This window comes from Pituophis catenifer, unplaced genomic scaffold (genome assembly GCF_029215685.1).
Source record: "Pituophis catenifer annectens isolate HBS135680 unplaced genomic scaffold, rPitCat1.0.hap2 SCAF_1, whole genome shotgun sequence".
Taxonomy (NCBI): Eukaryota; Metazoa; Chordata; class Lepidosauria; order Squamata; family Colubridae; genus Pituophis; species Pituophis catenifer.
Window position 1 is genome coordinate 52,607,054 of NW_027256881.1, and position 144,179 is coordinate 52,751,232.

At 38.0% G+C, this 144,179-nt stretch overlaps 2 protein-coding genes across 5 annotated transcripts; one reads left to right on the forward strand and one right to left on the reverse strand.

The window, feature by feature from the left end:
- Positions 1–2,598: 2,598 nt before the first annotated feature.
- On the reverse strand, positions 2,599–74,213 carry ITPKB (inositol-trisphosphate 3-kinase B). The gene is made up of 8 exons (XM_070932420.1): positions 73,885–74,213; positions 66,103–67,982; positions 16,482–16,581; positions 13,335–13,548; positions 9,939–10,143; positions 8,131–8,232; positions 5,262–5,333; positions 2,599–4,914 (listed from the first exon to the last, which is right to left on the reverse strand). Exons 2-8 carry the CDS (start codon positions 67,780–67,782, stop codon positions 4,699–4,701), a joined length of 2,589 nt encoding a protein of 862 aa, XP_070788521.1. The 5' UTR covers positions 67,783–67,982; positions 73,885–74,213; the 3' UTR covers positions 2,599–4,698.
- A 36,509-nt stretch (positions 74,214–110,722) lies between these two features.
- PSEN2 (presenilin 2) lies at positions 110,723–133,517 on the forward strand. 4 transcript variants are annotated; one of them, XM_070949593.1, is made up of 11 exons: positions 110,723–110,818; positions 119,204–119,387; positions 121,029–121,255; positions 122,096–122,237; positions 123,357–123,424; positions 124,401–124,621; positions 127,103–127,201; positions 128,517–128,594; positions 129,142–129,276; positions 130,367–130,485; positions 132,624–133,517. In XM_070949593.1, exons 2-11 carry the CDS (start codon positions 119,244–119,246, stop codon positions 132,777–132,779), a joined length of 1,389 nt encoding a protein of 462 aa, XP_070805694.1. In that variant the 5' UTR covers positions 110,723–110,818; positions 119,204–119,243; the 3' UTR covers positions 132,780–133,517. The 4 variants fall into 4 exon arrangements, with proteins under 4 accessions (XP_070805694.1, XP_070805711.1, XP_070805720.1 ...); XM_070949610.1 differs by having other exon boundaries at positions 129,145–129,276; XM_070949619.1 differs by having other exon boundaries at positions 129,148–129,276.
- Positions 133,518–144,179: the final 10,662 nt, after the last annotated feature.

The following is a 144,179-nucleotide window of genomic DNA, read 5'->3' on the forward strand; positions in this document are numbered from 1 at the left end:
TCATAGGAAAATAATGCCATCTCTTGGCTAGATTGAACACAACCATCTCACTTTATAGGAAAGTTGTTTGTAAAGGCTATTGTTAAATGCACAGCCGGATCTTTTGCCTGAATTAAATAAAAAATGCTGAGAGTATATTAAGCTGATTATACCATATGTGACAGATCCTGATTATTTTTAGCCCTGATTACTAAGAATTATGGGTGGTGAAATCCAAGAATCTGGAGCAGGGGTGGGTTCTAAAAATTTTTACTATCGGTTCTGTGGGCGTGGGTTATTTTGTGGGTGTGGCTTGATGGTCATGTAACAATTATTTAGGATTTAGCAGAGGTACTGGTCTACCAGGCTTTTAACTGCTTGCAGAGCTGTACTGATCTACCCATTTATTGCAGGCACTGGTCTACCCAATTATTTTTTGCAGGCACTGATCTACTCATGTATTTTTGCAGGCACTGATCTACCCATTTATTTTTGCAGGCACTGGTCTACCCATTTATTTTTGCAGGCACTGATCTACTCATGTATTTTTGCAGGCACTGATCTACCCATTTATTTTTGCAGGCACTGAACTACTCATGTATTTTTGCAGGCATTGGTCTACCCATTTATTTTTGCAGGCACCGGTCCACTCATTTGTTTTCTTTTAACACTGATCAGCTGTAAGGGCGGCCCTTTGAAGCCCAGCGGCAAGAGTTTAAACAGTTTTTTTCCCTCTAGCCATCAGCTGGGACTCAGGAGGCAGCAATAGATTGGGGGTGGGACCAAATAAAAGGTAAGAATAACGCAGGGGGCGGGGGGGCAGAACCGGTTCGGTGACATCATATCGTCACCGCTACCGGCTCGGTGGAACTGGACCGAACCGGGAGGAATCCACCACTGATCTGGAGGGCACCAAATTATACAATAAGCCTGTTCTGTTTCATTTTGCCTTAGTCTTTCTTAGAAGACTAAGAAGACTTGAAAAAATTCAGAGACAATTACAAGCAGAAAGCTAGAAGTATTGCCGTTTCCCCCAGTAATGAATGAGAAATTACCAGGAGAAGAGAAAGCATTGAAATTGAACAGAATCATTGTGTAAAATTTGCATGCAATGAACCACCAAGTACAAGAGTCAAGAGATCAGCAAGGTGGCTATAAGTGAAACTCCCTTAGTGATTTCTCGCCCTTTTTAAAAATCTGAATGCTGAACCAACATAGTTGGTTTTCAGTAAAGGCAAGGTTGAAAAGCCGATAAAACTCTATAAGAATTCACTAATCTGTGTCAAAAGTTCACCTCAGGGAGCAATAAGAGCCTGTGCAATCTTCACTAAATTTGGTCTTTCTCCACTGCATAATCTAGGTGCTATTTTGAGGTTAGTGTGAGATTTCCATTTTTCCTGATTTCAGGAATTATGTAATTACATTAGACAAGTGCCTTAACATTTTTTCTGACTCTTTTGAAAATGGGCAACTGTGACTACTGAGGTTTATGCTTATTCTTAGGTGTGAAAAACATCCAAAAGTTCCATAGCATAGCTCCCAGACTAGTGCAACTATTTTGCATTTGCATTTGTCTCTATAACTGCCTGGTCCAATTTTGATATGGTAACTGGAGTTGCTCAGAAATTAGTTCCCACCTCATAATGAAGATGACGAACCAAGGTAATTCTGAGATAAGAGTGAACGGTACCTTTCCCTCAACATCTAAAGCAACACAGGAGGAACAAATCCAGAAACACTGTCCCTATTATGTTAGTTTGTGTATGTTTTAAATGTGACTAAATTTGTTGCATGTATCAACCAAGCTGTACACCATTCAAATAACTTGATAGATTGTTTTACCTAATTCTGGGATATCAGGATAAAGTCCAATCTGGGTAACTGAAAAGAGCCAGAACTCTGAGAAAAAAAGAAAACTTTCTACTACAAACAGTTTAATATAAATTTGCATCAATAAGCCAGTATGCTATTTAAGCGACAGCACTGGGATTTGTTTCCAAATCGACTACTATAGTATGCACAATCTCATGTGCATTATAGATAGAGACCATACAGAAAAATAGAAACTGAACTGACTTACATTTTTCTATTACTTATTCATACCCAATGAATACTTATACCTCTCACCTTGTAGGGATATGCATGTGCTTGTTAAGAACAGACAATTTGTTTATTGAGATACATAGTGAGATGGAATAAAAAATACTGGCATGAAAAATACAAAATAACTGGTGTTTAAAAATTCATTAGCATGGCTTAAATTCAAGATGTTAAAAATCTCTAAAACATTACTCTTTGCTATACTATAGTTTGAATTGACTAATTCATTGACTTGAACATCAAACAATTATACCCCTATACCAAAGTCTAAATCTATGTCAAGGTGTTATGTAGATATATTTGGAAATCTTAGTAATTTTGGTATGATAGAAGTCCTAAAATTTAGGACTTTGATTGTTCCACATTGTAAAAATTGTACTACCGGTCAGTAGATCAAAGTATTGTATATTAAAAAATATACAATTTCCTACACCAGTCTCTCACTACCAGAATATTAGAAATAAATATTACACAATTAGAAATGATAAACTATCACAACAAAAAAATCATGTTGTATGTTTTTATTTTAAGTTGTTTGACTTACAGGCACTGTGCATTGGTGATGTTCTGTAACTCTGCAAGTTCCTCATCTCCTTGCTAATCAAGGGAATGGGGTGGAAAGTGTTAGGAGAAATACCTCACAGCAATAGTTCCAGCCTCCAGAAAGATCCAAAAAATATCTGGAGAAATATTTCACTTCTTTAAAAGCCAAAAAGCAAAGAATCTTATTTTACAAACAAACCAGCATATTTTTTAAAAAAAGTATGTAATAGAAGTAATTTCAAAGCTAAATACATTTTTAAAATAGGATGACTTGAAGCTGTTTCATGGTCTTCCCCTTTCCATAAATGCGGAAAGAGATTTCAAAAGCCAAGCATTATCCTTTAAAAAAATTCCATGCATTAAGACTTAGTGTTCTAGATAACTAAAAGTATGGCAATAAATAATACTTTAAAAAAACCCACAAATTTTTTTTCATGACACTGAGTGGAACAGACACTAGTCCATAAGGCACTTTCAGCATAGGCTATTATTAAACAGCAGAGGAAGCCTGAAGGAAAAAAAAACTTCTAAGCAAAGCAATTATTTACAACAGCACTAAGAAAAAGCAACATTATCTTAGGGATAGATGAATGGAGCAACACTCAATGGGATAGAATCTTTCTGAAACGCTTTCAAAGGGACTGTATGCCAATGAATAGTCACCCTCTAAAACAAATGCAATTGTTTCAAGGACAGCACCTCTGGATGCAAGAAACAGGATTACAGCATTACTGTTTGAAAAAATAGTAACGAGGCTATAGAGGACTATGGAATACATTATAAATATGGAAAGGTTTAAAAAAATAGCCAGGAAATGGCTCAGAAAAAAATGTAACATAAACTTACAGTCTCAACATCCAAGGTTTCTGCAGTATTATGAGTTCTCCAAGAAAATCAAATGCACCAATAATCTTTCTCTCCCAGTTGCTGACCACTTGATTTCAGCAGTCTAATTCAAATGTTCCAGGAATTTATATAATAACTTCTATACCCTAAATAGAGAGTCAGATATATTTGCAAGACTGAAAGTGGCAAATCCTTATTTAGAGAATCTGCCTATATTACCTACCAAATTACTTGCCATCTCCTTTTTCATATTCCTTGCCAGGTATACAAACATTATGAAATGTTACCATTATAATACTCTGCTTGCTGATATGTTAGGTCTACTTAATCTTGCTTCATACAATGGGAGATTTGGAATGATTTGCAGGAGCTCACCTGAGAATGCATTATCATTTTCAAAAGGGACTGCAGTGCTAACAAAAAGACACCCAGAGGATGGCAGTCAGTGTCTTTGTCATTCTGCAGCAGCCCCTTTCCTGCCATGTGACCAGGTCATCCCAAGCTAATGGAAGGGTAGAGAAGGGATCAAATCCTTGCTCTCAGTAGTCCAAACTAATTTCAGTAGCTAAATGGATGCACCATGTAATGTAACCCGCAAAGGAAAACTTTTGCAGTTGCTACAACTATGTATATATTGCACAGTAAGCCAACAAGAAACTACTTCCTTATGTAGAAAAGTCTATCTGATGTTAATTATTCCTATAAACGATTATATTTTAATTCTTATATTTAGGAAAGTTAGTAAATATAAGTTGCTACCATTCCTTTTGTGGGACATTCCCACGAAGAAAGAACACCTATAAGAAAATGCCCAATATAAGCATGCTTTCAACATCAGTTGCCCCAAATAATGCTAGCTTTGGACATGAGAGGGCAGCAGATAACTACAAATGCATCCTTCACTCTAGAGATACAATTTAAACAAGTCTAGGGAATTATCTTTCTAGTGCATACAAGAACTTTATCAAATTTTTTATATACAAAAGTATTTTCTGTTTTAGGAATGCAGGAGACCTAATTCCTAAGATCAACATTGCTATCTGCTTTGTCTAATTTTTAACTTCTTGTTCAGTGTTTCTTTGGGCACATCACATTTTATTTACACCTTAAATAAAAGAAAAGGAACTTCTAAATTTTAGAACTGGAAGAGAAGGTGGAAGAAAAGTGTCTTGTAGTGCAGATCAGAAAGTCAGTTGGAGGAACTAGATTGTGGATTGTGGAACCTTGGCTTTAATGCAGATCTTCACGTTGAGACAACTCTGTTAGGATCTCAATTAGATTATCCAGCCCCCAGAGGTAGCCATCCTCTCTGTTCCCCTCTATCCAGGGCACATTGTGCTTCAGAACTTGTCCCTCTGGAAGTGGAGTGGTTTTCCCAAAATCAATCATCCATACTTTGGCCTGCTCCCTCTTGTCATGGATGAAGAGAAGGGAACTCCCAATTACCTGCAAAAGCAAATGCAAAAGAACTGAGTATCCCAGAGTAGGAATTAAGAACAAGTGTTCCAAATTCTTCTGAAGATAAGATTACAACTTAAAAAAATATATCTCAACAGGATATTGGTATTAAAAAATTAAAAACTGAAATGTTAGGTTCTGAATTTTTAAAAGTAACAATATTTCAACATGTGAGGCAGTAAAAATTGTTTCCTGGTGTTCTCAATGCACAGGGTTGTGATGTATATGCATTCTTTTGAATTTTCATGAAATGATTTCCATTTGTGTGTTTAGGTGATATGATTTGACCTAGCTCTAGTTTTTTAAAAGACAAAAAGGGAAATGAATGATTTTACCTCATGGGTCATGAAGAATGGTGATGTTTCCAAAGTATCACGTATCCCCTTTAACCGGTTAAGATAACTGTTCTGAAATTGCAAGAAAAAAAATGATAAGTCATACATACTGTATCTGCATGCACATGTGTGTGCGCGCACGAACACATACACACACAAAGGCATTATTCCTGAATCAAATAAGTTCCATATCTCAGCCCAGATACCAAATGACTTATGAAAATGAATAAAAGGTGAGAGTAGAGGAGGGAATATCTCCTCTTTTTCTCATAATCTTTTGAATGCCGTAGTTGGCTCTGAAGCACAGACTGTCCACCTTTAACATAAGATATTTGGATTATGGAATTGTTCAACTTTAATTTTGTTCACACCTTCCTACAAGACAAGATTGCAAACAAATTTATTTGCATAAAAATGATTTCACATTGAACATAGCCAGTATCCCTTCCAGCACTGCTCAACCTCATTTCTCAATTACTCAGGTTTATGATGCTGGGTGACTTTAGGTTTTCCTTCTAGGTTAACTTTCAAAGGTGGCCCAGGAATTCATGGCCACCATGGCCTTGTATCAAACCATCCTGGCCTCAATCCAGTTGAGACGCCACAAATGAGATCTGTTTTTTTGTCTTGGAATGAGAGTAGATAGCATTTGTACTTTGTTGTGGTCACCAGATTCTGTGAGGTCAGCTCTGCCACTTATACTCTGTCACCAGATCTTGCCTTTCCTGACTGGTAAAAGCAGGAAGTAGGGTTAGGGCCAGAGTGATGGTTACTGCATCCTTGAGAAAGGAGATGCTGTCACTGGTTTCAAAGTAGTGGTGGCCCATCCTCATAACATTACTGCTGAATTCAGCAATGTTAAGTAACTTCCACAGTAAAAATGCCTAGAAGAAATAGATTTATGTTTTAGAAATAGATTTTCTAGACTCATTTCAGTCAGAACATGCGCTTGAATATAGCACTGAAGCCACTTTGATCATACTTGCAGATGTAAGTACATTCACTACATACTTGTAGTGAAATTGGACAATGATACTGTGCCTCTCTTGGTCTTGCTTGGCCTCATGGTGTCCTCCTTGATTGCCTATATGGGTTAGATTTGGGGCAGCTGTTTTCCAAGTTGTTCTCTTCCTTTTTGAGTAATGGAGGAGAGCTCTTATTATGGTGCAAAGCTTGGTTTTCTCACTTCTTCTTTTTAACATCTCCATATATGAAGCTATTGGGAGAAGTCATCTGGCAGTCATGGTGAAGAATCTTCAGTATGCAGATAGAACTCAGTTGTATATCTTGATCCTGGGCCAAACAAGAGACATGGCTAATGTTCTCTCTTGATGGCTGGAAGCTATCAAGATATGGATGGAAGAAAAGAGGCTTAGGCTTAATCCCAGCAAGATGGATAGCTAGTTCTGGACAGATTGCACTATCCTAGACAGAACTGATTCAAAATCTAGGGCTCCTCCTGCACTCCCAGGTCTTTATCAAGGAGCAGGTGACATTGTGGCTAATCGGGGTCTTTGCATAAATTATATCTTGTGCATCAGGTACAACTTTGCCTGAAAAGAGTCTCATTCCTTAATTAACACTTTTTGGAATATTGCAATATGCCCTGTATTGGCTGCTTCAGAATGCAGTGGCTTGAGTAATGATAGCTATGACAAGGTATTCTTATGTAACACCACTATTTCAGGAACTGTGCCAGTTGCTAGTTACTTTCCTATAACGACCTATATGGTTTGGGACCTGGATATCCTGCTCCCATTTCCATTTCCATCCATATGTTAAGTCCTTTTTTAAGAGAACATCATTCACAGGGATTCTGAGGATGAGTCTTCTTTGTGAAAACTGTCTGTCCACCCACTCAGCCACCCACCACCGTAAGATTAAACTAGTCCCTTTCCTGTTAACATTCTGAAAAGGTCTTAAAGTCTGGCTATTTCAAAGCCCTTTGATTTTGTGTAGAAGGAAGCTCCCTACAGTTGTATGTGTGTGAAATTTGTTTATTACTTTGTGCAAAATTTATTGCAATGGTAATTTATTGTTTGTCTTAATTTGTTTGCTATTTTAATATATTATTTTTTAATCCTTTTACTGGAAAGGAGTTTGTAAACTGTACTGACTCTGTGGATTAGAATGGTACATTGGCTCTAGAAAATAAACAGAGTTTATTTCTTCTCATCAGGATAGTAGTTTAATAAAAGAAAAGAAGGAGAAAAGGATTCCACTAAATCTGACTGGGCTTAACATTAATATGTTCAATAAACTAAAGAGATAACACAATTTTGATTATATAATCCAGTTTTTATATGCTTCCTTTCAAAATCAATTTCTTCTAAGGAACATTTAAAATTTTGTTTATAGCATGAAGAGCTTGAAACGCTTTTGAGCAAGATGTCATAATTTGAACCAATCTATTTAGGGTTTAGTTTAGCTAAAGCAAGAGTTAAACAACTTTATTTTGCTCAGTGGCAACACTTATTTTTATTTTGGAGCCCTGCAAAAGCATATTGCTATGACACCATCAACTATTGCAAAAAACAATATTTTGGCTGCAGTGTTTGTATTGTTTTTACCTAAAGTGGGTGTTAAGCCCAGAGGTGTGTCACTTATTTTAGGGGTTCATTAATAAAAAGATTCCCACCCAAATCCCGACATTTTACTGCTGCTGAATTTTGGCAGCACGATATTGGGGTGGGAGAAGAATTTAAAGGAGCATAAAAATGGATTTGGGAGCAGTTGTGGCCTGCTGATCCTTGAGTGAAAGTATTGCCCATTTCATTACACATCTCCCCTTTTCATTTTGGCATGTGGTTTTGGATGTTAAATTAATTCAAAGTAAGGAACGTCAAAGGAAATAGCTGAAGTGACTCACCAGAATGTTATGGTTTCCTTTTGTAAATTCTCTGAAGGCGTCCATGACTTGTTCCTTTGTCCGAGTCTTCTTGAAATCCCTGTTCACGGTGCCATCTTCTTTCTTTTAAAAAAACAATGACAAAAACATGGCTATTACTCAGAAGAATCCTTTTCTATTACTACCTACTACTACCTACAAAATGCAGTATACCCTATGACAAAACTTAGAGCAAAAATTTGAGACGGTAATCAGAGCTTAATAAACAGTCACATGGGGTAGGGGAAGACTACTTTTGTTGTTGTTGTTCTGGGGACACTGGAGAAGTCATTTCTATGTTTAAAGCTTTCGGTGAAATCAGTTGCGTCCGGCTGCTGCCGTCGGAGGCATTTTTCTTCCATTTGAAACTTTTTTCGAGGTTTAATGCAAATTATTTTGGATATGATTGCAAAGGAGGTGAGAAAAATTCATTTTATGAGCAAATATCATATTGAACAATGCTAGATATGTAGCGCTTCAACACAATGCATTTTGGCATCATGGAAATTATAAGGCTGGAAAGAATCTATATGTTTACCCCAACTTTCACTAAACCCAGTAATGTTATTCCTAAATTTACTACCCAATATTCGTTCCAACCCATGGAATTTATTATATAACCCTCCTCTTAAGCTTTAGTTTAATGAGCAGAGATGTCTGAAGTTGGAGCTAATATAAGCAAGCATATATAACCCACTGGTGTAGTTTAGATCTGGATTGGAATATCAAAGTATCTCTCATTTGGCCCCATAGTTCCTCTATTCAAAACGCGTACAGCATCTTATTTTTACTCTTGCTTTCACCTTCCTGAAAATGGAACACTTGCATGCTTTGGGCTTCAATAATTTTTCAGATAGCATTAAAAAAAAACATTAAAAATAATAGGTAGAATAAAAAACCTTTTTATTGTAGTTTCTATAAGAATTTAATATTTCTTTCCTAGCAGCTTAGCTTTATTAAGAACTAGTATCTGAAACCACTATAGACACAGCCAAAAGTTTCAATGTGTTAATGTCACTCCAATACCCGTTTTGTACTTATCCAGATATCCAAACAACTGGGGACATGTTGTAATGTCTGCAACATCCAGTAAACCATTTACATCTGAGCTTTTACTGTTGCTCCGGTAGACAAGGAAGAGTAAGGTATGAGAGACTCCACTGATATGAACATAAGCAGTGCCCTGCTGAATTAGACTCTGGCTCATCTAGTCCAATAGTCTGTTCCCTAATACTTTCCCATTGTTCCCCATGACTTCCATGAATCACTCCATTCCTTTTTTGTAGCCAGACAAAATGGCTTCATGACAGGGATGAGGCTATAGCAAATCTAAGCCTCTGAAGAATCATACTGGATTGCGCTAGTCAGAATTTCTTAGGAAGAATTCACATGTTGCTATATTCACCATTCATAAGACTACTCTCTTGGTTGAATAAGAGGTTAAAAGCTACTACTACATGACCCTTTATGACTATATATAATAATATAACAGGGCAAGGCAAGAAGTTTTACATCTGTCACCTGTATGTGTCCAATGATTCAACACAAAAAGGATAAGGGAAAGAGTTAATGCCACAAAGAATTCCATGATCCTGCCATACCAAGTTAATAATGGGAAATCACATCTGTCCCCCAAAAAACCTGTCTCAATAACACGTACCCTGCAAAGATATATTACATATGGAATGGTTAAACCTAGACAAAAATATTTGACATTTTACATTACATGACAAGTTAATCACAGATTCATTTCCCATGCACTGATGCAACAGACAAATCTGAAAGGCTACCTTTATTCCTTCAATCCGGAACCCTAACGTTGCTGTAGAACTTATAGTTTCTCTCCACTGCATGTATCGAGGTTTGGTCACTGCATGTTGAGAGTTCTCTTCCTCAGTCGGAGCCTCAGGATCTACTTCGATCATCTTCTGATACATGTCTTTCCGCAAACTTGGCTTCTTTCTGGCCTTTGATAATTCCTCTTCCACATAAGTTCTGCAAAGCCAGTATATGTTCACATTATCATATTTGGAAACCGATTTATTACTACTGTATCACTGATGTTTGGGCAGGTGCTCCCTATCTTCTCTAGAATAAGACAGGCAAGATGCAGTCATTGAAACATAACTTTAATTGTTGGGCCTCATGGAGGAATACAAATTACTCATCCATATTCTACAGCATCTTCATTTATTGCAGTATTATGAAAGTCAACATCATCTATAATCAGTACAACAATGGCAATTTTTTTTAGTGATTCAAGTGAACATATTGGAGTCAATCAGATTTAAATATTGGAAACACTCTCTAATCGGACAGAATTATCCTCCAAGGGTATAGTCCTTCCTGTATAGCCTACTCTGAAAAGTTGAAGACACTTTAGTTTCCAAAGTACATGGTATGAAGAGTGCTTGTAAAAACAACTGTTTTGTTTATCAATGATACATACAGTAAGTAGCGAGAAATGGTCTGAGTCACTAGTTGTTCTGAAAGCTCCATGATAGATGTGAATGGTTTCCTTAAGGTATTAAATTGTATATTTTGGAATGTTTCCGTATTGAAAGTGCTTCCATCATTTACTGGCAAGTAGATATGAGAGAATGCTATTTGTAGTACAATGAACCTAGGTATGGAATACGGTAGATTGAACAAAAATGGGTTTTTTAGGTTAATTTTCTCTATTTGCCCACTAGAGAGCTCTGTCCTCCAACATCAACAGCTATACTTCTTGAAATATCACTGCCGAGTACTTATTCAACAAAAGATATGCAACTACCTTGCATTTTTTCAGTGTCCTGTAACCTTAAATATTTCTGATTCTGGTTTACAGATCCTATAGATTTAATTTTACTTTAATTCAACTCCACATTTGCAATACACTCCTAGACAGGAGAGCTTCTAATTTCTGAGCATTTCTGTTTTGTATCTCAAACATGAAAGGCTCTATATTTACGTGGGAACATCAAACTGAGAAGAGCATACAATATGTGCAAAATGTTCATTGACATATTTATTGATCTCAGAATGATAGCATCTTAAGTTATGGGCATATAGGGGTTTTACTGCTCCCATAATCCCTTGCCATTAGTCAGCCCTGCTGACCGAGCTACTGAGAATTGAAGGGTCATACACTACTATCTAAAGGGTCAGACAGGTTGCTTTTTCCTTTCTTAAATTTTGCCATGATAACTAGAACTCTACCAGATTATATTAAGTGATCCCACAATCCACTATCTTCTTTATAGCTTCTAAAGCCACAAGCAGAGCATGTGTCTCAGCAGCTTCTGTGCAGCCATATTCTAAATCTGGTCTTCAAGGTAATGCTTAATAAATGTCAATATATCTCTATTCATTGATTTCTTTGAAAATCATCTGAATTAATGATTAATGACACCTGTAAGGAAATGATGCCCATATATGTGTGAGGAAACACATTTAGTTTGTCTATTGAAAATTAACTTAATTGTGCAACCTTATGGTTTGAGATAAAATAAAAATTAAAATATTGAACTGATCCTTCTCAGCACTCTGGTTTCTGAATATTGGCACCAAGGATTGCCCTATACTGAAATATTCAGTAGACCAGAAATACATTCTAGAATTGCATTCTGCTAATCAGAAATATAAAACGATTTCATATGCTGTAGTTTTTCCGAATTTATCCAATATATACTGTTTTTTACCAACCTAGTTAAGAACCTAGTGACTCAGAACTCTGTATCTGAAGTTACTTTTGCCATTGGCCATGATATCTGGAAATTTTTGGATCTGAGGTCCCAACAAATCTGGGAGACATCAACTTGCTTGAAATATATAAATGGAGTCACAGATCTTTAATACATATTATTAAATAGAGTATTTTCTGTATATTTTATTTTCAATAGAGCAGCCAAGGTTCTATATATAATTGAAGAGCTATGCTAAACACACTGTCAAGCACAGTTATAGAAGAACAGCAAATTTATAGTTGTTTCTAGATCAAGTAAACTGTAGTAATCCTCTATTATCTATCTGACGAGGATGTTCTTTTTTGGAGAAGTGTGATGGTCAGCCCACAGTTTTGAATGCTTTTCCATTTGTTCATGCAGTTAATTTGATTCTTGCTTTCCTTAAGTGCAAAAAAATTCTAATTCAAGCAGCAAACAGCCTTTTTCACAAAGAGTAAATTTATGATGACATAGGGCAGTAAATTTCCTTATCTATCATAGGTATGGAGTGGCTAGCAATTCAATACCAAAAATGCTATTAAAAAGTAGTTTATGAAGGACTTTTTCTTCAAGAAACCTGGAAACCATGATTCCAGTTCCACTTTAAGCATGAAAGGCAGCTTGATGACTTGGGCCAATCACTCTCTCTAAAATCAAACCACAACACAGGGGAAAATTGGAGGAGGAAAGAGTATGAGGTATGTTTACTGTCTTGAGTTATTTATAAAAATAAAGGTGAGATAAAAATAAACGTCCTAGATACGCTACTGGCCCAAATGAGTTAGAATTCATCTTTCTTTCAAATTCCCATGTTTAAAATTATTTAGATAAGAATTGCAGACTATTCATCAAGTTATGTTAGACATCACCACTTATATCAATCAACATGACCATCTACTTTACTGGTCCAAGGTAATGGGAGTTAATAGCAAATCAGAATGGCATTAGATTAGGGAATTTTCTTTTGGATTGTTCTTTCTGTTATTCAGTGGAGAGAACAAACTTTTGCCTACAATCAGGCTTCACTGGTCTGTTCATGCTTAAACTTAATGAAATCATCTGCTTCTTCCAAGGTAATAATCTCTGCCAGATTTCAAACAGAGATAAAAATCCTATAGTGATCATACAAGAACAGGGCTGTCAAACTCCCGGCCCACAGGCCGGATACGTCACGCATTGGCCATGCCCAGTTTAGCAAAGGGGGGGGGGGGAGTCCTGATACATCACATGACACCACTGTGATGACGTAATTTTGACATCCCTGTGCAAGAACATCTGATTTGAAACTGAACTTCAGATTTGCACTAGAGCAAACCAATCAGTAGGTTTTTCACTGTTGCTTTAACAAGCCCTCAGCAGGGTTAGGGCAGGGCAAGGCTAAATTATTTTGCTGGCCTCTATGTTTGCCTCACATTAATTTTCAAATATTGTTGTAACAAGCAGGTTACTCTATATTTTTGTCTATAAAGAAAAGCTAACCTGACTCCCATCTTGCAGTCCATGACACAAGGAGAATCAAAATCAGCTAGGAGATCTTCCATCTGATTATACCTCTCCCCATCCTTCACAATATCTCCATGATAGGCAGGAACATAAGGCTTAAGGACATCATTCATCAAACGGTCCAAACAACGCTGTTCAGACTCACAATGCTTCTTTAATATCCTTCCATTTGCAGCAGCTTTGAAGCTACCTGAAAGACAGACCAAAACAAAATTGTTTTTAAAATGCAAATGAAAGCATGTTTAAAAATTGCCACAAAGAATATTTCACCCTTTTATGGAATGCCTCAGCTATCCTGCCTGGTACCCTTCAGGTATGCAGGATTTCAGTTCCTATAAAATTCAACAGCATCTGGGCAGCAACAAGTTGGGATCGGCTACAATTCTTTGCTTTTTCTATTGTATTTAATCAAGGCTATATACCCTGAAATTTTATAGATGCTGGTTGCAGGGTGAAATGAAAATGCAAACAAGATTACTCTTTTGTTCTCTGACACTGTACACATAGACACTTTCTATTATGATATTAAATGAATGTCAATAATATATTCTACTTCAGACAAAGCAGCATAAAAAGGCCAAATATAATATTTTGTTCAAATGGTTTTTTCCCCCCACCTAATGTGGGAAAGAGATAGAAAATGAGACTGAAAAAGCCTCACATCCTAACTAATTAAAGTGTTTCTTTTTTTAAAAAAAAATTGATTTATATGCCGCCCTTCTCCGGAGACTCAGAGCAGCTTACAATGCGCTAAGCAATAGCCTTCATTCTTTTGTATATTTATACAAAGTCAGCTTATTGCCCCCACAAACTGGGTCCTCAATTTACCTACCTTAGAAAGGATGGAAGGCTGAGTCAACCTTGAGCCTTGGTGAGATTCGAACCTGCAGTAATTGCAGGCAGCTGGTCTTAATAACCAGCTTAATAACAGGGTACCTTAGACCACTGTACTACCAAGGCTCTTTCAATAGACTCTCTTATGTACAAGAGGAACTGACCTAAGGTTACTCTTTTATGATTATGAGGCTGAACCCAACATGATCGGCTTATTTATTTACATCATGTCCATGTTATTGACATATGAAATATATGCATCTCATATGCAAGTTGAATGACTATAGAGGAGAATGTTGCTAATCTCACATACACAAATACTATTATACAATTGACTTTCTTTCTGGTCAATTGTTTTGCTCAAAACACAGCTCTTTTCTAGCTTTTTGTACTAAAAGTTATCTAAAAGTTGCGAAGGAGTTTGTATAAAGGATAAAAGGGCTAGTTGAATGTCAATAAATTACTCCATGACACTTTTTAAAGCATTTCTGGGTTCTTCATTTTGTTTTGTTTTGATCAATCCTCTGTCTGTGAATAAGAGAGAAAGGTGAGCAGAAATCTATATCCACTACAGTCCTACTTGATTTAGGACAGATACCCCTGTTCATGTGCAGATCATTCAGTATTCCCTGAGTGATGGTACAACTTCATTGTATCAGGAATGCTAGAAGGCAAAATAGCATATACTCATTACCTATCCTTTAGTGCAGGAGTGAGAATATTTACTCTTTTTAATGTTATGATTGAAGGGCCAAATAACCTCCCAGAATGCCTTCTGAGGCGTTACCAGTACAGAACCCCTCCCCCACAGAGGACAGCAATCTAGTCTGTATTTCCTTTTCTCGCAATGAATTGTGCACAGAATACTGCTGATATATAGACATGGAGGGAAAAACCTGTATATCTTTTCTTATGACATCTTCATTTTGTTTCTGTAGATGGGACTTTGTGGAGGGGAAAAGCTCTTCCACAAGAGCTTTGGTATTAATGGATATGCAAAACTTACAGACTCACAGGCCAGAGCTGCTCCACCCCTACTTTAATAATATAACTCAGAGCTGTTTGGATAGATAACTAAGGAACTCTGTGGGAAGAATGACTCCTATCACATAGTAGCAGATGGAAATTAGAGGGAAGTCTAACATCTAAAAAACTGCATAGGAAACTAGCAATATTGCTTTGCTTACAAAAACAACTTTACAATTCTCTATAGGATATCCTCATTATGGGGAAGGGCTTATACCACGGGTGCCAAACTCACAGCGTCATGTTGCTGGGGTGGGCATGGCCTGTGCGTAGGCATCCGGCCCACAGGCTGCCAGTTTGACACCCCGGCCTATACTGTATGGTTCATTCTGATGGAGTATTAGAATATTTTTTTTTTCTAAGAAACACAGAAGATTTGTTTTATAAGAAATTCAGACAGTTGTCTGCCGCAGACACATAGGCTTGCTTTGTGCCCAAACTGTTAACATGACAGGACAAGGGGAGGATACAATATATTAGTCCTTGGGTCAAATATTTAAAGTAGCATGACATTTTCAAGACTTTATATATAATTTAGAATTAAGCAACATTTTGGAGTTGTTGAGCACAACTGGAATTTTAACAGAAAATCATGGGTGATCACACAAAGTGGCTGTCATAGGAAGTTATGCATACTTATAAAATGGTTGTCATGCTTTGTTTCAAAATTACTTCCCAAGGATGAGTCTCATGATCCCTTCTAGCCCGCAATTTATTTTTGTCATTTTTCATGACAGGTGACACATTTCCAGACAAACACTAAATTGCAGCCACATTATTTTTATTTTCAAGGAATGTTTAAGCAGTCTATATAAGGTAGAGTCATTCTCCTTAACCAAAAACTCAGAAATCCCAGAGTAACAGGGAGTTGGGCAGCATATAAATTTAATAAATTATTATTATTTGAAATTATGCTAGAAGCCGGTGTCTTGTTACAATAGTAGCTTTGCATTTATTGTAATCATTTAATTAAAATAGTTTTTAAAATCAGAACAGTGAATTTCTTGGGCATTAATGATTTCCTCAGGTGCCTGCTCTACTATGTCTAAAACAAATCAGCAATTCTAGTACAAACTTAATCTGACATTATTATGATAAAACAGTAGGAAAAAAACACAAGTACTTATAATTCAATTTACAGAAGTAATTTATGTTGAAACTAGCTAATTATTTTAAATTCCCCAAGAGACTATCTGAGCATTTTCCTTTCACTAAATGAAGTTTCCCTTTGAGAGGGAAACAGCACAATGTGATCTGTAATACCTGCATGCCCTGCTAATTGGATCCAGGGATATTTCTTCTTAAAGGACATAACAAAGGGAGACCAATGCACCATGTTCTTGATTTTCCGCCACGATTTGCTCTGGAAAAAAAGAAGATAAATTAAAGCGACTACAGAAATTGTATTTATAGCAATACCCAGTTTAAAAACTCTGGTTAAATATGAATAGTGAGATATTGGTGGCAGAACAAGCTCAGCCAGACACCTATGCTGAAGAAAACATCAACTAAACAATTCAAGATAAGCCAATCTACTGTGTATTTCTTCTTATAAAACTCGTTCAGATGTTCACACTTTCATGATTTGCTTGCAATTCCCACCATTATACTTGTTGTATACATACCTGATAGAGGAAAAAGAAAGATATATTTGAAAAGTAAGTAAAGGAAGGTATCTAAACTTTTTAAAACTCTTTCTTTCCATTCCCCACACATAACTGATCTTTTGTTTTTGCTATGCTCAGATTTAAGAAACCCGTTTTTCCGAGAAAGAGATCTGCTTTATTTATTAAGTTTGGACTTAAATGTCACATTAAGCAAACATTGAACCAAATGCAGTCCCACCTTTGATTACGTCATTATTATTACGTCTCCCCTATGCAGATATGCTAGGAGCCCACTGAATGAAAGGAGCAGTGAAAAACAAGAGTTGCCCACTTCTTTTCCAAACCCAGCTAGAGCAATGTGCACCATTCTGCTACTAGGAAATATCCATGGCAGCAGAAAGCAGTGATACAATATTAGCTAAGACCAGAAAGAGTTGTATATTAATTACACAAGAAGTACCTTGATACTATACTGTCCTTTTTCTCTTCCAAAATATCTTCAGGGTGGAGGAATCCTTGAATAAGTTGGTCTTGTTATTATCTTTTAGGAAGAATTTTCTCCAAAAAAAGGAGAAACTTTAGCGAGCTACATCAGCAAAGCGCCTTTTAGAAAACAGAGGAAAGCCTCAGTCCTTCCTGAAGGAAAATAGTTTCCCACAATTTGCACAAATGGAACATGTGGCTAAATTAAGGCTGAGGTGTTTCTTATCTCAAAACCAGAAGGCAGAGTAAACTGTCTAAGAAGAAATATGCAAACAAAAAACAATGGGTGGAGTGGTTAAACAGGACAACAACAATGATTTTAACTCTAAGCAGTCAAGTATCATAGTCAAAATCCACGTGAAATGTCGAACAGAGGGCAGAATAATCTAAGACATGTAAAAGGAATAAAATGTGAAATTGGCGATTATGCTTAAAACAATCACATCTGAAATCTGATACAGTGGACAGAACTATCCTGTGGCACATATGAAATGCTTTTAAAATTTAAAAGTATTTATAGTTAAGAACATGATAATTTCACTTGTACTAGAAGACCAAGGAAAAGCTCAGCCATAAACCATATGGCAGTAGTTTTATTCAAAAATACAATATGTGCACTGTACAAAATTTTGAATAATTATTCTCTTATATTAGAACTTTATCATTCTTTGCAGGCCCGCCGTTCACTGTTTTTCCATCATTGCAAAATCATATGCAATCTATGCAAGTTTACCTAAATTTCTATAACACATTGTGAACACACCTTCTGGCCATGAAAAACTTAGGAGCAGCTATGACATGCTCAAGAAAAGGAGTGAAATAATTTCAGCGGCCTCTTTTCCTTCTTCATTAAGTTCATGTTTATCCAGACTTGTAGCTTTAGCCAATTTACTGTCAACATTGCTAAAGGCATCTTCCTATGCCAACATGTGGGTTTCCAAGAAGAATGCCAGGAGCGCTGTACTTTGGCTTTTTTGTTCCTTGTTGGCAGAAAGCACTGTTGGATTCCCCTTTACTAAAGTGTTTCTTTGCTTTGACTCATATTTGCTTAATTCTTTTAAAAGGAAAACCTCTCGGGGGAATCTGGGTTTCCACATCAATAAGACTCAACTTGCCCAGAAGAGGGATCCTCCTATGAAAATGCAAACATTAAGTCATTCAGTCCCAGCATAAAATGTTCATGAGAGAAGTCACTGTTCTAGAGCCAAATTTTTCTTTCCACAGTGGTTTAGAAATCACAGAGCAGAAAAAAATCTGAGCTACTTCAAAGCCAGTGTTAAATGAAATAAGAATAGTACATAGTATCATAATAGCTTCCCAAATGCTCCTTGTCGAGGTTAATATTTCCATTCTCCTCACTAGCTGTCACGGCAGTCAGGCGTGGGTAATAGACAGGTGGCTGACCAATAGGACCGAGTCTACTGGAAGTCAAAGCTCCGCCCCTTCCTGCTTGGCCCCAGTTTTTTGACTCGGTCTGCCAGGACAGCCGTGTCTATAGAGTGCTCATTGCTAATTGTTTAAACTAGTTAATTTGACTCAGGAACGGATTTGACTATTCTTCGTGTTTATCCTTGTCGGACTTGGTTACTGGCCTTATTAGCCTGCCGGCTGGCAGCTTTATTCGGCGCGCACACGAGTTCGCTCTGCTGCGCTGCCCGGCTTTCCCGCCTGTCTTCCGACGGCGGATGATTTTAAACAGTGCCCTGGTTCCTTCTTACTGTTTGGAGGGCCTGTTACCGGGACAGCCCGCCTTCGATCCATCGGCGGTGCTCAGCTGCGCCAAGGAGCCTTCCTGCTCAGCAGTGGTTTGGCGCGCAGCATTTTCGTGCCATTTAATCGCCATTAGCCAGCAGGCTAGCGACTTCAGATTGCGGCTCAGGACTCGAGCGCTGGGACATAGACTTCAACCGCAAGTATCTGGCACCCCAATAGCCCTTTGGCTCTCCATATCTCTCTGCGGTTTGGGATAATCCTCGTGGCGCAAGTTTTAAAATGGCGGACGCAACTAAATCGCGCTCCTCCCGCCAGGCCCAAAATAGGGGGAAGAGACCTAGGGAAGAAGAGGATCCCCTGGAAGGGTCATCCAAGCACCATCCCTCTAAATCCAGAGCTACGGGCTCCATTGCTTCTTCTCGCCCCTTAGCCACTAAACCATCAAGGGAAGAGGAAAGGCGCCATAAAGCTATTGAGAAAGCTTTCCTCAAGGCTCAAGTATCTGCTGGTCTAGAACCCTGTCCTAGCCAAGCTGAGGTTTCCCCTGATTTGCCTTCCTCAGCCAAATCCCATACTGCATCCTCCATTTTATTTTTTATTTATTTATTTATTTGTTTTAATTTCTATACCGCTCTTCTCCAAATAGGACTCAGGGCGGTGAACAGCCAAACCAAAAACAGGACATACAAAATTTAAAAACAGTTTAAAATAATTAGATATTTTGGCCGTAAATTAAAACAACCCAATTTAAAATCAATTTAAAATTTAACTCAAGCCAGCCCAGCTAGTTGAAATAAATAGGTTTTCAGGGCCCGACGAAAAATTTTGCAACAACCTGCTCCTGCCTTATTCCCAGACAGGTCTGACATTGAGGAGATTGTTCAAGATACTGAAGTTGATGCGGTTTTCCCTATTGCTAATGATGCCCCAGCTTCTAACCCAGTCCCTCCACAGGAACCAGCTGGGCGGGCAGCCAACCAAGGCACTCAGGTTTTTTCTGATATTCCTCCAACCTTGGCAGTTCTAATCTCTGACGCTATACGCCTGGGTATTGCCCAAGGTCTCCAGCAAAAACCTCCATTCGAGGCTTCTGCGTTTTCTAATGCTCATCTTTGTTCTAGAACACCATCCTTGCAGGATGAAGTGGAGGAGACCAGGGAGGCTTGTGAGGCCGCGGATTCGGCCAGCCAAGATTCTCTCTCAGATGGAGAGATCGTAGCAGATCAGGAACTGTCAGATGATGAGGGCCTAGAGCCTGATCAACCAGCGTTTATTGGCCTCTTCCGTCCCCAAATGTTCCATTCTTTGCTCCATAAGGCTCAAACCATCACACGTTTGGGGGGAAATGCAGCTTCTGCTACTTCAACCTCTGCTGATCCTACTGCTTCTCTGTTCCAGGAGCCTTCCGTTCAAAAGGAGGTTATTCCCGCTCCCAAGTTATTTTCCGATGTAGTCACCAGACAGTGGACATTCCCGAGTTCCAGACCTGTACCCAATACCTTGGACAAGTGGTTTTATAATATGGCTCCTGATTTCTCCACCTTACTTCAGGTTCCTTCCGTTGACCCGCCTGTTCTGGCTCTGTCTTCTCCATCTCCACTTACTGAAGAGTGCCTAAGACCGGAAGAGAAGAAAGCTGAGAGAACTCTGATCAAAGGCCATCAGGCTTCTGCCCTGTCTGTGCAACTTCCTCAGCGGCATCTTTTTTTAACAGGGCCACGATTCTCTGGTTGAAACAATTGCAAGCGCGTTTGCCCCCATCCGATCATCGCTCTCATCAGGACCTGAATAAGATTCTGGCAGCGGTGGAGTTCTCTGCTGACGCCACTCTCAATGCGGCCCGCTTTTCAGCCAAGGCCATAGGAACCTCAATTACATCACGTCGACTACTGTGGCTCCGTAACTGGCAAGCTGACATCAGAAGCAAGTGGCGCCTAGCGTCTTCTCCCTTTGCTGGAGACAAACTCTTTGGATCTCAACTTGACCCTCTCTTGTTTGAAACAAAAGATCACCGCAAAGTGCTTCCTTCTCTGCATCGTCGCCAGGATAATTGTCCTCAACATTTTTTTCATCCCTCCTCCTTTTGCGGATCAGATACAGTCTTCCCATCTCACCGGGGGCAGCGTCCCTTCTCAGCCAGACCTTCGAATCAACAGGACCCCCAGGTTAGACAGGGTTCCAGATTTGGCTTCAAACGGTCCTTTCAGGGGGGCAGGGGACGTCCCTTCCGGAGGTCCTGCTGATTCTCACTCCTTAGGTGGGCGCCTTTCCCTTTTTGCTAATCAAACAGTGTTGACTGGCGGCCCCTAGGGGGAGAGCCTTCTCTGTGGGGGCACCTACCATCTGGAATGAGCTCCCCCCGGAGATACGGAGGATCCCGGATCTGCGCACCTTCCGCCACGCTGTGAAGACCTTTTTATTCCATCAGGCGGGCTTGGCCTAATCTCTTCCCTTTTTTAAATATGTAAATTTTAATCTGTTTTTAAATTATTGGGGTGTTTTAATTTGTCTGGGCAAAAATGATTTAATTTGATTTTATCTGGTTTTTAAATTTTTTGTATCTATGTATTTTATTGTTGGCTGTTCACCGCCCTGAGTCCTTCGGGAGTAGGGCGGTATACAAATCAAATAAACTAAAACTAAACTAAACTAATAGGATAGGTCTGTTTCTGACGCCTGGGTCAGGTCTACCATCCGTTTTGGCCTTTCGCTTGAATTCTGATCCTCCCCACCGAAGCTTTTCTTGAGATGTCCTTCGTCTCAAGATCCCATCAAAACTGCCCGTCTTAATTCGGCCATCCAACACCTTTTGGATATCAAAGCCATTCAGCCTGTGCCCCTCAATGAGAGGGGCGAGGGTTTCTATTCCCGCCTTTTTCTAGTCCCCAAAGCTTCGGGGGGTTGGAGAGCGATTCTTGATTTAAAGTCCTTAAACCGGCACATTGTTTATTGCCGGTTTAAGATGCAATCGCTTCATACCATCCTTCTAAGTATCAGACAAGGGGACTTAATGACATCAATTGATTTGATGGAGGCTTACCTCCATATACCAATTCGGCCCGCCCATCGCAAATTCCTTCATTTTTACCATAACGGTCGCCATTTTCAGTATACGGCCCTACCCTTTGGCCTTTCCTCCGCCCCAAGGGTTTTTACTAAGATCTTGGCCTCTCTTATAGCTCATATCTCTTCTATACCAATCAGAACCATCCAATACCTGGATGATATCCTCATCCTTTCCTCTTCTCCGACCCAGGCGATATCAGACGTCAATAAGACAATTACAATTTTACAGACCCATGGCTTTTCCATAAATTGGGCTAAAAGCCACTTAGTACCTACCACCCACATTTTGCATTTGGGGGCCCTCATCAACACTATCACAGTTGAGGTCTCCCTCTCCCCGGATCAACTACGCAGCCTATCCTCTCTTGCTAGTCGTTGCCAGCTTCACAGGGCTGCTCCTTTGTCGGACCTTTCAACCTTACTGGGGAAGATGGTGTCATCTTATGGGATTGTTCCTTGGTCTCGCCTCCACAGCCGGGAACTTCAATGGCTGCTGCTACCCTACCAACGGAATCCATCGTCTCCTCCCTCCCTGAGGATCCAGCTTCCCCCACGGGTGGTCGAATCCCTGGCTTGGTGGACATCTCCAGCAGTGGCCAAGGGTTCCAGGTTCCTCGAGCCCCAGCGAATCGTCATCACTACCGACGCGAGTCTCCTCGGCTGGGGAGCTCATCTAGGCTCGAACACGGCACAAGGTCGGTGGTCCTCCCAGGAAAGATCCCTCAACATCAATGTCCTAGAGCTTCGAGCAGTCTACCTGGCTCTTCTGAGCTTCGAAGTTCAGGTCCTGAGTCGGGATGTGCTGGTCCTCACGGACAACATTTCGGCCAAGGCACATATAAACAGGCAGGGGGTCACTCGCTCGACATTACTCATGACGGAAGCTCTTCGCCTGGGGTTGTGGGCCGAGACTCACCTGATCTCATTGCGAGCGGATCACATTGCAGGGAAGGACAACATCTATGCCGACGCTCTCAGCCGCGTCCATCTGGACCCCACGGAGTGGAGTATCCCTCCCCACCTCTTCCAACAGATAACCCTCCGATTCGGTCTTCCTCAGGTGGATCTGTTTGCCTCCAGCGACAACCACCTACTACCTCACTTTTATTCTCGGTTCCCCTCGACAGCAACAGAGGCGGTGGACGCTCTCCGCAGCCCTTGGCCCCGGGGCCTTCTACTTTATGCATTTCCTCCTCTCCCTCTGATAGCCAAGGTGGTTCGCAAACTGTTGCAGGAGAGGGCAAAACTCATCCTTCTGGCCCCTTATTGGCCCCACAGACCCTGGTTTGCGGACCTTGTCACTCTTTCAGTGGTCCCTCCGTGGAGGATTCCGGACGATCGGATCGTATTGCGTCAAGACAACGTTCTTCATCCGGAGCCCCAGTCTTATCATATAGCCGTCTGGAGGTTGAGCGGCGCTGTTTGATTAATTCCAACGTGTCACCTGCCGCGATTCCCATTATCCTGGCGGCGCAACATCCCTCGACAGTTCGTATCTACAACTCAACATGGAAGGCTTTCCTTCGCTGGTGCTCCAAACACCATCTGGATGCCTCATCTGTCTCTGTGGTTCAAATTATGGATTTTCTACAAGAAGGCTTCACCTCTGGGCTCTCGCCCAACACTCTACGCCGCTAAGTTGCAGCCTTATCCTCGGTACTAGCCTTTGGTCCCGAGACCTCGCTATCCAAGGACCCCCTTATTCGTGCCTTTTTGAGGGGTGCTACCAACCTCCGTCCTCCGGTGGTTCACAGGTTCCCCACCTGGGACCTTAACAAGGTTCTCACCTCTCTCACCAAACAACCCTTTGAACCTCTCAGAGACGTCAATTTGAAGTTTTTATCGTTCAAGGTCGCTTTCTTGGTGGCCATCACGTCGGCCAGACGTATATCAGAGCTCGCCTCACTTTCAATTCGATCCGATCTCTGCGTCTTCCACAAAGACAGGATAGTTCTCCGATTAGAACCGGCATTCATTCCAAAAGTTAATTCTACCTTCCACAGAGCTCAGGAGCTCATCCTTCCAGACTTCTGCCCTTCTCCACGTCATCACCTGGAGAAAGTCTGGCATACCCTTGACGTGCGCAGAGCTCTAAAAATTTATATAGCCCGCACCTCATCGTTTCGGCGATCCAAAGCCCTCTTCATCTCCTTCCAGCCTTCGTCCATGGGGTCTCGAGTCACGGCTACCACGGTGGGACGTTGGCTCAGAGCTACGATCTCCACAGCATATGAGTCTCAATCCTTACCTGTTCCCCGTCGTATTATGGCACATTCCACCAGAAGTGCTTCCACATCGGCGGCTTGGGCGACTTGTGCTCCGCTGGAAGAAGTCTGTCGGGCAGCAACTTGGACTTCGGTGACCCCCTTCATCCGGCATTACCGGTTGGACACTTACGCTTCCGCAGACGCCGCTTTCGGCAGAAGGGTGCTGCAGAGAGTTCGACCAGATCCCTCCCTTTAGGACATGTGCTTTGGTATGTCCCACGCCTGACTGCCGTGACAGCTAGTGAGGAGAATGGGCGTTGTACTTACCTGATATGCCCCTTCTCTCTTCTGCTGTCACGGCAGTCAGCCCCACCCTGGTCGGTATAGGAGGGGGCTCCTGGGGAGGGTGGTTCTTTCACTTTTTCCTTTATATCTCTATAGACAGGTCAGTCTACTGGATACCTTCGCCTCAAAACTGGAGCCAAGCAGGAAGGGGCGGAGCTTTGACTTCCAGTAGACTCGGTCCTATTGGTCAGCCACCTGTCTATTACCCACGCCTGACTGCCGTGACAGCAGAAGAGAAAGGGGCGTATCAGGTAAGTACAACGCCCATTCTACATTGATAATGTTCAAGTCATAAAATTATTGAAAAGGACATGGGATAAATGTGTATTAAAAGGGTTGAAATTTATATTTATGATCTCAAAAATAACTTTTATAAAATGATGTATGTACAGTGTCATTGGAATTATCAGTGTCATGATGTATGTACAGTGTCATAAAAATTATCTAGAACATATAGCACTTCAAATGTAAGTTGGAAATGTAAACAATAAAAATATTCATGTTATCATGCTTAGTAAATGTGTAAAAAAGCTAAAACATTTGGATCCAAATACATATTTTGATACAGAGGATTTTCAAGATCAACTGAAACTGGATTTTTTCCTTTTAAGATTAAGAATATATTGTCAACAGTTCTGCTGACTGGAAGCCTCTTATGGGCTTTTTGCATAAAAATGAAGAAATAAACTTGTGATTTATAATTTTGATAACTTTAGTCAAGTTAGATTATAGAAAGGAGAGTAATATGATGTAACTTTAGAAGGAGGTCAAGATATATTAGTGAAATTAGTGAAGCCATTACTTTATATTTTCTTTCTTTTCTATTTTCTATTTGTATTTTTTTATACTTTTTTCTTTTTCCTTTCCTACTTTCTATTACTCTTTCCATCTCTTGCTCTCTCTTGTTCTGATCATTGTTCTCTGTGTTCCACTCTTTGATCTCCTATTCAGGTGTTGGAAAAATGCTTTCATATCCTGATTCAGTTATTTTTTTTCAAGACTAAACATACTGAACTCCCCCTAGTTTCTCTTCCTAAAACTTAATTTCCAACTACACTTGTTGATTTTCTCTGTATCTGGTCAAGTTTCTTTGAAACTTTCTGACAACGTGGAACTTTGAACTAGGCATATTATTTCAGGTCTGACCAATGCAAAATATAAAACTATTATTTCCCATAATTTGGAAAATAAACTCTATGGATATAGCCTAAAACTAGTGATTCACATTAGGTTGTAATATACTTGTGATATTTCCAAGTGCGATTAACAAGTCAGGTGCTCTCTGTCCTATATCTGTAAATGTGATTTCTTGTTCCTAGGTGAAGTACTTTGTAATTTGCATATTACATTTTATTTTGGTATTTTCAGCCCCCTTCTGCAACATTACTATTAACCCTAATAATACATGCTTTTTGGAAGGCAAGCTTATGTTTCTAGTAATGTACATGTATTTTATGCCATGTATTAAGAGGAACAAAAAACTAATTCTTATGTGCTGGTAAAGTCTTCCCTTTCATGTCACATGTGAAAACTTATTATTTTAGGCAATCCTTATCTATGCATTGTCTATTAATGTGTGAAACATGCATACCTATACTTGTTTCTCTGAAATATAGACACAATTCACTTATATAGATAATACACAGAGAGTATTATATAGATAATACAAAGAGAGTCAAGTTGGTGTAGTAGTTAAGGCACCAGGCTAGACCATGAGTTCTAGTCCTGCCTTAATCTTAAAACCAGCTGGAGGACTTCACTTCTGGGCTGAGCCAGTCACTTACTCTCAGCCCTAGAAAGAGGCAATGGCAAACCCCTTCTAAGAAACCTTGCCAAAGAAATTCTCCAAGAATTGGCCACAATTGAATGAAAGAAAGAAAAAACCCATAGATAAGTCCTTCAACACTAACATTTCAGCATAAGCTGTTGAAACTGGAAAGGATTTTTAAATAGCCTGAGCATAAGAAAAATTAACTTTAAAATTATTACTGTAAACTCAAAAGATAAGACTTATGATTAAAGAAAGCAGAATTTGTTCAATGAGCATCTATCAAGCTTAGCTGTTTTCTTTTAGTTTATATTAAAAATAGTAGAAAAAATAAATATTGCTTTGTCCTCATCAGGAACATATCAAAGTGGCTTAATGATATTTGAATAATTGGCATTCATTCATCTGAAACACTATTTATATAGTTCTCTAATAGAAAGAAAGAGAGCATTATTTTTTAGTAGATGGGTGAAGACTATGGAATCTTCTAGAGATTGCTGAGTACAATTGAGCACAATTCCAGGACTTCTAATCATTAATCATGATGGCTAGGGGTCTCTAGAAGTTGTAGTTTATATTATGGACCTCTACTGCAGATTATATATAGTCTTCACTGGGTGGCAGGCACTGATATTGAAGTAATGGGTTGGTAAGAGTAGTCTTTCATGCAATTCCTTTGCCTACTCAGCAGCTGGGCCTTTTTATAGAAATTCAGAAATAGAGAACCTAAATAGAGAGCAAGAATTTCAAATAAGCACAACTAGATTTTGAATTTAAAACTGATTTAAGTAATCCAGTGTGTTTTCTCATCCATATGCTTGTGCCCAAGAAGTTTATGGTTTTTTCGGTGTTTTGTGATTCTGTTTTATCTGGTTTCATTTCTGAATTAGGTGAAATAGCATTCCAAGGTTTTGCACATGTGTTGAGTCTGCACTCCCATTTATTACAGAACAGTTGGGAGGAAATTCACTGCTTGTGGCGATTTTTTTAAACTATCATTTTTCTAGCCAAGGTTGGATAGGAACTGACATAAGATAATTCTCAGGAAAAAATGGTATCATACAATCTATCTGCCTTTTGTTCTAGCAGCAAATGATATCTCTTAAATGGACAAAAATCTGACTTCTTGTGAATTGAAAACTTTGATTAGCTTCTGTGAAAATATTCTTTTATTTGTCTATCCTTCTAAGTAAATTCATATTCAGCAGATAAGGAATGGTATTCTGCCAAATTTTCTCAACTTGTTTTTTTTTTCCCCCAAAAGAAAGTGAGGAAAAATGGAAGCTAATTTAAGATATTTATTGGCCCAGGTATATGGAGCAACATGTAAAGACTGGAAACAGCATTTTGCTCTTCACATAGCTTTCTTTCTTTTGTGTAACACTAATGAATTCTAAGAATAGTCAAAAGAATTTTAAAGAAGGTGCTTGCTGCCAAGCTCACTTTTTAAAGCTTATAGTGTAAACAGTCAAGAAATGGTACACCTTGGTAGCAAGCAAAACTTTAATCCTTACAGACAGTTGGATAGTATTTAAAGAATGAGAGAGGTTTTTAAGAAAATGCAGGAAAAACAAATACATTCCCTCTTCCTGTACGCCATACAGAAGTCTATTTTGGACAAGGAACAGTGGGCTCGTCTGTTTGCAAGCCTTGGCAGGTAGAAACATCTGGTTGAATGGCTTACACCAAAGCACAGCTATTTCAGATGTTTGGATTTCTCTGAGAATACATAGAGACGCTTTAATTTACAGAAAATAGTTAGTTGTGAGTGTTCTAGTCATATCCAAAGGCTTCATTATGTGCTGCTGCTTTTAAAAACTTCAGCTAGAGTGGAATAAAATTATTTGGAGCCTGCTGAGGCTTGAAAGTCAAATCCTATTACACCAACTCTAAAATAGCTGTACTAGTTGTCAGTTTGTTTTCAAACATGAGTCAGTTTATTGTTTGTTTATAAAATGCCCATATTTTGGATCCAGGTTATTTGAATATCTATATAAACCTGCTTGGATTCCAAAATCAATTTTGGAAGTCCTATCTGTTGTCCCATTACAAAAATCTGTAAAGTTGGATAATACTTGAAATAGGATCTCCTTAGGACGGGTTGCCAACCTAAAAAAGTATCTTGAACAAGGCATAGGTTACACTTATATGTTGTTGCTTTTAAGAGGGTGAACAGGTTTTTTCCAGACTTTTAGTTGAAAGCCTTGATGAACTGCAAAAAGAGCCAATCAGTCAGTCCTGGACTAAATAATGGCTTGAAGTGATGAGCAACAAGCAAAAACTCACATACTTGGCATGCAGTGTGAGGGGATGACGGATTGGAAAAAATGGTTATGCTTGGCAGTGTTGAGGGAAACAGTAAAAGAGAAAAAACAACAGATAAGGAAGACAGATGGGATCAAAGAAATTATTGAAAAATTCTCGGAAGAGCTACAAATCATTAAAAGGCAAGATTGATGTGACAAGTACCTGTCTACCTAGTCACCCAAGACTTGAATCTGGTTGAATGGCACCTGAAATATTTTTGAAAAATGGTGGCATTGAAAAGCAAGTGAAAAATAGACTGACCAAATAAATAAAATTACCTCAGGATTTATTTTCCTATTTTGCTTACTATATAAATTTCAATTCTAAACTTCAAAACTAAAAATTTGTAACTAATAATTCTGATTGGTGTAGAATATTCTATACTTTATCATTTTTCATCTAGCAATTGATATTTAGAGACTGGATAATAGATAGACCTTTTTTTAAAAAATAGACAGGTGTATAAAAATTGAGCGAACATCAGATTTTTGGCAACACCCAGGGTAATCTCTGATTTTTAAATCAACACACTAGTTCTCTGAACTGTTGTAATTGAAAAGTTCTTTCATTGCACATTTGGGAACCAATGTGGAAGGAGGTATACAGGAGTTTGGGATATATTTAGTTGTTTTAATATTATATGGTGCTATGATTTTTATGACCGTGTTATGATTTATGAAGCACCTGCCTCCCTTCCCTCTCCCCACTTACAATGATGTTTATGACCAGTTCCAGTTTATCTATGTACTAAATAATATTAGGAACATAGTAAAGGGGAAAACCTAAGTTTCCAATGGGATAAATTAAGCTACAGCTCAGTGGTGGGATTCATTTTTTTTTACTGCCGGTTCTGTGTGCGTGGCTTGGTGGGCATGGCACGGCTTGGTGGGTGTGACTAGGTGGGCGTGGCAGGGGAAGGATACTGTAAAACCTCCATTCCCTCCCCACTCCAGGAGAAGGTTACTGCAAAATCCCCATTTCTTCTTGATCAACTGGGACTCGAGAGACAGAGAATAGATGGGGGCGGGGCCAGTCAGAGGTGGTATTGACCAGTTCTCCGAACTACTCAAAATTTCTCCAGAACTGGTCAGAACCTGCTTAATACCACCTCTACTACAGCTCTAAGAAACTGATGCAATCCTGCTAATAAAGTTAGTGTTTTAACAGTTTCCTTTTAAAGATCTGTGAGCAATAGTTTATTCTTCAAAATTTGGAAAAACAAATTCTAAAACACAGCTCAGTTTTTAATAACAGAAGTTGCTCTAACCAACTTATTTAAAAAATGGATCATGTTTAACAAATTACAGTTTTTAAAACCAAATAAATACTGCTGAATAATCCTGACATTTTAATTCCTTTCAGCTCCTCTTAATTGCTTCTGGTTTACATTTGTCATCAGCTACATCAGTGTTTGGCCACTCTTTAGTAATTTAAAACTCTATTTGTAATGTTATTATTTTGCAAACATTGGAACTGAAACTGAGTGTTCGTAAGAGGGCTAATAAGCCCAACGAGAAGTCCTACATAAATGAAACAGAAGGGTCAAAGTGATGTATCTCTAGGATAATCTGACAACGTAACTGTTTTAAAGGGTATTTTTTGCAGGTAGCACAGAATTATAGTACTAATAAAAGGAAAGTGTTCATGGTGCCAATTTAAAAGTTAGGGAATCAAGTACATTTAAGCTTTTTTGAAAAACAACATGAAAGCTTAAAACTGTATAAAGCGTAAAACAAGGTGAAGAAATATCTTCTAAACTAAAAGGGAAACAGTCACTGGAAACAGGAAAATGGAATGTTTTAACATTAATTATGGAACAGCATTTAAAAGACATGCACATATTTGCAAATCCAAAAGAACAATGCTGAGATAACAGACCAGAAACAATTCTTGCAAAATCTATTACTCTGGGCAGGATGTGTCCATTGTCATTTATAGTACATATTATACAAAGCCATTACAATCTTATCTGGGTTTCCTCCAAAGAGTTCATAGCTTGAAAATGGAATCACATCCATGTCTCTAGAAGACTCTTTTTTTGAGTAACAGCCCTTATATGATTTCACACCTTTAATCATGTACAGGTGTCTGTGTAAGAATCTCATAAATGCAGAAATGAAGAAACTTTTTCCGGGACTGGAAGGTTGCAGCATATAAGTTTAATACAGTAAATTATATGTGTGATATGATATCACACAAATGCTGAACTTACATCAGGCATCAGAATGTAAGTATATAAGTTGAAAGTATATTATAATGCCATTGTATTTTATTGCAGACACTTTTGCTCCTGTTTCACATTTATAAATTTAAACGAAGCAAATTGAACATAAGAGCATCTCTACAATATCAGACAAAAGTCCATCCTAATGCAATTTTATCCATAATAGTGTTGGATTTTCATAGTCAACCAGCTGCTTCCAATGTCCTCAAAACAAGAAGTAGAGACATATCCCTTTTTGACTATTGTTGTTTCCCTGCAACTAAAATTATAGGCACATTATGCTTAACTAGAGTTAACACCAGATTCTTAAATACCCCCTTATAAACCTACTCTCTTTTTAAAATCATCTAAAACATCACTATATTATGTGGAATATCAAAGGCCACTAATGCTGCACAAAAATACTTTTTTGCTCTCTTTTAAGTTCTCCTTTCCATCTATCTCACTGGATGACCCAATTCTAGTTTTAAAAGAACAAAAATTTCTCCCTGTCTACTTTCTCGACACCTGATTTTATGTACCTCAATCATTTCCCCATCTCAGCTGATGTTTTCCAAGCCAAAGAATCCCAAACATTTCTCATTGGGATGGCATTTGGGCCCCTTCCTCATTTCAGTTGCCCTTTTCTGCAATTTTTCTAGCTCACTTAGGTTATTTTCAATATGCAACAACCAGAACTGTACCTGTATGCCAGATGCAGATATTCTACAGAAGAGCAAAAGGCATTACAATGTTGTCATTTCTCTTTTCAATCCATTTCCTAATGAACAAAAACACGGAATTTGCCTTTTTCCTAATTGCTACACCTCTTGGTTGAGGCAAAATATTTTATGTAGATCAAATATTGTATGCAGAAATTTATTTTTCCTATTAAAATGGAAAGTCAGAAGCCAGTGAATTCTCAAATTGTTTCCAGGCCCCTAATAATAAATGTTTACTACAAAGCAACTTAAACAGCTCTTAGCTGTTAAGATGAACATGATTCACTAGCAACAGGAAATGCTACTGTAGTTTGAAGAGGCTTAACTCCTCTGAACCAATAACCAATGGCTGAACATTTTCTGCTGTGTTTAGAAAGCCAGTTAAATTCTTGGCATAGCTCACAAAGTATCTTTCTGTTGGCACAGTACTAGTTGCAGTGACACCAGGAAGTTCTGGTATTTCCCTGTTCTTCAGCATCTCACTCAGTGGGGGATGGTGGGGAACACAAATTGCACTTCAAAGCTTGTGCAGAAACTGAAAGGCAAGTCTGACTATTAAGAAGAAGTGCAGCACAGTGGTTGGTTGCTAAGTTACCACATGACGTACATACAGAGCCCGTGTCTACATTTTTCCATTACATTCTCCTCAGTTAGACTAGCCAGCCTGAATCGGAGAGGTCCCTCAAACAAGTCAACTTTATACAGATAAAATACTTTAAGTCTTATAAGGAAATTGATCTCAAACTCTTTAAGGAAAAAGCATTACATTATATGTGAGCATAGTATGACAACAGAAATCTTGATGGACTTGCACAAAATTTATACCACGTGTGAAGCATAAAAGAATAGAACTGTCTGTCTTCCCACCTGATTTGAAGGAGTATACTTTAAATCACAGTTTGATAAACAAGCCATAATGTCTGGTTTACATAAAATGCTAAGTCACATTGAATGGATTGACATCTCATGTGAAATCAAAAATAACCACATTATATCTTAGTGCAGAGTGTGAAGTCATTAAAATCGTGACTCCTATTTTAAAAAAAAGAAGTTGTGTATAAGGAAAAAATGCTTCACACAGTGTTTGTTTGGTTTGGTATTTTGGATTTGACTTTCCAAATTAATGAGATGAATCACAGCTTCGCTTCAGAAATCTGTTCTTTGTCTATTTTGTTTACTGTTCAAATGTCTTCTTAAATAGATACACGCTAAAATTATGTGAATGGGAAGTATATGTTCTTCAGGTATAGTCACAAAGGTACATTGAACATGATACATTGAACAATCAAAAGTGTTCTGCTGTGCAATCAAAAATTCAAGTATCAAAACTCCTAATTGGGAGGGGGGGGCTACTTGACACTTTGGAAGATAAATAAATTTCACGTTCTTGACGAGAGACCTATGAACCACGTCTTATGAAGCTGAAGGATGTATTTAAAAGATTATACAATAGTGACACTAGAAATAAGAGAACAGGAAGATAAACAATATTATTTGATATGGGATTTATTTTATCAATGGATGGACAATAAAACTTGGAGATAATTATGAAACTAGTTATAATTTTAAATAAGTGGAAGTTGAGATAAGATAAAATAAGTGAAAAAAATGTATATGGAAATAGAGATGTTTAATGATAATGTGAATAGAAGAGCAGCACAAAAAATGTCACCAATCGACACACTGTCTATAATTGTTTGAAATGATAATGTTTTTATGTTTTGTTTTTGTCTTAAAAAATAAAAAAGTTGTTTCAAAAAAAATAAATAAAAGGTTATACAATAGTGATCTTCAAATAATCTGATTACCCAGATATTGATATAAATACTAAATTAAAAACGTGGCTATTTCGCCTGGCCGGCCTGGACTGATAGGGGTTTTTAAAATGGATTTTAATTGATTTTAGGGTTTTTATGTGTAATTTTTAACCGGGAGTTTTTGTTTCATTTTTCTGTTTTATTGTTGTGAGCCGCCCTGAGTCCTCTCGGAGAAAGGGCGGCATATAAATCTAAACAAACAAACAAACAAACAAACACATTTTATTTTGCTCTAGAAAATAGAATTCATGTCCAATAGGTTCAAATTATAAGAAAGGGAATTTCAATAGAAATTAACCACAGCTCATTATTAAATTAGACTTTGAAGGGTTACCTACTGAAGATGCTATAAAAAAAGTTCTTATTAAATCTTATTAAAAAATAAATATACCAAATTTGAATTATAGTTGCAATTGAGGGTTTGTTTTTTGTAAAGCACAGATCTGAATAGATCTTTTTCACCTGTGCAAACAACTGTTTCCTTATATTTTATATTTAAAAAAATAATAATAGGAAAAATTCCCTGCCTCAGTGCTAATTCACATGCATAAAAAAGAAATAGGCATGTCCACTGGAAATAAGATAGATACATCAACAATAATTTAAATGGCCAAAACTATATATATTAAAGACAATATTGTTTAAGAATTGTAACCTAGGAAGGACTGTACCTTCCAAAATATCACTTCTTTTCATTACCTTCTTCTCATATAACCCTAGACTAGACAAATGGGAAAATACTGGATAGTTTAGTTTGAACATGTTTTATTATTTTTAAGACAGTGGTCTCAATCATAGTCGAGAGAAGTAGTTGACTGTTATATTCACTGCTTATCTGTCTTCTTCAAGACACACAAACCTACATATCCAAATATCCCTCCAAATAGTAATAAACCAGATGGGTACATTTGTAACTGAAACAAACAAACTTAGGAAATGCATTCATGCATGTGATAGCACATTTAAGCACCACTAGTTGTTTCAGGAGAAACGGTTACAATTTAGTACTCTGCTTCCTTAATTAACATGATATGCCCCAATGTCTTACTGAAATGAGATTCTAGAGAATAATAAGCAAGAAATAGTTAGCAGCTGTGGTTAACTGTACTGGAGATAGAAATAAATACCAAGATACCACTATTCTAAAAAGGACATTTTTAAAAACAGAACATTTGGATCAAAATCATTTGTATTTGGATAGATTACTTTTACGTTTACATTTGCCACTGTAACAAGTTTTCATTAAGTGCAACTTCCCTCTGCTACCAAAACAACAACAAACAAAAAGACAAACAAATCCTTGGGGAAATGAAGGAAAATCCCTGCTAATTTACAAACCTGATGTGGCCATATCCCTTGCACACTCTCTACAGTCCTTTATCATCTTATAAATCTATATCTATAGCCCCTAGATATCCAAAAGTTGAACATGATCTAAACAATCATTTACCATCTTATTTGATGATTTATAGAATCTAGTAAAATTGTAGCCTTAACCTTATTAAACTATATAAATTATGATTCTATAGACAGGGTGGATAGAGGATTTTTCTGACATGTGATAGGCAGTCAGGAGGCTTTCTGGACTGAGAAAAATTTGCAAGTGCAAGGATATGCTAAGATATAGATACATGTGTAGACACAGGAAATTATTAATCATTTAAATGTTGCAAGCCGGAGTCACCTATGTTTGCTCAAACCATCAACTCTTGAAAATAATCATAATAAAGTATCTGGAGTTCAAGATTGTCATTTTATTATATTCTATCATATAAATAAACAGCAGATATAACATAGCTACTCTGTTCTACTTAAGACCAGAAAGCCAGTTTCTACACAATTAAGTTCATAATGCAAACACAACAGCTCATGACTTCATGCTCTACCCTAAATAATCATTTATTGGCACAACAGCTCATGAGAAAAAAAAATGCCAATAGTTTAGACATAATATATGTCTAACACTTAAAATAAGTGAAAATAATACTAATACTAAAACTTTAGCAACAGTGGGAAAAATAGCTGCAGGGCTGTTCTTTACAAGGTACTGCAAAAGCTAACAGTTACATTATATTTTTAGGATGGTGGTGTTAAATCCACAACCTGAGAAACATCTTCATTACTTTAGGAGAGTTTCATGAATTTGCAATCACTGCAATGTTTTTTTTTCCTTCAGGGAGTTGACTCAAATTGGGAAAACTCACTGGCTGATTTTCATGTGCCTTTTAAAATTATAGTTTAATGAAAAAGCCCCAATGTCTGTATTTAGATAGACCATGAAGCCTTAAACTATGGTTTAGAAATCACAATGGCTTAGTTCATTCCAAAACCATAAATTGGCTCAATATGATATGTGAACAGGAGCTATAATATGAGACTACAGCAAACTATTTACACTGCATAAACATTCATAACTATTTGATAATAATCTCCCTTCAGTGATTATATTGTTCTCTATTTGAGAAAACAACCTTGTGTTACATTAATACTGTAGTGGTACTCAAACATTTTGAAGCAGGCAACATCCTTCTTTGAAGAGTTGCTATTTATAATTATTGAAACTTATGTTCTATTAACATAGTTGTACAGTATTAATCTATCTGCCTTGGATGCTAAGAAAAAATTGCAGTCTCATTAATTGAAGAGGCTATTTCCTTACCTTAGATAAAATGCTTTTGGGAAATAGTTCTTGCCCATTGAGGCTGTCCCACTTTGGAACCCCTGGCATTGCCATTCAACCTTCGTAAGTTCTTTTTTCTCTGAGAATATAGTGCATGATCAGAGTAAATGGTACCAGCACTATATTTAGCTCTTTCTTGTTCTTAATACCTCTCAAAGTGATTTGTGTTACTTGAACAACACTCCAGCCAATCCATCACAGAGATTTTCCACCTCAACTGCATAGCGATTGGCTATTGCTACTAATCAATTTTTTCATTCCAATTTGTGTCAAGGTGGAATGATTACTTCACAGCACATATTGTTCTAGATAGCAATTGATTCCTGTAAACTACTGCTCCAATTCAAATAAAACACTTCCTTTTCCCTTCCTTCCTGACAGAAACAAACTTAAAGCCATATAAAAACAATGATAAGAGAAACAGAACTGAGACTAGCAAGGAATCCCAGAAACCTCTGAAGAACATCTCAAAATGCAATGGTTGCAAAAAAAGCGAGGTATCTGGCAAATAGAGATTGTCAGCATACATTACTGCTATTAAGCTTTTTGGCAGCCTCTCTTAATTTTTTTTTTGCAGGGAAGAACCTTGCATAAATAATACTGTATATAGAGTGTGTTTTCTTTCCTATCATGATCTCTTCATGGTACCCTTATTGATCTATTGCAGAATCCTTATGTTCCATAGAATCCCAACGAAGAAAGGCTGCCTTTTGGACATTCATGTTATATATATATACGTGTGTGTGTGTGTGTGTGTGTGTGTGTGTGTGTGTGTGTGTGTATACATGTATATATTTATGTATGTGTATGTATGCACACAGATATACATATATTATACAGACACACACGCATATATATAAATTGGTGGCAAATGGGGATAACCACAGTATGAATAATTTTGGCTATTTCACAGAAAAAACAACAGCAAAGAAACCATAATAATTTAGTTATCTTTGTTTCTCTCTTGAAACATGAAAAATAAATCAATTGAAGTTTATGAAAAGTAACAATAGCATTTTAAAATGTTTAAAGAATGGCTGGCCTTGACTATTCTGATTATAGAATACACAATATAAAACATTTGCTTTTTAAGTATAGCTTTTTTGTTTTTTAATTTTTCATAACACTATACTAAAATACAGTATAGAGTGTATGTTTTATTATATCTGTTCTAACTGAAAAAAAACATATAAGGATCTGAATTGAATACACATCACATTTTCCATAATATCCTTTGTTTATTGTCAACCAATTTAAAAGATCACTTCAACTAAGAAAATAAGTTGTGGCTTAAATTTCTTTAGTATCTAACTAACAAAAAATATAATCAGTTAATAATACATTCTCATTAAAGAAAGGCTTAATTCTATAGGCTAGATTCTTTGTAGTACCAGGGACACCATCTTGCTATATTATCTGGGACTCTTTTTGCCTGTAAACTTCAAGGAAGTAAATAGAGTGCTGTCTAGGTTGTCCTCTTTCATTTTGGACTTTTACACATTCTGGCTGTTGTGTGGACTTAGTGAAAGGATAACCAGTTTAATCCAGACTGTTCACAGTGTGGGGGCTCTTTCTGGGCTCACAGCTCCTAATTGAACAGCAGGTGGAAAATGTGACGAGAAGGGCATTTGCCCAGCTTCTGCTGATGTAACAATTGCAGATTTACCTGCTTCAGGACATCTGGGGTACAGTAACTCATGGCCTCATTACTGCCTGGTTAAGCTAGGACCATATGCTTTATGTGTGGCTGATCTTAAAGACTAGTTGGGAACTACATCTGGTCTAGAATGAGGCAATCCACATACTAACTAGCTCTTCAATTAGAAGATCTGCAGGTTGTGATTGATTTAATCTTTTGAAGTTTAATCACAATACCCTTTATTGCTTGACACCTCCGTGCCTGTTGGTCTACCAACTCTAACAGGAATTGGCCCAACCTTTTATTTGATTTGATTTATTTATCTGATTTCTATAGCTGTCCATCTCCACAAGTGACTCTGGTTGATGTACATCATAGAACATAAAAAACAATTTAAAACAATTAAAACAATATGTGCTAGCTCATGGTAGGATATCATCTTGATTTTAGAACTTCCACATTAAACTGCTTGAGGTTTTGAATTTGAAATGAACATAAGGAAGATAATTAAATAATGGCAAAATTAAGATCTGATACTTTGTTACATGGACAGTAAAGTTATCCTTTGCAGATTTTAAACTGTTGGCTGGAGATATTGAATGAAAAGAGGTAACCCTTACTAACCAATTCAGAAAGAAGTTGAACAATGACCTTCAAGATGAGTTGGTAAGGCAAGGAACCCCAGGCCCTGGATGAACTATACCAGGGACTGTTTTAATTGACACTTGGCTGGAGGAATTGAAGCAGAGTCATAGTATCAAATACAGAAGTGGCTATGGGTTGACATTCAGGGTTTCCCTTCTCTGGCTGCTGTAGTCCCGAATCCAGGAGTGGAGGAACCGACACAAGCTGACTTTGGTTGCAGAAAGCTGACAGAAAGTTGCTTTATCTATCAACCACAGGAAGAAGAATTGCTATTAGTTAACAATAGCAACTAAAACTGCAGAGATTGCCATTGATAAACAATGCCATCACATTTTATGACCTCATTGTTTAATCATGGAAATTCCAGTCCGAATTGCTATCGTAAATCAAGATCTACCTGTACTATCATATATTACAAAGAATATATAAACACAGAGACTGCATGCAAATAATCTTGAATATGAATGTGTTCTATGTTTATTGGTAATATATAAACATATACCAGAAAATCAGAAGTTTCACCAGCTTATCCATCTATTTTATATAAACAGTAATCTGTCTAATCCTGTTGGAAGGACCTTCTGGGCATGTACAACACATGTTCAGAGATGTAGGAAACAGTCTCAGTGGCCATCATAATTCTTCAAAAAGATGTGGCTTCCTCAAATGGTTTGCCCTGCCTTAATAAACAGATGCATAGTTTTCACAATCCAGTTATGTTATATCTAATGTTTTGCAATAAAGATAAAATGAAAATGTCTTCTTTATGCATAACTGCTTTCCACTAAACAAAGTTAATAATTTGATATATCTTTGAGTGATATATCTTTGCACTCAAGTTTTTCATTACATCCATTTTTCCTAATTTTAGTTATTATTTTGTAATAATGTATATCATGAAATTATAAGCTTAACTAAATCAATTTAGCAATAGAAAAACAAAATCCATTTCAAGATAATTTACTTGATTTATTTTTATTATGAAAATAGAATTTGCATAGTCTGATAGGAAGAAAACAACCATACAAAAGATAACATATAAACTATTTATCCTTTACATAGGATCACTGAAATTTACTAAATTCTTCTTAGTAGGAATTATTTAATCCTATTAATTTCTAAGAATGAAAGTTCTTAAAAGCAGTGAAAAGAAATGAGATACTTTTAGGAAAAAAAAAAACTAATAATGTATTTACGCACCACTGAACTAACATACTATAATGAATTGGCAGAATCACCCTCCCTACATCTGAAAGTCATAATCCTGCATTTCTATTAGAAGGCATGTAGAAAACAAAAAGCTTTTGTGACCCACAGTAAAACTGACTTGCTAGTGTTCGCAAAAAAGCATTTTTGCTTTTTAACAGTTGGCATTTAATTAATATTCTTTGCAAATGCAACATGGCACCATTTTAAGCCATCGTATATTTCAAATGAAAGAGTAACTTTAAATCCATAGACTTAAAGGGGCCACAACATTGAATGACAGATGCAATCCCCAAAGACACTTTAATGGTTGATAACAAATTAAATTTTTTATTATGGCAAACAAGAAAATTGTTCAACACAACAGGTAGAAAAATAAAAATACTATACTTAATTTAAAATATGTTTTAATGTAAATAAAATAAAATGTATTTTTCTTGGCCTTACCATTTGTTTGTCCTAGTCCCACCTACATTGTACAGTGGCCTCCGACTGAAAAATGTTTGTAATTGTCATTCTACAAATTGCTGCAACAATATACTATGGCATGCAACTAGAAATTTAAAAAATACAATTCTCATGATTTTAGTCTTTCTAAAAGTTTTCTGATCATGCATGCCATCATCTGGAATTGCTGAATATCATGGGAAACACATTTCACATAACTGAAGTACTTCTGTATTCTTTTTCACCATCCACACTTTTTTCTAAATATATGAAAATCATGACGATGTTCAGACAAATCCTGAGACATAATTTAACAGTGAGCATAATGTTTAGTTTGTATATTCTATCCAACTCTTCCAATCCTAATAACCTGGAAAATATTTTAACAATATTCCAGTCCAATATGCCACATGCTAAGTATTGATGGAACCAAAAAACTTCATAAATTTGCAAGTAACTTGACTCTTTAATTCCAAATGATACCAGAGGATCATTTTCTTAGGACGAAAGATGGGTCAAATATGCAAATTAAAGCAGATGTTTTTTTCCTTTCTTGGATGTTTTCATATGTAAATTAGGTTTGTGCAAATGGATCAGCTTTCTAAAAATATGATCCAATTGATATGTACTAATGTACAATGAAATACATGTAAATTATCAGATATATCCTATTGCTAATTTTAGGCACATTTTTAAAGATAATTGCATAGCCTCGCTTTATGCTTTGACCTCTAATGTTTCTTCTTTCCTTATGTTAAAGTATTTAAGGGAGTGATGATTATGCTTTATCAAATGAAATACACAAGTAATATAAGTTAATGAAATGAATTCCACCTTCCTTACTCCTTACTATTACCTGATATTATTTCTATATTTTAGCTGGGGGCTTTTTAGTATGATTTCTTCTTCTTTTTCTTTTGTGCATAAAATCCTAGGTAAGATTCACATAGCTATTTTGCCCTGCTCCCATTTCAGAGCCATTAATGGTGAATTTCCTCAACTAGTCCTGCTACAATAATCAACTATATGAAAAGCACTCTCCAGTTAATGTGCACAAGGTTCTGTATTTTTTTCCTTTATTTATTCCTATGAAATTGATATTGATTAAACTTTCAGGGCTTTGTACTCTCTGGGTCACTAGCCTCTTTAAAACATTTTTTTAAAAAAAGAATTTGGATGCTGGAATTCTGTTTTCCTTCATGGCCAAGAGGATTGAGGAGCAAACCCCCTTCCTCCCGCCCAAAAAAACCCAGAATGGAACAGAACAGGGTTAAATGGAAGACGGTTCTTTTAGAGCAGGGATCTCCAAACTTGACAACTTTACAACTTGTGGACTTCAGCAAAGCTGGTTGAAGAATTCTGGGAGTTGAAGTCCACAAGTCGTAAAGGTTGGAGACCCCTGTTCTAGAGGAAACTGGCAGACATAATTGCAGCCATGAGTTTGCTAGCACATGTCTGCTTAACCCATGTACATCAACATGTGCACATCAGCAGTGGTCGTACACTGCCTTCACATAATATCTGGAGTAAGGACAAAATATGATTTGCAGGGCGGATCATCTAAAACCAAACCGGCTCAGCTGCAGATATACAGTAAGATTTGTGTGGCAAGCAACATATCTTCTACAAATGCATAGTGGGCCAACTTTATGGTGAAGCAAGGAGGCTGGATGGATTTGGACCAACCTCTCATATTTAAGCAACAACCCACCTGAAATCCTTCCTATATAACATTTATATAAAAAGAGGGTTTAAATATGTATTTATACATGTTTCAAATTCCAGTTATGATCTTCTTACGAAGAATAAAATATGTATATTGTAATAATTGTAATCCTAGACTTTCTTCATTCTTTCATTCTCTATCCTTATTCTGAATATTTTTATACTCAAATCTTACACTATATCATTGATTTAAATGTACACCCACACATTTAAAAGGCCCAACCAAATATGCACACTTGCTCCTAACCAAATGCACCCACACACTTCCCTTCTATCAGCTATAATCTGGTGAAAGTGTTCGGATGAGGCAGACATGCTCAGAACATGTGTTAAATAGAAATTGACTCTTAATTTACTCATAGTCTGATTTTCCCATTCTAATCCTCAACTATCACAAATATTGCAATCTTTTTAATCAAACTATAAAAATTAGAGCAATGCTAATTAGCACTATTTACAGAACCATTGCTGTTGCAATCACTGGAATGATTTACTTTGAGATAACCCCTCAATGCAGAAAATTCCAATTGGATAGGCATGTTGATAGGCAGATTGTTTCATAGTTACTTCAGTTTAGCACATGCAGAATGTCCTTTCACAGCTTTGGGCACGCCTGCTCTAAAATTGCTCAATTTCTAAGCAATATTCAGGTCTTAAAATAGTTAAGATCAACTCAATAAGTAGAAAGATTTGACAGACAGCCCTTTGATCCTTTGGGGCACAATCCTTAGAATTTTGACAGCGACACTGACATTGGAGCAGACATTCCCTCATGTGATATTATTAATGTACTCTCACACTGTAACACAATAGGACATCTCAGAAAGACTGATGACTAAGCAGAGAAAGAAGTAATTGTAAAAGTCCTGTGACTCAACTGAAGCCTAAGCTCAGCCTGGTTTTAGGAGGTTTTTTGGCAAAACCAGAGGAGAGGAAAAGGCAAGGCTCAACACTAGAATGAGAATAATGTGAGCAACATCAATAAGTGTAGAAAATAAATTAAAATCCTATACTTGCAACTGAAGACTGTACAATCTAACTTTTAAATTTCTTTCTCTCTTATAAAAGCAAATATATGCATTGCTATATAATAAGTATCTAATTTTATAGAGGAATTGTATGATTGTATGATAAAATTTACAAACATCAGCAATCCATGGTTTATTCATCATCCCAAAACCTAAACCAGAAACTATGCCAAAATGGTTGGATTTGTGTAACATGTAAATCAAACAAATCTCATAGTTTAATTTGATTGGTGCATAGAGCTTGTTGGTTCTCACAAAATGAGAGATAGCATTTCCCCCCCCCCTTCCATTCAGTCACATCCAATTCTTGGAGACGGCCTGGACAAGTCTCTGCGGTTTTCTTGGCAAGGTCTCTCAAAAGTGCTTGCCATTGCCTCCTTCCTAGGTCTTAGAGAAATGCCTGGCCCAAGGTCACCCAGTAGGCTTTGTGCTGAACATGGGACTAGAGCTTATGGTCTCCTGGTTTCTAACCTGATGCCTAAATTACTGCACCAAACAACAAAAATCTCACTTCTTAACTTGATTCGTGAATATTGCCTTTTGGTTCTCATAAAATGAGAGACAGCATGATGAGGATAGTAAAAGATAAATGTAATTCTTCTCCTTAAAGAATTCCCATTTCCTCAAACTCTTTCTAACTATCTTTGCTATTCAGAATAAAAAGCAGGATATCAAAAATATAATTATGTTCCAATAATCTTCTAATCATCTCTTAATGTACCAGTCTTATAATGGCTACTCTGTGATTAATCGGTGCTAACGGTATTACTAAATCCACAAGCATTTTTTTTTCCTGTTGGTAAGTGCAATAGTTACAAAATAATATATTAGTTCATCATTATGAGAAACCCTAAAACCATTTTTTTCATTATGTGTTCTGAGGCATAAGGTTTGTTCAACATCATACAACAATTCCAAATCTGAATTCAACAAAAAGAAATAGCTTGGAGAAACCATTTACGCTTTTGCTTCTAAAATTAAGCCTACACATAAAAGTTACCTGATTTGAAGAATGGAAGAACATATATAAATAAACCTGAACTGTGGCAAGTATTGTTAGATCCAGAATCCCCAAATATACATCGTACCTGTGTATTATTACTCATTTGTGGACTAGATCTGATTTCTCATCATTATCAGGTAGTAGAATTTTCAGTGCAGTAAAAAAACATGGTACTTGAATAGGGAAGAACTCAGGAAATTCAGGGTTGTTTTCTAGACTAAGAATTAAAAAAAATAAAAAACTCCAAACCAACAATGGCAAATCACTTCCTGATGTTCCTGAGAAAACATTATGGCAAAACTCACCAGAATTAAGTTTAATATACCCAACTACATGGCAGTACCAAGCCACCTTTTATTTAAATAAGTATTGTTTAAGTGAGGCAATTAATACAATGTCTATGGAGATTTTCAGTCATCCAGGTCATGGTTGTCCCAAAGCTGCTTTTTGAAGAGGCAACTGGACTTTCTGGCTTTTCTTTGAAGACATTTCGCTTCTCATCCAAGAAACTTCTTCATCTCTGATTGAATGGTGGAGAATGGAAGGATTTATATTCCTTGCAGACAGCTGGTCATTTGCAATATTTTAGAGAGTCGTGAAGGCTACTTGGAGGTATATCTGTCCGCTAAAGGTCATCTGAGTAGTGCAAATGGATGTGGGGCCTTCTTAGAACTGCTGAAAGTACTGTATTGTAGACTGGAGATAGATGATGTCGTATCACTTCCCCTCTATTGAAAGGGGGCTTTTCAGTGTTGATATAGATGGCCTCTTTGACCCCTTTCAAACCAGCAGTCCTTTCTGTCCAAAATGTTAACTTTGCTGTCTTCAAGAGGGTGTCTTTTAAATGCAGATGGACTGCTGAATCTTGTCCTGATGGGTTTTGTTCTCTTATGTTGTTCAACTGAATTACAGTGGTGATGAGTGCCACTATTGGAAGATCTGAAAGACCAGGTTAGGTACAAATTGTCATGAAGAAAATCTATCATGTGGTCTCTAAGACTTGATATCAACTGGACTGCACATTATTAACAAAAAATGGGATTGGAATACTACCTCCAATTTCCATTCCTGTTCTTAAAATTCTGAAAAAATAATGGCCCAAAATATTTCAGTGTCAGTGATAGAGGAAGAATGTTGGAGAGTGAGGAGGCAAATTCTGGAACAATGAAGAATTGTAACAAGGCAAATTACATTCTTGTAAAATGATAACAGAGAAGAAATCTCTGTATAGAAGAAATCAAAGGAAGTTACAACTATCTACAGCATTTTCAGAGTCCATTATTACATTGGTAGCATTATATTTGGATATGGAGAATACTAATCAAGAGCAACAAGGCTAATTAATCAATTTAATCAAATAAAAGTATACACCAAAATAGCTAGATAACCATTATTTGTGAGAAGTATTATTCTTTGGTCAACTACTGTGTAAGTATTGTTTGAAAGAAGTGGGGGGAGATATGTGTTATATTTTTAAAGTATTTGCTGACTGTGCAATGACTATAAAAAGCTGTTCGCAGGGACTGGTGGATGAATTGTGCTAAATAGTAAATTTTAGTATTCATGAATACATGTTAAATTTAAATCATCCTGTTGATAATCACAGAGATCAGTACCATGCACATGACCATTTTGTCAACCTTCTAATAAAGTGAGTTGAATATGTCAGAGATCAATTATCAAAGGTCAGCTGATGCTGAATTTATTGCATATTATATGTCACATTTATTAAATGAAAGCAGAACTGTCACAAGGAAAAACAGAGCTACTTCATGTCTACGCTGACTTTGCATTCTCGAGTCAGAAGATAAAGCCATAAAGCAGGGAAGGCTGGGTTGACCAATATCCAGTATAATTAACAGTATGGAAAATAAATCCTATGTGAAGCCTGAAGTGTAACATAAACAATTGCCAAGAGTAGACTGCAGTAACCAGAGCTGAAGAAGCTTCTTGGATGAGAAGTAAAAAGTCTTCAAAGAAAAACCAGAAAGCCCAGTTGCCTCTTGAAACAGCACCTTTGGGACTGCAGTAATGTGTTTTACACATACTGTAATCACTGCCTGTTTGTTAAAGGCCTGGAGGGCATGTATTTATATAGAGATTTTTTCCATATGATAAGTTTAGTCAGTGATCTTGTCAAGCTGCTCCCCCGACCATCTCTATAACATAGATTATTGCAAACAAAGGAACTGCCATAAAGTTGAGACAATTTCCTGCCACTTGTGATTATGCTATATATACTGTAACTGTCTTCTAAAGAAAAGAGGAAGAATTGCTATCATTTTCACCTGAAAAAGGCTCTGAGCTTTTCTCCAGGCAGACAAAATGCTTAGCTTTTTGAATTTATCCTTGTTACCCAGTTGTTCCGTTTGTCAAAATACAAAAAAACTGGTAACCCTATTAAGTCAAAATTATTGAATCATTGCCTTGAAGCACGTTTTCAATCCAACAGAGCCAAGTGACTGGATTACGCTGCCACTGAAATATAGGGAGCACATAATGAAATAGTATGACTCCCAGGTTATAAGTGATAGGCATCTATCACATGCCTCTTTTAGAAAGGTATGCTTGTTTTATTATTGTTTGATGCTTGTTTTATTATTTCCGAAATAATAAATGTACCATTAGGCTATGCCCTATCCTAAATTGCTTTCATCAAACTGTAGTTAAAGCTTTTCATGTCTCACATCACTTTTTCTTTTTAAATGCCTTTTGGTATTCATGAGCTTTTTTGCTAGCTGTGTACTTCTGAAAATACCTTTTCTTCTGAGCAATAATCTCCCCAAGGCCCGTGGATTCTTCATATACAAGTTTTATAAGAATATAAACACAGCCAGCTTTCCTCCCTGTTTTTATTTTGAATTTTCAAAATGTATTTCCCATTCTCCTATCGAAGAATTAGAAATAAAGAATAGTAGCATATTAAGAATAGCCAGATAGCCGTGCAACAATGGGTCTAGGATTTGTTTGTTGCCTGTCCTTCCTGCATTCTTTGTGGATCTGTCATATGCTGTTATTCACATGATGAAACTTTGTAAAAGATTGTTTCCACACAGTTATTAGAGTACAGTTCATTCGGCCAAGTTTTCCTTTCTAGACCATGAGCCCATATGAAGACAAACTTCATTTTATTCATCCCTATATGTTTTTGTCAGCCGTTTCCTCCCAGTGGCCTGAAAAAGCAAAATGTAATAAATGCACATCTTGTCTGATGAATTTTTAGATCTATAAAAAAAATTAAAAACATAATATTAACACTACATTCTAATTACAGAAGGGTATTCCTGAGTTAAATTCTTAATTCTGGTTAAAACATCTTAGGAATATTTTTGGACGAGCTGCGTGGATTCTTTTATAATATTTCCCAATAGTGTGCTCACAGAACCCAATTAAAAAGCTACCCAAATATGAAGATCTTTAATAAAGCTGGATTGCACACCAAATACTTTCACTCTCCCTCCCTATTTCCTGCCCTCCTTATAACTATAACGGATGTTGTTTGCTTATGATGAAGCACTGACTGACTGACTGGCATTCCATTTAGCAAACAAGTTGAATAGCACAACTGTTAAATAGCTGGAAGAATTAACAGCTACCTTCTGCCTATATATATACATTAAGGCCTTGGAAATTTCCAGAACTACAATTCAGTTTCTCCAAAAGCTGTTAAAAATATCCAAATGTGTTACAGCTTTTCCTGAGTTACAGCTTTTTTTATTTGATATTGTGCTATTTGAGTTTAAATGATAACCAAGCATGGTAAAGTTCAAATTAAATTGTAACTCTAATAGTAATAACAGTTTTATTTATTATTCATATATTCCTAGAAGAGTAATTAAGCTCATTTTTATAATTACAGCTCATTCTGCTATGGATAAATTCTGGGCAACACAAGGTAACTGTATCTTTGGGGTTGTTCCATTACAAAGATATGATCTGAAGGCTGCCCAAAGCTACTGACTCCCAAGATCACAACAATTCCCTCCTTTTTCTATTAACTCCTATTATATCCTTCAATCCTCTGTAACATTTCTCAGGGTATACTTGATGTCTTCTACTTAGATTCTGAATTTCCACATCACACTATATGGTAAATAAGTTGTGTTGTCTCTTCCCTAGCAGGGGTGGGTTCTACTTACCTTTACTACCGGTTCGCAATGGGGCCGCGCAAATGCGCAGAAGCTTCCTGATGACATCGGGGTCAGTGGGTGGAGCCTCCCGCCGGTTTTACTACCGGTTCTATAGAACGGTCTGAGCCGGGGGCAACCCACCACTGTTTCCTAGTAATCCCTTTGCCCTAGAATTTCTCTCATCCTTCCCTAATAGTTTATGTGCGGACAAATATAACTTAAGTCCAGAAATAACTACACTAGGGCAGCAAATGGCACACTATAAGTATTTCAACAAAACGTATACTACCATTCCATATGATCATGTAGTCACAAACAATCCTAAAAATACTTTCTATTGGATGCATCAGAATACTAAGACATTATATTAGGGTTGTGTGCAGTTCAGTGTACTTTTAGAGGTACACTGTGTGCACCTATGTTTAAGAAATATTATGCACAGTTGGATACTTTGAAGAAGTTAAAAAGAATGCTGGCTGCATCAAGGCAGTTGAACTTTAGCCACTTTCTCAGCTAAAAATAAAACAAACAAACATATCAAAGAAAAAACATTCCAGAAGGGCCAGAGTTAGGGTTAGGGTCCTCTTACAGATAGTTGGAATCTGGTTTATACTACCAAATTGAGTATTCCTAGACTGAGATGAAATGGATTGAGCTATTTCTAGAGCTCTCAATATGGTCATGAAGCCTTATGACTCTATCTGAAGTTTAGTATGTACCAGTGGTGAAATCTAAAATTTGTTACTACTGGTTTTGTGGGCATGGCTTGGTGGTAGTGGTGGGGGATAATGTGGGCGTGGCCATTTTTTAAAAAAACTTTTAAAACCATTTTTTCTACAACCTCTTCAGTGAAGAGGTTGTAAAAAAATGCTTTCAAAAGGCTCCGATGATCCCAGCTGAGTTGCCTGATCGGCAGAGGCTCTTTTTCTTTTAAAAGCCTCTGCCAATCAGGCAACTCAGCTGGGATCATCAGAGGCTTTTAAAAGCATTTTTTTACAACCTCTTCAGAGGTTGTAGAAAAACTGTTTTTAAAAGAAAAAAAGCCTCTGCCGATCAAACAACTCAGCTGGGATCATCAGAGGCTTTTAAAAGTATTTTTTCTACAAAATATATAAAAAAAATGTTTTTAAAGCCTTTGACGATCCCAGCTGAGCCGCACGATCATCAGAGGCTCTTTTTTTTTTTACTTTTAAAAGCACTTTTTCAGCCAAAGAGGTTGTAGAAAAAATGCTTTAATTTTTTTTTTTAAAAAAAGCCTCTGATGATTGCGCGGCTCAGCTGGGCATGGGGGGCGTGGGGGCAGGGATTTTTGTTACCAGTTCTCCGAACCACCCACCTCCATCGCTACCGGATCGGGCGATCCAGTCCGAACTGGGAGCATTTCACCCCTGGTATGTACCCCTACTCATCTTAGACTATTAAAATAAACTCAGGAGTCTAAGCAGCAGAGTGTGGATATATTCAATCTGTATATATTAGACTATGCAAATGTTTTAAAGAAACGCAAATTGTCAAAATAGCCATATATTTTTAGGCTTATTGGGTTGCTTTATACACTCAAGAAGTAGCAATGTGAACCCAGAAAAAAAGATACAACTAATTCAATAATTTGAAGAGAGGTACCTCATATACATTATACATGCAATACAAAAGATCTCTTCTGAAGCATTGGCATTGCCCTAATAATATTTACTTATACTGCTCTGCCGTGCTACTGCTTCCTGGAACCAATAAATTTATGCAGCAATTCATAAAGAAGTGTGTCATCAGGTATTTGAAAAACATATGTGTATAAATGGTGTCTGGCATCTCGTATGTCTCAGTTTATGAATTCTTCTCCAAATTCTCAACTGGATATAGTATACCAGTTGAGTCGCCATGGGCGAATAGGCGGCAATATAAATCTAATAAATAAATAAATACTGGGGGGAAATATAATATTCATGGGTCTAGCTGCAGAAAATAGGTACTAAGTCAAATATTTAGAGTAAAGCTGAAGGATCTTTTCAAAGCCCCTATTAACATCTTTTTCAGATGTTGATGAAAGAATCCATTTTAATTGGTCCAGTGTTTGTGCTTCTATTAGGGGTTTGCTATTAAGTTAATTAAGAGAATAATAGTATCTGGACACTTGTCATAGGATCATAACATTACTTCAATCAACTGAATTGAGTTCATGTTGAAAATGACACAAATAGGAACATTAGATTTCAAATTCTTACAGATCTGCAATAGCTAAACTCATGCATTCAATGTGTAAATGCATGAGTCATTAACTCTTTAACTCTGCTATTAACAATATACCAAACATGTAACACACAACACTGAATACCATGTTATTATCACAAAGTGGAAAGTTAAGGCTACTATTTTTATTAGGAACTTTAAGAAACTACTTCACTTAAGTCTTTTAAACTTGCTTTAGGATCATTTTCCACAACTGTTACTATAGCAAATTAAAACTATTTTAATGTGGACTAAATTAAAAGAAGTGCAATTCAAAATATTTGTATATACATAATTCTGGTGAGCAAACCGCTAGTTCTCCACTGAATAGCATTTTTGTTAATTCCTATTTGTGAATAAGATAGATGCAGACTTTGATTACTAATTCCCTCAGCAATTATATGAAAAAAGTAATACTTCATTAGAACAAAATAGTTCTTTTGTAGAAGAAACTTTGAGTCCTCTTCAGTTTAAAAAAATATATTAGTATTTACACATTTTTATAGTCCTGCCTAAAATCACGATTACTGTTTCTCTTTGCAAACCAATGTCAAAACAATAGTTTCCATGTGAAGATATTAAAGGATTATATTGTTTATATCATTTATCTTTCTTGTTTACTGTTCTAGTGGTAGCACAAAGTGGATGGGAAACAGAATCATTACTCAAGCCACTTCTTAAATTTTTACCATTAAGCCTGTTAAAATAATTGCTTTCAATAAGCAAACACTGATTTTTTTTCAATCTAGTATTTATTTTAAAAAGCACAGAACACTACAGTGTCTTATTGGATTAGGCAACCTGATTCAACTCCAGGTGTGGAAGAAATACGTAGCAAGAGATCTTACAGAATTATTTCTTGTATGACTGAAGTCATCAAGTTGCCATAGGTAAAGATAAAAGCAAATGTAGTTGATTTGAGCCTGGAAAGAATGTTGCTAAAATTGGAAAAACATTTCATGTGAGTTGCATAGGGGTATAGCAGCACTGTGCTTTAATATAAGGAAATCAAGCTGTGCAAGCATACCAAAACATTGCAGACTTGGCTCTTTAATTTCCAGATCACAGAAGCAAATCTCCTATTTGGGAATTGCTTTCCTAGCACTATAAATTCAAACACAAGGACAAAGTGTTTGTGGAAACTACTCAACAAATTACCCTACTATAGAAGCAACATCATAACTATTTACAAAAGTTTAGTGCTTACAAAGCTTCCGATAAGGATAAATAATAGAATGTCCATGTGAAATTTAACTAATTACCACTATTAGTAATGGTACTTATCTATTAACATATGGAAACGGAACAGCCTGTAAATTACAATAACAGAATCCAATTAATCTGTAACTAACCATGTTTTTATTTTATAATGTGCCTAACCATTTTCAAGAAATTATAATAATGCAATTAAAATAACTTTTTCAATCATTATTTTCTTTGAAATGGGAAACACAGACTTCAAGAGAAACCAGAAGTATTTTAGTTTTTCTCCCCTAGGTCTTCTATTACAGAATGGCTAAAGGACTCATCCTCAGCCACTAGAGTATTTTTTGTTTTCATGAACTGTCACATGGGTTTCATGTGAGCAACATTTAGGTTAAGAGACATATTCTATTTTCAAGATTTTTTTGTTGATTGCAACATGGAGAATTTAGGATGTTTATTTATAGTTCTGCATGGTAAAATATGAGCATGGGTAATGATCTGTAAATAACTACAAATGGCTAAAAAATACATTCATTAAAAGCCTAAAGGTGCATTTGTAGGGTAAAAAGTTTTAAAAGAAGCAAACTACCATTGAAATCAACATATTCTGATGAGCATTTAGCCATAAACATATTTTCAAGATGAAAGTAGACTTCACTCTTTATATAGGTTAAAGTATAACCAAAGTTATTTTCAAATCGTGTTTTATAAATATTAAGATACAACTTTAAATTTTTTCCAAACCCTTAAACAACTGAGTTTAATTATAGCCTCAGTATAGCCTCAGTACAGGAATCACCAAAGTGTGATGCTTTGGAGAGTTGGGTTTTTTAAACAGAGAAAATAGACTTCCTGGATATGTAGCCATATTGATTGTTTATAGTCCTATAGGCTGCCAGATCAGTATACTTGGAAGGCCCCTGACTGGGAAAGGCTGTCGTTTTTTAAAAAAAGGACTTACAAGTATTTTTGTAGAATTTGCACCATCTTACCAACAAGGGAAAGTCACTCTACACAATCTTTCTTTCAACAGGATTTTGATGAATACTTATCTGAAATATGTATTTATCTACACCAAAGATTGGCAGTGAGCTTTCAGTGCTCAAACACTAACATTTCTGGGCAAGAACAGTCAGATCCCTGTTCAAAAAGGTTTTGGGCTAAGTATGCTGAAATCATGTGAGATTTGTAATCTCATTATATTTTGATTATTGGAAATACTTTTTGATGTTTACAGCACTAGTACTTGGCACCTAAAGAGTTGCTCATTATGATTTCCATATTATGTATTTAGAAAAAAAAACATTGGAAATTACTCTTGGGAGAGAGAAAAAAGCAATACATATTATGGGTATTATTCATATCTATAATAATCTCAATAAAATGAACATTTCTATAATACTTCAGACATTTTCCAGTCATGCTAGAAAGTCTTGAAGAAAATCATAGAAGCAAAGAAAACAGAATATAAAAAATACAATGCAAAGGTTTGTCCATAGCTGACTGAAATAGCTAGATCCCTGTAACATTCTGAACTATGGGTATATGAAGAGGAACAAGTGAAAGTAACATCCTGTATGTCATGACAATATCCCACAAAGGATGCAAACTCAAGTCATTTATATGATGTCATTGCGATGACCATGGTTTCTATTGGATGCCTATTTGCTATACCAATTTATTTTCACGCTACCCGAAGTCACTCTATTTAATAAAGGAGAATATTTGTAGGTCAGGGTTGACATGAGGTCTCCTTGGTGCTCTCTGGGCTTGTTTGTTTCCTTGTAGACATTTTATTACCTGAACTAGGTAACATCATGAGTGCTACTAAGGAATGCAGTTTGCTGCACTCCTTACTAGCACTGATGATATTATCTAGTTTGGGTAATGAAACATCTGCAAGGAAACAAGCAAGCTCAGAGGGCACCAAGGATCCTTCAAGTCATTCTATTTGCTTGGTATAAACAAATAAATACTGAAACCTAATGATACAATATGCAAAGTGTAAATTCTGCAGGTGTGTAAACTAAAGTGACACTTTATACAACATTGCCCTAAGCACAAAAATATATATTATGTCTACAATGTTTAAATCATGCATCAACAAAGGCTATTATTTTATGTACTGCTACTACAGAATCCTGAACTTTACATATTACAGTATATCAGATTCTGCTTTATGGCTGTCACTGAGAACCCATTTATATCAAATACAGAACCAAATGCATTGTAATAAGTAGTTTTAATGGTACCAAAACTATGAAAGAATGTAAAACTGCCCTTGAGAATGAAGAAGGAATGAGCAAACTCTAAAGGGGAGTGTTTTAGAAAAGACTACTCAGTCTTGAAAAAGAGGAAAGTGTGAGGAAAAAAATTAATAAACTCCATTTTGATTCAGTTTGGCATAACTTTATAATCCAAAAACTCTAGGTTTCAAAGATTTGTTATTCTACTTTACAACTAGAAAGAGCATTCCAGGAAACCCACTGAAGCTGTAGCTTGATCTTGTCTACCTCAAAGGGTTATATCAATCTTGAAAGTCTCTTTACTCTCACTACTTTCTCGAGAGAGACTGGAGCTTGCCTTTTAGACCCAGTATACAGTACCAGATCCTGTAGTAGGACAGTAGATGTTCTACTGTCAGCAGAACACGTTTCTCAGGCATTATTACACCAGCAGCAGTAGGTGGATATGCAAGTAATGCATCTACCCAATGCCACAATACCGTTAATACAGCAATACTTGCCATTTTCACAGTTATAACCTTTGCAGCATCCCCATGATCATGTGATCAAAATTCAGATGCTTGGCAACTGGTTCATATTTATGACGGTTGAGTGTCCCAAGGTCATGTGATCTCCTTTTGCAACCTTCTGACAAGCAAAGTCAGAAGCCAGATTCACTTAACAACCAGGTTACTAAATTATCAACTGCAGTGATTCGCTTAACAACTGAAGCAAGAAAGGTTGTAAAATGGGCCAAAACTCACTTAACAAATGAAATTTTGGGCTCAATTGTGGTCGTAAGTTGAGGACTACCTGTATTTTGTCATATATTCTGTCTTACAGCAATAAGGAATGTTCTTGGAATCCTTGCTGTGCCTGTTTCTGGATCCTGTCTACCCCAAATGGTTGACAAAAACTAACAAGGATGAAAAGAAAGCAATTGCACTTTTGACAATCTGAACATTGTACTTAAACATATTTTATTAGCTTTTATGTCAGGATCCTGTTTTTGGTAGGTACAGACTTCCTTCTAACATTCACCTTTGTTAATATTTGTTAGAGGGCAAAACCCATTAAAATTATGTAATAATTTCTGAGAATACTTAATTTCTATATAATGATTACAGAATTCTAAAAATATATGAAATGAAAAGTTGCTTTGGCTGTCTCCTAAACCTACTCAAAATAATTGGGTATATTCATTTTCTGAAACATAAACATGAACTTTGAATGTTATGGAAGGCTAGATTTATTCACCATGGTGTCTATACTATATACAGGTATTAACATAAATGGAAATGTGACTTCAGTGCTACACAATGTTTAAAGGTTACTACTGAGCTCATATTTTAAGTAAACTTAGATTGATTCTAAGTGAAGATGTCAAATAACAGTGAAAACATGGGGAAAATTATACCATGTTCTCTAATGACATAGATATGTTACTTTCTTTAAAAGATTAGTAAATATTTAGATGGCAACTTGAAATAGCCTATAATTTTAGAACTTATTTATCCAAATTAAAGCAAGCAGATTTTTTTTTTAAAAAAATTATGCCTTATGTGAGTATATATATTTGTAAATATGTAGAGCCAGTTTGGTATAGTGGTTAAAGAATCAGGCTAGAGCCAGGAACCTGTGAGTTCTACTCCTGCCTTAGGGCATGAAAGCTGGCTGGGTAACCTTGGACCAGCCCGTCTTTCTTAGCCCAACCCATTTCACAGGGTGGTTGTTGTAGTGAAAATGGGAGGAGGTAGGAGTATTGTATTTGCTACTTGAGTTATTTATAAAAAACAATAAAGGTGGTATGTACAGTATATATATATATATATGTGTGTGATGTATGTATGGCAGGAACAACTTGTGATTTCTTGTTGGCTTCTGCATTATTTTTGTTATGGGAACATTGCAAGAAACATGTAAAATTCTCCTTGTTCAGCACCATTATTATTTGGAACAGTTGCTAAACAAATAGCTGTAACACAAGGACTACCTGCACCAGGTATTTTAATGGAGGATTTAAATAAAAAAAAAATCTAAACTAATGAACACTAGCTTTTTCAATTGCTGAACTGTCCCTTTTTTAAAAAATTGCTTAGAAACTCTGATTGGAAGTCCTTTTAATATGTCTTGGGTTGTCAGCTCCAGAAAGCTAAATTCTTCAATCCAGCCTTGGGTCCTATAAAGTAAGTTTCAGGTAAAAACATGACCTGAATTTCAGACTGCTGAAGCACAAATAAATGTTATCTACTTGTAGATCTCTATCGGTAGTTGATCTGCAGTCTCTTCTTCAGAAATATTTCTAACTCGCAGAACCAGAAGCATACTTATGCCCCAATTGCGTTGAAAAAAGCTGAGGATGCTCTGGTTATTAGGAATAAATTATTTGGTGGAGGGACTATAAACTGAATTTTATCTTGATATTTAGAATATGCTGGCTTATTTAAATAACAAATAAATAACCACCCTCAGCAACCATATCATTAGCCAGGTTTGCAAAGATTCTCCAAAAAGTACTTTGGTTTTGTTCATTGTCACTTTGTATCTTTTTGACTAGTATTCCAGCAAAAACTTCAAAATTAAAATGGGAATAAGACAAAGCTGTTTTGATTATTTAATATATTTATCGCTAATTACATAAGAAATGCCTGTGGTGATAATTAAAGATGTATGAATGAAGGATATGACTACATATACACTTTTATATACAAATATTGTCATGTTAATGACTGATAGCCCAAATTATTTGCAACAAATATTAGATACCTAATACACTGCAAGATGGAGTATAGATCTGAAAATTAATGTACCAAGGAGCAATGCAATTGGGTTTGACATGGAATTAATTGAAAATTATACATAAATGGTGAAAACTAAACCAAGTAGAAGAATTTGTATTTTTTTGGTAAAAATACTTACTAAATGTGAGACAACAGAAATTTTAAGATGTGTAAATACTAATAGATAGTGAGTAATAAGTGGTTTGGGGAATACTGAAAAATCAAACAGTAATGGTTGGCTGGAGCGGATTAAGTTCACAAAAAACCTGAGAAATTTAAAGGACAAAAGTGATTTAGAAAGCAATTCATGGACATAGTTGATGCAAGGATGTTTTATGTAAACTAGTTTTAGATATGTTTCCTTACCTTATTTTGGGACCATAATTTATTTCGTTTACTACTTCTTACTCATTTTCTACACTGTATATAATGTTGCTTACTCTGAAAGTGAACGGCATGCTGTTTATGTATGTACTGTATTTAATTCTAGTTTCTGTTTTTCTTTCACAACAACTAGCACTTGCCAGATAATATGTTTATTTGTTTTCCCACTCCCAAGTTCCTAGAGAAGAAATAAGAATGGTTTTATATAGGAAATTAATCTTTTTTTTTTGTTATTGCTGTTGTAATCCAGTGCTTTTGAACTCCTCAGGAAAAACAAAACCAAGGGCTATGCTTGTTGCTTGAATAAAATATACCATTATAAACTACAGTAAGCACATTTCAACATTATTTCTCACTCACTGCCAATCAAAGAAATGAATAAGCTTTTCATTTCAATACCAAACAAATGCAACACTTCTCAATCTTTTGCTTATGTTAACAGTGTTTTTTGCTCAAAGTAGGCAACAATTTTAGAATGCTTTGTCTTGTGCTTGTCCTGGGAAGCAGAAATATAGAAGTGATTGTTCTATTTCAGTACTAAGAAACATTTTTCAGTAATTGACTTTAGCATATGAGGCAATTAAATAGTAACACATAACCCTTTTTTCTACTTCCACCTGGAGCACCACACCGTGCCATTGGAGAAACTAAACAAGCACTGGGTCCAAGAGATCTAAAAGGTGATAGGTCAGTAAAACTTTTCAAAATATTTTTATTACAAACACAGCATTCATGAACTGTTGTGACTATGTAGCAAATAGTTTACCACAAATCCGTCTCCTGTCGTAATATTTTGGAGGTCACTGATCCTTTGCTCTGATTAAATTTTTATATTAGGATCCTAGTAGCAGTTATGAAGAAAGAGCTTCTAAATGTTTCAACAGTTCTATTAAAAGTTAGGGAAATCTTCTTTCATAAAAAGCTATATTGGTTTGATAATCTGGAAACTGAAATTCTAGTACATCTAGAGGTTACCAGCTTGGAGAAGAGAGATTCGCCTTCATGGCCTAACTAACCTCAGCAAGCATAATAGGTTTCTATGTTGAACAGGAGCAGCAGCAACTATGTATAGACTAATTCTTTCCAGTCAAAAATGAGCACATTTATCACTTTAAAATTTTTTAATTCAAAACTTATCCTCTTTAGTGTTCTTATGAAAATGTTGTATATAAAATCAGAAAAAGTACCTTAAAAGTGGTTTGCATTTTTTTTGCCAAAGAGAGAATAGATTATTCTTACAAGAACTGGAAAACTGTGTATACACTATTGTGAAAAGAAAGAAAGAACTAATTCCTTTTTCTCTCCAAATCCTATTTAAAATAACTTTTACAATCACCAAGTAAATTAGATACAATAATGAACTTTTATCAAGATGCAAAATTAGCAAAACATGCCATCAATATCATTCATCTTCCAAATGAGGGGTTATCATAAGCTTTATATATAACACAAATGTATATTCTTATTTAAAGCCTCCATAAGAGGCTTTTTTCATTTTTTACAAGAGCATACTCTCAAAATCACATACATAATTGAACTGAAAGTTAACATTCTTAACTGTCTCTGGGGAAACCTTGCAAATTCTGAAGCTGTTGTTGAAATGTTGCTATATATAGATCTTCGTTTAAAGACAAACATATTGTTTGTAATGCTTTAACCTAAAGCATCATAAACAATCATAATGCTTAACCCAAAGCACATGTTCTATTTTTGAAACAGGAATCTGTATTTTTTTAAAACCATCTGCCACGTACCATTATGATACATATTTCTCGATACTAATTTCTTGCATGCTTTGTTTGGGGGCTTGAATTTACAGTATGAGAAGCTTCCTCTCAAAAATATTTTAGAACAAGGCTGGACCAACATTACAATTACATCTTCAGGGACTAATCGTTCCTGTATCCTATAATCATTTTCTATAATAAAAGATTATGGAATTAAAACAGAATGAAGTATGAAAGTATGAGACTGAAAGAGTTCTTCCATTAGGAAAGAAAAATTGTTAAAGCATTATGGGTAAAGTTAAACTTGTCATGCAAAAGAAAAAAAACACAAAATATGACCAGTCACGTTTATCTCATTATTAGGAAAGTTCTGGCCTCAGAATACATCAATCATGATTTTTTTTCCCCAAATGAAGAGGGCTAAGAAAAAAAAAATGGAGTGACTGCAATAGAATTTAAAACTGAGTAAGTTTTAAAAACATGCATTTATGCTCGCAAATTCAAAGCAATGTTTTATTAATTGCTTCAAATCCAAAATGAGAGAAGACACACATCTCACTAAGTATGAACAACACAGATGCATATTGTGGATTGTTAGGAGCCAACACTATCCAGAGAGTTTAAGGTATTTAAATCATATCATGTCTTTTCATCAGAGTTCTATACTTTAGTAACAGCTTTAGTTAAGTGAAATGAAACATGTGATTTGTTAAAAATTGGAGTAATGTTACATTCCATGAATTCCATACTGTGTGGGGTAAGAACTTAAAACCAGCCTGCTAGATCACAACATTCATTCATATAGTTCAGAAATCTAACTTGAAAACTAGCCAGTAAGATATTTCTGCAAGTTCATAAGCAAAGCATAAAGATGACAACCATCTAATTATTCCAGACATCCTATGTATACATTTAATAATAATAATAATAATAATAATAATAATAATAATAACTTTATTGTCATTGTACATGTATACACAGTATACCCATACAATGAAATTCACTTAACACCCAAAGACCAGATCTAACACACATAACAATCCCCAAACACACTCCCACCCACCACAATTTCCCACCCCTAAACCACCCAAACATCCACACAACAGACCAAGTAATGCTGTCCAACAGCTCACCAATGGTGGCCCTTTAGTTCATTGTTGAGTGCAATTATAGCTCTGGGATAAAAACTATTCAGAAAATGTATGGTCCGAGTTTTAATTGTTCTGTTATTGCTTTTAAACATATGATATTCCATTTTTGTCTATTATATTAAATAGCTATTGACAGGATTATTTTCCTTGCTCACAATCATCTAAAACTTTTTACATTACCATATCTTGTGATACATAATTCTATAAAATACCTTTGTTAAATGTATTTTTGCCTTTCTAGAGTCGATTATCAACAGCTTCAGCCAATAAACCTTAATTCTCACTGCATAGAAATTACAAAACTTCAAAGAGCATAATGTAGTATGATAGATATGAAAGATATGATGCATATTCCCTTATTTATTATGAATTTTTAATAATCCTATTCTGCAATACTTGTGAATATTAATCTATTAATGTATTTTTCAGTAAACATTCTGGTTTTTTCATATTTATCCATTAGTTGTTATATTGACTTTATATCATCACTTTCATATCTGTGTTTGCAAATTGATATCTGATATATTTTTATCCATTAGATTTTTTTGTGCAAAATCTGTTTTTAATCTGAATTCTTTTTTTTTGAAAAAACAAATTTTGAGTCTATGAGAATGAATTGAAAAATGATTCTCTCATAGGTACAGAATCAACATGACATCTATGCTGGCAGTTTGTCTAAGTAGGAATATTCACTGCAAAATAGAATGTGATCTAGGTTCTAGAATAGAGAAAAATAGCATGTGACATACTTCAAAAGAATGACTAAACTTCATTGGCCCAAGGCAACACTAAGTCAAATGATGAAAAGTCTTGCAATTCCAATACATAGCAAAATTAAGATGTTAAAATTAGAACTGACTCCTTTCCAAGTATATGTTACAATATAACAATTTGGTTATATTAAACTATGGTTTGCTTCATCAAAAAGCTGAATATACAGTATATTAAATCGTAAACCACTGCTGATTCACATAATACATTAAATTAAAACCACAAGCATTACTATTCCTTAGAGTGATGTGTGAACCAGACCACTAAGTTACAGGACATTACCCTATTACAGGATATTAGAAAATAACAGAGAAGCCTTGTTGAAAGTAACTGAAATGCTCTGCAGATACTACTGGCATAGAACATAGTGTTGCTTGGTGTTCTTATCCAGACAAGGAATAATTACATAGTGTATCTATATATGGTATTGTACACAATTTAAGCAGAACCTTTTTAAAGATAGTGATTTAGCATATTTTGATACAGTACTGAAACAATAAAATGGGAATTGTTTCAGAGTGTCTTTCTTTTTCAGAATAAAAATATATTATTTTTAATCTAAAACTTTCTAGTTTAAATAGGAACTATGGATTGAAAAACATATTGAAGTAATATTGTGTTGAGACATCAATGCAGAAACTTACCTATAAAAAACATGAATTACAAGAGACAAGCAGATGTTTCTGAAAGATTTCCTCATCATTCGGTGTTGATTAAGAAAAGGATGATCACCAGAGCCTTCAGTGTTGAGTATTTAAATAAGGTGTATCCTACTTCAAGTCATCATTAATTCTATGTCCTTATTAGGACATTCAGTTGAGTAACAAAAAGACAAATATTTCACTCCTACATTGAACGCAGCTATTATTTAAAAGTTTTAGTACATGTGCTGGTTATAGGGGAAAATTACAAAGGAAAGGTTATATTTGGACAATAGTTTTAATAGGAAATGCTAAACTAGAAATTTTAAAAAGATATTGCTTGGTTAGTTTATATTTATTTATGCATTTATTTTTATTTCATATTTCTAAACTACCCAGGTCCCTTAAAGAGAGGCTCTGGGTAATGTGCAAAATAATATAAACAATAAATAAAAAAGTATAAAATTAACATTAAAATTAAAAATTGAATTAGGGTTAAAAAATTTAAATGATAAAATAATTAAATATCAAAAGGGAAAAATAAATCCTAAAATGGCTAATTAATGTTGGAGGTTAAGGTGGGGAGGCTCTCGGGGGACTAGCCAGCACCATGCTTGTGTTGTCCTCTGTGGCCCCCATGCAAGACCACAGAGCCACGTTTTGACCCCTTTGCAGAAGGCCAAGATACTGGGGGATTTCCTGTCCCATGTAGGCCTTTATAGGTGATGACCAACACCTTGAACTGGACCTGGAAATAAACTAGTATCCAGGGCAATTTGCAGAGCGTTATATGTGCCCTTCTTTGGGCACCCAGTATGGCTCGTGCTGCAGCTCTCTGTACCAGCTGAAGCTTCCGGATACTTTTCAGGGGTAGCCCCTGTAGAGTGCGTTGCAATAGTCCACTTGGGAGATCACCATATTTCTGTATGGATCACGGATGTCAAACTTGCCACGTCACATTGCCGTCATGTGATGTTTCGTGATGTTTTTCCCCTTCACGGAGCTAGGGTGGGAGTGGCCTGTGTGTGATGCATCTGGCCTGCGGGCCTCCAGTTTGACCCCTCTGGTATAGACCATAATTGTTCTCAAGATCTGGATGCATGAAATTATTTCTAGCAGATAATTAAACAAGCAGCTTCTTAATCATGAAAATACTATGAAGTGCTTGCAGATGCATATGTTAAAAATTCTTCATACTGAATAGGCAAAGGGGGGAGATTCCCAAGCATATGAATACTGAGGTAACATCAGAACAATTTTCAGTCCCTTTTATACTTTGTGTTTTCAAACATTCAGACAGAAGACTGGTTTGCTTGGGAACATTACTGATTTTTCAAGCATTAAAATATAGCTACAGAATATAGCTAGTAGGCAAAGATTCGGGGAATGTTTATCAAAGTATCAGCAAAACTGTGTCTAAGCTATTGTGCTTGGCCATATAAAAACACTGGATGGGATTAGTTGAGTGGATTAGACTGCAGGTTCAGTTTTCCCATAACTTTAAGCTTTCTTCAGTTTGGCACTTTCCAGGTGTGTTGGAATGGCAATATTCAGAATTCTCAACTACCCATTAGCTAGTTGATGGAAATCTCAGCATATCTAGAACTTGCACTTTAGGAAAAGCATGTTTAACACTATTGGAGAGCATATAGATTCAATTTCTAAAAAGTGCTTCAAACTGTAAAGAAGCACAAGTATAATATTTGTCTGTTTAACCAGCTGCACTTTTTCTGCTCCATAGTACCTTTTAGAGATAAAATTTTGAATAATATCCCTTGCTATGATCACTGTATAAAAAAGAAATTCTTACACAATTCGTGATATCATAAGAGTGTCAAGTTGGATTCTAATCTAACAAGCCCATTAGAGAGCTTCGTTCTCAGAGCAATCTTGGTAATCTATCTTCCTCTCACCAGATTTCAAATATTATGTTGTATTAGGATTTAACCATGTTTTACAGAATCAGCCACAACTGGATAATCTTTCAATATATACTGAATATGTACTGAACCATAAATCATAGTTTATAGCAAACTATAATTGCTAGATTTACAAAGCACTCTAAACTAAAACCAAGAAACCATGTGAATTAGTTATGGCTTAGTTAGAAGTGTGAACCCAGCCATTAACTCTTCTAATAGGTGGGTGATGCTCATCCCTAAGACATAGTGGTATCCAGAGTATGCAATCCAATGTCCCTGTATTTGTTCTTTAAAATGTCCAATTGTCTAGTATCTGCACTAGCTTTCTTCTCTTATCCACAAGATCATGACTACAGATTCTTCCCTCAGAATTTTTTTAAAAAATATTCTATTTTGATTTCATTCTACAAAGCTCCATAAAAATGGCAAATCTCAAAATGTGGTACATTCTAACACATATTGATAGACTTATTTTAATATCTGACCAGATGAAAAATGAGTATTAGCAAATTTCTCATATATATTTGGGAAAATCTCACATGCTTTCACAGTATGTTCGTATGCTTGCAACAGGGATTTCCTGAAGCTATGAGGTAACTACATTTTGTTAACATGTTGTCCCAGATATATATTATGCAATTTCCCCAAAATACCAAATAGTGAATTACAGTACCTTCACAACAAAAATAAGAAGTCCTATGGCATCTTAAAAGTATTAAATATACCCTCATCTGCTCATGCTCTTACTAAAGCATCCAGAATAAATTTCACAGTCTAAACTAGGGAATTATATGCCAGCAAAGCAGCTTCTACCTTGACAGTAATGCCTATCTTTGCAGCACTGGCCTAGTTCACACATATTAAGTCACAAGATCATGTATTTAAGCATGTTATGATAAATGAGGGGCATTGTGGTTAAGTATAATGTGTATACCACTTATCCATTAACTGTGAGCACAGAAAGATTATTTTTGTTTATTTGTAGTAGAAATTAGAAATATATTAAAGTGAAAATCTGGTGTACTGAGTTATGCTCAAATCAAAAGTCAGGAAGCTGTTTCAGAAGTTGAATTTTGACAACTTGTATTTTGAAAACCTGTCTATTTTATTTATATACTATATGCTCCTGGTACAAACCAGAAATCAGGAAGCAGGATGAGGATATTAGGGTATATTTTCTGCACATAAGAATGTTTGATTACAACTAGAAAAGCAAGGGAATAAACCAGAGTTAAATTCAGTACTATGAAGTAAATTTTAAAAAAACACCAAAAGTACAGAAAATCTCAGAACATCATTCTGAAAAGCTTAATAAGGAATTATGGACTGTCTGTTCAAATAAAGTTTGCCTATAAAGGAGAACATATATAAGGTTTATTATCTTAATGGGCGTATTAGCTAAATTAGCATGATTTGCCTATCAACAAACACTAGAAACAAACTACAACATAGTTTTCTCCAATGTTCCAGATGAATTGGTATGCAATGTGTAGAAGGTTCAGATAACTTTGAAGACTAAATTTTCCTATATATATTTTGCACTGTGACACTGAATGTTGTACTGTACGTATTTCTTTGTCCCATACCTCAGAACACTTAATATCCTTAGACTGGAAGTTAGCTAAGTATATTAATGTTGCCTTTGACAAATATATACATTTCAGAATGAAAAAAGTTAACATCATCATCATCATTTCCTCTACTTATTTATATGACTTATATTACAAGTTGTCCAAGTTATATGCTACTTATAGCTGTTCATAAAAAGCCAGAGCTAAAAGAACTAGGGAATGCCTGGCACTTGTTCTGGCTTTTTATTTCAGAGTTACAGCATGAAACACCCCCAATTAATAACAGCTGATACATTTCTCAATAATGAAATAAAATTGTGTGGCAAATTGGCAACTTTTTAAAAAGTGACAAACAGTCATTCTTCCTATTCATTTGGGATAAATGTTAACAGCTGAAACTCTCTGCTCTAAGCAAGGCCTTAAAATTCAAATTAGTAATACAATATGATTATCTGTCCTCATTTTTTTGTTCAAATACCATGTGGTATTTGATTATGAAAAGCTGAACCTACAGCAATTATAGGCCTACATGAGTTTCAAAACCATCACACTTGTTGCAAATAGTATGCCACCATCTCATGTCTTTTCAGCACTATAGTAGATTTGTACACCACCACTATTTATACTGATAGTAAGTTTAAACCACCCTTTTCCCTAATATAAATTAGTTCTTCAAATGGAAATCTACATTGCAGTCTTCAAATAAGCCATATGATTTATGTACAGATAATGACAATGGAAGTAGGTATCTGATGTCCAAAGACTTCTGCAGTACATGTGAATTTTTTTAAATGATATTTTTGCTTGCATAATGCTACGCTTTGTCAGAGCAGTCAGCATGCATGCTTGATTAGAAGAATTAGAAGGTCAAGAATGTCAAGGAATTTTGATTTAAATCCGTAGTTCTTTAACTTTGGTGATTTAAATAATGATTAGTTAATAATTTTCTTTAACAGATTCTGCGAGGGGGCAGGGGGTGAGTCTCAATGATCTCTGGAGTGCATTTGAAATTTATGATTCTGTTTAGATCTATTACACACTTATTGAGGAATAAATGCCACTGGGTGCAGAATGCTTCTCAGCAGATATACACAGAATTGTGCATTAAATTATTAGGCTTAATCAATCACATCTGATTTTACCACAAAAATTAGATGTAGTCCATTTATGCTTCCCCTCCCCCCCACAATCTAATTTCATTATGTTGTAGTTTTCCCACCAATAAATTCCATGCCAGTGGATTCTATAATTGATGTGGAATGGTCCCTTAAAGTCACCTGGAATTGAGATACAAATTTTATAGTTCAGTTTGCAGATTTAATGCTTTTACTCTTTTTCATTTTTAACGATATAAGATCAACAGAACAACTCAAATGCAGGAAAAGTTAATATCACAGAAACTTATTTTTAAAAGGCCATTCTTAAAAAAAAATGTTAAGGGTATTCTATCTCCATTAAAGATGGTCAGAGAAATTTTATCACTTTGAGAAGGCACCTGGCTCCCCTAATCATCCGAGACATCGCTTACTCAGAACTTACCACTCTAGGTTTATCCAGGGTCTGCAGGAAGGCTGGACTCTGGTCCAAGGATCGCTCAGGATCACTGGAGATATCTTCTTCAGACTCTTCCCAGGATGAGGAAAAGCCAGTGGAAGAAGCTGAGGAAGAAGACAGCTTCCTGATTGGCATGTCCTTTGGGGGAGCTGCTCCTGTATTTTCCTCTTCCTGAGCATCCAGGTCTGTCACAATAACAGCAGGAATGCTTGCACCTCCACAGCAGCCCCCACTTTCCACTAGGGACCGCCTAGGTTGTGGTAGTGCTGCAGAGGTCCCTGAGGGAAGCTGCTGTTCCTGCAGCCCAACAGCATGGCCTTCAGCCATAATCTCAGACAAAGACTGCTTCTCAGAGAATGTCAAAGCGAATAGGCTGCTGCTACCCTCCTTGCTGTCAGTTCTGGCAAAGCAAGACGGGTCTCCTGGAGGGAGCGGCTCTCCAAGGGGCATCTCTATGGCTCCTGAGCCCTGCCCTCCAGAAAAGTCCCTCCTCCAGAGCCCAATTTCTATGAAGCTTCGATTCTCACAGCAACTGCTCACCTTGCTCGACCCCTCCAAAAGTTGTGCCTCGCCTTCACCTGGCTGCATCATGATGCTCATCTCATCAGAGCCCCGAGTTTCCTCACAGCTTCTCCTGCTCTCCATCTCTTTGGAGTCTTTTTCTTCCAGAGGCTCACTTCTCACCTCAAAGCCCTGCCTCCCAATAGGCCACAGACCCCTTTCCACCTGCCTGGACTCCTGTATCCTGGAAATCCCATTCACCCTCCCCATCTGGTTAGAATTGGGCCCTTTCACCAACGCACATCCTTTATCCATTGGTTCTGAACTCCACATCCCAGTTTGGCTCCTGCTCTCCACCTCTTCTGAATCCTGTGCTCCAAAGGTCTCTTTGGCCGATTGCATCGTCTTTGGGCGCTGCTCTCGGAAGAGTCCATTTTCTTTCTCAGTAGAAGGAGACGACCAGTCGGATTTTCCCTCGCCCCCCACCTGTAATAGATGGGTATCCCCAGAACCCTTCTCTGCCTCCTCCTCTAAGGCCTTCCCTGTGGTTTCCAGTCGGAACCAGAGTTTATCGAGCTCCTTAATTCCCTCCTCTATTTCTCGTTGCCTCGACGGGGTATCCTCCACCAGCTGCAAGGGGCAAGGTCGGCTTGGGGAAGAAGGCGACTTTCTCCTGGGCAGGCGGGGACTCTTTAGGGGGAAAGCGACGCCCCCCGAACTGTTGTGCGCCTGGATGTGCGCTTCGAACAGCCCCACTTTCTCAACCACCTGCACGTTCTGCAACTCCCGTTGGAGGACCCGGGACGTCCTGCAAGATTCTTTCCAGCCTGGCGAAGGAGACCGGCTCTGGGGGCTAGTCCAGATAGGGCTGCTGAGCTCTCGAGGGGACTTGAGAAATGGAGCCTCCTCCGGGGCCCGCGGCGGCTCGGCTGGAGGGAAGAGGAATGCAGTGGGGGAGCCGCTGGAACTGCCGCCGCTGCCCAGAGGCAAAGGGCAATAGCTGCTATGCCTCTCGCTTCCCCGGACGACTTCAGGCGGCCCTTGTCTGCGCGTGGCAGGCGGTGTCTTGCTCCTGCCTCCTCTGCAGCCCCCGCTCTTCTCCTCTTCCTCGCCGCTCTTCTTCATGATCACTAGGCTGTTAAGCGCATAGCAGAACACGGCCATAGTAATGGGTCCGGCCGCCGGGGGACAGGCTCCGCTTCCTCCTCCTCCTCCTCCTTCACCCAGGTCAGTTTCTGCCGAACAGCCCACGTCCTCTTAGGAGGGGGCGGCGGCGGCGGCAGCTGCTGCAGCATTGCCCAGGGAACGGGAGACGAGCAGGGGCGATGAGCGGACCCCGGTCCACAGCTCCATAAACACGCAAACTGGATGGAAAGACAAGAGAAGGCACAGTGAGCGCGCGAAAACGGAGACAGCTCAAACCGGCCCTGCCAATTGGCTACGGGAGACACAGTTCGGCCAATGGCTGCAAAGCTCTCGCTCTGGAGCCCGGCTGCCAGAAAGACGTGAGTTTAGCCTCAAAGGTTCAGCAGAGTCCAGCTCCGCCTCTTTTAAAAGTTCAGTACGCTGATCAAAGGACTAGCATATTAACCTGACTCTTTACATAATCCAGATTCTAATGTCAATGCCAAGGTTCAGTCCCAGAATGCGCGGATAATAGAGAAGGATCCTTTATGTGAGTGGCACAGCAAGGATGGAAAACCTATGATCCTCGGAGTTGCTCCAAGCCGACAGACCCCATTTGATCACAGGCTAAAAAGTGACAGTACAGTTTCTCGTCATTTTAACGTTGAGAAACACATCGCGTGTTGTAAGCGTTACCCCACCCTTTGGTGAAATATTCTAAACTCCCCCAAAGTGCTAAATGCAACCCTTGGTCACAAAATGAGAACCTTATCAACTTTGAAGTAAGCTGTTTTACATCCATATAGAGGTAAATAAGCTCGTTACATTTTCTACAGTTAAAGGAATGAGAAGAGAAAGAAAAGAGAAAACAGAGAGTGAACAGGCCTGTGAAGGTCACAGCAAAATAAATTAGAAGCCAAGGCTTAACATCTATTTTTCAGTAGAATAAATAAGCAAATAACACAATTGATAGGTAAATTAGAAGAATGCCTCTGAACGTGTGCAAAAAAAAATAAATCTCTCAACAATCACAATCAATATTAAAGGCAAATATACGTGTCCCAGGCAGTGGTGAAATCCAATTTTTTTTACTACCGGTTCTGTGGGCATGGCTTGGTGGGCGTGGTGTGGCTTGGTGGGCAAGGCAGGGGAAGGATACTGCAAAATCTCCCTTCCCACCCCACTCCAGGGGAAGGATACTGCAAAATCCCCATTCCTTCCTCACTCCTGGGAGAAGGATATTGCAAAATCTCCATTCCCACCCCACTCTGGGGCCAGCCAGAGGTGGTATTTGCCAGTTCTCCAAACTGCTCATAATTTCCACTACCGGTTCTCCAGAACCTGTCAGAACCTGCTGGATTTCACCCCTGGTTGCAGGGTAACGATGGGAGATTGAATTTTGGTCAGTAAACCAGAGATTTACTCTTCCAAGCTTTTGGACTCAATGTGGAGCCCATCTTCAGGGAATTTCTCTTTACTACAGTTGGCCATACATGTGCTTTGGGGCTGTTCTGTGAGTCATGTTTATGTGGTGCCTTCCTATTGCCTGATTGGTATGTTGATGGCTGGCGATTGGCTGTCATTTCTTTGTGCTGCCAAACCCTTGCTTCTATAATTCCCTGAAAATGGGCTCCAGCATGAGTCCCAAAATTTGCAAGGATAAATCGCTGGTCCCAGTGACTGGCCCAAATTCGATCTCACAATCAATATTCCCTATGATGAAAAAAAAAAAAAGCTTAATGGCAAGAAGATTGGTCTTCTTGGTCACCTTAAGTTGGTCTTAAATTCAGATTTGTTTCATAAAAGGATAAAAGTATGGCTAAAGCTGCATGTTCTGCTTCTCAGGCAAAGCCCCAAGAAGACACTGAGATGGCCAAGAAATGGAAAAGCTTGAGATGGTATATTATCGTAAATTAGTAGCTAATGTTGCCAATCATCCACTTTCTAGCCATGGATCAAAAGAAAACAGCAGATAGGAAGAAAGTAGCCAAGTATCAGAAGATGTTCCATGAAAATAAAGGAGCAAGTGGACTAAATGTGGGTTTTCTCCTGGGAGAGTGGGAGGAAGAAGTCATGGGACCTAGGAAAACCAAAACTTACTACACAGAATTTTTCTTTTTAAAACAAAAATAACTATGGAAAGGAATGGTGGAAGGCCTTAAATGCTGGCTTGGCAAATTGTGAGAAGTAATGGTGGAAGTCTCATCATTATATGTTCTAGAAATTGCATTTGGGGAAACTACAAATAAAATAATAATTAAAACAATAGTATTCATAAATATTTGAAACATAAAGTCAGAAGCCACCACAAGACTAAAGGAAGCAGAGCTGCAGCTTTTCCTCTTAATTCATTTTTTCTGTGGTGGAACAGTATTGTGCAGCAACACTTTGCTCTTTTACTTTATTTCTTATTACATGACCTTAAACTGTACCTGTACTCATTTTTACTCATTATACAGTATTGCCTAATGGGAAGATACAAAATGTGTAGCCTTCTTGCTACTATTGCACCATCTCCCATAATTCCTGGTAGCCATACTGATGGAGAGTGATGGAAATTGGAATCATCTTGAAAGTCACAAGACACATTACTGTCTTGTTGGGTTAATTAATTTTTGAAATGTTCAGTAAATTGTCTCTTTATTGAAGTTGTTGGGATTATACAGGTAGTCCTTGACTTACTATCAAAGTTATGACAGATCTAAAAGAGTACATAAAAGACCTGGCACAGTTGGGCTCTCTCCAGGGTCAAGTGATTGTATTTTGTACATCCAGCAACTGGCCTGCATTTATGGCCAACTGAAGTGTATTGCAGTCACATAATCACAATTTATGACTTTTTGCCTGAAATAGGCGTTTACTTTCGGTTTCCAGCAAAAAACATCCATTGCAGAGAAAGGATTTCTTACTGACCGCAGTTTTCGCTTAACAACTACACAATTTGTGTTAAGTTCACTTAACAGCTACTGCAAAAAAGGTTGAAAAATCAGGCATGGTCACATGATGACCCATGTAATGACTGGCATGATTTACAACAGTAATTCCATGCTCAGTTATTTGCAAATCAAACACTATGACTGAATTCTGTATTAGAGCTAATTCTACGGATCTGAGTGGGATTTATTTCTAAAATCTGAGAAAGCACAATATATAATTAATTCCTGCTGTAAGGATATATAGTTTTATTAGTATTACCTATTTAAGTGTATATTTATATATGTGCTATGCTATTTATGTATTGTATAAGTGTAGATATATTTATAACCGCATAATATGCATCTGTGTGGTACTGCTTCTCCAAATGAATCCACACCTCTTATTTTTTTATCAGTTATATGCTAAGAATTTTGATTTTGAATATGGGATTAGCTCAATATCTATTCACATAGTCCATAGTCATAGTCACCTGGTTAAACAAATAGCCAATAGAGGAGGTAATATGAGTTTTGTAATGGACAAATGAGACAATAAGCATATGCAGGTATTATATGTAATGTACTGTTGGTCTATGCACTTTTTATATGATGCTTGTTCTATACTACAACAACATTCATTTTATAATCAAAAGTGTGTGATTTTAAGTATATATATATATATATGTGTATGTGTGTGTGTATGTGTGTTTTTCTATCAAGACATCTGGTCTCGATATATAAAGGATATATATGTATATATATATATATACTTTTTAATGTCCAATTAGAAGAGTGAGGAACCTGATAACTTTAGGAGATGATATTTGATTAAATAAAACAACATAATGTGTAATATATACTATCGTTATTACTTTACAATGTTCTAATCCACGCTGGATTTTTCAACCAAGAGCCTGGTAGAACTTGAAAGGGGACTCCCAAAGGTGCTTTTTCAAGAGGTGATTGGACTTTCTTGTTTTTCTTTGAAGACGGTTAGCTTCTTCAGCTCTGACTGGATGGTGGGGAATGGAAGGATTTATATTCCTTGCAGACAGCTGGTCTTCTGTCCAGCTATCTGCAACGAATATAAATCCTTCCATTCTCTACCATCCAGTCAGAGCTGAAGAGCTTCTTGGGTGAGAAGTGAAATGTCTTTAAAGAACAAGAAACTCTGGTTGCCTCTTTAAAAAGCACCTTTGGGATAACCATGATCTGGATGACTGAGAATCTCCATAGACATTTGGAAGGACATTTAATAAATACATGGGGTCTTAACACATTTTTATCAGAAACATAAAAAATCATGTTCTCTACCCTTGATGATCAAGGTAGATATGGAAATGTATACTTTTTAAGTTTTTGTTTGTTTTTAAGTCTTAATAGCTGATATGGTGGCTATAGTGGAAGATGAGTCTAAATATGGTAAACATGCTAGAACAATATTTAACATTTCCCCTTTGTATTGGTTTTTTTCAATTCCCAATCAGTATCTTCATGAAGAAACTAATATGGTATTCAATTTAAATAGGAAAGACAAACAAGTTTAATAGCCTTTCATCCTTCCCTATGGTCCTGATTGAAATTGCCTTGCCCCATTTATTTGTTTGTTTATTCCTTTAATTTATATGCTTCCTGTCTCCTTATCCTGAGTGACTCTAGGCAGCAACTTACAATAACTTTATTGCTATAATTAACAACTCTTGAAGATCAAAATAATTGGACTCCAGTATTTTCTTGAATTTGGCTTCTTATCAGTGGATGTAGGCCTCAATAAATTTGATACCATTCTTTCCTGGATTTTTTCCACCCATCTTAAATAACAATATATTATATCATTTATTATCAACTATATAAGATTTTTTAAATGCTGAGATCATACTAAATCTTAGAAACATACACATTACAAAATCCACAGCTTCTTTCTAATGAGGTAAATATTTAATATTTACTAGGTGTGACTTGTCCAGGTCTTTTATATAATATGTTAACTGGGAATGAACTAAAAGTAGCCCCTTTCTTTAGCTATCAGCTGAGTTGTTTTGCTACTTTAATTCAGTGATTTGCTTTTCTTTTATCCTACTTTATCCTCTTGTGCAGCTACATATGAGTTTGTAAAGTTGTTGTTGTTCTTTGAACCAAGACTGTGCTTGTTTGTAATTTATTTCAGCGAGTTTCTAAGATATTGCTTCTTGGAATATCAATAATTATATGTCTCCAGGCAATGTTTTACAATTGCATAACAAGCATAGTTCTATTTATAGTTTCATGCACATTTCTTCAACTTTTCTCTGATCCATTTTTTAAAAAGTTTTCTTGAATTTCTGAAAAGGGTTCATTATCTTGGGAGTCTTTATTCATCTTTTATTCATGTTTTAAATAACATTTATTTCTCACAATTCCAACAGTTGCCATGCCTATGCACTTAATAGTGCACAAAGTAATTTATTTGTGGATCCAGTAAATAGGAAGTGTGGTAGTTCTGTAGGGCAGTGACTTAACTACTGGAAGAAGTGGCAATCATGTTCAACTCTTGCATACTGGGCAAATTCCGGACCTCTATCCCTGAAGGATTCTTAAAATGACACTTAAGTTTGTAAAAATCGTGTGTCCAGTATGACAGCGGGAAGGCAGTGGTGTGAGTTAAATATTTGGTAAACTTGCTGGACGCGGCTGTGTGTGTTTGTGTGCAAGCTGAACCCTGTGATGCGTGTCTTGCCCTCATATTTTATGGAGGAAACAAATGATGGCAATCTCTATGGAGACCCGAAGATCAGGGCTCTTTTCGCTGTTCTCTGCAACAAGAGTCGATTTGGCTGAAGTGCTTCTCTTTCTACGGAAGACAGCTGAATATGTGTGTGTAACTTATCCGAAAAAGACAGAGTGCCAGAGGCGCCCCCGCCAAACGAAGCGGTTTACCATAGCCCTCAATAACGAAAGCTCGCTGCCCATTTGAGTTTGGCACTTTTCAGAAGTAGGAGCGGTTTGAAGCTCGTTTTTCGCTACTTATCCATGCCCGTAAAACCTGATTTCTCGCCGGCTACTGATTCCAGCCCTTAAATCGTGTCTTTTTCTCCGACCCGGTCTCCAAAAAAAAAAAAAAAAGCGATCGCTTTGATGAAGCAAGAGTTGCAGCTCAGGAAAGAAAGAGAAATATGCCAGGATTAGGAAGGATGTGCGGAGAAATGAGCAAAGATTAAGCGAGTGAAATCGGAGAGGTTGGTCATACCTGTCCAGGAGAGATTGGTGCACCTTGACTATCCAATTGCTTCGGAAAAAACTCTAGCCATGAAGACGCGCAGACTTGAAAATTGCTCTAGAAATAATCCCTTCCTCCTGGTCAAGATGTTTAAGGCGTCTCTCTTGTCCCCGCCTGCGGCGCGTAACTGAAAAAAGCGAGCAAATTCTATTGTCGGCTGGATCTGTAACTTTATTATTACTGCTATTATTTTTCAACTGTTCAGCCGCCGCGATCGTTACTCGTCTCTTCCAACATCACCCTTGTCATTGGCTGTTTCTTCAGTGTTTGTTGAATGTGCGGGAGCGAGAGTAGGGAGGGGAGGGGGTCGGAAAGCAGGAAGGAAGTTGTGAGCCTGTCTGGGGTTGAACTCAGCGGAACAAGTTTCTTTTCTTTCTTTTTTCTTTTTTTCCTATTGCTTGGCAGGACTGATGGAGGGAAACATTAAAAAAAAAAAGTTTCCATTGTTAGCGAGCTCAGAACAAAATCTGCTCCACCCTTTGTGGGTTAAAGATACATCGTCCATTTTTTTTTCCACTCCTTGTTCCTCCTTACTATGTATAACTTGCTTCAGCTATTTAAAACCTTTTAAATGCTCCAGCTTTTTCAGGAACAAGATGAGATGCTGGGGTTACTGCTCTGCAGACCGGATCTCCCTTCCAAAGGCCTTCAGAGAGCAAGTGAAAAACTGTGACCCATGTGAGATCATGGATATTTTTCAGGTATAGTGACTATATATCTGTAAATCTGTTAAGAGCCTAAGGTTTCCCTTTAGTTTTATCTTAACTTTTCAGACTAATTTTAATTATTATGAGAGAGGTATAGTCATAGTGTTACACACTTAAAAAAAAAAAAGGGAAAGTGGCCCTTTAAGAATATGTCAACTCTCTTTAAACCAGTCAAATACCTGGGGGCTGAAGGAGACTCCAAATATGTTTTATCACAGTACTGAATGAAGCTAAACACTGGGGAGGCCAGTTACCTCCCTTAGCCCAATTTAATTCACTGAGTTCTCATTCTGGGGTAAAACAGGAGAATGAAGTGTTATGTATCCCACCATGAGGTCCTACACAAAAGGCAAGGTCTAAGCCTAAGAAATAAATAAATAAATATGTTTCTAGATATTCCCCTGTTCGGTCTGCAGCTGGAACTCTACAATTACCTCAACAAAAGGAACTTTTCACATTTGAATTATTATTAATTTAAAAACTAGAAATTAAACACATAGATCTTAAAATCCTATCCGTATGGGTCACTTCAGGTCAAATATGCTTAGGGCAGAAGAGGCTAGTGTGACATATACTTTTGTTTAGGGAGTCTTAAGTAATGGGAGCTTGCCCCACAATATGTATTTCTGATTCTTCTGTTAGAAATGATTCCACCTTCCTATTTCAAAGAAAGAAAAGAGATATTAGAAACCCCTTTGATCAGTTTTGCTTAGAAAAAACTTCCATTTGACCTGGAATGATCTCCATATGGCATTTAATTTTTATGGATCTCTCAAAAAGGTATAAATCAAATCAGAAAATGTTGGTGAAATCATATACACACATGTGCAACGTGGCACACATTAACCTAAAATAATCCCAAACCTAAAATCATAAAACAAGTCTCCATTAAAAAGAAATAGGAAAGATGCCCTGTATCTCCAGGTTACTAAATAAAATGTGGTCATGTTTATCTATCTCTGAAGATCTGAACTGGTAAGTAAAAAATTGGTCTATGACACATTATAGTAACATGAGGGGGAACTATAAAATCGGAGCAATGAGAAATTGCTATATATCTTTAAAGATTCTTAGATTAGGTGGATAATTATTACTGATTCAGATTCCCATAGCCACAAGTGCAAAGTCCCTTACATTTAATACCCTTATGGGGAAGCCACTATATTTTGCAATGAAGCCTAATCTGTAATGAGCAACTGTTATATCAAAGAGCTAATCCATTAATTTTAGAGATTTTTTTTTTTAAAAAAACAAAGGTTAAAATAATTTGGAGTCAGTGACATTCAACTGGTGATTTACTTGCATTTATTTTCAGCAAAATTGTGTCAATTTAAGGCAGGCATTATTAATATATGTGCTCCCACTCACCTATTCTTATATGTATTTACTTATTTGTTTGGCTTATGGGTTTACAACATAATTTGGATTAAAATATACAAATATGTAACACTCAGAAACTAAAACCAAAACCATGCAATATAAAGTAACAGTAAATTCTGGGAATCAGCCATATCAAAAATAATATTAAAAGTAATTATACATCCAGAGGGACAGTGTGTCAGTTATAACTTGAAACTGCTGGAGTAAAACACATTTGAAGAGATAGACTGCTGGAGTAAAACACATTTGAAGGGATGGAGAATCTGCAGTCCTCCAAGTGCACTTGGAGGACTGCAGATTCTCTATCCCTTCAAATAGCCTGTAATGTTTTGTCTTCAAGGTGCTACAAGCTACACTTCTTTGATATACACATACTTACATATACTGTATGTGTACACACACACACTTCACATCACTTTAATGTATTGATTGGGGGAGGCGTTCTATTATACCTGAATTGTTGGTTAAATCAGAATGTGTCAGCCATAATACCATTATGCCTCATTTCACATCACCTGCATAGTGACAAATACAATTGAAATTATATTTGAAATCCATTGCCAGATACTAGGTTTTGAACATTTCTTATTTAATAAATTCATGATTAAAACATTGTCTCTTTTCAAAGCGCAGTTAGATGATTGATCATCCGGAACTCAGAAATTTGCCACCATTATAACTAGTTTGGCATACCAGGGTTACGCACTAGGGAAATGAATTGTAACCGGCGAAATTTGTGCCATGAAGTCTATCCTGAATGTCATGTGATATACTGTTGTTTTTTTACATGTTTTCTCTTTGGAGTAGGATCTGCAATGACTAGCAAGCCACTCTTTGCAGGATCAGAACCACATTAAGCACAGTTAAGGTGTTTTTCTTGAAACATTGCCTTTCTGTTGAAACTGTCTTTCAGGCCCACATTCCCAGTGCAGTTTACATTAGCTGATAAGATCCAGGAAAACAGTTTGCATCAAAAAAGGCAATGCCAAAAACAATCAGACCTGACATTTTAAAAATATCCAAATGAAAGAGCCTGGGGAATATGCATACTGAGCAATATCTGTCTGTCATAAATCAACATCCTCCTGCTTGCTCTTGGAGTGCAATCTGTTATGTGCAGTCTCTTCTGAATAACCATATGGGTATTGCCAATCTACGTTTTAGAGGCTGTTCAACTCTACTGCTTCAAAAATGATAAAGGTGAAAAGCAACACATTAGTTTTAGAGGCTCTGTGTATGCAACTGTACGTAGAGCTGAACAGAGGGGGGGGGGGAAAGATTGAAGATAATATTATTTATTAATCAAATTTATATGGTCACCCATCTTCTCCCAAAGGGGTCTCTGGGCAACACACAACAATAAATAAAAAAGCCAATAAAAATAAATTAAAATCTTCGCATAAGAATAAGCACACAGAACAAAGCAGTGGAGAAATTGAGGTGAAGTCATTGTCCACTTATATAGAAAGGACACTGTTGTTTAGTAGTTAGAACAGAATCCAACATTAGTCACAATCACGAAGATCACATATTATCATTACTTACGATTTTTTCTCTCAGCAAACCTACCTCATGAGGTTTTGATGAGAATAACATATCGAACAGAGGAACCCTTAATCTCTTTAAAGGAAGGATATGCTAAAAATATAAGAATAAAATATTTACTTAACAGTTATCCTGTCTCTATTACCATTTTGGGTTCTGTGTGCATGCACGCATGCCCTTTGATGTAAAGGTTCATTCACACAACAGACCCTGCATCATTAGAATAGCAGATCTGGACTGCAAAACTCGTAATGAACCCTGAATGGCAGAACAAAAAATAAAGAAGTACAGTAAAGGTAGTCCTCGAATTACAACCGGTTGCTTAGCAACCGTTCGAAGTTACACAGACCCACTTGCCCCAAAGGTACTTAAGATCCAATTCTGAAGTTCTGATGGCTGCCTCCCGCCCCCCCAGTCACATGACTGCATGTTGGGCACTAAGTGACCAGCTCACATTTACAGCCACAGTTACATGACCATGTTTTACAATATTTTTGCTGAAAACTAGCAGTTACTTCTAGTTTTTGGCAAAAAAAAACACACCAATATCTTATAGCGAACCATGGATTTGTTTTATGACTGCAGCATTTACTTTACAATTGATGCAAAATAACTCATAAAATTGGGTCAGTCATATGGGTGATCTGCTTTACAACTACCATGATTTATGACATAATGGGCAGGTTCCATTATTGTTGAAAGTCGAGGACTACTTGTACTATGTATAGTTCACGCCACGTAGTGGCTGTCTGGAGTTTTGCAGCCATAATCTGAAAGCACTATGCATAATTAGCAGGCAACAGATTATACTGGAAAGATAAAAACAGGAAATACGAGACGTGCTCAGTCTCTGCTTATGTGTAATTTCCAAGAGATCCTCCTCAGTACAAGCCTTATATCCAGGGAATTTGCTTGTCTATATCTGTGATTGAGCATTCTGTGAAAAAGCTATTTAGATGTATAGATGTTCTGTTTTCATTCGACCATGCATTCTTTATTTAGATGATTGAATCTTAATATGACATTTTTAAACTTGTGATGGTATTTGTGTGGGACAGCACGTCTAATCTTTATTATCCCAACATATAGTGGATTTCACAGTTGAAAGATGAAAACTTTGCTGTAAGTGAAATATTATAGGAAAAGAAATTATGGCAGCTGTTTTTTTCTCCAAGGATGTTTTGTGCCCATGTAGCTGGTTGGAAACAAAACAAAGAGCAAGCAGATAGTCTTAGAGAGTAAGAGTTTTCCATCACTTTTCAGTATTTTAGTTGTTATCTGCTCTGGACTACAGAGGTGAAGCAATTATATTATAAAATAACTACCGTAATTTTCAGAAGCATTTTAAAAAACCAATATTGCATTACCCAAACATGCAACATGCAAATTACATATGTATTTTTGCCATCCTAATACATGTTCACTTGGCGTAAGACCACTGAGTTGAAAAGGACTTGCAGTTTGGAAATGTCTGTATACTAATACTAATCTAATCAGAATAAAGCTGGAAGGGACCTTGGAGGTCTTCTAGTCCAGCCCCCTGCTCAAGCACGAGACCCTATACATTTTAAGCAAATGGCTACCCAATCTCTTCTTAAAAACCTCCAGTAATGAAGCACCCACAACTTCTGAAGGCAAGCCGTTCCACTAGTTAATTCTTCTCACTGTTAAGAAGTTTCTCCTTAATTACAGGTTGCTTCTTTCCTTCATTAGTTTCCATCCAATGTTTCTTGGCTTGCCTTCTGGTGCTTTGGAAAATAAGGTGACCCCCATTTCTTTGTAGCAGCCCCTCAAATACTGGAATACTGCTATCATATCATTCCTAGTTCTTCTTTTCATAATAAACATCTTTTTTTCCTTCTTTTCATAATAAACGTAATTCTTCTTTTCATAATAAACATTATAATACACATTACAATGTTTTGCCAGGAGCTTAGTTTAAATAATAGCATGCTTTAATGTACTATTTGTTATTAATTCTGAAATGTATGTATGTATGTATGTATATATGTATATGTCAGGTTAAAACCAGTTGTACATTTTTTATTTTTTATTTAAAACACTTAGAATCTTTTCCTTCAATTAGCCAAAATAAAACATTACATCTTAGATAATATTTGGAGAGGGGAGGCATATAAATTTAATTAATTAAATTTAATTAATTAAATAATAGTTTACCATAAGTAAATTAAAATAAATAAATAAATAAATAAATATATCAACTTCATCACTATTACTGTGTAAGACACATTGAACTTTCATCTTTAGAATTGCTATGCCATTGATGCTAATTGCTGGGTGAAGCAAGAGAGAACTGATTGTTCCTGTCCTGCTTGTGAGTTTCTCATAGACATCTGGTTATCCATTTTTGGAAACAGGATGCTGGAATTGAAAATTACATCAAAGTAATGCAAGTGGATTTTTCGTCCTGTAACAGGACTTCCCTTATTCTATCTTTCTCTGTACTTCCTGTATCTCAATCTCTAACCTCTAAGCAGATTTGGGGAGAGCAAGGGAAAAAATGAAAGGGGGGGGGGGGCTGCTGGCTAATCTCCTCTGTGATTGAACAAATCTGCTCCTGCAATCAGAGGAAAAGATGGCAGCTGTTTAGAATCACAATTAAGAAAGGCTGAGGAAGTTTCCTTTGTTAATTTAACACACTTTTTTCTTAAGATTGTGTTTGGACAGATAATTATTACAGTATAAAAAAGGGAGAGTGGAAGTCTACAATATGTCCCAGAAAATCATTTTCTTCTTTTCCCTTCTTGGGTACTTTTCTTCTCTCCTTCGGCTTATATGTATTTAAATATATATGTATTTTGTGCCGTTACTGAAATAATCCACAGCACCTTTTATGGATGACATGAGCTGGAAATTACAGGAAACAGTATGAAAGTTTCCATTGTCTGCAGCTTATTTTGTAGAAAAATAGTAAGGTATTGTGGGCTTGTGAGGGGAAGGAATCACTCTGTAACATAATGGGATGATGGAAACTTCATATACGCAAGATTTTAAACTGCATTGTGTATTATATATAAATGAATATAATTTGCCATATGTGGTGATGACTTAACGATACAATAAGTTTTTAATTTTATCAATGGGAAAGATCACTCTGAAATCATATGGCAAATATTAATAAGTTTATATATATGTTACTGCTAATTTTGTAAAACTAAAAACATAAAACTATGAAAATACACTAATTAGTAGTGACAATTTATCATTCTTTTCATAAACAAAGTCTAGCTCATAGGTGTAAAGCAATAGTTATAAGAATCTCTCAAAAAAGGTGATATTTGGAAAGTTAGCTTATTCCTTTCCATTATTTCTTATTCTATTAATTTCAGGCACCGATTGAGTCCAAAGCGAGTCTAGGTAGCTTACGATATAATAAACCACAATAACAAAATACAAAACAAAATTTGTCGCTCTATACAAAAACATAGACAAAACACATCTAACAAGAGACTCCAGCCATCTTAATCCAAGGTCTTCAAAGTTAACCACCTATTTGAAGCATTTTGAAATGCCAACACAGTACAGCCATAAGGATTTCAAGAGAGATCTCATTCCAGAGAGCAAGCACCATGACAGGGAAAGCATGTTTCCTGAAGTGGCATTGTTTAATTGAAGGAATCCTGAGTGTACTAACTCTACCAGCATATACTGATCAGGCAGAAACTACGGGAGAAAGATGGTCTCTCACATCATTTGGCCTTATGCTGTGTAAGGCTTTATTGGTCATAATCAGCATCCTGAATTCTATCTAGAAGCATAGATGAGGTCAAGGAAAAGAGCCTCCTCTGCTGTTGCCCCTGCCCATCTTGCTCCCAGAGATGAGGTTTGCACCCAATCTTCCGATCCTTACAGAAGAATGTGAAGATCTGGCTTTGCCAACTGGCATAGGGATTGAAGAGTGGCACACAACGGTGGGTTGGCTGATGATTTGAGGGTAGCCCTTCTGCCTTTTTAATTTGTATTTTAACTTTGTCCCTATTTTATCCTTCAAATTGTTTCTAATGATTTGCCTTTTATATGGTTTTACTGTTTGTATCTGTAAACTGCCCAGAGTCACTTGGATAGTAATGTCTATCTAAATGGGATGGGAAGTGTCTCTTTTTGATTAATAAAATAAACAAAACAGGTAAAAATAAATACTGGCAACCAGTGCAGCTTTCACAGTAGGACCATACCAAGGTATGCTCATCACTGCTGGTGCTATTGATTCTGGACAAGTTATTGCCCACCAATAAACCAAGTTATTGGTTTTCATAAGTAGCTCCATTGGGCATTGCTGTAATTAAGCTGTGAGGTCACTAGGACATTTGTGCCTGTCCAAAGGGCCTACCAATTCATGATGTGTTTGACTGGCACACCAGATGGAGGTGGGTGAAGATTTTGGCCATAGCTGCCACCTGGTCTTTGGGAGATTTGAGCTCAAGACACTTTGAGATTAAGTTAATTATCTCTCAGAAATATTGGAGTAAGATGATCAAAAGCATATTCTACATGATCCCTGTCTAATGTATTTAATTGTTCCATCTTTGCGTTGTAAATCATCTAGAGACAAGTGATGAAAGCACAAAAATGTAATGTAAGAGTAATCATTGGTCACAGTAGATAACAGCATCTCACTGGTCTGGTTGATTTTCGAAAAAAAAGCTAAATAGGAGATCAGTAGAAAACTGTAGGGCTGCAGTTTAGACTGGAAGGCTATTTGAAGGACTGCCTCTTCCCTATTACATCCACCTGAATGGAAAGGCAGGGCATGTTATGGGCCCATTGATTAGGGCTGTACATCCAATGGGACCATGAAAAAGGGCCTTCTCAGTAGTGGCTCCTTTCTTATAGAAATCATTTCCTCCCCGTTACTCTTCTGGAAGACACTAAAAACATGGTTTTGTCAGCAGGCCTAGAGATCACGAATGGAGATGGAGCCAATCAAATGGCTGATTTAATTGTGGCATTGTTGCCATGGAGAGGTGGAGATGCTTCTTAAAAATGGGTTTTTATTACATGATGGATTTTTTAAATGTTGTAAGCTGCCCCAAGTTACCTTTATGTAAATTGGATGACTATATGCATTTGTTTAATAACCAACCAACCAAACAAACAAACAAACAATAAGCTAACTTATTAAACAAACATCCCATCAGATGGCAACAACAGATGAGTTTTGAACTGTACTGCGGCCAGGAAAATTATGTGACAGTGCCCCTATGGTCACCAGGAGTCAACTATGACTCAAAAGAGACTTTAACTTGATGGGAACAATAATGCAAGAATAATCTGTTCATGCCAGAGGAAGGAAAGGAAGAAAATATCACTTTAGCTAGTCAAGAATGTGATTTAGGATGAGAACACAGAATGATAAAAACTGTATAGCCTACTCAACTGTATGCTATCATTTCTGTTCTTGATATGCCTGACAGCAATCCCAATATACATAAGCCTACAAGCTAAAGAGAAAAACAGAATTTGAAGAGAAGGTCATCTTCGAAATATATTGTGAAAAGCTACACATTTTGTCTACTTCAATATATATGAGCTAGAAAAACACTCATGGAAACTGACTACTCGTATTCATTTGCTGCAGCTACTTTTCCCATTTTTAATAAATTGTTAACTTCCAAACTGGAATCCCCAATTTTTGGATAGTGCAATAAGCAGCAAGAGGGTTGTGTGTGTGTGTGACATGATGTTTAATTTTAATCCTTTGTTAGGTTAGAGCAATGTTTCTCAACCTTGGCAACTTTAAGCTATTTGGACTTCTACTCCCAGAATTCCTCAGACAGCCAGAGAAGCATTGGGGAGAAGCATTAGACTGAGGAAAGGTTCCAAGAAGGAATCATCACCTGGAGAACCATCATACAATATTCTACTTCAGAACTTTCTAAGCCAGTAGATTTTATCATATTCCTTGGCAACCCCACAATGCATTCCCCACATGAGATGGCAGCTGCAAAATCAACAATGGCCCTGTAGAGAATTCTGACTGCATGTACGCAATAAACCAAGCCACCTTGTGGCTATGTCTAGATAATTGTTAGATAATAGTTTCTGGATCACATCATGGACCAAATTGTTTTTAGGGAACCTTAGCCTCTTTTGGAAAGAATGCTTTGTCATAGGTTATTCGCAAAACATTGTTTCTGATTGTCATTCAGACAGAAACATTCCAACTTGTAAGAGATGATTCTTATACTAACAATGAGACTTGGAACCATTATGTAAGCAAAACATAAGGTCAAACTGCCTTGAAAAGATTGGTGTTGTCTCAACTGAAACCAAAAGCTGAGGTGGAAGAATTCCAAGGTTAGTGGCTTTTAATCACTTATAAGTAAGTTCAATTTCTAAATGCAAAATTACTTGCCAAATATTTGAACTAGCGCTTCAGCATTTTCTCTAATGCTTCTTAATCTGAGTCCAAGAGAATTGTTTCTTGTTCTTTTCCAGTCATGTTTCTAGGCAAATCTTATAATCAGGTGTCACTGTGAGTGAGTTGAGTGGCCATATAAAATTTCATAAATAAATAAATAAATAAATAAATAAATCCTAGACCCAGAGATAGACGATTGAAGCAGCCTTAAAAATTAGACTTTCAGTGACATGGTTGCAACTGTTCTTTATTTTTTTCACTCAAGCTGAAGAAAATCCTATCCACAGATAATGTTCGCTGGATCCTGCAAAATAGTTACTGGCCAAAAATGGCAGTTTACCATCAAACTGTTGCTAGATGTTACAGAACTCATTGGTTTACCCATGGTTAGTTTCAGACTAGACTGTTCTGGTAAAATGAACGTACTTTAAAGGAGCCATGGTTAACAGGACATCCAGGGCTAGGTCTCTGTGTGATGCTGTAAAAAAACCTGGGTGCTTTATAGTCAGCATCTCTTTCCTGTAAACTAAGTGAATATTTTATAAACTGAGCTGCTCTTTGCTGATGTGGATGCTTTGTCAGAGACCTTTTGACTACTATACCTAATCATTGTTATGCTTGTAAAATTGGTGCATATGGAAAATTTTCTAGGACAACTAATTTGTTTGAAATGGTGTAGGGCTTCCTGCCTCAGCAGTGGGTTGGACTAGAAGACCTCCAAGGTCCCTTCCAACTCTGTTATTCTATTTCTAATGCTAGGATTTATGCTTTTGAAACTAGCCACAGCTACATTGAATATTTGGAGTCCAACAAATGCACCATACAAGCTAATATACTGGTAGTTTGTCATGGCTTTCATTTCTTTCACAATCTAACAAAGGATTCTGATAAAAGTAAGTTTCAGCTATTTTTTCACAGAAGAATGATCAGTATTTAAGGCTCTCATGGACAGATGACACTATCTTCCACCATCTCTGATGTCTAAACACAGTGATAAATATTCTGATTACTTAATGTAAACATCTGCATCATCACCTTCCTCTTGTCCTACATGACTACTTAATTGTCACAGCCCTTCTAGGATTAAGCACAACAAAGCAGCTCGTACCTCCGGTTAACATTAATCAGAATTTAAAACCATAATTATTTGTAGGTTTCACATTTCAGGTAGTGCTAACTTGAAATGATGTATGGCATTTGCAGATTACTCTTAACCACAAAAGAGCTGTAGCTAAAGAGGATGCTAAGTAATGAGGCAGCATGTATACTTAGGTTAGCTATTTGGAATGGATTCACATGTTGTGTCAACAAGTCTGATGACTTCCATCCCTCTGACAGAATAGAATTGTGAGCTCTTCAACCAATTAGCTTGTCAAGAAACAGAGCTCACAGTGTTGCAGGGCTCAAAAGGTTTTAGTATTTCATTGTGTTACTACCTGCAAAAAATATCTGAAACTTACACAATTCAACAGCCCCCCCCCTCCTCTCAATAAATATAAAAACTAATAATCTAATCAAAGAAGATTTGAGCGCCCCAGAGAATTTAACATCTGCTTGTGATTCCTTAAAGGAGCTGCGTCTTTTTCTGAGATAGCACAGCTGTCCATTAGCCACACAATCTCATGACAAGACATGCTAAACGCGTACTGTGTTTACACTCATAAAGTGACAGCTATGCTCATTTTCAGAAAATGGCTGCAAAATAATTTTCTTTTGCAAGAAATTTTTTTCCCTATTGCTCTTCTGCCCCCCAGGATGGTCTACTATCCAGGGGTGAAATCTAAATTTTTTTGCTACCGGTTCTGTGGGTGTGGCTTAATTAGTGGGCGGGGCTTGGTGGTAAGGTGACTGGGTGGGCATGGCCAAGTCAATGTCACTTCTTTGCCCTTTTTTAACCTACAAAACACAACACAACACAACTGGCTCACCCACAATGTAAAAGCAGCTGTGCTAGACCCAAAATGGCCCCTGCAACAAGCAGGAACCTCACACAGCCACAAAAAGCCCAAAAAACCAACTTTCACACTTTACACACACAAAATTCCACATACAGCTTTGTGAGATTTTGTGTGTTTGTGTAGTTAGAGTGAAACACTACAGAAACACACTAAATCTCAGAAAGCTGCGCAAATATTATTTTTTTTATTTTTTATTTTATATGAAAACTAAATTTAAAACTTCCTAAACTTTAAATGGCTAGGTCTAAAAAAAGAACAACTAAAAAAAACCCCAATTAACTATTTTTTTTTAAGCTCCCAAAGGGGAAAAAAACTTACCCAATAGAACAGGGATCTCCAATCTTGGCAACTTTAAGACTTGTGGACTTCAACTCCCAGAATTCCTCAGCCAGCTTTGCTGGGAGTTGAAGTCCACAAGTGCAGATAGAGCTGCTCACCGATGAGCTTGATTGCAGGCAGGGAGATTCAGTTGCTTGCTGATGCAATGGATTACAGGTATTACAGCAAGTGAAGCAAGGAGGCGTTGGGACCAGCAGCTAAGGTAAGCAAGCTGGAGGCTGGGGGGGGGGAGAAGAGAAAAAGAAACTTTTTTTCTTTTAAATGGGTCTGACAATCCAAACTGAGTTGCCTGATTAGCAGGCAACTCAGCTGGGATCGTCAGAGCTTGGCTCGTCAGAGCCATTTAAAAGGGAAAAAAGGCTCTGATGATCACGCGGCTCAGCTGGGCATGGGGGGAGGGACCAAGGATTTTTGCTACCGGTTCTCTGAACTGCCCGCCGCCATCGCTACCTACTCGCCCGAGCTGGTCCGAACCGGGAGCATTTCACCCCTGCCCCTGCTACTGTCTCAACTTGAGTTTGGTGGGTCTTTCTTTCCTTTTTTGGGGACTCCTTCCAAAAACTGCTGGACTGTAGAGACTGTCAGCCTGCTGAGCGAGGTAGTCCAGACAAGAAACTCATCCCAAAGTATTAGTTCTAACCTTATCGTAAGATTACATTAACAAAACCATGAAGGTCTGAACGTACGTCTTTCCCCCTCCAACTTTATAGTCCTAAAAACTAGAAAGGGTTCCTTCTAAGTTTGCCATACACACATTCCTTCTGCAGATTCAACTGCTGCTTGTCTGTGTCTAGTTTGCAGCTCTTTCTTCTGTCTCCCAAAGTCATTCCCATAAATCACAGGTAAATCTATGCAAATCTATACAGGTACATCTATGCAAGTTTTTTTTAAAGACACATGAATTTTTTTTTTGGTATGGCACTCAGTATGCTGATCACTACTGGTACTATTATGGCCAGTTTATGCCATAATCTTTCAATTTCAGTTTCCAGATCTTGATGCTTTGTGATCTTCTCCAATTCTTTGTCATCTATCCTATTATCCCCTGGTATTGCCACATCAATTTATCCACACTTTCTTCTTTTCAACTACAGTTATATCTTGTGTGCTATGACCCAAAACTATATCAGTCTCTTCAGAAATCCCAAAGTATTTTAAGATGCTCATTCACCTCCTTTTTCAACTCTAAATGCTCACCAATTTTTCATTACTGGTACATGATCATTTTTACAGATGTTCCAGTGAATCATTTTGGTGACTGTGTTATGTCCTTTTTTTATAATCAATTTGTACAATCTTTTTGCACAAGCTGAGTATATGATCGGTTTCTTCTGCTTCTTTCCACAATCTGCACTTTGAATCATTTGATGATTTTTCAATTCTGACCTTGATTGCATTTGTTCTAACAGCCTGTTCTTGTGTAACTAAAATCAAGTCTTAAGTTTCCTTTTTTAAATGTTCCACCTATAAGCTATTACAAATTTTTATGTTTATCCACTATCCTCAGTCTTTTGTAAAAATTGACCATGCAATGCCTTTCCTCTCCAGGATCCTATGTGTGTTATTACATTATTCTGATATTCAGTTCTTGTTTCCTGTACATTTAGTATCTTCCAGTTTTTAACCTGCATCAATGCTTATTCTTGGCTATCTTTTATATAATCAGCCAACACATGCTTTTCTTCTTTGATAATTTGTTTGACTTGCCTCCATTTCTGTGAGGCAAGTTTAATCTATCAATAACATTATGAGGATATAATGCATAGCGAATAGACATCAGTTTTCTTGTATTTTGACCAAAATTGTCCAGTTCAGTTTGTGTCCACTTAATAATTACAGCAGTACATCATATCACAAGTATGGCACACATATATTTCTTACATCTTACATCTGATATAAGTTTAAGGTTTTAAAAGAGGATTGTCTTTTAACAGATTTTGACCATCAGGATTTACATTAAATGAAAATTTTCTTCCTGCTGCTTTGAGCTGGGATATAGAAATACCCCATAAATAACATTAGTTATTCATATAGTTTATACATATAACATCCTTGACAATGTTGGACAAGGTTTTGAAGAACTGTTTGCTTTTTAATGAGTCAGTCCCATGTGTATTTCTTTGTGCTTCCCAATAAAAACACTAAGAGTTACTTCTGGAAAACATGCATACAACTGATTGACCGAAGCCTAAAATGGGGCCCCACTGTTCACTGGAGTTCCTGGGAGACTTAATAGAATGTAATAAGTCTGTTGCTTTATTTATTGATTTTATTTACATGGAAAACAAATCAGAACAACTTCTGTCTCAAAAGGATATCTTGCCAACAGATTTTTTTTTTTTGGGCAGATCTACAAGCTTTAGCAATAGAGTTACCTTGGCCAGGTTGGCTAGGAGTCCTAAGAGCTATGATCCTAACACATTTGGATATCTCCAGAATGAGGGAGGCGGTTTTAAGCAATGTCTGTAGAACACAAGCAGAAAAGTTCTGCTCTGACAACAGCAGGGAGAATGTTGAAGACAGATTAGGGATTTGACTTTTTGGAAATTTTATTTGGGGAAAAAATGTACAAGACCAGCCAATTGCATGACATTTTCTTCTTTTCATTTCAAGTGTAATCCTCCCACATCTACAAGATCCAAAGTTAGGATGAGCTTGCTAATCAAAAGTGGAGGAAATCATGACAGAAAATTAAGCACCAGCAGCGCAATGTGGTCCTGGAAAGACCTCCGAGGAACATTATGTACCCTTCTCTTTCCAAACCTTTAATGGAAAAAAAATGTCATAAAGGTGCCATCTTTAGAAATGTCATGGGATGCACTGAATGTTCTGAACAGTTATTGTTAAAGACAAAAAAAAAAAGCTTAAAAATGAAATATTCTATATAACTGGAATGCTGGCTTGGGAATAAAATAGTTTTTTTCCCAGTCTATCCTCTTTCTCCCTTATATTTTATAAATCTAAGCTATAAATCTAAGAACAAAATGCAATTGCAATTTGTCCACTAAATGCAAAAACAGTAATTGCAGACATTAAATGCCTGACACAAGCTGAATTTAATGCACTCCTGGTACAAGCACAGAAATTTCACAGGACTTTTTAAGTTTGTATCAGTACAGATGAGACCCTCCTAAACCTGCTACTCTCCAGATGGATCCAAGTGATAATTTGCTAGAAAGCATGTGTTTGGAATAGCAAGCATAGGAATATTAAGTTTCATAGTGTTCAAAAGGATGGTCAAAAGACTTTGGTGGTTCTTTGCTTTGTTTTTTCTTCAGAATCTTATCAGAGAATAGAATAGAACAGAACAGAACAGAATAATTCTTTATTGGCCAAGTGTGACCTTCTTGGAAAATCTGGCAAGTTTTGGTTTGAACTATTACACTTTTTATGGGGCTACCTTTGAAGACCACTCAGAAGCTGCAGTTCACAGAATGCAACAGCCCACTTACTGATGGGAGAAGCTACCAATGCCACAAACTCCAGAATTGTTAGTCACCAATAGGCGTCTAAGTACAATTCAAAGTGCTGGTTATAATTTATAAAGCATTTATGACTTGGCATCTAGATATCTACAACCCTGCCTAATTCAGGAGAACCGTCCCATCCAATGAATTCAGCCCTGAAACGAGATAAGAGAAGAGAGGGGGAAAGTAAATAATTTTTTATGTTATGTGCCTCTTGTGTGGAACATCTTGATTCCTCCCTTGCTGTCAATTTAGGACAACAGTGTTCCTTTGGAGAGCATTTGAGGTGTGAATTATGAAGAAACTGCTCTCTTGTCAGGGTTGCTTAGATAGAGGTTTTTTGGGTGTATATGTTAATATTTGTTTTTACAGAATCTATATGTTGTAACCTCTGTATTCTGCAATAATCCGTTTTCACTGCTAGCAGCTTGGCTACATTTTCTACCAGTTGTAACTAACAAGTCATCTTCAATGGCAGCGTGCCTAGACTCCGTTGCAATACTGGCTGGACAGCTAACAAAGGTTTCTTAATCACTGTTTAATCACAGTAAGAAAGGAAGAAATAAAACATACCAATCCAGGGACACTAACATGACCCTTAATTAAAACAGGCTCAAATAGCATCCTAGCTCAACCCTGGTATTTTTGTTATAAACTGGATCTAGCCCAATAACTCAAAGACATAGCCCAATTCTTTTCAGTAGTTTTATTGTTGGTCTGTTGGTACTGGAGGTCACTGACCTTGTACCTTTCTCTTTCAGGTATACATCTGGAATTCACTGTGGAACATGTGGTTGGCCCTTTTGTACCCAGGAGGAGGGGTCAAGAGGTAAGGAGTGGTTACAGGAATTATGGGATATGTGGTTAGTTAACCCTTGAAGGACCGGGTGGTCAGGGAGAAGTAATAGTTAGGCATTTATCATGACAAAACCCCCTCTAAATGCCTAACTGGATACCAGGGGTAATGTATGCGCACATACAGGAAATACACAAGTACAGACATGAATTACAAGCAAACACGCATTTTTGACATTAGGTAAGCATGTTGTTTATGTGGTAGGGGTTTAGTGAGAATATCTGCTGTTTGCTCCTCTGTGTCACAGTGTACTGCTCTAATGAATCCTATCTCTGAAAACTGCCTGACGTGTTTGTATTTAATGTCAATGTGTCTAGAACGCTGACCTATGGCATCGGCCCTAGAGATCTCTATTGCTGCTTTGTTGTCTTCGTGGATAACTATTGGATATGAGGGTTCAGCCCAGATGTCGCAGAGCAGGTCATCGAACCATACTAAATTGTTTGCGGCCTTTGATAGGCAAACAAATTCTGCTTCCGTGGTTGATGTGGCCACCAGTTTTTGCTTTCCAGTGTACCAATGGATGGGGCAATTGTTGAGTAGTAGCACGTAGCCAGAGGTGCTTTTTCTGCATCCTATGTCCCCAGCCCAGTCAGCGTCAGCATAGCAGGTTAGCTTTGGTTTCTCGGATGTTTCTGGTTCTAGGCAGAGTAGGGCATCCGCGCTGAATTTTAAGTATCTGAGTAGTCTTTTGATGGCGTTCCAGTGTATTAACGTGGGCTTGCTTACATGCCTGGACAGTAGATTGACGGCTAAGGCGATGTCGGGCCTGGTCCAGTTGGATATGTATAGCAGTGACCCTATCGTTGATCTATACAGTTTGTTGTCTGTGAAGGGTTCAGATTCCTCATACATGGTCTTCAGGAACTCAGGCTGCATGGGGGTCTCGCTGGGTTTTGCTTCGGACATGTTGCATTTGGACAGCAGCTCGATGATCTTTTCTCTCTGGGAGAGGCGGAAGCCCTTGTTGGTTTTTATCACTTGGACCCCTAGGTACCTGTCAATCTTCCCGAGTGACTTTAGGGAGAAGTGGCTACCCAGGTCGGTGGCGAACTTGTCACATCTGTCCTTGTGTTTGCTGATGTACAAGATGTCGTCCACGTAAACGAGCACACCCTCGAATGTGTTGTTTTCTCTCCTCGTAAAGAAACATTTGTCGGCTGAGGTGGCCTCGAAGCCCATGGATCTGAGGGCCTTGGCCAGGCAGTCATACCACCTTTTGCCTGACTGCTTGAGTCCGTACAGGCTTTTGTTCAGCAGCCAGGTTTGGTCCTCGCCTTTGTTGTATCCAGGCGGCGCCTTGACGTATATTTCTTTGTCCAACTCGGCGTGCAGGTACGCTGTTTGCACGTCGAACTGGAAGACCTCCAAGTCTAGGATGGTGGCTATCACCAGGGCGCTTTTGACGCTCTCCGCCCTGACGGTTGGCGAGTAGGTGTCTGTATAGTCTTCGGGGTATCTTTGGGCGAAACCCTGCGCGACTAATCTTGCCTTGTATAGGACCTTGTTGTCCTCTAATGTCTTGACCCTGAACACCCATTTGGTTCCTATTGGTTTTTTTGTCCCCTGGAACTTGGGCAGGTGAGTATACCTGGAGGTTCCTTAGGCTTTCCATCTCCTTCTCCATGGCAGACATCCATTTTTCTTTTTCTTCCTGGGGGAGCCCGAGGATGTCCTCATATGAGCTGGGCGTGAAATGGGTGTTGTGGATGGTCATAACGTAGTCCTCTAACTTCTTTGGTAGCTTGTTTCTGGTTCCTCTGATTGGCCTGCTGGGGGTTGGTTCGGTTTCCTGCATGTTGTCTGCCTCATTATCCGTTAGGTCATCTATCTTCAGTGAGGGGTGCCCTTCTTTCCAACCTTTGACGCTTGCCTTGCGATGGTTGGCTTTGTGCCCTGTGACCTCTCTGACCTCCCTTTCCCCTTGGTCATGCTCGAACGTGACCCTATTGGTTGGGATGTCATTGGAGTGTACCCTCGACCAGTTTGCGTTTTCGTGGAAACTGGCTGATCTGGAAACCACAAAACGGTTATTGTTGTCGACAAATCTGTAGCCCTTTGTGCCCGGTTCGTAACCCACGAACCTTAACCTTTTTGATAATTTTTCCCCCTTTCTTCTTAGCTGCCTGGGAATGTGGACATCAGCTGGGGCGCCGAATATGTGTAAGTGAGCAATGTTGGGCTTTCTGTTGTATAGCATCTCGTATGGTGTCTTATTGATAGAGCTTGACCACAGTCTATTCAGGGTGTAATTGGCGTAGTGTAATGCCTCTGACCAGAAATGCTGCCCCATCTCAGCATCCTCCAGGGCGCATCTCATCATGGTTTGCAACACCCCGTTTTTTCTCTCTGAGACTCCATTTTGGAAGGGGGAGAAAGGTGAAGAGGTGTAATGCGCTATGCCCTGCTCCCTCAGCCACCTTGTGAACTCTTTGGCCATGAACTCTGAGCCCCTATCGGTCATTATCTGCCTTATTCTCATGTTGTGTTGCATGTCTACTCTCCTGTGGAATTCTTTAAACCTTTGGAACACTTCATTTTTGTGTCTCAGGGAGTAGACATACCCGTACCTGGTGTAGTCATCTACAATCGTGAGGAAGAACTGCTTCCTATGTCCTACAGAGGGTTTCATTGGCCCTACCAAGTCCATATGCACCAATTGGAAGGGGTATTCCGTGGTTCGTTTGGATCCCCTGGGGATGGCCTTAACCTTGATCTTAGAACGCTTACAAACTGAACACTCCAAGTAGTTTTCGCAGTTCTTTACTTTGAGACCCTCGGTACATTCCGTCATTTTCTTTACAATGGGGAAGCTTATGTGTCCCAGTCTCCTGTGGAGGAGATGGGCGCAGTTATCATGCAGTGGCTTGCCGATAGATACGGACTTGCTTGTCTTCTCATGGCTACTTCCTGCCTCCTGCTGCACCCCCTCTGTTTCTGGATACTTATCTATCCTGTGGTTTGTGCTGGTATCAATGCCTTCTTCCTCTCTTGCATTGGGTGTGAAGTAGGGGAGTCCCTCGTGTATGGTTACCTTTCCTATCTCTTTCCCCTGCTTGATCAAGTGTGCCTTTCCATCTTTAAACTTTATTTCTATATTTGTGTCTCGTGTTAGCCTCGTGATGGCTAGCACATTGTGGGGAATCTCTGGTATGTACAGTACCTCCTTTAAGTCCCCTAGCTGTGTGATGTGTACGTTTCCTTTCCCCACTACTCTGACCTTGCTTTGGTTTGCCACCTTTATCTCTGAGTCTATTTTTGTGAGTGAGTCTAGCAGCTCTGGGTTACAGGTAGTGTGACTTGTGGCCCCTGAATCTAGAAGCCATGAGTTTCTCTCTATCTTGTGTTTGTCATCTGGGTCATCGTGCCTGATCCCGTACATGGAGCCAGAGCTACTCTCCCTGGAGTGGTCTCTGCGCTCGTGGTGTTTCTTGGGGTTGGGTGACCATCCTCGCCCCCTTTCCTTTGGGTACCTGCGTTCAGGTGACCTTCCCCCTCTACTGTCGTGCTGCCCCCTATCCCTATGGTTCCTGGGGCAATCCTTTTTTAAGTGGTTTCTCGATCCACAAGCATAACATTCTGAGGTATCCCTGGCCCTATCCTGGAAATCCACCCTCTTTGTGGGTCTGGGGTCCCCTTTGGCTAGTTGGCGTTCCCTCCTCAGGGTGTCCTCTGCAACAAGCTGACTGGTCAGTGAGCCTAGTGTGAGGTATTGCATGTTGAGGCTATTTAGTTGGGTCATGAATATGTCCCAGCTGCTATCAAGAGAGTTTATGATTATGCTTATCATGCTCTCTTCAGTGATGATTTCCCCCCTCTGCATGAGTTCTGTCCTTGCAGCATTCATCTTTAAGATGTGCTCACTCATGGGGACCCCTGCCTTATGCTTGGTGGAGTGGAACTCCCTGGATAGTCTAGTGGTGGTGGCTCTGCTTTGGCTATAAAACAGGTTACATAATTTTTGCATAATATCATAAACAGTTAGATTGTCCTCAATAGATGGATACATAGCGGATGGAATGGAGGTTAACATGATGCAAAATGCCCTGTGATGAATGCAGTCAATTTCCAGTGACCAGGGCTTTTGGGGAGGTTTGTTAGCTAGGAACAGTGCATTCTCTCTCATGAGAGCAACTCTTAATTGTTGGCTCCACTCTATAATATTACCCCCATCTAACTGCAGTTTTGGCAAATTGGCATAATTTGCCCCAGAAATGTTAGTAAGGTTACTTACTGGGGGGAGCTGTCCATGGTCCAAGTTGTGATTAAATTCACAATAAGGCTTTGGGATGTCTGTGGCCATTCTGTACTTGCTTGGATCTATGTAACTTGCTTCTCTTATTACAGGCAGGTACTGGGCATGCGCGAAGCTCATTCCGCGCTGGAGTCCATCGGGTGAGGTTCCTGTTGCTGGAGCTCCCAGGCCTAGGCCTAGGCCCGTCGGTGGGAGGCTGGACCCGCCTCCGGTGGGTCCGAAGATCCCTCCCTGAGGTGGACACCACTGCTGGATGGCCGGATCCCCGGCGAAGAAGGGCAGAAGGTGAGGGGGCGACGCGGTCGTAAGTCGAGGACTTTCGCGGGTCGGCGGCGCGGCAGCAGCGGAGGTCGTAGGTTGAGGACTTCCTGCTCCCGGCGGCTCGGCGGCAATGGCGGCGGCGGCGGCTGATCCTCCCTCGTGGTCGCTGGTCCCTGGTCGCGTGGACTGGCCTGATGGGTGTCGTGGCGTTGGTGAGTAGCCGGTCCTTCTCTTCTGCCTCGGGCCTCGCGTTGTCGGTGTAGCGGGTGGTGAGTTCGAGTCCTGCGGTTGACTTTTCCTGCAGGCGGGCGGTCTTTTGTGCCGGTTGCTGGTGCGCGCGGAGTTTTTTGTGGGCTGTGCCTCGGTTGCCTGGTCTCTGTTGGTTGTCCTGGCCTTCTTGTGCCCCCCGGGATTTTTCTTCGATTTATTGAGTGCCGCGGGAGGCTCGAAAGCAGAGCCTAGGGCAGCGGTGATGGTCTCGATTGCCTTTTGCAACTCGAGATCGGTGGGCGTTTTTCTTTTTGTTATTGCGATCTCTTCGTGGTCGCTTTCAGAGTTGGGCTCTTCGTAGTCACTTTCTGAGTCTCCCTCGTCTGTTTCGGGGTTCGGGCATTTTCGCGCCAAGGGATTCAAATCCTGGCTTCCCATTGGCTGGTGCTCGTCCCAAGATGGCCGCCGGGAAGGGGGCGCGGAGATGGATTCTGCCGGCTCAGGGTCATCGGGTTGGGGTGGCTTACCCTTTTTTGCTGGCTTTTCTTTCTCTGTGGTCTTTGGGGCCTCGATCGCTGCTTCTTGTTGCTCGAAGAGGCTTTGAAGGTCCGCGATGAGGTTTTCTTTGTTGCTGTTTCCCTCCATCAGTTTCAGGATGGAGAGTTTGAATTTATTCATTTTCTGTGCTGTTTCTTCTTCCGGGGCGATGATTTCCTTGGATGGCCCCTCTTCATCTGATTGTGAGTCCAGGCTGGAGTCCTGTTCGCTTCCAGCTTCTGTCTCCTCCATGGCTGTGGCTTCGGTTGCAAGCTTCTCAGCCATCTTCTTGGTAAGAGCTCTGGTCTGTGCTCTGTTTGCTTCTTCAGGATAGGTGTTGGGTTCAGTCATTGTCTGGAGTTATGGGCAACCGACCTCTGCTACCATTTTGTTATAAACTGGATCTAGCCCAATAACTCAAAGACATAGCCCAATTCTTTTCAGTAGTTTTATTGTTGGTCTGTTGGTACTGGAGGTCACTGACCTTGTACCTTTCTCTTTCAGGTATACATCTGGAATTCACTGTGGAACATGTGGTTGGCCCTTTTGTACCCAGGAGGAGGGGTCAAGAGGTAAGGAGTGGTTACAGGGATTATGGGATATGTGGTTAGTTAACCCTTGAAGGACCGGGTGGTCAGGGAGAAGTAATAGTTAGGCATTTATCATGACAATTTTAAATACATTAAATTATTGCAAAGCATCAATAAAATTCTAATCACTTACTAAAGAAAGCCAGACTTAAGAACATTCTGTTCCACTATCTTTCTTACCATTGCTGTTCTTATTCTGACTTTTTCAAAGTGACACAACTTTATCATTAAAGGGAGAAAGAAAAAGATGAAATAGTCTGTTACTTTTAAATAATGTTTAATTTCTTCCAGAGAAAGAGAGAGATATGCTTCCATTAGTTAACTCAAAATGGATGGTTGCCTAGTCCCGAATGCAGTTGCTTTGGTTACCATTTTGCTGGGCATAACAACAGTTATTCAGCCAGCAAAGAACACCCCACCTACCCCACCCACTCACCCATTGCTTGTCTAATATCCTAAGAAGGAAGCAAAGGCAGATGCCTGCCTCCTGTTCAGACAGACTGTAACTGCACAGGTTGCTCTCCCTTTGGGAACCAACTTGTTCTGCCAACAATGTGTAATGCCTTGTCCTATCTATAAATGGTATGAACTTTGGCAGTTCTGGCCATCTAATTCATTCTGGTAATTCCTGCAGAATTACCCAAAGGGCTTATGCTGGTGATGTTTCTTTGTTTTCAGTATTTTTATATTTCTGATGGATAAGCAACATTTCTTACAGTAGTTCCACAGCTATTGGTCCTGGTTCTCAGCCAACAGTCTTGAGTCTTATAGTTCACTTGTTGTCAGATGTCCAGGAACTTCAACATCTAGCACAGTTTTATTGGCCTAAGTGGCAACTGATGTGATATGGGTTTCTGTACTTATGTCTCACTATATTGTTTAAGGGAGAGACATTCTTCATTCGGCTTCTCTGATGAAATGTGTCCAGTTCACTCTAGTGAACACTGAAGACCACATATCTTTTTTTTTTATTGAAAAGTTTTACAGAAAAACAAGAATTTTCTTCCCCCCCATGTTCCCCCCACCCTTTCCCTCCCCTCATCCCCCCCTCCCCCCCAGACTTCCCAGAGCAAAATACAAGGTATTTTGTTTAACAATCATAAAATAGATTAACCTATTTATCCTTAGACTATTAACTCCCCCCCTGAAACCTTAACTCCACTATAGATAACATAATACTTCTAATACTTAACGTTCATTCATAAGCTATTTGATATTTTCTTGTCTGAACTTATTTTGAATATAATCAATCCATCTTCTCCATTCCGATACGTATCTTTCTTGTGTATAGTCCTTCAGGTACGCTGAGATTTTCGCCATTTCTGCTAAGTTCGTTACTTTCAGTATCTACTCTTCAATAGTAGGCAAAGAGTCCTTCTTCCAATATTGCGCTACCAACAGCCTAGCTGCTGATATTAAGTTCAAAATCAATTTAGTCTCTGATACTGTACAGTCCGTCGTTATACCCAATAGGAACAATTGAGGAGTAAATTTCAACCTTCTTTTCAGAATATTCTGCATCACCCACCAAATTTTTATCCAAAATGCCTTGATTTTCTTACAGGTCCACCATATTTGATAATAGATTGCATCATTACATTCACATCTCCAACATTTAGCTTGCAAATTCGAGTACATACATGATAATTTTTTAGGATCTAAGTGCCATCTATAATACATTTTATAAAAATTCTCTCTCAAATTTTGTGCTTGCGTAAATTTAACATTTCTGACACAAATCTTTTCCCGTGTTTCCATCATCACTGATTCCTGAAAGTTTTGTGCCTTTTATCATACAATCCTTACTCTTGCCCAGCCACCTGAACTTTATTCTTGTAGGAAGCTTGTAAAATATCATTTCTGATCCTCCTGGTTGTAAAATAAATCACCACATCTCTTGGCAGCTGTCTTTGTCTTGCCAGCTAGGAATTAACCCTGTAAATTTTATCAATTTGGCTTGCCACATCTTCTGGTCTTTCTTTAATTATCTCTGCAATAGCATCAACACAAATATCTTTTAAATTTTCTTTGCTATTTTCTTTCAGGTCTCTCAATCTCAAAGCAAATTCCATGGATCTGTATTGTAACATTACCAGTTCATCATCCACTTTCTCTGTTTTGGTCATTACATCTCCCATTTTGCTTTCCAAATTTAAATTAGCTTCATTAATTTCTTCCACTTTCCCATCAAGTTGGATAACAAGGTTTGACAATCCTGATACAGCATAAACAATATCATCTCTTATTTCATCGTGTTTTTCTGCAACCACTTCTTTAATTGATCTTATATCCTCCTCAACTTTCTTTAATTTCCCTTCCACAAGTACTGTTAAATTATTCATTGCTGTGGCTTGATTATTCATAGCTTCTTTCATTGCTGTTGCTTGATTATTCATGGCTTCTTTCATAAATTCTTTAAACTCATTAAGTGCAGCCTCCTGACTCTATGAATCAGCCGGAAGTTGTGCTTTCTGTGTCACCACTGGAGAACCTCCCCCTCCTTTAACAACTCCTGGTTTCACTTGTTTAGAAGCCAATTTTCCCCCTTTAAAAAGATATTTTTTTTCCTTTTTTTCCCCCAAAGCCACAAAGTCCCTTGAACAACTTTAAAATGTTTGTAATTTATAGTCTCTGATTTATCAGGCAGGATAGTTTTTTTCTCCACAAGCTCTCACTTCCCAGCAGTTAATAAGCAGCTAATCCACTCTCCCAGTGCAAAGTTCTCAATAAGCACTTTCGTTTCTGGCTTTCACTTTCAAAACCATAACAAAGACGCCATCTTCAGCCTCCAGCTCAATGAAATTCAGTTTAAAACAAAGTAACTCTGGAGTTAAGCTCTGCACTTATTAAGGCTTGTTCTCCTATTTCCGCTCTGCCTGCGCTTGTAATCACTCAGACTCACTTTTGACAGCAGGATCGGATCGCGGCTTCTTGCTCTGCTTTCACAGAGTCGTCCTGGCTTTGGAGCTTCTTGGCGGGCTGACTGGGGAGCTCTCACGCTCCAAGCCTCTGGAAATATTCCAGAGGGCTTTCGGGGAGCTCTACTCTCGCCCACCAGCTCTACTCTCCTTCTTTTCCTGAAGGGGAAGTTTTTCAGCTGCCAGACAGCCGGTTTGCGCTGTCAAAGCGGCTTTTACGAAGACACAGGGCTGGCAGTCTAAAAAGACCGTCCACGAAGCCTGCGGTGCCAACCGGAAGTCCCTGATATCTTATTAGATAAGCAAATTTCCATATTCATGCAATGATTAGTATATATTGATGTCTTTACATCATTCTTCCTTAGCTTGATGCACTCTAGTGGTATTGTATTTGAATTTCTAACATCCCTAACCAGCACCAGATTAAATTAGAGAACACTAGTATAACCATTTTAAGATGATGTACATTGAAGATCAATATATCTGGACAGTACTTAACTACAGAAAATGGTTGTTTGCCAGAATGATGACATTAAACAACTACCTAGAACCGGCTTATTGCCTCTACTTTGAGATTGTGAACAAGCTTCTTAAGATATACAATTCAAAAACAGTTAACCACTGATCAATGCTGTGAACACTTCTCCCTGATGCTTGCTTCTTTTTAGTTCCAGTGGTCAAAAAGTCAGAATGAGGATTTACATACGTACTATACTAGCAAATAGCTGCCCCTAATTCAAATTAGTTTCCATTGGTTAGACGTGTTTGTTTTGTTTTTAACTTTCCATCTGAAGTTGTGTGCCCTGACATAGTGAATGCTTGTCCTTGTAAAAACACAACGTAAATGTGATGTTATTGTAATTGCTCGTCGAAGCTCAAATGTCAAGTCTTGGGACCTCTGCCCTTACTGCACATTGCCCAGGGAAATCTTAGCAGCACAATGGCCATGGCTGCCAGTAATCCCTGTAGCAGGAAATAGATTTCTCTTACACTCAATGGGAAGATTCATTATTCAACCCACTCCAGACTGCAGGGGGCATTTCATTCAAGAAGAAAAAGGAGACTCAGAAAGTATAGAACTTTCTTTAGCCTCCATCTCCACTTTCATCTTATTAAAATCTAATATACAAAAAAATTCCAATTTTCACCTGTTTTGGATATCTTACTACAAATACTATCACTTAGGTTACAATGGCTGTGCTAAGTCATAATATAGTTTATATGATTTGTGACACAGCACGTTCTAAGTTTCCAGCCAATTGTTCAATCTACTCATGGTTAAGTCAGGCCTGATTTACTGTAATTTGCAAACTAATCTGATTTAATAAATTCAGGTCTCCAGGTTTTATCTGCCCTGTTTGATATGGCAGAACTACAGCGAAATAAAATAATGCTGCATTTGTTAATCAAAACAGCCATATAAAACATTAAATTAAGTAAGTCTTTTCCCCCCAAGCTAAACTAGAACAGGGTCTGAATCTACTATCAACATACTTCTACTGCTAGAAGTGGATTCTCCTGCTTCCTTAAACTTTCCAGGATTTTAGATGACGGGAACAGAACATTAGATTCTTTATTTTACGGCTTCTATTTCAAAGAACCTAATAAAGTGGTTAATGGATACTAAAGTTGAAAAAAAAAACCTCCTTATGATCATGATATAATTATGTAGATGCTAAGTATCTGTTAGTCTCTCTCTTGCCTATTTTTTATTTTTCCTGTTTTATTGAGTTTAGATTCCTATTGACTCTGGAGAGCTTACAACTTGAAATAAAAAAATAATATAGGAACCTTTTTATATTTGGATAGGAAAAATTAAAGGTTTAGATTGGAAAGATGTAAACGCAGAAAGGATCTAAATAGCTTAGTAGATCACAAGCTGAACATGAGCAAACAGTGTGATGCATTTACATCATATGCTATACTGATTCAAAAGAAGTACACTGTCAAAATCAAGATAGGTCAACATGCCTCTCTATTCTGCCTCAGCTAGTAAATTATTTCAGGTTATTTGAAGGGTGGCTTTATCCATACCTTTCCCAGAGTGACTCCATTTACGATGGTCCTTTTATGGACAATGGTCTTTTTATGGACAATGGTCCTTTTATGGACAATGGTCCTGTTATGTAGAATGGTGTTTGTAACAGCTGTTTTTAGGCAGTTGTTGGGGTGTTAGTATTAGTGAAATACTCACTAATACTAACTCACTAATACTAACTCACTGGATCCATGCTCAAGGTCCAGCCTCAAAGGCAGCTACCATCTCCCTGACATTGGGCTGATCCTCATTGGTATATGTTAGTAGAGACAACTCTTGGGATGGTTGAGAAGGAATTAGCATAGGTAAGAGGCTGTGACTCTTGCTTGGATATTTTCCATGCTATGGCTCTAGGAGTAGATGCTTTGTATACTTGCTATTGGTGTATGATAGAGCCTCTAGAAAGCTAAATCTGTACTTCAGAAAGATGTTAGCCAACTGATTAAAGTGGGACATAGTGAGCCCATCCGGGAACCATTCTTCTTCATGGCTTTATCTTGCCCGTGTAAAAGTGAGAGGTATGGTTGAAGCCCCTCATTATTCAAGTTGTTATTTATGGATTTCTGATGATCATACACCCTTTCATTGCTAAGAAATTTGAGGTGAGAGGTTCATTACAACTCTCCCATGTTTTCCCATATTTCTTATGTGTCATGGGTAAGGAAGTCCTACAATCAGGATATCCCATGAGAAGAATGGGCATCCCAATCCTGAGGATAAGAAATTGAACTGGGCATCCTCTTATGTTGTCTTCTCTAGCCAGGACTGGGGAATGTGGGGCACCGATAATGGGGTGAAAGAGTTCTGTGGGATCAGGAACGGTCCTGGCACTGAGACTAGTTACTCAGGGCTCTTCTCTGGATGACTTCTTTCTGCTAGCTGGGACTGGATGGTAAGGATGCTGACTGCTTACTTTCTGTCTTGTGGGAACCTGTGGGAGATTTGGTTGGATAACATGGGATGGAGCGATTTAAGTAACATGGGATGGAGTGATTTTGAATGATAAGCTAATTCTTCCGAATTAGCTGTCCAGGTCAATGAAACCCTTCTGGATGGTTTGTGAGTCCCCTTCTCTAACTGAGAAAGTCATGGGAACAGGACCACTGAATAAATTGAGGGAAATGCCGTATCAGCAAATTTGCTGTCTGCCCAGCCTTGTCTTTTAAATCTGTCCTTCAAACAAAAGGAAACACTTTGTGTGCTTGTGATTCAAAACAGAATCACAACAAAATAACTTTTGAACTATGTTCTACTTGTGAATAGGGTAGTGTAAGTTCAGCATTTCAGAACACTTGAGAAACGTGATGTAATATTGATACAATATCCAATTTGAGGTACTCGGAGTTGGATGCCAGCCTTATTGCAGGTCTGTAAGAGATCCTTGGGGAGGAGTCTTGCCCAGTCATTTGGAAATTGTCTGAATTTTTTGGACCTGAGGAAGTGAACACGTTCCTTGGGACTGTGAGCTCAGCCACCTGAGATGTATGTTTTTCCTGGCTTGTTAAAGTGATCCAGGGGGTGTTGTTTTCCCAAATAGCATACAAATTTAATAAAGTATGTTAAATAATGAATTCTATGCATCAGTGACACTATATTTTTAACAAATTAGCATGTGAATCTGCTTTCTATTTGTGTAGTACCTCAAGGATCCAAAGAATTGCATTCAGTTGTGTCCGTAGGCAGGCAAAAGAATGTGCTTAAAGTAACATATATAGTTTGGATTACAATTTCCATCATTCCTTAACATGATTGCGAGGATAGATGAAATCAAAATCCAAAGCAAGTTACAGAGAACACAGTGTGGCCTAGCTTTAGGAGGAAACCTTTTCAAAGAAGCAAAGTCCCAAAGAAGAGACCTTGTCCTCTTCTATGGTAACCATGAAAATTTGGAGGCAGGCATTCCCCCCACCCCACCCCCCCACAAACTGGCAATTTGTTTGCTTGTCTCTAAGGCCAACATATTACTATCATATCGCAGTCAAACCAATTTTCACACCGCAGAAGTCTCTTTCTTAATAACCAATTTTCACACTGCAGAAGTCTCTTTCTTAATAAATTAATATAAAATATTTCTGATAATTTCCAAGCTGTCTGAATTTTTCATAAAATGATCTTTATCATAAAACAGTTCATTTGCAAAGCATTACAGGGAGCCGTGTTTGTCCATCAAGGGTGGGGGAGAAGAAACAACCAAATTCTTCAGCTATGTTCAAACCCAATTTCTGTACCACCAACTCCCCATAAATTAATCTGAACAGAAGTACAGTATCAGCAGGAAGCTATCAAGAAAGCAAATCCACGTCCATAAAGAGAGAACACCATGTTTTAAATAATCTGTCATTTACAAGGTCTGCTGGAATACTCTGATGCCATTAGTAACAAATTCTCCTGCTAAGATGAAAACACGTCAGTTTCCAAACAATTTCTGAACAATTCAGGCAGGCAATAATATTCTATTTTTAAACACCACAACTCAAACTTGAATTACAGAAGGCATTGTATAGATACTCACAACGTCCCATTTTACACTAAAGGACAATTATACAGAAGACTTTCACCCCCTAGTGTTACATTCTTAGGATTGCCATTTATGTGGGCAGAAAAAAAACCCAGACCACTTAGTTACAGATCTAATATTTTAAATTGGAATTACAGTTTCCAACCAGATGTTTGACGTGTTGGTGAGGAATTCTTAAAATTGGAACCCCAAAACATCTGAGAGCAACAGGCTAAGAAAGGTTGGCACAGGTATGTCTTTGCTAAATATATCTTAAAATCTCCATCTTTTTCTGGGGAAAGTAGATTCAAATACAATTCAAATCTTATTACCATAATCTTATTGCTACAATATTCCTATTTCTCTCTCACACACACACAAAAATGATTATTCTGTTTTAAACTAATTTTATTGAAGTTTTTAATAAACCTAGTAAAAGCTAATACAAACTAAATAGAACAGAAAAAGTAAAAGGAATAGAAAAAGAAAGGAACAACAAAGAAAATAATAAATAAGCAGCATTACATGGAGTATAAGCTAATATGATGCTTTGCCCTTCTTAAAATTACATATAAACCAACCTTATGTTTTATAGAACATATAATAAAACATTAGTTTGATCTATATGCACATCAGAAATCATTATCTTTTCAGTCCTGGTTAAGCAAAAAATCCATTAGGAATTACCAGAAATATATAAAAAAACCATTATCCCTAATCAAATAGTCCAACCTTATATTCTTCCTTTGTATGCTTCTCTATCTTAACCTTTACATTATTCCAATAGCATCACAGGATTTGATCTTTCATCAATTTTTGGCATTCAAAAGTGATCTTCAAAGCTTTCACTAGTGTACTTTGTAAATCCCATAAAGAAGCATTGGCAGAATTACTTGTCACAGCTGTTCCATGTCCAGATCCTTTTCTTGATATGTCTTTTGTATTCTCATTTTGGCAATCTCTATTATGTTATCTACTATTCTAGGGCTGTCAAACTCCTGGCCCATGGGCCAAATGCGGCACACGTTGGCCACACCCATGCCCAGCTTAGCGAAGGGGGGAAAAGTCCCAATACATCATGTGATGCTGCTGTGACGATGTGAGTTTAACACTCCTGCACTATGCTTCAAACTCTATAATGTCTGTCAGGCAAATTTTTTCTCATCAATCTTGTAAATATTCTTTCTGAGATATTAGTTTATATCTTGGAAATATTAATATCACAATTAATAAAGTTATAAAAAAGAAACTTCTTTAGGGTAAGCAAAAATCATAACCGGCTTAGCTATTTTAACTTTTTTTTGCCTGGTTCTTTAGTTCCCCTCCAGTGTCCATTTGCAACTTCTATCATGCCTCAGTTCCTCATATGAGTTTAGTTCTGTTTCAGTCATATGTTACTTAAGCATGTTACTTAATTATACACTTATATACTTACAGCAAAATATTCCAAATTTCTCTGATCTCCACATCTATAAAACTTAATGAAATCAAATTGTTTTTGTTCTTTTTATTGTATGTTATTTTAAATTCTTAAGTCTCTGTTTATTTATTTTTTAATCCAAAGAAGGTAAAACTCACCAGGTGTTAAGCTCATTGTTTTGAAGGTTTTTAATATCTATAAAGAATTAAACTGAACTTTTCCAAATGTGATCCCAAAGAGTGTTCAGCTGGCTTTTTAGTGAGAAAACTGGTTCAATGCTAAAATCACAAAGCTTATTTCTAATTAGTTTTAAAACAGAGAAGTTATCAGTTAGTAAACACAAATAATGCTTATCCTATAAAAATCTAATCTGGTCCTACTGATTTCAGTACAATTTATTGCAAGCTGTAGCCTTAACTGGGTGTAGGTTCCAGCAGGCCTTATAAATGTTCAAGCTTACACTTAGTCTATCCCTTTTAATATGTATGTTTTAATATTTATTCCAAGGCGTATTCTGTTTTGTTTAACAGTATAAAACAATATATATGGATATATACTGCGCCTTGGTGGCGCAGCAGACGAAAGCACTGTTAAGTAACACCAGCTGCCTGCAATTACCGCAAGTTCAAATCTCATCAGGCTCAAGGTTGATTCAGCCTTCCATCCGAGGTAGGTAAAATGAGGACCCAGTTTGTGGGAGCAATAAGCTGACTTTGTATTAAAAAAGAACACCATTTGGGGGGGGGGCGAAAGCCCTACTAAACAGGTATATACAAAAGTATGAAGGCTATTGCTTAACGCATTGTAAGCCACCCTGAGTCTCCGGAAAAAGGCGGCATATAAATCGAACCGATAAATAAATAAATAAATAAATAAATAAATAAATAAATAAATAAATAAATAAATAAATCAACCTCCTCAAAAGGGCCTCAATACCATTTTATAAAAACATAAGTGCTCCGATATATTGGAATAGAGAACCATTAAATTCAGCATATTGATGCTACTGGTTAAGGCCGAACTAGCTACTAGGTCGGGTGTTGGCAAGCCATGGCTCCCGAGTCAATGTGGCTCTTTGACCCCTTTCCTGCGGCTCCCTGCTGACCCGGTTGCATGACCTGCTCTCTACCCCGAAACACTGGCCAACCTGGCTGTGGCAGACACCAACCTCGCTAACCTGAAGACTGACACGATGGGAATGGGATCCAGGAGGAGGGTATGATGGAAAGGGGGAAAGGTCCGCAGCTGTGGAGTGAACACAGAAAATGAGACAGAAAAAAGAGAGAAACAAATGAGAGGGAAGAGGGAGAGGGAGAGAGAAATGAGAGAGACCTGAAGGGAGAGAATGAGAAAGGGAAAAGTAAGAAACAAATGAGAGAGAAGGGGGAGAGAAAGGAAAGAAAGAAAGAAAAAGAAAGAAAGAAGGGGGGAGGAAAAAGATAAAAACAGAAATGAGAGGGGGAGAAAGAGAGAAATGAGAAAGAAGGAGAAAAAGAGAGAGATAAATGAGAAAATGATAGAGGGAGAGAATGAGAGAGAGGAAAAAGAAAGAAACAAATGAGAGAGACAGAAGGGGAGAGGGAGAGAGAAATGAGAGAGACCTAGAGAGAGAGAATGAGAGGGAAACAAATGAGAGAGAAGGGGAGAGAAAGAAAAGAAAGAAAGAAAAAGAGGGAGAGGAAAAAGGTAGAAAAACAGAAATGGGAGAGGGGAGAGGGAGAGAGAGAGAGAGAGAGAGACCCATTTCCCACAGAAGACAGAGGGAGTCACAAAACATGGGTAGGCATGGCTGGAGGGGGAGTGTCATGTGACTGGGTGGGAGTGATGTTGAGTTGGCTACACCCACCCAGGTTTTGTGGCTTCCTGTGTTTTCTTTTCTGTGGGAAACCAGTCCAAATGGCTCTTTGAATATTTAAGGTTGTCCTTCTACTAGGTATACAGTCCACTTTGGAGTGTGGTTTGACAAGCTTTTCCCTTTGCCTGTTCAAGTCGCGTGGATGTGCATCACAATTGGACCACTGTTCCTATTCTGTCCAGGTAAACAATTATAAATAAAAAATAAAGAAGTAATGAGAAGTGAAAATGGCTTTCTTGGAAATAAAATTCAGAATTCAAGAATTATTAAGACTAAGCAAGCTCATCCTTGCCATATGATTTTAAATTTGATAATTATTTCCAAAGAAAATAAGCTTTCTAAAGTTGCAGGGTTCTGTCTTGCACCAAACAGACAGTTGGATTAGATGATTTCTGAGCTTCTTCCAACTCAATGATTCACATGACATTATGTGTGTTTGTTCCTGCCCAAACTCAATGCAAATAAAGTAATTGTATTCATGGGAAGAAGGAAGACACACAATTCATTTACCAATCATAAGTGGTCATTCCTATCAAAATTTGAGAAGCCCTGGCTTAGGATACTGCACCATATCCAAGAACTGTCAAATTCGAGTCCATTCTCAGTCTTTAAGCTAGCCACTTAACCCAATCCATCCTTCTTCACAAAGAGGAAGGAGTACAATGTACATTGCCTTTCGCTCTCTGAGACCAGGCAGGCAATGATCGTCAAAGGCTTTTTTTTTTTTACTTTTAAAAGCAAAAAAAAAAAAGCTTTTAAAAGAAAACAAAAGCCTCTGATGATCAGGCAACTCAGCTGGGATCGTCAGAGCCTTTTAAAAGCATTTTTCTTACAACCTCTTCGCCCGAAGAGATTGTAGAAAAAATGCTTTTAAAAGTAAAAAAAAAAAAAAGTTGGCCATGCCCACCCAGTCACATTTCCCCCCACCAAGCCACGCCTAAAGAACCAGTAGTAACAAATTTTACATTTCACCACTGGCTACAATAGATTACCACTTTTAAATGTGTCACTTCACATAGAAAAGATTATCTACTACAACAGAAAAGCTAGCACATAAGGAAGTAATATGCCAACTTTTTTTGCTAGAAATATTATAGAGAAATGTGCATTCCATTCATTCAGGCCAATAATCTACATTTTCCCTGAACTCAGAACTGCTTCAGCAAAGAGTCTGACATCCAACAGCTTAATGAAATGTAACATACTAGTGTATTATTCAGTGTTCCCATGTGCCAGATATAATCTCTTCCAAAATACTTCATTGCAAGTTCCTTTTATTCTTTTTCCCAACAATTGCTCTGTGTTCTATGGCCAATGAATACTCTTTGTCCTTATTGTGATGGGACTTTGGGGGAGGGAAATGGTATAAATTTTAAAAGTTCCTTTCAAAAAGCACTATAATAAATCAGTTATACTTAATATAAACCACCAATAGAAGCATTAATATCAAATAACATTGAAATTTAGCACATAGGACAATCAAATCATCAGCTAATTAAACACAAGGAAAAATTACTGAGAATAAATTGGTCTTTAGGCCTGTACAAAAACTGACACCACTAAGAATGATTTTAATGAGTAGGCAGATTACCGTAATATATATTTTTTTTAATTTGATTTATATGCCGCCCTTCTCCGGAGACTCAGGGCGGCTTACAATGCGTTACAATATAATCATAGACCATGATAAGGTTTTGATATCAACCTTAGTTAAGTTGCAAACCAATAACTATGCTTTGCTTAGCCATAATTTCTTGTACAATTCTCAGTTCAACTCACAATATTAAATAATAGAGTAAACCATAAATCATGGTTTACAGATCATAGTAACTGATACAGCAGACTAAGCTAAAACCAAATGATCTTTTTTTTTTAGCTTGGTCCAATCTTTGATGCCCATCTAAACTATATAGCAGAACTTTACAGAATGGTGATGAAGTTCAGAAGCAAGTCATTTGGAATCTGAGAAGAATAGAATAGGATAGAATAGAATTCTTTATTGGCCAAGTGTGATTGGACATACAAGGAATTTGTCTTGAGCTCATAACAGTTGCTGAGTTTTGCCCATTTTATGACCTTTCTTGCCCTAGTTGTTAAGTGAATCACTGCAGTTGTTAAATTAGTAACATTTTCCCATTGACTTTGCTTGTCGAAAAGTTGCAAAAGGTGATCACATGACCCCAGGACACTGCAACTATCATAAATACATGCCAGTTGCCAAACATCCAAATTTTGATCATTTAACCTTGGGAATGCTGCAATGGTTGTTAAGTATAAAAAAAGGTCATAAGTAACCTTTTTAGTGCAATTGTAACTTCATATGGTCACTAAATGAATGGTTGTAAATGAAGGACTACTTGTATATATGTATAATAGAAGCTATGCATATTTTTAAAAAGTAAACATATAGCAAAATACATTCCTGTACTTGCCACTAGATCCTCATTCCTTCCTTAATATTCTCTGCTCTGCAAATAAAGATCTTAAGTCAAATATTCTGGATTCACTTCAACAGTCTATTCTCCCAAGATAATCAGCAATACAAATCAGAATCACTAGAAACAGTAATTAAGTTTCCTCTAGGGTCAGATGTTTAACATGTGATAGTAAATAGCAGGCAAAGCTTGTAAACATTTAAATAGCTTTTAGAGATAGAAAAAGCTCTAAGCCGCCATACTGTGGTTTTTTTTTTTTTTTGAAAAACAAAAATTGCACAGCTAAAACATTACATTTTGGGGCAAATAAGGAACTGAAATTAAAAATCCATTTTATCATTCTCAGTTAAAAACTTTTGCTGTAACGGAATAGATTTAGTGTGAAAAAGAGTAGGGATAAATGTTTGCTAACTTTCTGTAATTATTTTCAGGGTTTATGATTTGGCTAAAACATAATAAATAATATTGATATATGTTGCCTGGAATCACAATCACACAAGCTGGATAACTATAACTTTTTTGGTCTTGGACTCTTAATAAAGAAACATAACTCTTAACATAACAAAACATAACAAAATAACATCACAAAAAACTATATACTGATAATTTCCTTACTTTCCTTTCAGTATTCAGCTCAGCCAAACAATATTACATATAATAGTTACTAGATATTTGTACACCGCATTAGTCATATTTACAGCTACCCTAGTGTCAGTTATAAGGAGTTTCTCTAAGCAAATAATTGAGATAGATGATAGACATATAAAATCTCAAAATTACACACATAATAATAAGCTACTGTTTAATAAGAACAAGGAGAACATCTCAATTCTTCCAGTTCTTTAAATATTGCACCAAAAAAAAAAAAAAAGGATTCTCCTCCATCGCAGCTCGTATAGCAAAAGCCTTCAAATCACTAATCCTCCCGGCTTGATTTAACCCCGCTCTCCCTTTTTGCTTCTGCTTGACAGCGCTCATTCTCCATTGGCAAATTGCTCCGCCGGCCGTTCTTCTTCATTGGATGAGGAATCTCTTAAAGGAGGCGTTTTCGTGACTGACAGCCGGCTGGAGCAATAATACGCTGCGCTCATCCAAAACTCACCCTTCCGAAATAGGTCGTGCTGCAACTAATGAAGGGCGTCAAGTTGTCGCGGTTTCCGTAGGGAGGAGTTGGTAAACAACGAACCCCGATAATCAGGGCTTTGCAATCCCGCGGGATCGCTCCAGGGCAACGAGCAGCGTCGAAGCACGCAGGTGAGGGATCCTTAGGAGCGGCTGTCGGCGCGCGCTCCGTTAAAAAAGCAGCCCGGCCTCTTTCGTAGGTATCTACTTCCTGGGCCGGCTTCTGGGAGACCTTAGCTTGGGACATTTTGCATTTCGGCATCTTGCCTTGAATCGGTGCAAAGTTGCCGCCTCTCGGGCGCGTGTGGTACAATCTCGGTAGGAAAGGATCTTCATCCGGGAAGATAGGGGGAGCTTTCGGTGTGAAAATGGCTCTTCCTGCAAGCATCCCTAATGGGGGCCTTCCTTAGGAAGTAGATAAGATTAAGGCTGCAAGCCCTCGGAAGTGACCGTAGTTGAAGTCTCGGGTTGGAAGCAATTCTCACTGTTATGAAGGAGAAACTTCCTAACAGGTCAATTAACCATCTCGCCTTCAGAAGTCGTGGGTGCGTCATCACTGGAGGTTTTTAAAGAAGAAAGATTGACAGCCACTTGTCTGAAATGGTAAAGGGTCTCCTGCTTGAGCAAGGGGTTGGACTAGAAGACCTCTCAAAGTCCCTTCCAGCTCTATTCTGAATTGAATTGAATGGACTGCTTTCAAAGTAAATATGTGGGGAATATGTAGTCAGGTTCCCTCTTTTGCTCAAAGTGATGCCCGCAGCCACTCTGCTGCCTTTAAAAGCTCTTTCTTTTCCTCCGCCTCCAGTGAATAACTGCCCAATTAGCAGTTTTAATGTTAAAAGGTCAGTTAGAACTTCTTCAGTTTCTTTCCATTGTTGTATGGCTGAAAGTGGACAGGAAAAATACCTAGATGTCGTTTGGTGTGTGTGTGTGTGTGTTTGTGTGTGTAAATGGTGGGTTTTCATTCTGGGAAATGTGAAAAAAAAAAAACCAGCTTAATTGCTGTTGTCCTGTAATTGTCCTGCAGAATTTTCAGCGATGTTTTCTATACATGCTTTCCCATTCTGTTACACATACAATATATGTTCACATATTCCTTCCCAGAGGTGCCATCCCCATAAAGGGCTTGTATTATGTGAAACAATTATCAAATGCAATCAGTTTTGAAACTAGTTTGGTTAGAGAATAAAGAGATATTCTGAGGCATATTATTTGGTATTCCTTGTAATTGTGTGATTGGTGACTGAGGAATTCTGGGAGCTGAAGGTCATATATCTTAAAATTGCCAAGTTTGAAAAAACATTGCTATTGCTGGTATAGACAGGCCTCCTCTCTTCCAGGGCCATTCTGGTTTGGGTAGTATGAGTGTCTGGGTCCTTCAAACCTCTACCCCTTGATCCAGTAGATCCCTGAGCTGATCCCAAACTTACAGAACTGACTTTGAAAAATGAATTACACCAACTAACAAATGACAAGCCCTGGAAATCAGGAAGACTATGACACTATGGAATAGTTCCCATGTGGTTGGTCAGCTGAGTTATTGTAAAACATAAGTGCAGTGTTCTTTCAGGAGAGTACTAAACCCATGTTTAAAACAGCCTGATGATAGGCCCCAGGGTGTGCACCCCATGTAGTCTCACCCCCTGCCTAGTCAAACGTAACAGCTTATAGGTCCAAAAGAGGAAGCCGTGGCAGAGGGGAATACAACTCTTTACTCATCACATAAACAATAAAGATTGAAGTAGCCCATCTGCTTTTGTATTTTGTCTACTCTTCCAGCCTGGGAATCAATTATCCGGACCTTCACAAAGCTTTAAGGAAATTTTGAAGATGCCTAAACAGGTCCATTCATGATTACTGAGAATGATTGGTAGATATTTTCCTGCCAGTTGGGGACATTTATTGAGGGGAGAGGAAAGCGAAATCAGGGGATCCACCATTTCCTTAATATGCCCTGCACACAATAAATAAGGGCATCAACATTAGGTGGGACACTTCCTTTAGCAGGATACAGATTGACAGTGGAAACAGCAGGCTTTATGCTGGTATGGTTTTCTAATGGCAGAAGAGTTGGTGAAAGATTGTTTAACAGAATCATGGGAAGGAGCCTTTTCAGGATACAGGCCAGTGTAATAGTGTTCCTCAACCTTTGATGATTAGTGGCAACATTTGGAATTTTGACACATTTTTGATATAATAACAAAAGACTACTGGAATGTGCCTGAATTCACAAAATGTCTGCCATATGTGAAATAAGCTAACAAATACCAATTAGAATGTTATCTGCTATCTTCTCTGCCTACTTTTCTGAAGGATGTTTCTTACAGTTATGCTTTTTCTGAATTGGATAAATTTTGGGAAACATTGGGAAACAACATTTCTATAATCTTAAGAAAAGTGTGAGGTCATATATGAGGTCATAGTAATACTGAAATTTGCCACAGATTAGCTCCCCATTTTAACCAGATTCATTTCTTGGAAAAGTACAAAATTAAGTGGGACAAGGAATCTGGCAGGCACATTGACTGCAAGCTACATAGGTACTTTAATTGTATGCACTAAATGTGGCGTAAGCTTTGTTGAAAGTAATAATATTTACTTTCAAATACTCATCTTTGGGTGTTGATATTAGGCTTTATCTTTCCACTTAAAATAAACATGAATTAAATATAAGATTTGCAGTCTTAACATTTTAGTTTTGCTTTGTTTTTTTTATTTTTAAGTTTTCTTTCAAGCTTGACATTGTTCTTGGCTCAGAAAAGGCCCCCTGTATATTGGAATTTAAAGCCAATGGAAAATACCTCTACAGAGAAAGGATGTGGTTTATCTTTGCAAGCAGAGAAGTTCTATTGTGTTTTTAAATAGATACACTAGATCTGCTCACGTCTATTTACTCTAAATGCTTTTTTAAAAATTTCATGTAATATTTTATTCTTATCAGACCAGTATATTTTCAGTAGTAATTTGGCTTCTGGCAATACCCATTTATACTTTTTTCCCAACTGATTTAAACCAAGTTATATGAATATAACTCAGACTTTACTGTTGTGTTACTTTTATTAGAATTTCAAGGGTTGCTAACCAGAACCAGGTGAAAAAGCAAGAATGTTGGTGGAACTAGGTATCTGCTATATCTTATGAACAATTCTTCAATTCAAACCTGGAGTTAGGCTATATTTTCTTTTTTCCCCAATAAAAAAAGTATTGTTTTCTATTTTTATTCTTTTTTTAAATGTACATCTACCAGAGTTTCTTGCAATCAGGCAATAGCTACATAAAATAATTGTTGGTTGCATATTCAGCCAGATATTTAGACTGGATTTTGCATTTTTATCCACCTATTGAATTTTTCCTGAAGACCTGGCATAAGCAGATGTTGTTTGGTGGTGTTCGAATCGTGGAATCATATGGCTGGAAGGGACCTTGGAGATCATCTAGTCCAGTTTCTTGCTCAAGGCAGGAGTCCTCATACCAGTTTGGATAAATGATTGTACAAACTTTTCTTGAAACCTCCAGCAATGGAACACCCACAACTCTGGGAAACACGCTGTTCCACTGCGTAATAGTTCTTGCTGTCAGGAAATTCCTCTGTATTTCCAGATTGGATCTCCCACTGACAAGCTTCCACCCATTGTTTCTTGTCCTACCCTTAAATACTATAGACAATAAGTCAATGCTCTCTTTCCTGTGGCAGCCTTTCAAGTCTTATCTAAGTCTTCTCTTCATGAAGCTAAACATATCTAATTTCTTCACCTGTTCTTCATAGGTTTTAGTTTCCAGACATCATCTTTGTTGCTCTTCTCTGTAATCTTTGTAGGACATCGGCATCTATTTTTGTATTGTGGTGACCAGAACTGGACATGGTATTCCAAATATGGCCTCACTGGTCTGGTATAGAGTGGTACTATACCTCTCTTGATCTTGATACTAACCTCTGTTGATGCAGAGTTGGCTACTGATTCATCTTTAAGCAGTGATCCACCAGGACACCTTGAATTCTCTCATAGGCAGTACTGTTGAGCCTATCCTGTACCTGTCTACCTGTTTTTTTCTATCTAAGCGCAGGACCTTTCTTTTTTTGCCACTGAACTGCATCTAGTTGGATAGAGACCCATGCTTAAGTCTGTCAAGATCTTTCTGACTCTTGAGTCTATCTTCTGAAGTGTTAGCAACTTCCCCTGACTTTGTGTCATTCCCTTTATCTAAGTTGTTTATGAAGATGTAGCATTGTCATAGAATGTAATGTAAGCTATTCCAAGCAAAAGTTTCTTTTTGCAATTAACTGATAATGATTTTTATCAATGTCAGCATTCAAGTAGTGCTAGTGGTATTTCTTGCAGATATTCCAATGAACCATTATTACTACTTTATCATTCTGTTACTTGTAGGTAGTCTGTGGAATCTTCTTGCAACAGCTAACAAAGTGCTCCACTGTTTCTTCACATTCTTTTCAGAGTTGGCATTTGCTGTCTCCTGTTTTTTTCAATTCTGGCTATATATGCATTTGCTTTTAAGGAACAATTTTTTTTTTTAAGGAACTGGAATTAGCCTTCTGTCTCTTTCTTCAATTTTCCTGCTCTTAGTCTTCTTGTTATTTGCTTTGCCAGCTATTTTTTTTTTTTCTGTACTGGCCATGTAATACTTTGCCTGCCAGGTCTCTTTTCTACTCTTCATTTGGCCTTTCTTGTAGGCCAGTTTGATCTCTTTCCACTGTCTTTCAGACACTCTTCCAATGCCCTCCCCCCCCCCAACTGTCTGTGTACTTACAACTTTTCATGTCCAGCTATTTTCCTTGGTAAGCACAGTCTGACAACATTGCTGCAAGGATGAAGGGCATGATTCATTATCATTATTTTCCTGATCTTCCTATCCAGAGCTTTTCGTTTTGCTTGAATCCAGGCCACTATTCCAACTGTGTATGTCAGTGGTCGGCAAACCACGGCTCGCGAGCCACATGCAGCTCTTTGGTCCCTTGAATGTGGCTCTTCCACACTCGTGATGCCCTAGCCAGCTGTGGCTGAGCCGGAGCGTGCACATGCGCAGGGAGACCCTCCTCAAGCGAGCGCCGAAATTCAGGAAAGGTGCATGCATGGTGGGCAGCGGCTTGCTTAAGGAGGGTCTCCCCACGTGGGAGGGCCGGCTATGGCTGCTCCCAGCTCAGCCACAGCCGGCCAGGGCATCACGAGAGTGGGAGGAGGAGGAGATTACAGGAGAGAAGCTGCCCTGTACCTACCTTTGCACCACATTTGCACGTAAGGCAGCCTTTGCTTCCTGCCGCTTCAGGCTGGAGTTCGCACCCTTCACACTCAGCTGAAGAGCTGCTGGGGATGGGGGATGAAACAGCAAGGCGATGGCCAGAGCATTAGTGCAGGAAAGAAGCCCCATCCTGTTAAGACCCTCCTAATCGAGCAGCCGCTCACCCCGCGGGTGCCTTTGCTGTGCTTTGGTGCTCGTTTGGGGAGGGTCTCCCTGTCCATGCACACACTCCTGGCTCAACCACAGCCGTCCGGGACATCACAAGAGGAGGGGGAGGAGGAGGACTGTCACCCGAAGGGAGGGGGAAAGACACAGAGAGAGAGAGTTGGGGGGAGAAAGAGAGACATAGAGATACATACAGAGTGATACATAGAGAGGGGTGAGAGAGGGGAAGAGAGGAGAGATACAGAGGGAGAGAGACATGGGGGGAGAGAGGGGAAGATAGGAAGAGGGGGAGAGAGCAGAATGGTTTTGTGATTGGGTAGGTGTGGCTAGGGGGGGTCATGTGACTGAGTGAGTGACATTGAGTTGGCATGCCCACCCAGGTTTTGTGGCTCCGGCGTGTTTTTTTTCTGTGGGAAACGGGTCCAAGTGGCTCTTTGAGTGTTTAAGTTTGCCGACCCCGGTATATGTAATGACTGGAATTAGCCAAGTATTAATTGCCTTGAAGGTATTTCCTCCACTGAGTTTGGACTTCAAGATCTTTTACACTCTCAGATGTATTCACTTCTAACCTTCTTCCTGACTTCTGTCTGGTTGATGTTGTCAGCCTGAAGGATACCCAGGTATTTGTAGTGATAATCTTTATCCAGACTCTTGATGTTATTTCCATAGGGCATCTTGATTCCTTCAATATTCACTATTTTTCTCTTATGTGAGGATGGCATATTTGTCCTGTTCAAACTCCATTGCAATATGTTGGCAATATTTATGGACAGTGTAGAGCAGCAAAAACAGATTTTTCCCAGTAGTTTTGTATGACTGCATACATGCTAATTTTTTCCTGCTTTGTTCTTCACATTTGAGGGTCTTTTTTATATTAATAGCAATAGCAGTAGTACTTAGACTTATATATTGCTTAATAGTGCTTTACAGCCCTCTCTAAGGGGGTTACAGAGTCAGTAAATTGCTCCCAACAATCTGGGTCTTCATTTTATCGACCTTGGAAGGATAGAAGGCTGAGTCAGCCTTGAGCCATTCAGAATCGAACTCCTGGAGCGAGCAGTGAATTACCCTGCAGTATTACATTCTAACCACTGCGCCACCATGGCTCAGTTAATATGTTAATATGTATCATTCATGGTGTATAACTTTCAGATACGATAACTCAGAAGGAGAAAGGGAAAATGCACCATGAAAAGAATCTCTTAAAAGAATGGAATTTTGCATGCACTGTGCATGCAGTATACTGTATTTAGGGGTAACTAGAAAACTCATGAACCATTGGGTCATTGTTTCAGAGACACTTCTGTACCTAAACAGAAACTGAATGACCATGCAGAAAAGCCATGGGAGCAGCAACAGCTTCTGATTTCCTGCTGTCTTTCCCATTGCTTACCTTTGTGGGAAGCTGGCAGGGAGCATTAGAAATGATAGTCACTGTGGCTAAGTGCAACAGTGCTAAAGTGGCCATAACTTTGCCAAATTTCAATCCCAAGGGAGGTAATGGGTCCTGGATTTTGGATGCATTCTTTAAGTTAGCCTATTTGTGGAACGTTGATTCAAAATTTATTGCCCTATGATGCACCATTTTGCCCAATTGAAGGTTTCAAACAAACAGCTGAGTTTTTGTAGTATAGACAAAAAAAATACATTGTATCTTTCACTTTTGTGGGGGAGACTGTGACTAGAAGACTAGATGATAAAAATCTGTTATTAGTAACATACGGCATTTAAACCAGGGGTGAAATGCTCCCGGTTCGGACCGGATCACCCGATCCGGTAGCGATGGCAGCGGGTAGTTCAGAGAACCGGTAACAAAAATCCCTGTGGGCCCCCCCCCATGCCTAGCTGAGCCGCGCAATCATCAGAGGCTGTTTTTTTTACTTTTAAAAACATTTTTTCTACAACCTCTTCGGCTGAAAAAATGCTTTTAAAAGTAAAAAAAAAAAGCCTCTGATGATCGCGCGACTCAGCTGGGATCGTCAGAGGCTTTTAAAAGCATTTTTTCTACCTCTTCAGCCGAAGAGGTTATAGAAAAAATGCCTTTAAAAGCCTCTGACGATCCCAGCTGAGTTGCCTGATCGTCAGAGGCTTTTATAAGCATTTTTTTCTGCAACCTCTTTGGCCGAAGAGGTTGTAGAAAAAATGCTTTTAAAAGTTTTTTTTTTTAAAAAAAGTTGGCCATGCCTATCCAGTTACATTACCCCCCACCAAGTCACGCCCACAGAACCGGCAGTAACAAATTTTAGATTTCACCCCTGATTTAAACCTGTTTCTCTGTTGGGTAGAATTGGTATACAACAGTAGCCTTTCCCAACCTGATTGTCAGCGTTCCAGAAAGACCCATTCCAATTAAAAACTCTGAGGCAAGCATTTCTCAAAGTTCCATTTATTAAAGTAGGTATACTGGCACATCTGGGAAAACCTGAATCTGAGAATTTCGGGTTTTCCCTCAGTAAAGCAAAACCCCAATCCAGCCCCTGCACCCATCAGTCTGTCACATGGCCCAATCATCATCCATCCCAACTTGAGCCATCCCTGCAACCACTCCTCCTCCAGATGCATAAACATCAGGACCGTGACCAAAGGGAAGAATGCTATTATGTCTAACTACAATCACTCTCCTGAATCCCTCCTCCTACTTTCCCAAGTGCAAGAAGTTGGCAGCGTGGAAGCTTCTGGTGCTAAGATGGCTTCCAAAGCTGACATGGATGCTCTTCAAATTTAGTGACAATTAAATAAGTGACTGGGATTACCCAAAATGTAACCTAAGTCAGCTAGAAGGAATTGGTTTTGAGCGCCCTAGAAAAACAGTATTAGCCCTTTAAAAATTAAATTCCAATAAATTTTATTTAAAAAATGCACGCCATAGCATCAAAAAAAAAAAGCAACTTTAAATAAAGGTGAAATATTTTTTAATAGTTCTGGAATACTGGTTATTTCAGAAAAAAAATAATCAGTTTTGGAAGCTATCTTGTTAAAGGGTCTTTAATTTTGTAATTATTCTGTTTTGCTTTTACATTACATTAATTTTGTAATTATTTTGTTTTGCTTTTACATTACATTACATTTATACTACTACATTACTTATTTCTGCAGTGTCTGAAGTGTGATTAAGATTCTCCATGAAGAAGGAAGCATGATCGCCTTCATGAACAATTCTGACAGTGAAGAGGAACCTTGCAATGAAAGGACATCATTGATGTCATCTGAAAGCCCCCTTCTGCCTTCATATCATGATGGAGCAGAAGCACCTGAAGCTATAGAAACGCTTTCCCACAGGGTAGGAGTCTTTGGAAAAGAATGTGCAGCTTTGCTTAGAATTGACAGGGATTATAGAAGTCACTTAGTCACTTTAGGGCTATATTGTTTCCAAAAGTTGTTGCTCAATAACCTTTAGGATAGAAAGAGTCTAAAATCATTAATACATTATCATTAATACATACCATATGAGATATTTCCCTCAGTAAATACAAATTCATTGTATTTAATGAATAAAAATTAGTTTAATTGCATTTATATGAAATCAGGTTTTGTCTGGGCCCTGAAAAAAGTCCCTAATGTACATTACTTCCTGCGCAATGCAGTATCTATTACAATGTCCTTGACTGATGGCTATTCAACCTCTACTTAAATAGATCAAGCAAAAGAAAACTCACTATATCCCAAGGCAGTTCTAATGCTGAACTGTACTATCAGGAAACGTCTAAATTTAGTTAGAATCAGATTTGTCTTCCACGCGCTAACAGAAAACAAATCTGCTCCTTTGTCTGAATAGCATCCAGTTATAGTATATAATGGTGATCCTGTTCTCTGTGTGAGGTCATTTCTGGGAGTCCTTCTTTTATATCTTTCAAAGGGCTAGACTGGCAGTTTTAGAATTCAAGTACATTAGGATAGTTTTCCCACTCTTTCCCCATCACAGATATATTGGACTATGTACTAACCAAGTAGGACTATTACCCATCCTGGTTGGGGGTATGGAGTTGACATCCAAAGCATTGGGCTGGCTGTGTTAAAGTATTTGAGCCTGAGCCACCTTCTCACACCAGGACTTCACATTAATTTTTAAAGTCAGCTAGTGGCTGATAAATCAAAAACCCTTCCTCCTACCATAACCTCACATGGTAAGACTGCACAAGTAAAGATATGCTCTCACTGAGGAAGTATATCTGTGTGCCATCAATTGTGTTCTCTTTTTTTTCCTTTCATTTAATTGTGCCTGATTTTTTTGAGACTGCCTGGACTTTTCTTGTAAATTTGCCTTCAATTTTCTTCTCAAGGTTTTTCAGATGTGATTTGCCATTGTCTCCTTCCATGGCTGACAGAAAGTGGCTGGCCCAAGGCCACCAAGCTGGCTTTGTGCCTAAGGCAGGACTAGAACTCTTGGTTAAGAGTCCATGAGTTCTAGTTCTGCCTTAGATTAACTGGCTATAGACTCTAGATTCTATATATAGATTCTATATATAGACTCTATATCTATATAGATTCTATATAATTATTATAGGCTCTTGTTTTTACAATTCATGACAGAAGTTGGCAGATTTTAGCAGTTAGTAAGGACAATCATGTAATTGTGAGGGTCCATATTGTATTTTCAGAATTTGATCGTGGGGATAAAGGATGGGGGAAAAAAGGTAGTATTGAACTGGATTATTTTGTGCAGCCTTCTGTCACATTATGTCAGCTGAGGCATTATGGTTGCTGGACATGTTCCTTAACCTCTGAAAACAGCAACTTTCTGAATAATTTTCTTTTATTCCTCAGTTTCCTACAATGTTTTTGTCTTCTCGGTTTCTAGATGTCTGAAATGACCCTTTTGACAAGATGCCTTTTGAAGGCATTAAGCAGTCCAGAAAGAACTATATTGGGAAAGTAGATCTATACAACGGTTGCTAACTGTTTCTGTTTATTGTTATTGCAGAATAGACGTACTGGCAGCACTAGCAGCTCTAATAAAGCGGAGGGACATGGGCCTGATCCAGAAAGAGCAGCAAAAGGACATATTGTGCTGGATAATGAAGAAGAGTTGACCTTAAAATATGGAGCAAAGCATGTGATCATGCTGTTTGTGCCTGTAACACTGTGCATGGTTGTAGTTGTTGCAACCATTAAGTCAGTCCGTTTCTACACTGAGAAGAATGGGCAACTGTAAGTGATTCCTCACAGACTCTAAAAACAACGAATGCATTGTCCCCAAAGTGCTTTTTCAAGAGGCAACTGGACTTTCTTTGTTTTTCTTTGAAGACATTTCACTTCTCATCCAAAAAGCTTCTTCAGCTCTGAGGAAGCAGAAGCTTCTTGGATGAGAAGCGAACCGTCTTCAAAGAAAAACAAAGTCCAGTCGCCTCTTGAAAAAGCACTTTTGAGACAACTATGACCTGGATGACTGAGAATCTCCATAGACAATGAATGCATTATTTACATTAAGATTATTTTCTATTTAGCTTCTTCCGGGGGGGTGGGGGGTGGCGGTGGCATTGGATTGCAAACTCCCATAATTCCTAAGCAGAAATAGTAAATTTGTGGTAAAGCATGGAGACATCCAGGAGTCCTAATTTTTTTTAATGTGTGCTGTGTTGTTGTAAATCCACATGAAATCAGATATATATAAATACAAACACTACTGGATTTCACAAGTTGAAAATCCCTGTACTTCAATGATATTTCCATAATCTCTGCATAACAAGTTGCTTAATTTTTTCCAACCTGGAATCATTCAGATGTTTTGGTGTTCAAATCCCTTTGGCCACCCTGGATAAAAAATTCATGAGTGGAAATCCAGCATACCTTGATTGGGGGATGGTACTGTAGCTAAAGATACGGTAAATTCAAAAGCTACCTTGCCTGATTTATAAATGTCTTGTTTCTATTGCCTCTGTGTTTCAGCTAAAGATTGGCATTTTGTAATACATATATTTTGGAGGGATTGGGTTTTGTCTTGGTAGTCAGTCAGCTTCTTCTATTAAGATACTTTGCCTTTTCTTTCAGGATTTATACCCCCTTCAGTGAAGATACCCCCTATGTGGGCCAGCGTCTACTGAGCTCTGTGTTGAATACCATCATCATGATCAGTGTTATTCTAGTGATGACCATCTTTTTGGTTTTGCTGTACAAATATCGTTGCTATAAGGCAAGGCTTTGAATATGTTAGTCAAGGGCCTCAAATTATAAAAGCTTTTTAATTAATTCTGTCAGATACTTTCATTCCATGGCGATCAGCATTCTTTAGGCATGATCCTCAGTGATTCTTATGGTATACATTTGCAACGTCGTTTTAGGCAATTTGTCTGCATTTTTGCATGGATTGGAAACATTTAGAAGTGTTATCACATCTTTTAAAAAACGTTGATTGCAGAAAAGTAATATTTTAAAGAATTTTGCAGGATTTAGAAGACCTCAATGTTATTTTTCAATATTTTAAATTGTTCAAACTGTTGGTAAAGAATTAAGATCTTTCTATAGAGTTATCTTTACACATTAAAGGGGTTCCTCTCCTCTATATGTTCTATATCACGGGTGACAAACTGGATTTCTTCAAGGGCCGGATCAGCATTGTAGTTCTGCGCGGGCTGGTGGTGGTGGGAGACGGGACAGATGCCTCCTGCAGCACCCTGCCAGCCAAAGTGGGGCACGAGGGAATGCACACGGCCCCCCACACTTGTTTTCAGCCTGGCAGCTTCTGTACCACCCTGCTGGCCAAATTGGGCTCCCGGGGGTGGGCTGTGCACGGCCACCCCATGCCCCATTTTGGCTGCCAGAGACACTGCGGGCCAATCCTTTGCTATTTGCAGGCCAGCCCCGTGGGCCAGATTTAATGACCCCTTGGGTTGGATCTGGCCCGCGAGCCTTGAGTTTGACACCCCTGAAAACTTTAAAGATCAATTAGGTAGCAAAATAAATGAAGCGGAAATCAAGCTTTTTACTCTTGTCAGAGCTGCACAGAAATTACATAGTCCCTTGGAAGTAATTTTTCCCTGAAAAACTCTTGGCATTTTACAGTGAAAACTTTTTTTTTCTAACTTCCTATGAATTTTTTGACTTTCATTTAGAGTTAGAGGTCCTCTTAACTCATCTTTGTCTTCCTAAGGAAGCCCTCCCCCCTCTCTCCAGGTATGCTAGCATGTGCTGGGAAGGCTCCCTTGCCTAGGAAGTGAATTGGAGAGAGACTTATAAGCAAAACCAGGTCAATGTAGTCATCTTTGGAATGTGCAAGAAAGATACCTAAATAGCATATTGTCATCTTTTGCAGTTCATTCACGGGTGGCTGATTCTCTCATCGCTGATGCTTTTGTTTCTCTTCACTTACATCTATCTTGGGTAAGTGAGAACTGTGAATCCTAAATCACTTAGTATTCCTTTAAACAAGGATAGACACAGGTTAGTGTAGATCCTAATGAGGGATTGCTAAATGATTTACAAGGGTTTTTCCTTCAGATTTTTGAAGAATAACAGGAAAACATATATGATCAGCAAAAAAAGATGAAACAACATGACACAAAAAGAGAATAGCATGAGCAGGGAAGAGGAAAAAAGCAAGTTCCTTCAAAATGAATGTTCATTCTTAAATAATGAGCGTCTTTATATGGTTAAAGAAGGGGAATAGTCTGTTGGAGCTTTGCTTTCATTCTCAAATTTCCTATAGTCTGAGAAAGCAGTCACTGCTTAGTAACTATGCCAGGTCATTAAATGGTATTTGTATAATTGTGTGAAATTTAGGTTGACTGTGTTAGCAAAATTTCAGATAGCATTTGAAATATATTTATGTTAGACAAGACTAGATGGCTCTTGCTTCTATTTGTTAGCTTTTAAAATTAGGTTGAGTTAGTTATTGTGTAATATCCCCTTCCTAAACTAGTTGGTCCATTTGTATTTTGTATTCTGAATTAAAATATCAGCTTTCCCACCCACTTCCAAGGGATCTGTAGTGGGGACGATGGCTTATTAGTTAAGTAGTTGTAGAACATCTCTAATGTGGTTGTTGTCTTCTCTTTGACATCACATAATAACTTACTGGGACAAAATTATGCTGATCCCAAAGAGCTGTGATTAGATTAGTATCTGCTTGGCTAGACGGTCACATATTATAATGTGACATGGGATCAGGTATTTTGATCCTATTTTGATCCCATGAGCCTTGGAAGCTCAGTTATACAGCACATGAGTTTGATCATATATCTGCAACTTCCCTGTTCTTCCTCTCTCCTATATAGTGCAGGATGACCTTGTGTTAGTTAACAAGTTACTACATCATGGCAGCAAATTACTTTTTGGTTGTTGTTTTTTTGTCTGACAGCGAAGTACTCAAGACCTACAACGTGGCTATGGATTACCCTACCCTGTTCTTTGTCATCTGGAATTTTGGAGCAGTTGGGATGATTTGCATCCACTGGAAGGGGCCTTTGAAACTTCAGCAAGCCTATCTCATTATGATCAGTGCCTTGATGGCTTTAGTTTTCATTAAGTACTTGCCAGAGTGGTCAGCTTGGGTCATCCTGGGAGGCATCTCTGTTTATGGTATGTCTACAACAGAACGATTTGTAAGGTGATCCTCCTCTGCAAACTGAGTGTGTCTTTTGTGAGGAGTCTAAACCAAGTTAATGCTGCATCCTAGAAATCATAAATAATGATAAATATTAAATCTTTGCATTTCACCTCAGAGAGATTATTTCTGCTTTGAAACCTGTATTCAGAAAGTTGCATTCAAATATTGCAGTAAACCTTGATTTATTATGGTCTTCTCCAGGCTGAGTTTGCGTATTACTCTAATCTGATTGCAAGCTCCACTCTGATAATAGCCGCTAATGCTTTCCAAGCCATAGATTGTCAAAAATGGGAGAAGTATTCTAACTGTTCTGTGGAGCCCTGTGTAGAGACAAGGAGAGCAAACTGGTAACTGATTATAATCATTATTCATTATGACATTGGAATGTGGCTCCCAGTCGGCTGCATTGAAACAACAATCAAAGCAAATCTTTAAAGGGATTTTTTTAAAAAATCCAATAATTGTTCTAAAATACATGCTAAGAGACTGTGGCCCATTTTAAGTACTATAGATCAGAGATGGCTAACCTTTGTGCCGTTGCGTGCCAAAAGCAGAGGGAAACACGGAGGAGGATGTGCCCACACCCATGATTCAATGCCTCCCTGTGCCCTGTCCCCCCCGTATAGGTGCGCGTGCCCCCCCCATGCTCCCATGCGCATGCGCGCATGAGCCCCTTCACACCCTGTTTTGGGCCTAGCGGGCCTAACTGAAGCCTCCAGAGGGTGAAAACAGCTCCCCCCCCAGAGGCCGGAAACAGTCCATTTCCTGACTTCCGGTAGGCCTGGAAGCTTTCCTGGAGTCTGGGGAGGGCGAAAACGGCCTCCCACTCCCCCTGGAGGCCTCCTGGAGGCCAGAAATGGCCTGTTTCCTGACTTCCGGTGGGCCTGCTAGGACCTTTTTTCGCCCTCCCCAGGTTTCAGAAGCTTTTTTTTTTTTTTTTAAATTTGATTTATATGCCGCCCTTCTCCGAAGACTCAGGGCGGCTTACAATGTGCTCAGCAATAGCCTTCATCCTTTTGTATATTTATACAAAGTCAGCTTATTGCCCCCACAAACTGGGTCCTCATTTCACCTACCTTAGAAAGGATGGAAGGCTGAGTCAACCTTGAGCCTTGGCGAGATTCGAACCCTGCAGTAATTGCAGGCAGCTGGTCTTAATAAGCTTAATAACAGGGTGCCTTAAACCCCTGTACTACCAAGGCTCTTGGCTTTCCTGGAGGCTGGGGAGGGCGAAAACCGCCTCCCTCATCCCCCCCCCCCGGAGGCCGGAAATGGCCTCCCAGAGCCTCCGCACGAGCCCTGTACTTACTGGCATCCAAAATAGGCTGCGTGGAGACCCCTGGGAGAGGAGATAAGGGCGGGGCCAGCCGAAAATCAGCTGGCCAGCGCACTGGAGCTGAGCTAGGGCAAGGCTTGCGTGTCAGAAGATTCCCCATCATGGTTATAGATGGTTGTCAACTTACAACAGTTCATTTAGTGACAGTTCAAAGTTACAACTGCACTGAAAAAACTGACTTATGGTAATTTTTCAGTTATAATTTTTGTAGCATCCCCATGGTCATATGATCAAAATTCAGGTGCTTGGCATCTGGTTCACACCTATGACCATTGCTGTGTCCCAATGTCTTCTGATCACCTTTTGCAGCCTTTTGGCAAGCAAAGTCAATGGGGAAGCCCAAATCACTTAGCAACCAGATTAGTAATTTATCAGCTGCAGTGATTCACTTAACTGTGGCAAGAAAGGTCATGAAAAGGGGCAAAACTCACTTAACAAATGTCTCAGTAACATAATTTTTGGATTCATTTGTGGTTGAGGATTACCTGTATACAAAAAATGTTTCTCAAAACTAATCCTGTGCAGTCTAAGAATATGTTTTTACTTAAATATTTCTTCAATTCTAGTTTCTTTCCAATTGTCCCTTTTGCTCTTTCAATTATTATATTGGCTACATTTCTTCACAATATTTTCATTGCAAAGGAGGGGTAATTAAGAGACTGAGAAGAATTTGCAGCTGGATATAAATGAAGTAAGAGATTGTTTGCCATCTTTTCAGTGATATCAAAATTAATTCATAAGTCTGTTACCTTGCTTTGCCTAATGGTAAGGTTGGACTGCATTTGTCAAGAAGGATTAGATTCTGTCTGCCATATAAAGTTCGGTGGTTTTATTTCCCTGGAATTGCTTATATTATATGCGTGTTTTATTCCCTGAATCCCTCTTTCCCTGGTTCTGAAATTGCGTTTATCTCCTCATTTCAAAAAGGAAGCTCTCCAAAATTCAGAATGCTTTCTTTGTATATTGTACTCTATTTTACTGCTATTATTATGATTTAGTAAAGCCATAAGTGCCTTTTGAGAGAAGTGTGAAAGAATTCCCTGCCATGTATCGGCAGGAAAATTAGATGTTGAGAATGCTACTTGGAATTAAATTGATTTTTTTTTTCTGTCCACAGACTTGATAGCAGTTTTGTGTCCAAAGGGACCTCTCCGAATGTTGGTGGAAACAGCACAAGAGAGAAATGAGCCGATATTTCCTGCACTTATTTATTCCTGTGAGTAAAATACAGGCTTCTTTTGTGTGACTGGCCTTTATAGAATTACCCCTGTTGTAGCAACTAGTGGTGCCTTGTTAATTGAAAATATTATCTCAGAATGAAAACGAAGGAAAATTGAAATTCTCTGTTGATTCTCTCCTGTACAGAGATATTGTTGGATATTCCCAGATCGTGGAAATAGATATAAAATTAAACTTTCTGATTATCTCAGCATTTTTTTAAGAGGAAAGTTTCTGGCCTACAAAGTTAGGTGTTTGCAAATATGAGCCTGATGCCCAGGTTCCAGATTTCTTTTGATAAGTTACAAATTTTCTCTAGTAAATTTTTAAATTTAGGAAGGAAACAGGAATAACTGTTTTGATTCGGTCTCCTGCTACCACTAGAAATGACAGTGGTATATTGAATTATAGATGTACTGTTACTCCCTGCTGAAAATAAATTTGTAATAAGCCCTGTTAATTGCAGCTCCTTTTAGTTTTCCTGGTCTCCTAAATTGCCTACTGTAATGAAGCTGCTGAAGAATCTTGTAAGGCCAGTGGGAAGAAATTGTGTGGATAAAATCTAATTTGCTCTATGTTTAAAAAAGACAAAGGCAAATTCAGCATGATTAGGACAGCCATTCTTTCATTTTGATATTACTGTACTCCAAGGCCACTGGGAATCGGATGATTTGAATATCTGGAGTCATATCTGATTTGGCTGTCCAAAAGGGAGAGTAACCTGATTTTGCCTCCTGGGTCTGAAGGGTATTTTAAGCCCAAAATATTTGTTTGTGTGAATTTGTGTACTTCTCCCATCTTTTTGTTCCTTGCTTTTGCCTATAAAACAAATTATGAAATAATTTAAATGAAAATAACATAGACCTTATCTGCAAGTTAATAGTATTGTTAAGCATCTATGGAGATTCCCAATCATCCAGTTCATGGTTGTCCCAAGTATGCTTTTTTCAAAAGGCAACTGTACTTTCTTGGGGTTTTTTTTTTTCCTTTGAAAATGTTTCCTTTCTCATCAAGAAGTTTCTTTAGTTCTGAAGAAGTGAACTGAATTGAAGAAGCTTCTAGGATGGGAAGCTTAAAATTTCAAATAAAAAAAATCAAGAAAATCCAGTTGCCTTTTGAAAAAAAATATTTTTGGGAATACTGTTAAACTGTGTACTGACAGGCAAATACAAGTATCTATAGCATTGACACATTTTCTTAATATATGACAATTGAGAAATGTAGGGTGGGCTTTTGATTATACTGTACTTTGTAACTTTGAAAATCCATCAATCTTGTTTCATAAATTGTATATTGTTTGCTCTTTCTTTCAGCTGCTATGATGTGGACAATAGGAATGGCAAAGCCAGACAATGCACAAAGAAGGTCTTCTCAGGAGATACGGGATCCAGGTAATTGATACACTTGATACAACAAGGATCATTCTTTTGTTGTTAAATAGAATTTAAATGGAATCTGCAATGCATTATATTCACTGGATTTCTTACTTATTGCAAGCTATTATAAAGGGAAGTTTCCATGAGACTTGTATGGGAACTGCATTAGAAACCTCTGCATTGAAAGAGTTAATTCAATTACTGACTGAAGAATGGTTCTGAATCCTTTGACAATTTATGCACAGAAAAAAGATTTTTTTTAAATGTGAGAGTAGGTTGATTGTAAGATTCAGATCCAGCATGACCAGTCATATGAATTTATGAACCTTGTAAACAACATTAGGAAAACTATAAATTCTACAGCCTAGCTCTGTAACAACAGAGAACAAATCAGTCATCTTCTCCATGACAACTGGGGTAAATCAGTATTATTGCACAGTCTTGTTACAACAGAGGGAACTTTTATTCTAACATTTTTTTTTCTTAAATTTTACTGTAATACATTGATTTTTCTTGTTTGGGCTTGTCTTTTTCTCATTGTTATGCATCAAATTGGCTGAAGAAGCAGAGACCCATGACAATTCTTCATATGCTGAGCCTGAAGTTCCAGAAATGAGAAACTCAACTATTGATCAAACTGGCCAACAACTTGGTCAAATTGCCCGCAACTTTGAGGAAAGCCAGGAGGAGGAAGAAAGTAAGCTGTTGTCACTTAAGCAAATTAAAAATTCACTATCATTAATCCTTTAAAATAAGAGATAGCAGAAGTGTTTTAGTGACATCAGGGTCAGTGGGCGGAGCCTCCCACCGGTTTTACTACCGGTTCTATAGAACCGGTGCGAACTGGGGGCAACCCACTACTGGCTACAAGGGAGTATGGTTTGCTCTGTGTTACAAGTCAGTGTTGGTGGGAGTGCTCTTGGTGATTCCTAGATTAGTTTACTGTGTGATTGTCTGAATGGTTCCTTGATTAGGGAATTGTTTACTACTTGATTGTTGGTCTAGTATTAATCTTGGTGTTAGTCTTTCCTTATCTGGGTGTTGATTACTGACAAGGAGGTGTTTTGACCTTTTTGTTTCCTTTTTAGCTTTTTGTTTGTCTCTTTTGAATGAAGATGTTGTTTGTGCTTGTTGATGGCTGATTTGTCTAAGTTCCAGACTTCCCTAATGTTTTTGGACTTAGCTTGGTCTAGAATGATGATCACAGTTTCCCAACAGAGATCCAACACCACTCACTTTTAGCACTGATTATGTTACCTGGCTGGATAATGAAATATCTGCAAGAAAAATAACTAAGCTCAGAGAGCACCGAGAACCCCACTGATATTGTTCAACTTCCTGGACAAAATTCTGGAGGAACAGCCAGGACTTCAGAGCCTTATGGAAAGACTAAAAATGTTGGGGTCTTCAGAGTCTTGGTGATGGTTTTCTACAAGCTGGGGGCAGCACAGAGAAAACATGTCTCCAGGGCCCAAGAAAATGGCATTATTTGATGGAGGAAACACAGAGCATGCCCTTTCTGCTAAACTGGTGGGTGGGAAGAAACAATGGGGGACAGGTGGTCCCACAAATAGCCTGATCCTACGCCATGTAGATCTTTACAGGAAGTAATCAGCACCTATAAAAATAAAAAAGTTATTATTTTTAAAAGTCAGAAAATTTGGTATACAAAGGAGTATCTGAGAGCCCCGTGATGTTCATAAATGTCATGTTTGCTAAACCTAACTTAAATTATGTGTTGGACCAGAGATGCAGCTATCTGATGGAATTATTTTTACTTCTAATAGGAGGAGTCAAGCTGGGTCTAGGAGACTTTATATTCTATAGCGTGCTTGTCGGCAAAGCAGCTGCCACTGCTAGTGGAGACTGGAATACAACATTGGCTTGTTTTGTAGCCATCCTCATAGTAAGTAAAAAAAATACAGTAAGCCGGTACCATTGTACTTTCGGCTTCTTTCCCTGTTGTGCTTCCTTTTGAGTGCAAACCTGAGGATAAGTATTATCTCAGAATTGTGACCTGTTCTGGGATTATTTTTTTGCATGGGAGAAAAGACAGAAATGATTTAAATACTTATTCTTTGTCATTTGACATACTATAAAACAAGGTTAGCAGCATGGATTATCAGCGCTGGGTCCTAGACATTTGAACACTTGAGACTGAAGAGTGAATCCCAGTACAGTTTGGATCACACTTGATTGAGAGGGCTTACTCAAATGATAATAAGTGGTTTTTTTAACAGGATCAGTTTGAATCTTTAGGGTAATATGACATTCTGTTTAGCTTCTATTATTAAGATCTGAAAGGTGATGACAACCTAAATATTATTTTCTTTTTTCACTATTTAAGTAAGTGTTTCTAAACCTTAGCAATTTTAAGATATGTGGACCTCTACTTCCCAAATTTCCCAGCCAGCCATTGTTTAAATGCACATTTAACACTGGTTTAAATGTTTATTTAAATATTTGGTACTCAACCAGATATTAAAAATGCCCCAACAGACGCAAGAATAGAAGAATGTATAGTTCAGGAATATAGCAATAGCACTTAGACTTATATACCGCTTCATAGTGCTTTTACAGTCCTCTCTAAGCAGTTTACAGAGTCAGCATATTGCCCCCAACAATCTGGGTCCTCATTTTATCCACCTTGTAAGGATGGAAGGCTGAGTCAACCTTGAGCCGGCAAGATTTGAACTGCAGATAGCAGTCAGCTGAAGTAGCCTGCAGTACTGCACTCTAACCATTGCGCCACCTCGGCTCTACAAATATATACTCAGTTGTACTCTTAAGCAAAACTAGAAAAATTTCGGCATCCATATTCTAACTCAAGTAGGCAGCTAAAGCATATTTAGGGGACTGAAGTAGGGTACAATATTAATAACACAGTGGAGCAAACCCTTACCGTATTTTTCAGACTATAAAACGCACCTAAATTTAGAAGAGGAAAACAACCAAAAAAAGTTTTTGGCCTACCTTTTTTCGGGCTTTTTTCAGTATTTTTTCGGCCTGTTTCTGGGGCTTTTTTCAGCCCATTTTCTAGGCTTTTTGGGTCCGTTTTCGAGGCTTTTTTGGGGCTGCTTTCGAGGCTTTTTTGGAGCCGCTTTCGAGGCTTTTGGGGGGCTGTTTTTTTAAAAATAGGGCCGATAAAAGCCTCAAAAGCATACTGAAAAAATCCCCGAAAATGGGCCAAAAAAAAGCCCCCAAAACAGGCCAAAAAAAAAGCCTTGAAAATGGGCCAAAAAAAGGCCTGAAAAAGGCTGAAAAAAGTCCGGAAAACAGGGCATGTGGAGGCCTAAGAAAATGGCTGGTGGGTGGGCGGAGCTTTGCCAATATTCAGTCTATAAGACACACAGACATTTTCGCCCTCTTTTGGGAGACAAAAAAGCACGTCTTATAGTCCGAAAAATATGGTATTTTATTTTTCTCACACCTAGTAAGCTAATATGGTAGGGACCATCCTAGTCTCAGGGAACAAGATGTTTATATATATATTTATATATATATAAAGTGCTGCAATTGAGAAGGCCATTCTCCAACCCCCTGTTTTCTTCATCTTCTGAGAAGGTGGAAACTTTCCAAAACTATCTTTTTGCTAACGCATACCAGGGGAGATTTAGTAAACAGTTTCAGGGTAACATGGACCCAATCCAAAAGATCCTGTAGCTAATAAACAGCACTTTGAATTGCAACCAGTGCAGCTGCTATAACAGGAGAAGGAATTAAACCCATTTTGTTTTGTTAAACCCATTTCTTCAGATCAGCAATCCAGCAACTACAATTTGTGCCAGCTGTAGACTTTGGATCATCTTCATGGGGTAGCCGGCCATGTAGGCCAATTTGCAGGAATCCAGCAGAGTTAATAGCAAAGGCATGAATGAGAAATTATTTCATCTTCAGATGAAATAATTTCTCATTCATTTCTTGTTTCTGTATCATAGGATTTTAATATTTTTTATTAAATATTTATCTGTAAACATTTATCTGTACAAAAAATATTCTACCTAAGTATAGTCCTGCTGATCATGTTCCTTTTCTTTCCCTTAGGGTCTTTGCTTAACTCTTCTATTGCTTGCAGTCTTTAAGAAGGCACTACCTGCTCTTCCCATCTCCATCACCTTTGGCCTGATCTTCTACTTCTCAACAGATTATCTCATGCAACCTTTCATGGACACCCTTGCAGCTCATCAGTTATATATCTAAGAATAATGGTGATCCTGTTTAAGAGCTTCCACGGGCAGCAGGCCAATTTTCAGTGGATAAAACCTTGTGAATTTTACTCTTAATTCCATACCTATTTCACAGGAAACACTAAAAAAAAAAAACAGTTTTGCTAGTTTCCCCTGGAACTTTGCAGCTGGTTCTTCAGACTATTAACGCTGCAGGTATCAGAATCTATGCAGCCTGAACCGACTTGCACGTATTCAGAGCTGAGTTCACCCAGATCATTTGGAGCATAGAATTATTATTGATGACCTTCCTCTTCATATTTTTCATATATTAATTTTTTACTTTGTGTAGAAGGTAGATTGATTGCATTACCTTAAGGTAAAATGGAGAATCTGTCTTGAGAGAGCATTGGTATTGAGAAGTTTAAAGTCCACTTTATATAATTGCACAGTAATAATAATACAGGGTATTTTTTTAACATTGAAAAAGCACTCTTTGAGAGAAATACAATTTAAGTACAGGAACTGTCTGAAAGGAGAGCAGAGTATAGGGAGTTGTGGTTTCTACAACTACACCACTAAAAGTGGGCTGTTCAAATCTCTTATACAATAACAGCTAACCATGGGCTATCGTGGAACTTTTGACATTCCTGGTTTCCACAGTAAAATCAGCAACAAGCAAATTGCAAACAGCAGAACTGTTTTAGTGATCCTTTGCTTGCTCCACTGGGAGGCTTGATGCTGACATAGATTAGCTTATCTTCCAGGTACTCTAAATGAAGGTATCTTAATCTCTGGCTATGTTCCCATATCATTCATAGCCAGATTTCATGTAACTATGATTTGCTGAATAATTGGCTGGATTCATGTTAATTAAGTCACAAATCATGATTGATATTTATGGGTTCAACATGCTTAGCAACCTCATATTGCATGTTAGCCTTGATTTTTTATCCTTTCAATATCCTTTCAATTAAAAACAAAACGAGAAGTAAAATGATGCAAAGCACTACTCTGTAGGTTTTTATAGTGATGGGACACAATCTTGCCAGTTAGCCTTCTGTTAAATGACTGCGTGTATCCCTCATTGCAATCATTTGTGGGAATGTCTGTAAACTGTTCTCAAAGTTCTAAATGTTTCACAGCTCACAAAGATTAATGTGGACCTTAAACTGGGTTCACATAATATACTATGCCAAAATTCAAATAAATCACATTATGTATATAATGTGTGAAACCATGTCACACGCTCAGTCCCATCTGCCCATTCTGTAATCACAATAGTTTATTTGGCATTGCTCATGTAAACTTGGGAAAAATGACCCAAGGAAAAGAGAACTCATGGTATAGTTATAATTCCATTATTGAATAATCCCATAATGATCCCATAATAACCCCATAAATAATGGCAAACAGGTTCTCTTTCCTTCTCCTCCTAGATTGGATAGCATTAGTGTGACCAAGAAGCCATTCAATAGAGAGTTGAGACTTGATCAGTGGAGTAAGTTGGGACTGCTTTAATTCCTTAATCATGAATCCTCTGGAGGTTTATCTTGTACTCCATCAAAGGATGACTTTTTATGCCTGTTAATAAAACTAGATTGGGTTTTGCTAGCAGTAAGAATTCTGGAAGTACGGACAGTTTGTTTTGCCCTGGTTCCTGATCTTCAGAAAGTCTTACGCTTAGAGTAAGAGGCTTTTATGCATAAAGCATGATACGCAAAAGTCTAATTCACTATATTTCTTTTATCTAAAACAGAACAAGAGCATATGTAAAATTGGCTGAAGTATATATAGTGGTACATACAGTAGTACATGTAGATACTGTATATGCTATGTAACATCTTTTTAATTAAAAAAGATAATTTCCCATCACATCAATACTTTATTACTATCAGAAAAAAAATAAAGGGGGAAATGAAATATTAGCTTGTTCTCAAAATTGAGTTCTTGCTGAAAATAGTATTGGCTGCAAAAGTAATATTTCCATTTCAACTCCTTTCATTTCTCCCACAAAATCTCTTAATATTTTTTTTCATCAGAACTATTGTTCTGCCACACTTTTTATTAGACCAACTTGGCACAGGAAGTTTTATTCCATTCCATTTTTCTATGCAGCCCCACATAAAATAGAGCCAGAGGAGCTTCAATGATATTGAAAGTTATAAAAAGAGATTTGATACATTAAAGTAGATTGCAGTTCATTTTCAGTGGTTTCTTATGTAGATAGATAACATTACATACTACATATCTTATGTAGATAGATACGTTACATACCTATTATGTGAACTGTAAGTGACGATCAGTATATTGTCTCTATTAATTTATTGTGTGCTTATTGTTTATTCCTCACAATGCATGTTCCTGCATTTCTACCCTAGAGATTCCTTTCTGACAAGTCAGTGCATTTAGATATCTCTTTGCATAGACAAAGTACTTATTTTAGGGGAAGACAAGCATTTTGCCCACCTACATCAGATTATTTCTTATCTTAGTAGTAACACATGGAGCTAATGCTGGGAAACTGGAACCTTAAAAGGAGATTCTTACCAGCTAGATTTAGGTTCCTTGCTTCAGTGAGATGTAGATATTTTATTGTTTTAGATAAAATAACTGCATAATTGTTTAATCTGTTCAACCTGAAAAAAATGCTAAAGCTGTAAAGCTTAGAATTTCACTTTCCACTTTGGAACTTCTTAGTAAAAACAACTTAGCTTTGGCTTTCCATTGAGTTATGTTGGGAAGAGAAGGTCACTTTAGAAGTGTTTTTAGGAAGACTATACTTTTTTAATTTAAAAGTGAATTATTTTGGAACTATTATAGCTCATAATAAAATTGAAAGGTCACATTGGGCTTATTATAAAAATTAGGCTAAATAAGAAATAGCTAATTCAAGCTTCTTTCTAGGGACATATTTCATTGTAGGATTTGCTTATTGGTGCTTTATGCTTGTTTTACTGGAAACCTGAGGGTTGTTTTTTTTTCAGATGTTACCTTTTGTGAAAAACTTCCTTGATTTAAGTGCAAAGGAATAAAGAATTGACCTTGAATACATATTTCCTGAATATTTTACAGGTAATAAACTAGATTTGAGGCCAGTCCAAGGTAGAAAAACCCAGTAGTGCACCATATTATTTCATGTCTTAATTTATTTCACATGCTGAGAAGAATTCCATTACCATTAGCGACACTGACGAGGGCTAACGGGAACTGTACCCAAGCACATCTCTAGGGCACCAGTTGGTAAATGTGAAATGTGCTCCTTGAACCATATCTGATTTGCTATGCATTTGGCCTACAGTGATTAGCATATACCATATTTAATGCTATAATCCTATATCATCTTAACTGGAATTATATGGTAAGGAAGAATTCATATCTAGCTAAATACAGATAGTCCTTGACTTACATTTGAACCCAAAATTTGTTGTTAAGTGAGACATTTATTAAGTTAGTTTTGCCCCATTTTACAACCTTTCTTGACACAGTTCTTAAGTGAATTATTGCAGTTGTTAGGGGACACGAACTGTCATAAATGTGAGTCAGTTGCCAGCGGTCTGAATTTTGATCATGGGGATGCTGCAACGGTCATGTGAAAAATGGTGATAAGTCATTTTTTTCAAAGTTATAACTTTGAACTGTCACTAAATGAACTGTTGTAGGTTGAGGACTACCAGTACTTCCGTCCAGGGCCAGGGCGGAGAATTTAGATCTTTAAGATGTTGAAATAATTCCAGCATCTTAAATCAGAAGGATATTCCTTGTATAGCAATATTTAGTTGTACAAGGGATGTTTCAAGTCTAGTTCCAACAGGTCACATTCTCTTTGTTTAAGTGTTCTATGCAGTCCCAAATAACAAATCAATAAAATGAATATTGCACTTAAAATCCTTGCAAGTTCTTATTGCCAATGCAAGCAGAATTAAGATGTGTCATCTTTTTGCTGAGAGGCAAAACTTTACAGTTGGCCAGTACGTGCAAGTATTTGAGGGCACAAGTATATCTAAGCATGTATGTTTTGTATATATACTGGACTTCTGGTCACATTTTCTCTAGGGCAGAAAAGACTTGCAAATGTTAAAATGTTTTAATAGGACTTTTCTTAACCATCTTGAAATCTTTATTCCAAAAATCCATTAAATACTGTACATGTCTCATTTGTTTCCTTTAGAATGACTTTAGTATAGGACAGAATTTGAATGCATCCAGTGCAGCCTTTGACTTAAAAATAAGTGTGGGCTTAGTCCAGTGGGGAAATCTAAATTTTTTTACTACCGGTTCTGTGGGCGTGGCTTGGTGGGCGTGGCAGGGGAAGGATACTGCAAAATTCCCATTACCTCCCCACTCCAGGGGAAGGATACTACAAAAGTTACATTCCCACTCCACTCTGGGGCCAGCCAGAGGTGGTATTTGCCGGTTTTCCGAACTACTCAAAATTTCCACTACCGGTTCTCCAGAACCTGTCAGAACCTGCTGGATTTCACCCCTGGCTTAGTCAATGCCTGGGTGAGAAATAATTAGGAAAGTTTCTCTCTCTCCCTATATGTGCTTAATAACAATGTTTTATAATATATTAATTTTGCATAAATTAATTAGTAAAGTCTGGACAACAGAAACAACCAAAAATCTGTTTGAATGCATTCCTAAGTTGCTGGGTTCTCATGATGGACATAGTATGTGTGCAGGGACAGTGCAAATACACAGAATATGTACAGAAAATTATTCTTAAAATATGATTATTGAAATATAAATACAATAAAGTGATGGTATAACTACCAAGGACTGTTGATTTGTATACTGAAGTTATTCTGGTGGGAATAGTTAACAGGCATGCAAATTGGATTTATTTAAGGTGATTTAGATCGTACTAGTTGTGCCACTCTACCAGCAAGGTGATGAAGCAAGACAAAATTAGTTTCCCTATTCAACTACAATTCATTTTCATTATTTACTTGTGATACTTTTTTTTTTAGCAACTAGAAATAAAAGTAGCAAGTTTTATTTAAATATCTATTTTGACGTAGAAAAAAATCAATAGATAACTTTAAATGATCGTGAAAACTTTTTTTCATTAACTTGAAGATATAAAGTCAAAATTCCAAAATCATTCCACTTTTTCCAGATGCTAACATTTTCCTCTACATTGGATTTTATATGTTATTTCCACAACCAAAGTTCAGGAAACTAAATAGCATTGTTCGTATAATATGCCAATTTTAACAATGGAGGCTAAATCAATTTCTGTACTTAGTGTTAACTTCCAAAATTGAATATTGTCTAAAAGAAACTACACTAAATTACTACACTAAATACACATTACTAAATTAAAGTACAATAAATTAGCCAATCTCTAGTCATCTGTTCTCAGCATATGATAATACGAAATGTTTCATGTGATACTATGGCCCCCAACCTTTTGGGTACCAGGGCCTGGTTCTGTAGAGAAAGATTTTTCTGTGGACCGGAGAGGGCGTGGTTTCTCATGCCTGCATCCTATGGATGGCGCTTTGCTTGTTTTCACGGCCCGGTTTCTGGCATGCCATGGCCTAGTGCCAGTCCATGGATTGGGTGTTGGGGACCCCAGATGTAATGGATACCTCCACTTTAGGACACAGTGGCTACTTTCATATTTTGTTTTTAGAAATGCCCTTTGTTAGAAAAAAAATCAACAAAATGAAGTATTGTGAAACATTGTGCATTTTGTCTGTTGTTGAGGGCTAGAGAATGCTAATTTAGTGCAGTTTTATTTTTAACAAATACATTTTTTTTAAATTTATTTAGAACATTTATATGGCCACCCATCTTATAACCAACTATTTTTTCCTGCTCTTTAGAAAGTTCCATCTACCACTAGGGAGCAGTGTGGCAACAGAGTAACTTTTCTCTTTTAAGAAGATTCCAACTCTGTCTTTGGCGTTGTATGAGATCTCTAAAACCTTTACTTTTTTTAGTTAAGTTGCTATTGTTTTCACATTGGTAGCAAAATAAAGCATAGGAGTGATGGAAGATAACAGTTCAAACAGAATGATGGGGAAAAGTACTATTCATGTTCTGTTCAGGAAGCATTTTTAAGATAGACTGCTGAAAAAACATTCCAGCCTTGTGCATATGCTAACAAATGAAGCAGAACAGACGCAGCATTGTAAGAGGAAAGCACAACAAATAACAGCTCCTCTCATTATGTAGAAAGTGCAAGTTTTCACTGTTGATCAAGCACTGCCTAAACAAGATGATTGCTCTTCCAGTCCATGTCTAGAGGACATGGTGTCCTTGAGGTATGTTGGACTGTAACCCCATTATCCTCAGATTGGGAGGATTGTATTAAACCTGTAAAAAATAATAATGTCCTTCCCAAACACAAAGTGGTTTTAATATAGGCAGTTTCAAGTTACGGGCAGCTCTTAAGCAGTGAAACATGTCAAGTCCAGGAGGAGAGTGTGAAAAGAGCAAAATGTGCTCCTGCAGTAGAAGCCTGCAGTTCCTTTTATAGAGCGACCATAGTATTTTGTTTATGACATTTCGGTTCTGTGCTCAGAACCTAATGCACAAAGCCATGCTCAGCCTCTGACCTGAGCTCATAAATGATCTCACTGGCTAATTATGGGTTCAGTTTCAGTGAACAAAGACTTGCAGCAAAGTTCTTGCCTATGTTTAAAAAGGTAACGAGCAGGATAAAAGTGGCGGATGACTGAAGACACTGGCACACTTACTGAAAAGGGATTGTGCCTTATCATCTGATACTGGCAGAAAGAAGGACTTTGGGTTAAAATAAGAAAAGACAATCTGGTGCCCTTTGGTTGTTTTGGGAAGATTGGCTTATGGGGCTTATATGGTAATTAATCCAATGTATCTCTGGCACCATGTTGCCTATCCCTGCATTAACAGATCAACAATAACTTTAGGAAAGTATTGCGATGGGGAGAATAGTATTGATATCTCCCCTAGCAAATGGCTTGCTTATTTACTTTATAATTTATCTATTTATTCATTTATCTGAAAAGGTATAGGATTCCTGCTTGAGCAGGGAGTTGGACTGGAAGAACTCCAAGGTCCCTTTGTTATTCTGGTATTTACCAAGTTATTTTTATAATGCCTGTATATCTGGTCTTTTTGCTGAGTCAGTTGAGAATTTCAAAACAAGATTCACAAGAGGGGAAGAAAAATCACACTTGTATTCTGTGTGACCATATAATGTTCCCTTCAAGCATGTCTCTCTGAAAAGCCCCACCACCCAGAGAAGGTAAGTCCTTGTACATAATTTGACGAAAACCAGCCTCATATGAAAGCTGCTTGTCTTCCCCGCTCTCTCCAGTATGCACATAATTCTGGTTACCAAAGTTATTTGGGGTCATCTGTTGTATCTTTTCCTCAGAGTGGGGGAGGCAGCTGCAACTGAAATAACCCTCAGCACCACATCACTGGTGGACTTATCTCCTACTACATACCAATCTTGCTGATAACAACAATTAAAGCTAGCACAAATGAGAGGCAGGGTGCCGACCTTTCCAGGAGTATCAATACCCTGCACTATTTCTGGAATTATGTAAAGAGAGATATAAATAACCAGAGGCTCTGAAGTGATGGCAACTGGGGACATTTGTATTCCAGCTTGGGAGGCAGTTGCGCTGACATTTTCTTGGAGCTTATAGGTTTTAGAATAAGGAACAAAATGGATCCTCTCATGAACAATTCAAGTTGAGAAGAAATCAGCCAGAAAGTAAGTGAGTTCATAGGAAGTGCTCTGAGCTTCTATGTATGACAATAGGGGACCCATCACCAGGAGACAATACATACATTTGTCCTTATTGTGACTCTTCAAATCCTCTACTGGGAACTGAATACAGACCGTCACACTTTAGATTATTATATACAGTATATTAGCTTTTCTAGATACCCCTTCCTGCGTTTGCTAAGCATCAGGGTATGTAAAGCTCTAAAAACTAACAGGCTATATAGCCTTGTACATTGCCTTGCCTAGAGTGCTAGGAATAAAAGGCGCAGCTTGGAAAGAATATGCAATTGACAGTGCATCCTCACATTGAGAAATTACAATTTGGATAGCAATCCCCCAAAATTAACCATTTCCTATATACTCAGTGTATCCTTGCCAGGAACTTATCAACCGTAATGTTGACCTAATGGAAGCTCTTCCACAAGCTTGATATTCCTGAATAAGCAAATAAAAAATAAACACTTGCTGGCCAACTTTCTGGTCTCTCCAGCAGCCAAACCAAAAATTACCACCCAAGACCCAGAGGCCAGCAGCTAGATGGAAAGGGATGGTTCTGCAACAGGCCAACGGGGGCCCTAAAGCTCAAAGATTCCACTTCCATGCACTTTAGAATGTTCATATAGGTTTTTTTCCTTTTTACCATAGAAAACACCCAATTTTCTGCCAGTATGTTTGGTCCAGTCTTTATCTGCATCAATCATATGCTAGTCAAAATGGATGGTCAGTTATGACGGTACATCCTCCTCAAATGTAAATGGAATGTCTTCAAGCCAGTGCAAGGAAGGTGTATGAATGCATCCACAAATAAGCTACACTAAAAAGCAGAAGAAAGTAATTACATTTTTTCACTCAGAGATATTTTTCTGCCTGGGGTGAAGAAGAATTAGATGCTACCCCACCTAACTCCACTCAACGCAGGTACCAACTGGATTTGTAATTGGCAGAGGAAGGCACTTCCATTTGTACTCAGCTTAGCTATAAATACACTACATAAAATTACTACAACTACTCTTTCTTTGTCCTGCTCCAGAATTACCTCCAGATCTGTATTCTTAGGCTGTCTGTCTTCAGCAATTGAGTTGATTTATTTCTGAGCTACTTATGTTATATCTAAAAGGTCAATACAATTTTGCATAGCTTCTGGGACCAGACTCCTGCTTCAGCCCATCTTGTGGCTCTAGGACTTCAGCAGATACTGCATTTAATTCACGTTATTAAAAATGACAGATGACTTGAGAGGTGTCCACACAGCTTGTACTAAGCTCATCATTGCCAATCTTAACTTATAACATTGTTTGTATTGAGCTGGATTGTATTACCACATCATAGATCCTTGCAATGGTTACCTGTATTGTACAGTAGCACAGTGCCAGAGAGCTGAGTGAAACTAACAAACCCTTCTGCTTCCCTCTTTTCTTTACTGGGAGGAGCAAAAATGCAAAGCACCAGTGTGCGAATTGTTGTTTTTCCTTGTTTTGTGGAAGGGGAGGTGTGGTTGCAAAATAACTGCCATACTATTTTGCTAGCTGTTGCAATTTGTCACAGGAATATAAACCCCCACCCCCCAAAAAAAGAATGGCTATGTAGTTTGCTTTGCAATCCCTCCTTTACAGAAGTTGCATGGGGGGGGGGTGTTTGTTGCAAACAACCTGGAAATCCATACGTATTTGAGGAATGTGTGGTGGGGGCTTGCAATTTATTATTATTTTTTCACTTTTAATGAAAGAGTGAAAAACTTATTCCCTTGACAGGACTGGCAGAAGTCTGAGGCAAGGTATTGACTGAATTATATTTTTTGCACTCTGATCAGCTGGAGGGAGAGCACTGACTGGTTTGAGGTGTTCCCTGTCAAATCTATATTCCAAAGTCAAGAGAAATAAAAAGAACCATGTGGGCAGCTTCAAAACAGTTTGGAGGAACTGGGGAAAACCAATGCTACTGTATGGAAAAGCCATGAATCTTATTTCAATACTAGTGATGAGATGACATCTTCCACTGCACTAGAGGGCAGTGAAATAATTTATGGGGAATAAGGCAGTTTATCTGATACACATCACTTAGTCTTTCAACACTTCCCTACTGTGTGCTCACTGGTCTGCCTGGCACCTGCTTTCAACCCACTCAAAATGTTGCAATGCAGTAGTGACAGTTTTAATAGACATTACATGAACAGAATGAAGCAGGTACACAGCTTGTTTCTAGTGATCAGGTGCAGTTGCTTCTTCAGTCACTGGACTTTCCCAATGGATTGAAACAAGCAAAGGAATCTAGGTTGGTTGAGTCAAGTAGGCAACAAACAAATATTTTTGCTTGTTGCTGACTTGATTCAACCTGCAATAGAATGGCCGGTGTTTATGGAGGGGTGGGGGAAGAGAAAGAAGATTGTCACCACAATTTCCCCCTTTCTATATTATCCACTTCCTGAAAGCTTTGGTAGATAAGACAGAGCCCAATTGTTATCTTTTTAGACAAAGAAAATGCCAGGCTAATGTCTCTGCAGACTGTTTTCTGTAGAGTGCTTCCGAAAAGTCCCATTTTTCCTAGTCATCATCCCCTTACCTAAGAGGACTTGTCTAAATAAGGATTTTATTTTTGGAGGCAGCAGATTGTTTTTTTTTTCTCAGTCCTTGTATTGCAGACAAGATTTTCTTCTGGCACAAACTGTGTGATTCTTCCTAATTTGTTTGTGTATGTACACGTGTGTGTATGCAGTGTAAATACCACTGTCCAAATATTAGAAATGAGTAAGCTTGGAACAAAGTCAGAATAAGAAGTAAGAAGCCGACACATTAATCAGCTTTTGGGTTATAACTCCCTCCTCCCAGGACAGCTAAACTTTCTTCCTTCTCAGAAAGTTGGTGGGTCAGACTCTCTGGGCTTAAGTCCACCTAGTATTTAGTTGATGTTGGGTAAAAGATCAGGCAAATCATTAACTTATCTATAAAACATACTGAGAAGGTACCTCCCTAGGAAAGTACCAAGTGTATCCTGCACAGGCTTTTTTTTTTTATTTATTAAGAGGACCAGGCAGAGAGAAGGAGCTGTAAAAGAGATCCTGAAAACAGGTTGGAAGAGCATCTGCACTCAAGAGGGGTTAGCACATTCCAGAACAATGGAATGTGTCTGTAGCTATTCTTCTCTTTTTTCATAACAAACGCTGGCGCTTATTTTTCCCAACTAATGTCAACTGCCTTAATGTAATCCTTCTATGGGTTCTTATCTCTCTATCACATTACTATTGGCAAGGTAAAGAATCTTTAACTGCCCAAATATTTTCATCAGTAACTCTAGGTTTTTATAATGTTCAATGCTTGAAACCAAGATCCTCTTGCAGTAAAGGTTACATTATTTTTTCCTACATTCTCCCCCCCCCCCCCGCAATTTAAATGGTGGCATACAGTATTAATAAAGTTCAGACATCCCGAAGCAAAAAGAAAGAGCAGATGCCATTGTACTGTTTGCTTTGATCTACTGAAATTTAGTTTATTATATGAATGGACTTCAGCACTTGCAACCTTCATAGCTGTATGAAAGAGAGATAGTACAGAGCAGATAGGAAACATTTTAAATGAAAGGTGACTGGAACATAATGTCAAATGGGACATGGGGAATTCTGGGAGTTGAAAGCCACATGGCTTAAAGTTCCAACACTGAGAAATACTGGTATAAAACAAGACTTATCTGAATGGATCAGTTTGTGGG

Bases quoted from the DNA above. Each gene is read 5' to 3' on its own strand.
- ITPKB (XM_070932420.1), bottom strand. From the start codon at position 67,782: ATGGCCGTGTTCTGCTATGCGCTTAACAGCCTAGTGATCATGAAGAAG. The intron at 16,582-66,102 runs GTAAGTTCTGAG...CTTTTTTTCCAG, and splicing joins CCCTGGATAAACCTAGAGTG to AGCAAATCGTGGCGGAAAAT. The intron at 10,144-13,334 runs GTTAGCTTTTCT...CTGGCTTTGCAG, and splicing joins GACTGCAAGATGGGAGTCAG to AACTTATGTGGAAGAGGAAT.
- PSEN2 (XM_070949593.1), top strand. From the start codon at position 119,244: ATGATCGCCTTCATGAACAATTCTGACAGTGAAGAGGAACCTTGCAAT. The intron at 124,622-127,102 runs GTATGTCTACAA...TTCTGTCCACAG, and splicing joins GGGAGGCATCTCTGTTTATG to ACTTGATAGCAGTTTTGTGT. The intron at 127,202-128,516 runs GTGAGTAAAATA...TCTTTCTTTCAG, and splicing joins TCCTGCACTTATTTATTCCT to CTGCTATGATGTGGACAATA.